Raw genomic sequence first — 127,049 nt, 5'->3', positions numbered from 1 at the left:
AAGTCAGACTAAGTAAAAGCTAAGACAGCACACTATTTCATTTTAAGGAAAACATAAAAGTATTTTATTTTTGCCCTAGAAGATGCAAAGTTTAAGATAAGAGTTTTTGTTTTTGTTTTTTGTTTTGAGACAGGGTTTCACTCTGTTGCCAGTGGCTCGATCATGGCTCACTGCATCCTCGACCTTCCCGGGCTCAAGTGATCCTCCCACCTCAGCTTCCCGAGTAGTTGGGACCACAGGTGCACACCACCACACCCAGCTAGTTTTTGTATTTTTTGTAGAGACGGGGTTTTGCCATGTTGCCTGAGCTGGTCTTAAACTCCTGGGTTCAAGCAATCCTGCCGCCTCAGCATCCCAAAGTGTTGGGATTACAGGCATGAGCCACCACGCCCAGCCTAGACAGTAATTTTGGATGGAAAAGGAATACTTTAGTCCAAATAATTTTTGTTAGAATCGGAATATCAGTTAAAAAGAAAGTTATTCTGAAGCATTAAAAGAGGATTATTAAGTAATATGAGCTGTTAGATATTTTGTAGCAAAGCACACACAGAGTAAAGCTACCAATTAAAAAGTGTTAGAAACAGGCTGGGTGTGGTGGTTCACACATGTAATTCCAGCACTTTGGGAGGCCAAGGCAGGTGGATCACTTGAGGCCAGGAGTTTGAGACCAGCCTGGGCAACATGGCGAAACTCCATCTCCACTAAAAATATTAATATAAAAATTAGCTGGGCAAGGTGATGCGTGCCTATAGTCCCAGCTACTCTGGAGGCTGAGGTGGGAGGATCACTTGAGCCTGGGCAGTGGAGGTTACAGTGAGCCGCGGGGGTACCACTGCACTCCAGCCTGGGGGACGGAGTGAGACCCTCTTTCAAAAAAAAAAAAAAAAAGCATTGGGAACAAGTTCAGTTAGGCTGCAGAACACAAAATCAATATGCAAAAATCTCTTGTACCTTTATACACTAGTGATACACAATCTGAATGATATTAAGAAAACAATTCCATTTACAATTATATCAGAAAGAATAAAATAGGAATTAAATTTAACAAAATAAGTGCCAAACGTATACTGAAAAACTACAAAATATCATTGGAAAAAATTTTAAACAACCCAAATAATGGAAAGACATCCCATGATAATGGAGTGGAAGACTTAATATTGTTAAGATGGCAATATTCCCTGGGTTGATTTACAGATTCAATGCAGTTTTTATCAAAATCTCAGCTGGCTTTGCAGAAATTGACAAGATGATCCTAAAATTTATATGGAAATACAAGGAACTCAGATAGCCAACAGAAATAAACCCTTACATTTATGATCAATTGACATTTATCAAGAGTGCCAGGACAATTCAATGGAGAAAGAATAGTCTTTTCAACAAATGGTACTGGGAGAACAAGATATTCATATCCTGAAGAATGAAGTTGGATTCCTACCTCAACCTCAAAAAATGTCCAATCTTTTGGCAGAGATGTCCAATCTTTTGGCTTCTTTGAGCCACATCGGAAGAAGAATTGTCTTGGGCCACACATAAAATACACGAATGAGGTCGGGCGGGGTGGCTCACGCTTGTAATCCCAGCACTTTGGGAGGCTGAGGTGGGTGTATCACAAGGTCAGGAGATCAAGACCACAGTGAAACCCCATCTCTACTAAAAATATAAAAAAATTAGCCGGGCGTGGTCGTGGGTGCCTGTAGTCCCAGCTACTCAGAGAGGCTGAGGCAGGAGAATGGCATGAGCCTGGGAGGCGGAGGTTGCAGTGAGCCGAGATCGTGCCACTGCACTGCAGCCTGGGTGACAGTGAGACTCCGTCTCAAAAAAAATAAATAAATAAACTAATAATGATAGCTGATGAGCTAAAAAAAAAAAAAAAAAAAAATCTCATAGTGTTTTAAGAAAGTTTACAAATTCGTGTTGGGCCGCATTCAAAGCCGTCTTGAAAGCCCCATTCAAAGCCGTCATTCAAAGCCCCATGGGCCACGGGGGAGAAGCTTGCTGTACAGGTTTGCAGCCTAGGAGCAATACTAGGAGTCTGGGTATGCAGTAGGTGATACCATCCAGGTTTGCGTCAGTGCTGCCTGTGATACTTGTACTACTACAGAATCACCTAATGACACATTTCTCAGAACCTGTCCTCATCATTGAGCAACGCACGACTAATGAATAGTAGGCTGTGTGATTAAATAGAAGCAGGGGGACCAGCGAATGTAACTGGAAATACAGGCTTTTTTTTAAACCCAGGGTTTGCTTCCAGACAAAATAAGGGCTTAAATAGTGACTCTTCACTCTCCACCAGATGCTGGGGAGAAACGCAGGCCCTGCCAAGAGATGAGGAAAGGGCTATAAACGTGTATTCTAGTCTGCTTTTTTTTTTTTTTTTTTTTTGTACCAGTGACAATGATTCTTTCTCCTTCCTAGCAACACAGAAGCATTTTCAATTCAATATAAAAATATAATAATTCTGTTTGTTTGTGGCTTAAGTTGTGTTTTCTATTAACATTTTGTGCTAAATAATTACCCATTCACTCACTCTCTGGTGTATATTTGGGTAGACTTTGTGTGTTTATGTGTTTTGAGACAGGGTCTTGCTGTGTTGCCCAGGCTGGAGTGCAGTGATATGATCATAGCTCACTGCGGCCTCGAACTCCTGGGCTTAAGTGATCTTCTCACCTCAGCCCCGAAGAGCTGGGACTATAGGTGTGTGCCACCATGCCTGGTTAATTTTTTTGCTTTTAATAGAGACAAGGGCTCACTATGTTACCCAGGCTGGTTTCAACCTCCTGTCCTCAAGTGATCTCCCTGCCCTGGCTTCCTGAAGTACTGGGATTACAGGTATGAGCCACTACACCCAGTGGATAGACTTTTTTTGCAGAAGAATATCTATGATAGCTTTAAAACAGGTGAAGATTGGGGCTTTTCCTAATCTTTTCACATTTCTCTTTAAGGATACATAATGAGGAAAATCCTCATGAATCTATGGAGAGCTACAAACATTTGTTTAATGAAGAATTTTTAATACTGGTAAAAAGTATAAAGGATGCCATTTCTTTGAAGTATCAGTAATTGAGAAGTTATCACTGTTCATCAAGTTTGATTATGATCTGCCTTGGCGTGGTTTTATCTAAATTTCTTCTACTGGGGTTTGTTGAACTCTTGGATCTGTGAGTTTATCTTTTTCATCATATTTGGAAAATTTTTCAGTCACTATTTCTTCAAATATAATTTCTGTCTTCCTTCTTCCTCCTCTTTTTCTGGCACTCGAATTACATGTTGTGGAAGGCAGAGTAATGACTCACCAAAGATGTCCACACATGTTAATCCCCAGAATTTGGGAGTATGTTAGATTGCAGGGCAGAAAGGATCTTACAGGAAGATTATCTTGGATCATCTGGGAGGGCCCAAAGTAATCACAAGGGTCTTAAAAAAGAGTAGATTTGAGTGATGCAGTGTGAAGACCCCATGCTGGTTTTGAAGATGGAGGAAGGAAGCCGCAAGCCACAGAATACTGGAGTCTCTAAGGAGAAGACAAGGAAATTGGTTCTTTCTTAGAGCCTCCAGCAATAAATGCACCTCTGTTGACACCAGTGAGGCCCTAGTTGGACTTCTAACCTACAGGAGTATAAAATAAATTTGTGTTATTTTAAGGGGCCAAGTTTGTTGTAATTTTTTACAGTAGCCATAGCAAACTAGTACACACACATATCAGACTGATTGATGTTTTCCCATAGATCACATGGACTCTGTTTATTTCTTTTCTGTCTTTGCTTTATTTTGGATAGTGTGTATTGCTTCAAGTTCACTGATCTTGTCTTTTGCTGTGCCTAATCTGCTATTAATTCTATCCAGTGTATGACAGAGAGAGTGTCACATCTGTCCTTATGTTTATATCTTCATTTACATTCTTGAGCAAATTTCTATTTATATGGCTTTGTTAAGGTCATCGTGTATTCTATGAGAAAAAAATTTTCTCATCTTCTATAGTTGTTTCGTTGGTGTTATAAATTATGTCTCTTCATAAGATTAGCAAGAGCTCTGCTCCTCCAATTTTAACCTGCTTATAAATCACCTGCAAATCTTGTTAAACACAGATTTTCTGATTCAATAGGTATGGAGTGGAGTCTGAGATCCTGTGTTGCTGACAAACTCACTGAGTGTTAAGAACTCAGATTATTTTCAAATGTGTGGATATCCAGCCTGCTGGCTCAAGAAGAGCTCATCTTTTACAATAGATGCATCTCTAATGATGTAGGGGTAGTTATTGTGGTTGTAAAACAGAAACAACTTTTTAAAGAAAGATCGCTATGAATTATCTTGTAAAGGAATACATTCTTACCTACTTTATTTTTTGGGTAAATCTGTAATTGTATCCAAAGTATGATCATAAAATAACATCAGTAGTATTTTTAACAAACATTGAAGAGCAACTAAGTATTCCTTTAAAAATAATCTCTTATGATGCCATCATCTTTTTCTAAGAATGTCATCATCTTTAGGAGATGTTTGACATACTGCTTCGGAGTCAACCTGAGGTATGTGGGACCAATTTTTAAAATAGGCTTGATGGAATAATGGATATCTTTATCTTTTGAAGATAAATTTGATTTTTTGGAAGCAGTCAAAACTAGTTGGATTGACAACTGATGAATATGGTAGATTGATAAATGGCTATTATTATTTTGGGTTAAAAATAAGGAACACTATAATAAAATTTATTTTGTGTTTGTGACTCACCAGTACATTTTGTAGGAGAAGCCCTAACCATTCTATGAACATTTTTAAGATAATGTTCTTACTTCATGTTCTTCAAAATATACTATAAAGCTACTATAGTAGCCAAAACAGCATGGTACTTGCATAAAAACAAAGTACAGAAATAAATCCACATATCTACAGCCAACTGATTTTCAATGAAGGTGCCAAGAACACACCTTGGGGAAAGGATAGTCTCTTCAATAAATAGTGCTGGGAAAATTAGATACCCACATGCAGAAGGATAAAACTAGACCCCTATCTCTCACCATACGACATAGTCCCCCCATCCCAGTTTTCCTTTCTTTTTTTCTGTCTTTCTGTTTTGTTGTTGTTGTTGTTTGTTTGTTTGTTTGTTTTGAGACAGACTCTCACTCTGTCGCCCAGGCTGGAGTGCAGTGGTGCGATCTTGGCTCACTGCAGCCTCCGCCTCTCGGGTTCAAGCAATTATCTGCCTCAGCCTCCCGAGTAGCTGGGATTACAGGCGCCACCACCATGCCCAGCTAATTTTTGTATTTTTAGTAGAGACGGGGTTGTACCATGTTGGCCAGCCTGGTCTTGAACTCCTGACCTCACGATCCACCCGTCTTGGCCTTCCAAAGTGCTGGGACTACAGGCAGAAGCCACCATGCCCAGCCTCCAGTTTTCCTTTCTGAGGTTTCAGTTACTCACGGTCAACCACAGTCTGAAAATATTACATGGAAAATTTCAGAAATAAGTAATTCATAAGTTTTAAATTGCACAATCTTCTTTTTTTTTTTTATCATACTTTAAGTTCTGGGATACATGTGCAGAACGTTCAGGTTTGTTACATAAGTATACATGTGCCATGGTGGTTTGCTGCACCCATCAACCTGTCATCTAGGTTTTAAGCTCCACATGCATTAGGTATTTATCCTAAGGCTATCCCTCCCCTTGCCCCCCACCCCCCGATAGGCCCCGGTGTGTGATGTTCCCTTCCCTGTGTCCATGTGTTCTCATGGTTCAACTCCCACTTACGAGTGAGAACATGCAGTGTTTGGTTTTCTGTTCCTGTGTTAGTTTGCTGAGAATGATGCTTTCCAGCTTCATCCATGTCCCTGCAAAGGGCGTGAAATCATTCTTTTTTATGGTTGCATAGTATTACGTGGTGTATATATATGTGCCACATTTTCTTCATCTAGTCTATCATTGATGGGCATTTGGGTTGGTTCCAAGTCTTTGCTATTGTAAACAGTGCTGCAATAAACATAGTGTGCATGCATCTTTATAGTAGAATGATTTATAATCCTTTGGGTATATACTCAGTAATGGGATTGCTGGGTGAAATGGTATTTCCGGTTCTAGATCCTTGAGGAATCGCCACACTGTCTTCCACAATGGTTGAACTAATTTACACTCCCACCAACAGTGTAAAAGCATTCCTATTTTTCCACATCCTCTCCAGCGTCTTGTTTCCTGACTTTGTAATGATCGCCATTCTAACTGGTGTGAGATGGTATCTCATTGTGGTTTTGATTTAATTGCTCACCCTTCTGAGTAGTGTGATGAAATCTCATGCCATCCATCAGGAACATGAATCATCCCTTTGTCCAGTGTATCTGTACTGTATATGCTACCTGCCTATTTGTCATCAACATCATTGTGGCTCAATGATCCAGGATCAGTGAAGCAGATGATCTTCCTTCTGACCTATCATCAGAGGGTCGGTAGTAGCCTAATGCTACGGCACAATGCCTACGTCATTTACTTCACTTCATCTCATCATGTAGCCCCTTTATCATTGCACATCGTCTCAAGAAGGGTGAGTACAGCACAGTAAGATATTTTGAAAGAGTCCACATTCACATGAGTTTTGTTACAGTATATTTTCATAATTGGTTGATTTTATTATAGTTAATCTCTTACTGTGCCTCATTTATAAGTTAAATGTTATTATAGGCATGTACATATAGGAAAAAGCTTAGTATAAATAGGATTTAGTACTATCCATGGTTTAAGCATCCACTGTGAGTCTTGGAATGTATCCCGTATGGAAAAGAGGGGATTACTGTATAAAAACTAACTTGAAATGGATTAAAGCCTTAACTGTAAGACCTGAAACTATGAAACTAATAGAAGAAAACAGGAGAAATGTTTCATGACATTGGTCTGGGCAAGGAGTTTTTTTTGACCTCAAAAGTACAGGCAACAAAAGCAAAACTAAAACGCTTCTGCACAGCAAAGGAAACAATCAATAGAGTGAAGAGACAACCTACAGAATGGAAGAAAACATTTGTAAACGTTTGTGACAAGAGGTTAATATCTAGAATATATAAGGAACTCAAACTATTGAGTTCAATAGCAAAAAAACAAATAATCCAATTAAAAATGGGCAAAAAACCTGAATAGACATTTCTTGAATCAAGACATACAAATAGCCAACAAGTATATGAAAAAATACTCAACATCACTAGTCATCAGGGAACTGCAAGTCAAAATCACAATATCACCTAACTCCAGTAGGAATGGCTATTACCAAAAAGACAAAAAATAACAAATGTTCGTGAGGATACGGAGAAAAAAGAACCCTGACACACTGTTGGTGGGAATGTAAATTATTGTAGTAATTATGGAAAACAGTTTGGAGGTTTATAAAAAAAATGGAAATATAACTACCACATGACCCAGCAATCCCAACACTAGCTATTTATCCAAAGGAATTGGAATCAGTATGTGAAACAGACATCTGCATGCTCCTGTTTATTGCACCACTATTCACAATAGCCAAGGTAAGGAATCAGCTTAAGTACCCATCATCAGATGAGTAGATGAAATGTGGTATATATGCACAATAGAGTACTAGTTCACCATAACAAAACAGGAAATGCTGTCATTTGCAACAACATGGATGAAACTAGAGGACGTTGTGTTCAGTGTAATTAGCCAGATAGAGAAAGACAAACACCACATGATGCCATTCATATGTGGAATCTAAAAAAGTTGATTTCATAGCAGCAGAGGGTAGAACCATGGTTATCAGAGGCTGGGGGAGAAGGGTGGGAGGTAGAGGAGAGGAGGAGATGGGGAGAAATTGACCAACAGATGCAAAGTTACAGTTAGATAGGAGGAATAAGTTCTGGTGTCCTATTGCAAGTAGGGTAACTATAGTTAGCTATGTGTATTTCAAAATTGCTAGAAGAGGATTTTGAATGTTCTCACCACCAAGAAACAATAAATGTTTGAGGTGATGGGTAAGGTAATTACCCTGACTTGATCATTACACAACGTATACATGTACTGAAACATCACATAGTACCCCATAAATGTGTACAGTTACGAGTTGATTAAAAATTTAAAAAATAGTGAAGCTTATTTTATTAAGGAAAAATTCCAGAATTAAGTGTTTAGGAATATAAATCTTCAAAAATATTGTAGCTAAGTTTATTTGGATTGGAGATAGACATCAAGAAATTAAGTACAGAAAATTGAACTCTAATCTGAAAACACTGCCAAGCTTCGATAGGAGGTCCTGTTGCAACATTGGGCCTGTCTTCTGTACACAGAAAGTCCTCAGAGGAGGGGAGGTAGCTGGAGACCCCTGGAGGAATCTTGCAGGGCTGGGGCCGTAAGAGAGTCCCATGGAACAAATAAGATGGAAACAGCTGCAACATATATTTTTTCCTTTTAGAGATATAACCTTTTTCCACTTTATAATAAACTGAGAAGTTCTATATCAAATATAACTGCCTGTAAAATTTTAAATTGCTTCAATCTGAGTTTAACGCCCACCTTTCCTTTCATCTCTTACCAAATAATCTTAAAGCTATATCAAAAATTCAGTAAGAAAAATTACAATAAAAATGGGTTTTGGAGTTTTTTTCAGATTTATTTAATATTTCTACAGAGAATGGATAAATCACAATTTACAATTCCAGCATGAAACAATATCTTGAAGTCACACTTATGAGGAAACAAGTTAAATATTCTGAACCCCAGAGACTCTATACCATTTTGAAATAGGCATGAGACTCATCCATTGTGATTCTTCAGATTTGGCAGAAATGTAGCAAAAGGGAATTTATTTCATATTGAAGGCTAGAGATAATTTGTTTCAACACCAGGGAAAGGGTCCTCGGGAATGAACGCACTCTGATACTCTTGCTAGAATAAGACGGTATTCACCTAATTAGACATAGTTATCAACTGAAAACCAGTAGCCATCTATTTGTACATGTCCTCTACCTATTACCTAGCACACTCTACCCTCCTTTTTCTCTGTGCCTAGCCTTACAAAGGGTACTTCCCCAAGGAGGATTCCCTATCCTGACTGCCTAGGTAGTTACGAGGTAGTACAGTGCCCAGTGACACAGACACTCAAAAAGTATTTGTCATATGAATGCAATAATGGAAGTCTGTTTTAAAATTTTCTTTTTCAGTTTCCCAATTTAATAGGACAATTGTCCTACTCTTCTCTGACAAATAGGTTGTTTTTATGATGCTCCACAGTGAGATTAAAGATCATTTCAGATTATATCAACAAAAAGTTAAGCAAACGACCATGTTGAGTTCCAACAGCATATGCCATGTTACTAGATTGGAAATTTAGAGTCTAGTGGTATTAAACCCAAGTTTTATAATTCAAAGAAACATGCTCATCTTCAGTCTTTTCCCTTTAAAACTTTTGGTTCTTACCTCCTCTTGAAAGTAGATATTAAAATTAAAATTCTAATTCAAAAATTCTCACACCTTAGTTTTTTGACACTCCAATCAATGTCTTCAGTTATCCCAAGATGGAAGAATTGCTTGTCCTTTTTTTTTTTCTTTTCTTTTCTTTCTTTTTTTTTTTTTTTTTTTTTTTTTTTTTACATAGAGTCTCGCTGTGTCACCCAGGCTGGAGTGCAGTGGTGTGATCTCAGCTCACTGCAATCTCCGCCTCCTGGGTTCCAGTGATTCTCCTGCCTCAGCCTCCAGGTGTCCACCACCATGCCCGGCTAATTTTTGTATTTTTAGTAGAGACGGGGTTTCACCATGTTGGCCAGGCTGGTCTTGAACTCCTCACCACAGGTGATCCGCCCACCTCAGCCTCCCAAAGTTGTGGGATTACAGGTGTGCGCCACTGCATCCAGCCTGAATTGCTTGTCCTTTTAAATTAACTTTTTATTATAAAAGACAAACTCATTGTAGAAAATCTGTAAGTGACAGAGAGAAGAAAAAAATTATCCACATATGAAATTGTTAACATTTAGTGTATTTGCTTTCAATTCTTTTTCTATGTACACAACATTGAAATTATTCTGAATATAGTTATGTATCCTGTTTTTTCACTAGAAAATGAATCTTAAGCACTTTTTAAAATTTAAAAAACTAATACCTGTTCATAAAAATGTTTTTTATGTCTCACTCCAATCTCAAACCTTAGCAGCAACAACTTGAACTGCAAGATGTGTATTCTTTTCTTTTCTTTTTTTTTCAGACAGGGTCTTCCTCTGTCATTCAGGATGGAGTGCAGTGGTGTCATCTTGGCTCACTGCAACCTCCACCTCCTCCCATCTCACCAGTCCTCCCACCCCAGCCTCCCAAATAGCTGGGACTACAGGTGCGTGCCATCACGCCCGGCTGATTTTTGTATTTCTTTGTCTTAGAGGCCGGGTTTCACCATGTTGGCCAGGCTGGGCTTGAACTCCCGGGCTCAAGCAATCCTCCTGCCTTGGCCTCCCAAAGTTCTGGGATGACAGGCGTGAGCCACCACGCCCAGCCCAAGATGTACATTTTTACATTTTTCTCTATCATAAGCATTGTACCGTATTAAATATCCTGCAAAAAATATGCCTCCAAAGACTATTATTAGGCTATATTTCTAGAAGTGGAATAGATAGGTCAAAAGGACATGGCTATTTTCCAGACTTTTTTTTTTTTTTTTTTTTTTTGAGACAAAGCGTTGCTATATTGACCAGGCTGGTAACTTCTGGCCTCAAGCAAACAATCCACCCACCACCTCCTCCCAAAGTGCTAGAACTGCAGGCATGGGTCACCACGCCCAGCCATATTTTTCCAGACTCTTAATATCTTCAGCTATAGTACTCCCCACATAGCTGGGCCTACTTCACACTCCCATCAGCAGCATATTGGAATGCCTATCTCACAAACCTGGAGATGTCAAGTAGGCAACTGGACATTTGAGTCTGGGATTCAAAGTAGAGAATCAAGGTTTCAATAAATTTTTTTTTTTTTGAAAGCTGTGGGACAGAATCACTCAGTGAATGAATATAGACAAAGAAAAGACATAGTCCTGGGATATGACAGTGTTTGGAGGTAATGGAAATGAGGAGAAACCTACAAAAAGAGACTGAAGGCCGGGCATGGTGGCTCACCCCTGTAATCTGAGCACTTTGGGAGGCCGAGGCAGATAGATCACTTGAGGCCAGGAGTTCGAGACCAGCCTGGCCAACATGGTGAAACCCCATCTCTACTAAAAATACAAAAATTAGGTGATGCACACCTGTAGTCCCAGCTACCAGGGAGGCTAAGGTGGAAGAATCGCTTGAACTCGGGAGGTGGAGGTTGCAGTGAGCCAAGTTATGCCACTGCACTGTAGCCAGCCTGGCGACAGAGAGAGACTCTCTCAAAAGAAAAAAAAGACTGAAAAGGAGTGGTCACAGAGGTTGGTGGAGAACCCAGAAAGTAGAATTCTGGAAGCCAGATTCACTGTGTCAAATGCTGCTGACAGATCAAGTAAGATGACAACCGAAGATTGACAATTGTATTTAGTGGTATGGAAGTCAAGGACAGGGTTAGTGGAGAGAGTGACAAAAGCCTGATCGTAATGGGTTTCAGAGAAAAGGAAAGAGAGGCAGCAAATATAGACAACTCCTTTAAGTTTTGCTGTAAAGGGAAGTAAAGAAATAAGAAAGTAAATGAAGGATTTTTTTGTTTTTACACATTTTGTGTGTGGGGGCGTGGTTGTGATGTTTTAGTCTGTTTTACTAAGATGGGAGAAATAACAGCATGTTTACAAAAATTTAGGAATTCTGTAAATATCTTATACATTATGAAACTTAGGAAGCGTAAGGAAACCTGGAAAAGCAAACAAATTAATTATGGGCATTTCCCAGGATACCTCCCATTAAGTGGACTCAAATTAGGGTCCCAGCATCTTCTATACTTGAAATCACTGGCCCATGATGGATGAACAATTGCTTGGTTCTGATCAAGGCAGGCCTTATTGACCTCAAGAAGGACAAGATGCCACAGCCATGAGTAATTCTGTCCTGGTTATTGGATGAGGGCATTATCAGGATGGGACATCCCCCACCTTGACCATCAGGAATGATTATCTGGCTGACAACACTGCCATCATCTTCCTTCTAAGAAGGGCCTCACAGGCATCTAGTATATCATAGCATGTATATACTAAGTATTCAATAATTGACATGGGCTGTCAATCCATATAGAAAATGTCATAAGGAAATTGGATCAATTTGAGTAATTCCGTGGAACTTCAAGCAGTGATGATATTAGACCATCTATCACCCAATCCCTTAATGCTCTTTTAACCTCAACATGATCTGCCATAGTTCCAGGAGTAATCTAGAAGTCATCTTATAAAATCTCTTTTAAATAGGATTTAACAAAATATAAATAATCATACATTACGGGAGGATTTCTTTAAATTGTGAACTCTTCTAGTGCATCTAAAAATAGATTTAGAAATATTTAATTTACACAATGTCCAGGAACTTTTTTTTTGAGACGGAGCCTGGCTCTGTCACCCAGGCTGGAGTGCAGTGGCATGATCTCGGCTCACTGCGATCTCTGCCTCCTGGGTTCAAGCGATTCTCCTGCCTCAGCCTCCTGAGTAGCTGGGACTGCAGGCACATGCCACCACACCCGGCTGATTTTTTGTGTTTTTACCAGAGACGAGGTTTCACCATGTTAGCCAGGATGGCCTCCATCTCCTGACCTCGTGATCTGCCCTCCTCGGCCTCTCAAAGTGCTGGGATTACAGGTGTGAACCACCGCGCCTGGCCCAGGAACTTATTTCTTGTATAAAGTGTGATAAACCCGCAACTCCTTCCTTTCTTACCACCTGGGCCCACCAATCCCATATTTTGATCTCTGAGACCTTTATGTGATGAATGGTATCATACTTACTTAGCCCTTTGCTGGGCCACAAGATAAACTGACATGAACATTCAGAATCATAATTTTTCAACTTGGGTAAGAATTTTTGATGACTCAAGAACACTTTTGTATGGTTCAATTGTTCTCTAATATTCAGAATGTATATTATGCATTTGAATGAGAGGAAGCCAAATTCAAACTCTTTATTTTGAACATGAGAAATCTATTTGCTGAAAGTAACACTTACAAGTTGGTAGCCTTAAGTTATAGCCCAAGAGCTATTTGTATTGATACATTTCTAAGAGCTAAGCCAGAATTTTATCCTCCTGCCTCCAACAACAGAAACCAGGCAGTCTTATGCTGTACACAGTAAAGACACTCTCAAATATTAAAGAGAGACTAGGATTACTTTAATCCACCACATTAGGACTGTCCAAAACAACTTTCTGTGATAATGAAAATGTTCTGTATCTGAATTGTACAACACAGTCACTGGCCACGTGTGCCTACTGAGCACATGAAAATGTGGCTGATGCAACTGAGGAACTGAATTTATTTTATGTAATTAATTTAAATTTAAATATCCCCATGTCACTAGTGGCTACCATATGGTAAAGCACATTATGTGTTATGTCCTGTTGATGTAGTAATTTTCAGTAAACACAACTCTGGAAAATGGCTGTGTACTTACATTATCAGAAGGTTCATTAATATATATACTATTTTATCATCTTTGTAGAGCGGGGAAATATATATAATAAACGTGTGTATATGTGAATATATACATCAAATATCTCTATAAGGATATATCACAAGCTTATAACATTAGTTGCCTCTGGGAAAAGAAAATGGATAGCTGGGAGCAAGGTTGAGAGACAGTGCTTCCTATAAATGTGTTTGAACATTCTGAATTTAGCATCATGTGAATGTTTTATCTATTCGAGCACAATTTTAAAATACAGTCAGCTTTTCGTATCTGTGGGTTCGCATCTCTGATTCAATCAATGTATCGAAAATACTCAACAAATAAAAAATTGTGTCTGTACTAAACGTGAACAGGCTTTTTTCCTTTTCATTGTTTCTTAAACAATACAGTATGACAACTACTTACAAAACACTTACATTATGTTAGGTGTTATAATAGAGATTATTTAAAGTATACTTGAGGATGTGTGTAGGTTATATGCAAATATGCCATTTTATGTAGGAAACTTCAACATCCTTGAATTTTGGTATCCCAAGGATATCCCCACAGGGTATTCCCACAGATACCAAGGGATGACTGTATTTATAAAATTTTCTTTTTTTTTTTTTTTTTGAGACGGAGTCTTGCTCTGTCGCCGAGGCTGGAGTGCAGTGGCACGATCTCGGCTCACTGCAACCTCCACCTCCCAGATTCAAGCAATTCTCTTACCTCAGTCTCCCGAATAGCTGGGACTACAGGTGCCCGCCACCATGCCCGGCTAATTTTTGTATTTTCAATAGAGACAGGGTTTCACCATGTTGGCCAGGCTGGTCTTGAACTCCTGATCACGTGATCCACCCGCCTCAGCCTCCCAAAGTGCTGGGATTGCAGGCGTGAGCCACCGCACCTGGCCGGGATAACTATATTTTTAAAACTTCTGACTAATTCTAATTTTCACACCTCTCCCTGAATTTCTTTCCTACGTGGTTCAAATCAATGACATTTGAACAAAATATTATCTTCTGGATATGTTCATCCAGTGGTAGTAATAGTTAAAATATCATTTAAAAAATAGGCCAGCCAGGTGGCTCACGTCTGTAATCCCAGCACTTTGGGAGGCCAAGGCGGGCAGATCACAAGGTCAGGAGTTCGTGACCAGCCTGGCCAATAAGGTGAAACCCTGTCTCTACTAAAAATACAAAAATTACCTGGTCAAGGTGGCAGGTGCCTGTAGTCTCAGCTACCTGGGGGGCTGAGGCAAGAGAATCGCTTGAACCTGGGAGGCAACGGTTGCAGTGAGCCAAGATCGCGCCATTGCAATCCAGCCTGGGAGACAGAGCGAGACTCCATCTCAAAAAAAAAAAAAAAAAAATAGCCTAATGTAACAGACAAGACCTCAGCGTCCATAAAAACCTTAATGAGGGCCGGGCACGGTGGCTCATGCCTATAATCCCAACACTTTGGGAGGCTGAGGGGGTGGATCATGAAGTCAAGAGATCGAGATCATCCTGGCCAACATGGTGAAATGCTGTTTCTACTAAAAATACAAAAATTAGCTGGGTGTGGTGGCGCATGCCTGTAGTCTCAGCTACTCGGGAGGCTGAGGCAGGAGAATGGCTTGAACCCAGGAGGCGGAGGTTGCAGTGTGCCGAGATCGTGCCACTGCACTCCAGCCTGGCAACAGAGTGAGACTCCCTCTCAAAAGAAAACAAACAAAAAAAACCCAAACACCGCCCCCCCCCAAAAAAAAACAAAAACAACTCAATGATCCACGCCCTACCCCACTGGTAGTAGCTAATCGTTCTGACTACTGAATATAAATTAGGTTACTGTATAAAAATATAATGAATATTTCCTTTCTACTTTTTATACAGTGTTACTTCTCTTGGGCTTTTCTGTTTAGCAGAATGCTTCCTTCAGAGTTCAAATCCTGACTCTGCCTTTTATTGGATGAGTAGCCTCAGACACTAATATTAACTACTGCATCTGTTTCCTCATCTGCAAAAATGTGAATTACAGACCACATTTCACTGGCTCTTTGTGGGACTTAAATGTGTACATGTAGGCCAGGCATGCTGGCTCACGCCTGTAATCCCAGCACTTTGGGAGGCAGAGGCGGGTGGATCACAAGGTCAGGAGATAGAGACCATCCTGGCTAACATGGTGAAACCCCGTCTCTACTAAAAATACAAAAAATTAGCCAGGCATGGTGGCGGGCACCTGTAGTCCCAGCTACTTGGGAGGCTGAGGCAGGAGAATGGCGTGAACCCGGGAGGCAGAGCTTGCAGTGAGCCGAGATCGTGCCACTGCACTCCAGCCTGGGCGACAGCAAGACTCCGTCTCAAACAACAACAACAACACCTAACAGGCACACTGAATGAGTAACAAATTCTGCTCAAAAACATAGGCATAAAAAATATATAACAGATTGTATAGTTTAGTTCTTAGCACATGAGGTAAAGAAGAATTTATGTTCAACAAACATTTATTTCTCAAGGGAAAAAAAAATCCCAAACTAATAAATGAGTTGCCTTTATTTACATATGACATTTATTAAGGGAAAATGTATCCTGAGGGACCAGGACCATATTAACGTGCCAGGGAAATCAGACAGATGAAATACAATATAACAAATAAAAATTTTCTTTTTGCATAAAGCCAAGTCTAAGGATGCAAGTAAACTTACATGCAAATATAAAGGCTGTCAGATGAATCTTCTATATAAATGCCTTCCAAAGTTCCATTTCAGAGACAGGAATGAAGGATTTAGGGAAGACAATCTTTGAATCAACATTTTACCTTTGATTCTTTGCTTCACTGACTTCTGACAGTTTGGCAAATTGGGGGTCATCACATTTAAAAGAAATGCTGCCAAAGCTTGACAAATGCAATCTAAGAAGATAATACAAATTCTAAATGCCTGTGCAGTTTTCTGTAGTTCCCAGCATTCTTCCTCAAAAAGTTATGAGACTTAAAACTTAGGCACTCTTTAGATGGTACCATTTTAGCAAAAATCATTACCTAAATTATGAGATAAGGTAACACTGAAAGCCATATACCAAAAACTCAAGCCTTATGACATTTTGTTATTCACTTTGCAGTATGTGTGTGTGTAGGAGGATGCATGCAGGGATTAACTTTGCTTTTGAAAAAATTGGAAAATTTTTCCGTCTGATCTTATCTCACAGGTTCTTTATGTTCAGGAACCTATCTCTTTGGAGTTGGATACTATAGGCCCCCAGGATACTCCACTTAAAAACAGACCACCGGAGCAGTGGTTCACACCTGTAATCCCAGCACTTTGGGAAGCCAAGGAGGGCGGATCACCTGAGGTCGGGAGTTCAAGACCAGCCTGACCAACATGGAGAAAGCCTGTCTAAACTAAAAATACAAAATTAGCCAGGCGTGGTGGCACATGCCTGTAATCCCAGCTACTCAGGAGGCAGGAGAATCACTTGAATCGGGAGGCGAAGGTTGCGGTGAGCTGAGATTGTGCCAGTGCACTCCAGCCTGGGCAACAAGAACGAAACTCCGTCTCAAAAAAAACAAAAAAATAAAATAAAATAAAATCAAATCTCCACCCCTCATCCTCCCACTGCCATGAGGAAAACTGTGCCACCTTATATAGTTTGGGGCCTGCTACTTACAGTAAATTAGAGATCCATTCTCAGCCAAAGCTAAAAGTAGGTACAGATGCTTTTTACTTATTATGGGTATGTACCAATAAACCCATCATAAACTCAAAAATTCTTAAAGTGCAACCATTGTAAGTCAGGGACCACTGTATACCTCACCTTTGATAAATCCTAGATTTTAGTTTTGGGCAAGAAGGAGTCAATCATAGACTCTTGACTGCCCCTCCTCTGTCCAGTATTATTTTTGTAATTATTCTCCTGCAGAGAATATTTTCCTTAAAAATGATTTATATGTTTTAATACTCAAATGCTATATGCTAAAGTAGATACAAAGTAAGAAACATTAATTTGGTAAAATAACAAGAAACTTGAAAAACTAAATATAGCCTTATTTTTGGAGAAAGAGATCCAAATTCTCTGACTTTTTGAGACAGGATCTCACTCTGTCATTCACGCTGTAGTGGAATGATCATAGCTCATTGCAGCCTCGACCTCTGGGGCTCAAGTGGTCCTCCCACCTCAGCCTCCCTGGGACTACAGGTGCTGATATGCTTTTGATCTGTGTCCCCACCAAATCTCGTGTCGAATTGTAATCCCATGTTGGAGGTAGGGCCTGGTGGGAGGTGACTGGATCACGAGGCAGAGTTCTCATAAATACTTTAGCACCTTCCCCTCTTGGTACTGTATAGTGAGTTCTCATGAGATCTGGTTGTTTACAAGTGTGTGGCACCTACCCCTCACCCCCACCCCCCCTCCCCCACCTCTTGCTCTTCCTCTGGCTATGACTGCTTCCCCTTCGTATTCTGCCATGAATGAAGTTTCCTGAGGCCTCCCTAGAAGCAGAAGCTGCTATGTTTCCTGTTCAGTCTGCAGAACCGTGAGCCAATTAAAGCTCTTTTCTTGATTACTCAGTCTCAGGGATTTCTTTATAGTAGTGTGAGAATGGACTAACACAGGTGAGCACCACCACACCCAGCTAACTTTTTTTAGTAGAGATGAGGTCTCGCTGTGTTGCCCAGGCTGGTCTTGACCTCCTGAGCTCAAGCAATCCTCCTGCCTCAGCCTCCCAAAGTGCTGGGATTACAGGCATGAGCTACCACATCCAGCCCAAATTCTCTGATTTTAAAATTCAATGGCTCTAGAAAAATTTCCTGATTCCACATAAATACTCAAATTCCTTGATATGTTATACTCCTTTATGTCTTATTTTACATAAACAAACTTTATGTAAGTTTATCAGTGCAAAACAGAATTAGAAAAGATGGCAACATAAACCTTCAATTATTATTTAAGAATGGCATGACCTCAACCAAAATTAGATTTAAAGAGAAATATCAGAAATTGGCTTTTTTTAGGGAATCCTAAAAAAAAATTACCATTTGGAATACCTGCTGCACGTTAACTTTGAGGGTCGTCTTGGGAAAAAAAATGAGTTAATTATTCTTGTCTGGCTTTGTGAAATTTTTCAGAGTAATATCACTAGGAGGAAACTGGATATACTTGGTACTTTCTCATATGGCAATGACATGAAGTAACAAATGGCAAGTGGGAAAGGGGAAGGAAGAAGTATAGAATGAATCATAACAGGTAAAAAAACAAAGTTTTTTTTTGTAAAGAAGTGGTAAGGAATTTGAAACTGTAAGAATAGAGTATCAAATTATATATATATATATATATATATAAAACAATTTTCTATCTTAAAAATAAAACTGGGGGCCGGGTGCGGTGGCTCACGCTTGTAATCCTAGCACTTTGGGAGGCCGAGGCGGGCGGATCACGAGGTCAGGAGATCGAGACCACGGTGAAACCCCGTCTCTACTAAAAATACAAAAAATTAGCCGGGCGTGGTGGCAGGCACCTGTAGTCCCAGCTACTCGGAGAGGCTGAGGCAGGAGAATGGCATGAACCCGGGAGGCGGAGCTTGCAGTGAACCAAGATTGCGCCACTGCACTCCAGCCTGGGTGACAGAGCAAGACTCCGTCTCAAAAAAAAAAATAATAAAATAAAACTGGAATGTTATTTCACTTAAAATGTACAGCATGCAAAATACTCTGTAATAGTAAAAAAAAAAAAAAAAAAAAAAAAAAGAAAAGAAAAACACACCAACGTAAAGTCTCACAATTTTCCAGTAAATGAGATTTCTGGATCAAAAATCACCATTACGAACCCTTTAACCAAGGATTTATTTTTTGTTTCCAGCATTACAATTTGCAATAATTCATAAATTTCCATTTCAGTAAGTTTTAAGACACAGATCTCACACAGGAAGTTGGGCCCACATGTTAACAACTCATTTATTCAGCAAAGAGATCACCCAGCCGCCATTCTCATATGAACAATGCTCACTGCTACCTGAACATTTTAAAGTACGTTATGAGTTGTTTTGATGATGACAGCTGCAGCTTTTCACCACATTTTCAATTACTGAATTGCATGTTTTTTTCACCTTGATAACTTAGGGTCAAGTAGAAAGCTATTTACTTACATGTTATAGTCAATATAACTATGCTAAATGCCCATTTGTAACTGGAAGAAACTCACAGACACAGTATGAACTATATTATACAAAATCATGACCATGAGTTTCAGTGACAGATTCTGTCTCTCTCTTAAAGCAGGAAATATCCCACAGCTCAGATTTACGCAAGTAGTGCCGCCTTTTAAATAAAAGTCAAATGCTGTCCTGCCTGTAAAATTATAAATATTTCTAACCCATTTCACAGAATTTTAAAATGCTTATAAATGCATTATCTCCCAGTAAACAAACATTATGGTACTGAACCTCATTTAAAAAAAAGTCATCACACTGGCCCATGGAAATATCTAGGACTATATCTCCTAACATTAGAAAAATTAAACCAAATAAGGGTAAAAGAGCAAAGAAGAAAACAAGAAATTTTACAAAATGGCAACTACTATGACCTAAAAGAGTGTACTGAGATGTCTTCATTCAATTCAGTAACTAAACATTTCTGGAATGAACATTTGTAGATAACTATGTAAGGAGAGTGATTCTCTTAGCACTCAGGTCAAAATCACAAGGTATGGAGAAATAATTTCCACATTCTATAAGGAAAGACAGACTTTGAAACGGAGTGACTGTTTAAAAACCAGATTTAGCCAGAATATTCAAGATTGGCAGATCTTGATGGAGTGAAATCTTCAGAGGCAACAAATTAAAAATTATGATCCTATGGATGCCACTTATTTTTACCAATGTGAAAAAAGGAAAGATGATTGCAAAGTACAGTATACACTGAACAGGTGAAATATGGGATATTATGAACAATTTAAATAACCAAAATGTTCCCTATGGAAGCATAAAAACATGATTTTCAAATTGATTCAACTTGTAGTGTGTCTCTTAGATGTAAGTAGTAGTTTTAGTTCTGTGTCCTGCTGAATTGCTCTTTACATGAAATATTTCCTTCATCTTAAAAAAAAGGCTTCTGCATGGCACTGAGTCCTTCAGTGTAGGAAAGGAGGAAACTTTGTAGAGTGGACGGACAAACTTGTTTCCAAGGTCCCCACCCAGATGATTCATTCCATCAAACTCACAGTATCTCCAAATCTACATGTCGAACTTCAGGATTTCGTTTCTGGAAAGAAAAATCACCACCACGTTATTCATAGCAAAATAAAATCTTGTTTCTTTTTATTCCTTTTGATCATTAGAGCCAATGAAAACATTTGCAAACTATTTCACCATAGCATACTAACGAGAGAAATAGTTGCATAAGAAAAAAATAAGATCAATAGGTAAATAGACATACTATAAACAGTACAATAAGTAGTCCCACATTCCTAACTTTGTGCATGAGTTTGTTAATACAAAAGTACATTGAAGATCTAGTACATGCCAAGCATTGCAAAGAACTGGAAATACACATTTTTGTGTGGTGAAAAGAAAATCACTGCAAAACAATAATAATCAAAAAGAGTAAACTGACAACCACTCATTTGATATATTTTAGCAACAATCCATATATTCCTGGGCCGGGCCCTGTGCTAGAAAACAGAGCTATGATGATTAAAAAAGACTCTGTTCCTGACCCTGAGTGACTCAGTTTAGCTAGGGAGACAAGCATAGCAGTAACCATCTACAAGTTAAAGTATTAGAGCTAATAATAGTTACATTTATTGCTTGCTTACTCATGTATCAAGTACTGTGTTACATGTGCACATGTATGTGTGTTTTAAAAGCCTCATAACCTAATTACTATTTCCATCTTATACATGGGAAAACTGAAGTATGTAGAAATTAACTAATCTGTCTGAAGTCACACTGCTAGTAGGTGATGGAGCCAGGATTGATTCTAGGCCTGACTCCAGGCCTGATTCCAGACCCCAAGCTCCTATTACACTGTACTAAATAATAACACTGAGAGCAAAAATGAGACAGCCATTTTGCTCATGAGATCTAGAAAATGTCACTGAGGATATAATATCTAAGCTGGGTCTGCATATGGTGAGCCTTCCAGGTAGATAATGAAGAGTGTCTAGACAGAAAACACAACATCAGCAAAGTCAGACAGCCTGCAAAGTGTGCACTTGCACTATGGTATAGCTAGCACAGAAGCTGCAAAAAGGATAGGGTTGGTAATGAGGCTGGAAAGACACAGAGAAATGAGGTTGTTAAAAATCTTATATGCTAGCTTAAGGAACTTCAATAACAACCAACACTGTCTACTATTACATGCCTACTCTGTGCCAGGCATTGAAGTGTATATGACAATGAGCTGGGAACAAACAGTATTTGCCTTCAGTGGACTTACGTTCAGTAGTGAGGTGATATAGGTAAATTAAGTAGGCAATTACAACACTCGGCTACCACAGAGCAAAGTAAAGATTTTGGGTTTCTTTTTCCTGTGAGTGCACAAAGGAAGGGCACCTAAATCAACTTGAGGGGAATTACAAATATAATAAAATGTAATATATTAATACTGTGAGAAGGGAGGACAGAAAGTAGTGTATAAAAGAACTAAATCTACACCTATCGTAGAGGAAATACTGTTAAATCAAGAGAAGTAGTATAAGACTTTTATGTAGAAATATGGCAGTAAATAAAGACATACTAAAAGTATTAAAAATGGTTATCTCTTAAAATATAAGTACTGAGGCAGGTGAGGCAGTGATAGTTATTTCTGTTATAATCTTTTCAGTTCTATTTGACTTTATAAACTTTGTGCATTATTGATAAAAATTGCAAAAATAAATCAAAAGGGGATAAAAGTTCCTGTAAATGATTCAGTTAGGATTCCTAGCTTAAAAATATCCTAGGACCATGTGCATATTACTGGTATTAAAGGCATCCAGTTATAAAAACAAAATCTGGCAGAATATTGGAGTTTTGCTCCAGCAAGAACACTCTACTGAGTGCACACAGGGATTTTTCTTATAACTAGTGTCGCTCAGGTGTGCCTGGGGGTACTTTCCTCTTAGATCCTAATGTGGGAATGACCAGGGACCTTTTAACAAGGAGGACACACTTTTGTTCTCAACTTTTTCCTTATTTAAAACTATTCCCTGTCTCTAAAACTCCTTAAACTCAATATGGAATTAAAAAAAAATTCTCCAAACAGAAATGAAACTAAATTGTATCTTCCTACTCCAATCAACCCTTACCTATCCTAATATGACTTGAAAAATTTACCTGTTCATTAAAAGTTTGACACTATTCTATCTAAAAAGCATGATATAAACAAATGTGTACTAATAAAAGCTTTATCTAAAAAAAAAAGCCTAAAAATTTGCTCTGCTTTTTAAAATCAAGTTTTCAGAGTAAACTAATCAAATTTATAAAAGTATATGTGCACAATACAAAGCACACAATATATGCTGAATGAATGAGTAAACATGATTAATATCCTTAAAATTCAATGTTTACTGCCTAATAAGACATCATGTATATAGTAGAAACTATATTTATTGAACAGAACTGAAAATCAATAATTGGTATCCAACTTAAAATTTTCATCCACTTATTCAACAAATACTTTAAAATCTATATTCCTTGCATTGCTCAATACCGATTAGGCTATTTTACACACCATGAGGATTTTATTCCAATACTTGCAGAGAGTTAAAGCCCAAATTACATAATTTATTTTACAATGCTGCAGATTCATTCAAAACAATGCTTTAAGAGAAACTGGAGAAACAAAGGCAAAATAAAGAACAGAGCATTTAATTCAGACATTATTTATAAGGAATTTATAAATGCTACAGCAGCCTCCTAATGAACTAATTTCCATTAATCACCATAAACAAAAAACTTAATGGAGGGATAGGAGAAAGGTTTATCTATACTCTGAAATACAGAGATAAGACAAATGTTTAACAGGTCAAAGAACTTCAAAATAATAAGATACATTTTATATTAATCTTGTAGTTCCCATCTTGTAATATGGGAATCTATGAATTAGTCTCTATTATTTTTAACACCTTTACAAATAACTATACAAAAGTTCTAGAATTTTTTTTCTTTTTTGAGATGCAGTCTTGCTCTGTCGCCCAGGCTGAGGTGCAGTGGCACAATCTCGGCTCACTGCAACCTCCACCTCCCGGGTTCAAGCAATTCTGTCTCAGCCTCCTAAGTAGCTCGGACTACTACCCAGCTAATTTTTCTATTTTTAGTAGAGATGGGGTTTCACCATATTGGTCAGGCTGGTCTTGAACTCCTGACCTCAGGTAATCCACCCGCCTTGGCCTCCCAAAGTGCTGGGATTACAGCCATGAGCCACTGTGCCCAGCCACAAGTTCTGGAATTTTAAGCCAAAAATATAATCTATTTCAACACTCAATGGCATTACTCAACAGAGATGACTCCACTGGTACAGAATTATATAAATGAGTGTGACCTTCCAAAATAATCCAATAATAATTACAATTTAAACTGAGATACTAAAAATGAGGAATATGCCAGTGAACAAAGTTTTAGTTTTCAAAAGAAAATCAGCTTATTTTCATGACTAAGAAAAACAATTACATTCATGCATTCCCTTTTGGTTTGGCACCTCAACTATGAACATGTCCTTTGACTTAAGATTAATTATGCTTTATTATCTTATTTTATTTATTTATTTTTATTTTTTTTTGAGATGGAGTCTCGCTTTGTCGCCCAGGCTGGAGTGCAGTGGCTCGATCTCGGCTCACTGCAAGCTCCGCCTCCTGGGTTCATGCCATTCTCCTGCCTCAGCCTCCGGAGTAGCTGGGACTACAGGCGCCCCCCACCACGCCAGGCTAATATTTTGTATTTTTAGTAGAGACGGGGTTTCGCCATTTTAGCCAGGATGGTCTCGATCTCCTGACCTCGTGATCCACCCACCTTGGCCTCCCAAAGTGCTGGGATTACAGGCGTGAGCCACTGTACCCGGCCATGCTTTATTATCTTAGCCAAAGATGTTTCCACCTGAATGTGTGGATTATACTTAGCTTCCTGGTTTGAAAAACTTACATAATTCAAAAACATTATTAATGATTTAATAGCCTCTAGTTAAAGTACAAAGTTAGCTAAACAAAAACAATGAAGTCTGATTGTTATAAGAGTAAATGTAGGTGACAATGACCAATTTATTGATTATTCTTAAATCTGGCTTCTGATTTCTTGTATCTACTAAAACGTAAAGCAAATATTTAGTCCATTATTTTCCTTGCCAGCAAAGTAAAAACAAATAGAATAAAGAGCAAAGTTTATTCAATCTTGTGCTACCTTGCATAAAAATAACCATCGTCTCACATTTTATATAGATTAGTTGTTTGCAAAGTGCGGTTCAAGGACTGCTGGGGTCCTGAGACCTTTTTAGGGGGACTCTAAGGTCAGAACTATTTTCATAGTAACTGTAAGACATTCTTTGCTTTTTTTACTATGTTGACATTTCCTGATGGCATAAAAACAACGGTGGGTAAAACTGCTTGCACCTTTGCACAATTCAATGCAAATGGCATCAAACAATACCAGTAGTCATTGTCTCTACTGTTCCACACTTGACATAAAAAAAAAGCCAGTTTCATTTTAAAAAGTCTTTCATGAAATAGCAAATGTATCCATTTTATTAAACTTCAACCCTTGAGTTCATTTTTAAAAATACTGTGACAAAATGGAAAGTATGTAAAAGTACTTCTGTTACTGCTTAAGTTGTGAGCTGAATAAACTGCTTTTTAATCTAGAGTATATTTTTATTTGAAAGATTAACAAACTTGGTTTATTCAAATTTGGGTATTTGGCAGGCATCTCCTAAAAAATGAACAAAATGAGTCTTATTTCAAGGGAAACAACAGTATTTGTTGCTAATGATAAAATGCTGAGCTTTTAAGTGGAAATTTAAGTTGAAAAACATATCCACCCCATCAGCCTGAGAGTGTACCCATATTTAGAAATGTATCAACATCTGAAAGATCTATGTACTTCTGTGAACCGGTATTTTCCAAAATACTAATTCATAATGTTATAGAATCATGCATGGGTAAAGGATGCATTCAGAGTATAAAGACAGACCAACAGATTTTAATATAACAGTGTATAGTAGAGAATTAATCTTACCCAAAGGGAGGTTTGGCTTTTGTTCTCCATAACCGGGAGGGAATTTCTAGGCCCTTGACATGTCCTGCCTAAGAGTGTCTTTGTTTATCTGGGGGCATTAACTTTAGAATGTGATATACGATGGGGGCCTTTGGCCACACAGTATCTGCTCTACCTCTAGAAGGGCTAGAGACAAAAGGTCAGCCACTTAGGCAGTCAACTATGGAGCCTCAATAAAATCTCTGGTCATAAAGTCTCAGATGAGCTTCCTGGTTGGCAACACGTCATGCTACTGTCACACTTCATTGCCAGGAGAGTAATACTATACATTACAGAGAAAAGACAACTGAAACTTCATGTTTGGAACTTTCCTGGACCCTGCCCTATGCACTTCTTCTGTTGGCTGATTTCAATCAGTATCCTTTCCCTGTAATAAACCAAACCATGATGGGTATAACATGATTCGGTGAGTTCTAAGAGTCCTAGCGAGTTATTAAACCTGAAGGTGCTCTAGGGAACTTCCTGAACTCATAGTTGGTATTAGAAGGAAGGACAGTCTTGTAGACTGTGCCCCCTACCTTCACAAGTAGCATATGAAAAGTTCATTCATTGATTTGGTTTCTACCAGCTGTTATAACACCAAAAGAGAATATCACAATTATCTCAAAAGGCTACAGGAACAGTTTTCCCTTTCCTTCATATTCTTTGGCCAAACAATCAAATCACTATAACTGAAAGCAGAAGCAGATATGGGAATGTAGCTGTCTTCTACTAAGCCAGGCATAACAGACTTTTGCAAAAATGTGAAATATCACTCTTCTAACTACGTTTTTTCATTTTGGAAAATATAACTCTTTATATAAAAATGTGGGCTTGGCGCGGTGGCTCCCGCCTGTAATCCCAGCACTTTGGGAGGCTGAGGCGGGCAAATCACAAGGTCAGGAGTTCAAGACCAGCCTGGCCAACATAGTGAAACCCTGTCTCTACTAAAAATACAAAACAAAACAAAAATTAGCCGGGTGTGGTGGTGGGTGCCTGTTATCCCAGCTACTTGGGAGGCTGAGGCAGGAGAATCTCTTGAACCTGGAAGGCGGAGGCTGGAGTGAGCTGAGATCGCGCCACTGCACTCCAGCACAGGCGATAGTGCGAGACTCCATCCCAATTAAAAAAAAAAAAAATGTGACTGGGTGGGGTGGCTCACTCCTGTAATCCCAGCACTTTGGGAGGCCAAGGCAGGAGATCACTTGAGGTCAGGAGTTCGAGACCAGCCTGGCCAACATAGTGAAACCTCGTCTCTGCTAAAAATACAAAAATTAGCCGAGTATGGTGGCAGGTGCCTGTAGTCCCAGCTACTCGGGAGGCTGAGGCAGGAGAATTGCTTGAACCCAGGAGACGGAGGTTGCAGTGAGCCCAGATCGTGCCACTGCACTCCAGCCTAGGCAACAGAGTTATTTATATTAAATAGGTGTATGTTTTTAAAAGTAAATGATAAATATTTTAAAATTTATCTACTTTCATGCATGATTTGGGAAATATCAATAACTATAACTCAAATAAATAAAATCTCTTTGGGGTCTGCAATAATTTTTAAGAATGAGTCTTAAGACCAAAATATTTGAGAAATACTCATCTAGAAAATTCAAAAATTATGTTGGATAAAGCTCATGAACTATAATATTAACAAAATCTTATTTGAAGTACTTGTATTAATCTAATCAGATATCTAGATTCTCAAAGGAAAACTTGTAAAGTAGAGATGGAAGTTTTTTTCTTCAATTTTTTACAAAATTAAAGAATGGTCAATATCAACTGAAGAAAAAGCACTGCCTTCAACAAATTATATACATGAAAGATCATTTACAAGTTTTTATTCATTGCAAACAGAATTCAAATGCCAATAAATGGCAATTTGAGAACACTGAGACATTTTAAAAGACAACCTGATCAGGATCAGGTAATATTTCAGTAACATAATCAATAAATTACAATAACCTCCAATTGCATAGAAACAAACAAAAATAGAAAATAATTTCAAATGGACTAAAAGCAAGATATACATTCTATTTTTTCTAACTTTTGACCAGAGTCTAAAGTTTCCTTTTCATCTTTCTCTAGGAACTTTCAAAATGCTTGTTTATTAACAAACAAAAAAAACTCCTTTGACTATTTTAGAAACTAGGCAGGCTGCATAAAATAGTGTTTAAAAGTAAAGAATCTGGTTCAAATCACAATTTCCCTATTTCCTTGGGTAAATTATTCAATTTATCTAACCCAGTCATTTTCTTGCTTATAAATACCTACACATTGTGGAGTTATGAGTGGGTTAAAGCATGTATGTGATGGATGCACTTAGTGTCTGTTGTAGAGCAAGTACTCAAAAAAATAGCTGACATTATCATTATGTTATTTTTATGAATACATCTTACTTTCAGTTCCTTCTCAAGTCTATCTACTTCAGCTCCTAAAGTATCAATAATATTTTCTCCATGTTTAAGCATAAAGGTCTCTAGTTCTTCAGGAGTTTTCACTTCTTGAATTTCCTATAAAGAAAATGAAAACAGGAAAATAAATTTTTTAAAAACCATAATGGTATACTTATGACTCCTTAAAAAAAAAAAACCTATAACAAACAACATTAAGTTTAATGAACATTTTTAAAACTTTAAGCCACAGGCAATGGATTACCTATTTCCAAAACAATTCAGATGAAGAAAACTGAGTATAATACTACACAGAGGTAGCACTGCAAAATTACTGGGGAAATAATATAGTCAATAAATAGTGTTAGGATATTTTCCCTTAAGAAAAAAAATTGAATCCCTATGTCAGACCATTAAAATAATTCAAAGTGGATGAAAGACATAAGGGTAAAAAACAAACCACAAAACTACTAGAAGAGAAGAGAATATTTTTATGATAATGGAATATGGAAGGATTTTTCATGCAAAAGAATAAAAAGCACAGAGGAAAAGATTACAAATCTGACATTAAAATTAAAAATCATATTAAACATTTTGTATAACAACAAAAAGAAAAGGAAGTTATAAACTAGAAAAAAAAACTGCATATATACAAGTAAGAATTAGCATCCAGGATATTAAAAATAAAGACTTTTCCAGGAGTTGAAGATCAGCCTGGCCAACATGGTGAAACCCCATCTCTACTAAAAATACAAAAATTAACTGGGTGTGGTCGCAGGCACCTGTAATCCCAGCTACTTGGGAGGCTGAGGTAGATAATTTCTTGAACCTGGGAGGCGGAGGTTGCAGTGAGCTGAGATCGTGCCACTGCACTCCAGCCTGGGCGACAGCGCGAGACTCTGTCTCAAAAAATAATAATACAGTACAATAAAATAAAGACCTTTCAAATCTATAAGTGTAATACAAATGAACTTAAAACATGAAAAATCAGGGAGCAATGTAGAGGAAATCCCACTGGTCAATGAACTTCAATGTTTATTAACCTCAATGCTCCAAGAAATAAAATTAGAACAAGATACTATTTCACACCTATGAAACTGGCAAAAATTTAATAACTCTATTAATACAATCATGTAAGAATATGAAGCAAGAACTTTGATATACAATGATGGAAGTTAAATTGACACACTTTGGAAAATAACTTGGTAAGACCTAGGCAAGCTGAAGGTAAGTACACCCAATGGCCCACCTATTTAAAATCTAGCTATCTATATATACACCATACTAAAGAAATTTTCATAGATGTGAACAAGGAAACGTGTGAGAATGCAATCATGGCATTGTTTCTTTCATTTTTTTTTTTTTTTTTTTGAGTCGGAGTCTCGCTCTGTCGCCCAGGCTGGGGTGCAGTGGCACGATCTAGGCTCACTGCAACCTCCACCTCCCAGGTTCAAGCAATTCTACTGCCTCAGCCTGCCAAGTAGCTGGAACTACAGGCATGCGCCACCACGCCCAGCTAATTATTGTATTTTTAGTAGAGACGGGGTTTCACCATGTGGGCCAGGATGGTATTGATCTCTTGACCTCGTGATCCACCCACCTTAGCCTCCCAAAGTGCTGGGATTACAGACGTGAGCCACCGCGCCCAGCCATGGCATTGTTTCTAACAGTAATATAAATGTCCATCAACTGGAGACAAAATAAATAAATTACAGCATATTCATAGGATGAAATGCTCTATAAGAATGAAAGTAAACTGACTAGCAATCTATAAGTTAACACGGAAGAATCTAAAAAATATGTCATTATGCCAATTGTAGAGATGCATACAGTAGGATACCATTTATACCAATTTTTAAACATTCAAAATGTTACATATTATACTAAAAAATGCTGAAAAGTATAAAAATCTGAATGGAAAAGACAGGTACCAAATTCAGCATAATGTTTAATTCTAGGGATGGAAGAAGAAGAATGAGATATAGAAAGAGAAAATGGGGGCTTGAACTGTTTTTGTAATTATTTCTTTTTTTAAGACCTTAAGCAAACACACTATAGCAAAATGTTAAGATTTGACAGGGGCGAGTGGTAACATCTGTGCTGTTCATTATATTCTGTTTTATAAATTCTCTTTTAAACTATTCTTAATAAAAAAATGGATTCTGGAGTCAGGCAGATCTCGATTCATATATGACTCCATCTCTATGGCACTACAACTTCAGGCAAGTTACTTAATCTCTCTGTGTTTCAATTTCTATATATGTTAAAATAAAAATGTTATTTCATTGTTGAAATAACAGGGTTGTTGAGGGTAAATTAGATAAAAAAATATTAAATGCACATAGCAAGCACGTAATAGTAAGTTTGTTCTTCTGCTGTCTCCTCTGAACCCCTCCATAGTAAATATAAAGGTCTCTGTTAAATTTTGGAAACCTAATAAGTTGAGAGCTGAAGTGTCTTTAAGATCTATAAAAAAATTTCATTTTGTTTACCTTAAAAGCATTTTTCTAACCCTCAGTTATGTAAGAAAACAATAAATAAACTTACTTGTAACATTTGGTCAAAATCTTGTTTTTCCAAATATGATCTTGTAACAACTCGCCCATCAAAATCTACTTCTGCCTTAAATCTTACTTTACCTAATCCCAGATCTGTGGCTTTAACATCATGAATTGCCCTGCAATCAATAACAATGCATACAAATTTATTTATACATACATACACATATATATACTTTAATAGCACAAAGGCTTGAATTACTGTTTTTTTCCCCACTAGTTACGAGAATGGACTAAGATGGCTTCAGAGTATTCACCATTAAGTACCACCTATCATTTTCCAAGGCCTGTCCATTTAGCTTTTTTTTTTGGTATGGTATCATACAAAGGTGCAAACTTAATGAATATTATTTTATGGTAATTTATATATATGAATTATAAAGCTCATGTATGAAAAATTCACTAACTCTGCTGGGCGCAGTGGCTCATGCCTGTAATCCCAGCACTTTGGGAGGCTGAGGGGGGAGGATCACCTGAGGTCAGCAGTTTGAGACCAGCCTGGCCAATATGATGAAACCCTGTCTCTACTAAAACTACAAAAATTAGCTAGGCATGGTGGTGCATGCCTGTAATCTCAGCTACTTGGGAGGCTGAGGCAGGAGAATTGCTTGAACCTGGGAGGCAGAGGTTGCAGTGAACCCAGATTGTGCCAATGCACTCCAGCCTACTGGACAACAGAGTAAGACTCTGTCTCAAAAAAAAAAAATATATATATATATATATATATATTTTTTTTTTTTTATTAACTCTAAATCAATTTTCTAAAATGTCATGTTATCTCATAAGCCTTTGTCCCCATACATCCACTTATCAATTTCCTAAATGCCATATAAAAATTTGTTTTAATTTACAATGGTGTTTTCGAGTATATTAACCAATTGTATGTTCACTAGCTTCTTTAAAAGTCTTCATACAATGCTGTGAAATTCTCTATTAGAATGAGGTTAATAATAACTGCCACATGGGAACTGATGTGAGGAATAATGAGCTAATACATATATAAAATGTTTAATATAGTAAGAACTATAAGGCAGGCATTTAATGGATGGCTTTCATAAGTGGATAGGGTGACATCTTTATTTTACATATGATAAAACCATCCTAGAGGGGCATAAGTGACTTGCTCAAGGTAATTCGGCTAGTAAACAGCAGACTAGGACTCCCCAGCCCAGCTCTTCAGATATCCAAGCCCAGTGGTCTTTGCATCATACCCTTTTGCCTCCCAGACAGGAAAGCAGATACTCAGGCATAACTACTTTTCACCCCTCCTGCTCTAACCCTCAGTCACCAATCTTCCCTAGAAACTGTTGAGAAATTCTCTTCTTTCTACAGTGATCACTGTAAGATCTTTTCTGTACAGCATATATAAGAAATAACAAAATACTCTGAATTCTGAGGACATGGAGATTTAGTAGAAAAACAAGCCTACTAAGACAACAAGTATTCTTAAAACGTTAGACCCTAATTTCTGAGGGATCCTGAGCAGGTTACTAAACACTGAGTCCAAAATTTTTTATCCATATAAGGAAGCTATATTTTAATCAACCATCAAGGGTGAAATAAGAATTAATGTTTTAATATTTATAGTTACATGTGCTCAAGTTAAAACAAAACTTTTTCAGATTGGCAAGAGGCTATATCATTTTTTCTTTTTTTTTCTCTCCTGGTAACTCACAGAACATATTTATTCATTTTAAAAAATCATTTCTACTTTAGTCTTCACAGAGTATTAACACATTTCATTATTTGGCTGGTATGTAAGTAGCAGGAAATAAATATATTTAGATATACTTTTTCCTTATGTTCTTACATATAACTAACTACAGACAGAAAACTGTTTGGAGGGCTCCCGTTGATCAATCCCTGCCACCTATACGCAAGCCCTTGTGTGATCTCCTCTCCCTGAATGTGGGCTATACCTACCAAATATGGCAAAGTGATGAGATGTCATTTCCAAGACCAGGTGACTAATCTGTGACTTTTGTCTTCTTCACACTCACTCTCTATTGCCCTATCAACTTGCACGCTTTGATTAAGCAAGCTGCCATATTGAAGAGGCCCGTTTGGCAAGGAGCTAAATCTTGCCAACAATCATGGGAGTAAGGTTAGAAGCAGCCCCTTCCCCAGGAGATGACTATAAATCCCAGTCAACACCTTGATTACAGTCTATGAGAAACCCTGAAGTCGAAGACCCAGATAAGCTGTGCCCTGATTGCTGACTCACAGAAACTGTAAGATGGTAATATGTTGTTTAAACCACTAAGTTTTGGGCCAATTTGTCACACAGCAGTAGGTAACTAATATACTGTTTAAAAAATTGTATGAATTTTCTAACGTATTTTTATTTTTTAACGATTACTAACGTATTTTTTCCAATAATTGAATCCACAGATTTTCACTCTTCCAGAAAATTTCAAATTTGCCAGTCTTTCAGTTTATAGCTCTTTTTTAGACATTACTTATTAAACAATATATACAAAATTATAAACATGTATGTACCAACAACAGAGCACCAAAATATATGATGCCAAAACCGAGAAGAAATGAAGGGAGAAACAGATGATACAACAACAATAACTAGAGACTTCGATACTTTCAATAACGGATACAGAGGCTGGGCGCAGTGCTCACATCTAGCACTTTGGGAGGCCAAGGCGGGTGGATCACCTGAGGTCAGGAGCTTGAGACCAGCCTGGCCAACATGGCCAGTGATGAAACCTCGTCTTTCAGGAGTTTGAGACTAGCCTGGCCAACATGGCCAGTGGTGAAACCTCGTCTCTACTAAAAATACAAAAGTTAGCTGGTCATAGTGGTGAGCACCTGTAATCCCAGCTACTTGGGAGGGTGGGGCAGGAGAATCACTTGAATCTGGGAGGTGGAGGATGCAGTGAGCCAAGATGGTGCCACTGCACTCCAGCCTGGGCAACAAGAACAAAACTCCATCTAAAAAAAAAAAAAAAGGATAGAACAATAGAGCAAGAAGATAATTAGGGAAATTGAAGTCACTATAAACCAGTTAAACCTAACAAACATCTACAGAACACTCTATACAACAACAGCAGAATATATATTCTTCTCAAGTGCACATCAATATTATCCAAGACTATATGCAAGGCCATAAAACAAACCTTGGTAAATTTAAAAGGACAGAACTAATATAAAATATATTCTTTGACCACAATAGAACAAAATAATAAATCAATAATGGAAAGAAATCTGTGCAACTCACATATACGTAAAAATTAAGTAACATACTCCCCTAAATAACTGAAAAGAATAAAAAAAGAAATTAGAAAATACTATTAGATGAATGAAAATGGCACAATATATGGAAATGTGTGGAATGCAGAGAAAGCAATACTTAAAAAGGAAAATTTGTAGCTGTAATTGTCTATTTTAAAAAAGAAGAAACATCAAATTAAAAGCTTAACCTTAAGACAGTGGAAAAAGAGCAAACTAAACTGAAAGCAAGCAGAAGGAAAAAAATAATAAAGATTAAAGCAGAAATTCATGAAAAAGAAAACAGAAAAACAACAGAGAAAGTCAATTAAACCAAAAGCTGGTTCTTTAGAAAGATCAAGAAAATGAACAAACCTTTAGCTACACTGACCAAGAAAAGAGAAGATTCAAATTACAGAAATGAAAGATGAGACATTTGTACCAACACTAAAGAAATAAAATGGATTACAAAGGAATATTATAAATAGCTGTATACCAACAAATTAGGTAAATCAGAAGTAAAAGACAAATTCCTAGAATACAAGCTACTTAAACTAAGTCAAGAAGAAACAATCTGAACAGATCCATAACAAGAGATATAATTACTAATCAAAAAACTACCCACACAGCAAAGCTCATATCCAGATACTTGAATTCTACCATTTAAAGAAGCTAACATCAATTATTCACAAACTCTCCGAAAAAAAATAGGAGAGAACATTTCCCAACTCATTCTCTGAAGCCAGTATTATCTTAATACTAAAACCAGACAAAAACATCACAAGGAAAGTATATTAATTTGGATTATCTCACATTATGTTAATAACTTTAATACTGATTTTCATAATGCTCAACTTCTAATCTTTTTTTTTTTTTTTTTTGAGACAGGGTTTTGCTATGCTGCCCAGACTATAGTACAGTGAGTGGCTATTCACAGACGTGATTATTGCACACTAGCCTCAAACTCCTGGCCTCAAGTGATCCTCCTGCCTCAGCCTCCCAAGTAGCTGGAACTATAGGCGTGTGCCACTGTGCCTGTCTCTCAATTTCTAATCTTGTTCCAATGAGATAGTTACTTTTCAAGATTAAACATATAGGGCATAGAATATAAATCTAGTAATCGTTAATATATTTTACTACTTCAGATATACAGGTCATTTTAAAAAGATTTAACTTAAAGATTTCAAGTATAATACACAAAAAAATCTTATTTTAAAGTTTGAAAAAATATAGAGCGAGTTAGTAGAAAACTGGGTTTTTAAAGGTTTGTTCTTTTACTTCATTATAAAACCACAATGCTGCTGGAATTTCACCGAAAAGCACTATTAGAATTCTGTATCTCTCCTGCTGATTATCTCCTAAGTCTCCAGTTCTTTAGTTTTACATAATTTAAAAGATAAAGATTATAAGAAAAATACTTAAAATAAGCTAAAACAAAGTCTATTTTCAAAATAAATATAAATTATATTTTATTTGGTAATCATTGCCCAATGAACAAAAATCTTTTTAAATTTAATATATTCAATTTGTAATTGCAATGCGAATATAAGGCAACTCTTACAGGTTCCACATTAAGTATTTCCACTAAGAAGACAACTACTTTGCAAACTTCTGTTCTCATTATATCAACTGACTGCTCGTTACTCTAAAAATTAGAAGTATAGAAAATTTAAAAGGAAACTTAGAAGGAGTTTCCTAAGTGTATTCTTTCTTCCTTCCAGGATTATAATTCTGAAAAGTTACAGATTAAAACATTCTGAAGACCAGGAATCCAAAACTTCCTCTAGAAGTATTTACAAACCAGGCGTTTCTGTTTTTTAATATGTTTTTGTAAGCCTTAACAGGATTACTGGAATAAGGCTGACCTTACTGATGGGTCATTCTCCAGGAGTTCAGTGAGCCGCTGTACTTGTTCTGGCTGGATGGACCGCCCTAAGAGTGCTTCTGTGTTAGTGTAGATGAGGAATGCTGAGACCACGCCTAATAAGGTGCCCACACCCAAAGAACCTAGGCTGTCATACAGTGGATTGCCTAAAAAAAGCACATAAAAAAATCAATAAATTAACAGTTTCTATTATTTCAGTGAACTTTATAGAGAGCAAAGAACCAGAACCAGTAAATCAAGGCACTTGAAATTTATTGCTAATTTCTTTAATTACTTCCTTTAATGACTCCTAATAGTTTTAATATACTACAAAATGAGGATGCTACAACTTGCTTTCATAAGAGTATTATGTGACATAATTAAGATCTCTTACTTGTACCTGTCATTACATATGTGAAGTTTCTGAGCACATTTAGAGACACCAATACAAAGAAATGACATAATGAAGAGTCCATTTCTTTTAGATATATCCATAGCACTTTTCCTACACCAGATAGACCAAAATAACAGTGAAATCAAACGCTGAAAGAAACCATTTTCTGTATCTTCTTCCTACTAATGTTCTGTAAGAGAATTAAGCCCTACAGAAAATAATATGGGTGACTCTCTTCTCATCCAACCAAGGATGATATATAGCTAGTATCATTCTAGAAAAAAGGAGAGAACTTAATTCATTACATGCCATAGGTGCCTCAAGGTGGTGCTTCTCAAAGTGTGGTTCCTGGACCAGCAGCCATCACTTGAAAACTTGGTAGAAAAGCAAATTGTCAGACCTCATTTCAGGCCCGTGAATAAAAAATTCTGGATGTGGGTTTCAGCATTCTGTGTTTCCCCAAGCCCTTCAGGTGATTCTGATTCTAATATTTGCCTTAGGTTGTCAGGGCTTCTCTCCCAGAACCAATGAGAAAGGCTGATTTATCATCTATGAATGTATAGGTAATATTTATATAATAGACCAATAAATACATTTTAAATCTTTATAATAAATTTTACACATGGCTTTTCTGACTACAAGTCTTTTTATCCCAAAGATGAAATGTCATCAATATATTTAACTCTTTTAATGCTTGATAAAACATATATTTTGCTAAGCTATAACACTAAAAAGCAAACTTGTTTGTCTATACTAAGTGTTAAAAATGATCCGCTTGTAAAACATTATCCATTAGAAGTTTTGTAATTATAGAGCTCAAAATCAAATACTGCTCTTTAGAAATCCAAATGTAAAGAGTTATTTTGATTTAAATATATACATTCATGTACTCTTAAAGAAATCACAGGAATATTAGCTGAAAGAAAATACCTTTTTAAAGAAAACTTTTATTTCTTGGCATGTTATTTAATTTAATTTGAATAAATTAGCTAATTAAGAAAAATTTAATTCATGTAAAATACATTACATATTTTTGTAAGTTTAATTTGATTGGTTTCTATTATCATGTAAAAGAAAATAAATTATTCAAAGTTGACGCCTGCATCAAGTCACACTTTTCTTAAGCCTAAAATTTTGCTAGTAATTTATGTTCAAAAACAGTCTAAAACTATATGGTCAACCAGAAAAACAATCAACACTTTTACAAATATTTTGGATCACAATAAACATCAGGGAATGCTGGTTTGGTATTAAAATGCACACTCAGAATGAGAAAGAAGTATTCACATTTCAGACTATTTGAAGAAACACTGCAGAACTGTGGAAGCTTGTCACCTGAAATTATTTTAAATATGTAAGGACAAATAGAGAAGAATGGAAGAAGTTCCTTTCCAAGAGAATTCCAACTTCATAAATTGAGTCTTTTCATGCTAAATGGTTCTTTTGTTTTAGAAAATAAAAATAAAATATAATTTCTGTCTTTTCATTTACCTGTATTTTATTGGCCCTCAAAACACTTAATTAGCTACCAAAATGAGGACAGAAACAACTTAGAATTAAAGAAATAGGAAGGCAACAGTAGTTATTATTGGCATTAAGGGTGGAAAAAGACAAATGAACAAGAGCCACAATACACGGTTAAGTCCTCATTTATATTGTCAATAGGTTCTTAGAAACTGCAACTTTATAGGGAACAACATATAACAAAACCAACTTTACCATAAGCTAACCGATATAAACAAGAGTTAAGTTCTGGCAGGGCGCGGTGGCTCACGCCTGTAATCCCAGCACTTTGGGAGGCCAAGGTGGGAGGATCACCCCCAAGGTCGGGAGTTTGAGATCAGCCTGACCAATATGGAGAAACCCCGTCTCTACTGAAAATACAAAACTAGCCGGGCGTGGTGGCACATGCCTGTAATCCCAGCTACTCGGGAGGCTGAGGCAGGAGAATCACTTGAACCCGGGAGGTGGAGGTTGCAGTGAGCCGAGATGGCACCATTGCATTCCAGCCTGGGCAACAAGAGCGAAATTCTGTCTCCAAAATAAAAAAAAAAAAAGAGTTAAGTTCCTATGGCATATTTCTGGTCACAAAAACATCACTCAACTTCTAAGACCCAAAACATGTCTAATATTGAACACTGAAATAAATGTGGGCTACATATACATTTTTAAAAATTAATAAAAACTATGTAAAATAATTATTTACCCAATTTTTGGTGAATCAGTGAGTACTGGCAATAGTAGGGGTGGTGGGTTAAATCAAAGAATAAATGTTTGCAAAGTGAAAATTGTAAGGAACACCTATTACCATCACATAATTCAAAAATAAACAACCACAAATATGTAGGCTTGCTGAGCGCTTTCATACATCAGTTATTGTCCTGCATTGGTCTGATTATCACCTACTTGAGCCTATCTTAGCAGCTCAGGACACAAGAAGGCACCAGACCTGGCCAGGATGCCATCCCATGGCAGGGCACACTTACACACACCCCCACACTCACTCAGATTGGGACTATTTAGACACCCCAATTCACTGACCATGCACAGCATTGTGATGTGGGAGGAAGTTGGAGTGCTCAAAGAAAACCCACGCAGATAAAGGGAGAATGAGCAAACTCCACAGAGATGGTAGCTCCAGTTAGGAATTGATATTTTTTGCAACAAGGTTATAACAAAATCAAGTTGAACAAAACAATGTTATTTGAGGACCTATGTATATTTGTTTGGAACTTTAGAGTTTATTAAAACTCATATTTTCTTAATAAACCTAAGAGGTTACCAAGGTAAATATTATCCACACTTTTATAGGTAAATAAAAAGTTCAGAGTGATTGCACAATTTTTTAAGTCACAGCTAGAAAGACTTACAGCATTACAGAAATCCTCTACAAACAGCCTTCCTTATTTCTAATTTAGAGACATTTTTAATTCAAATAAACCTGAATACTTCTGCTGACCAAATGTCTTATATAAGTCAATGATTAGTATGGAATTAATATTTAACAATTTGTTGATTTAATATTATTCAGTGATATAAGAAAATTCCCATGTATTAGAGAATTATTTAAGTAGGACAAATAAATCACCTGTAATTTAAGAAATATTTACCTGTTATAGAAGTAAGGCCCATGCAAGTGGCTGCTATTACAACTCCCAAGACTGCAGCAGTATCCTCCAATAATATCACATTTGTACTAGGATCACGACTTTCCATTACTAGTCATTGGGGAAGAGACAAGAAAAGAAAATTTCTAAAATCTTAACTTGACACTATCAGGTAACATTTTAATAAGCATCCATTTAAAATCAAGATATAAACTAAGATAAAAAAGTGTATGAGAGATTATGATTTTAAAAACCTTGTTCAATGCAAACATAATTTCTTGGCTTAAATGTCAACAATAACTGATACATAAAGTCAAATTACTTTCTCAAGTTATATAACCATATAAAGAAATACCTTAGTTCACTTAAGTCAAATCCAAATATAAAGTATCCATGTTCAAATTTGTATACTACATTTCTTTTTAATAAGGGCTGAAGGATATGTAAGAGCCACACAGGGATGATATTCAGATATATTTTGTACATTTCCATTAGGAACAAAGCAATAACAGTACTAAGTAATTTTAAGCAAATAAGGGAGGTGAAACAAATACTTGGTTTCTAAAATACATACCATACTTGTAAAATGACATTCCTTTAGCCCGAGCATTCCTACGAAGTTCATTTACAGCAACAAGAAGTGTTGCTAAAAGAAAAGCATTCATATCAGCAAGACAGAGACTTCATGCCTCCAAACTTTAAAGATGGCATCTCAAAAGATAAACAAATAAGCACAACATTTTAAAACTAGGGTTGGCAATAAGGACAAGTTCTATGTTAATTAGTTATTATTAATTAATCATTATAATAAAATGAACCCCATAATTCTAAACCATAATAATTAAATATAATTACTAATAACAACAGCTTTAGTTTATTGAAGAGCTGCTATTTGGCAGCACCACACTAACCACAATCATTTCTGAGCCTCCCAATCTTTTGAAGCAGGTTGTGTTATAACCATTTCATAGACTTTCAAAGATGAGGGGCCCCATAAACATATACAATTAGGATCTGTCAATAAAAAATGTTAATTTTAAAAATAGATGAAGGGAACATTATACATAGAAAGTTACAGTGTTTCAGAAGTAAACATGAGCACAGCAGTGAATCAGGCAGTTTTATACTGATATTAGCAGTTCTCTGTCATCATACTGCTATAGCTGTGTATTTCAAAAACTTGGAAATATTTGTATCACAAGAGCCAGGCTTCTTCTGATGAATATTATTAAACTCTAATTTTAAAGTTCAGTTTAATTATGTTTTTATACTCCATTTCAAATGTTTTGAGTATTATGATATGATAAAAACGAAACATACTTTCCCTTTTAAATAAGTAAAATAATTATTTATCCAATTTTTAGTAAATCAGCAAGTAACAGCGATAGTAGTGGTCGTGGGTTCCATCAAGGAATAATGTTTGCAAAGTGAAAATTGTAAGGAACACTTCTTACCACCACACAGTTTAAAAATAACCACAAATATGGTGGGCTTGCTAAGCACTTTCATGCCACATCAGTTATTGTCCTGCATCTATCTGACAGTCACCTACTTGAGCCTATCCTAGTAGCTCAGGACACAAAGAGAAATGAGGCCTAGCCAGGATGCCATCCCATGGCAGGGCGCACTTACACACCCCCCACAGCTATCCATTACAGGAACAACCACAGTACATTATACAAAGACTTTACTCCCTAAAAGTAGAGAAGGCTTAGATGCCTATTCCCACACTTGCTTTTCTTTAATCAGCAGAATTTAGCAAACTATAATAATGGACAGCTGAATATATATTACTAAATTAAGAACAGAGACATACTTTGTGACAGTACATACCTCCTTCAGATACTAATGATCCTGCTAAAATACAATATGCCTAGAAAAGAAATATTAAAGTAAAGCATAAATTAAGTACTTCCAATCACAATTGTTCATATATAAAGTCCATAATGTCTAAAACAAAAACACGAATTCAAATTTAAGCCAGACAGTAAGGTTACTAATAGGAAACAACTCAAATGAGAAGTACAATGAGATATGAATACAATATTTGATATCAGGAGTTGTAGACACCAGATACAGTAAGATCCACACCCAAACTAAAGTAACTTCTGGATTTTGCTTCCATGCCTAATACCAAGAAAATCCTGATTCAGAAAGATAAGTAGTTACAAACAGTAACCAATTTTTGTTTTTTGGTAATACCACATTCCCTGCAATCCCAGGACACTCTTCAATTAAAGATGGTAAGAAAAGCTTTAGACAGGAGTGTACAAAGAAAAAAACAGTTAACCTAGCAACACATTTTTTTTATTTTAATGAAATTCAAACCAAACATCTACAGAATTTTCAACAATGTTTAGAACCCTAGGCTTTCCTAAAATAGAGGTCTGAAAACTTTGAACCTAGTCCAACACTATTTTAAAAAGGGCCATAGTCTAATGGAAACCCATTTAGTTACTGAAAGACACAAGAGCTTTCAGAAGTTTTAAAACTTACACACAACTGAAAATATAACTAATTACGTAATCTCTAACTCCAGAGAGTGCTTTGCCTCTATAAAGTGATGCTATACAAATGAGAAGAATGCTAGAACAATGAAGTACCAATAAAGTGGCCAAATCTTTTCAGAATGGAGGAAATACATTTGTTTGTTTTAATTATATGAAATGTATTATGGTAAGAAACTAGTCAATCAAAACTGTAGAAAACTAAAGAATAACAAATAAGCCTAGTTTAATGTGCTTGTTATTAAGTAGGTTTGCATGATGTAACACGATATTAAAAAAGGTGACAGATTGATTCTGTCTAGTTCTGACTACAACCCAAAATAGAGAAGAAAATAGGTACAAGTATCCCCACATTCCAAAAGAAGGTGTTATACCATCTATTCAGGCCTTGCACAGAAGGTAGCCCAAACCTGGGGCCTCTACCCACTAGACTACATGCTAGCTCCACATCCTCTAGACCACATAAGAAGAGCTGAAATTGAGGAGGCCAAAAATGAAGATTTCTTTGGTGAAAGCTGTTGAGCTACTAAGATGGTTTAGTAGCCTTGATGTCTGTTCCCCGGGATATTGGATATCACAGCAAACTGTCTGATGCATACCTGAGTGATACATCCATATGCAAGCCTACTAACTGATATTGGCTGTATCAGCAGAGTAGATCATTGGGCTTGAGAAAAAAACCTGCACTCCCACAGAAAGTGTGTTAAAGATGTCTGTTTTAACACACAGGTCCCTAGGAGTCTTTTATAAGGAGATCAGCTGCTCAAAGGGCATTCTTTCCAAATGCAAGACAACTTCAGCACTGTCTGGAAACCACACCATGAGATACAGAAGCTGAGAGGGTAGGCTATGTGATCAATTTGGGCAGCCACAGCCAGAGCAGCCAAGCAGAGTAATCTCCAAGAAGTGCCCATGAGAAAAAAAAAAGATAGCTTTAAACATCTACAAAGGCCAGAGGAAACCGATGCAAAATAACATTGTAGTCAGTAAGGTGGTATGTTTTTATCCCCTATCCAAACCTTCAACACTTCCCAGGGAATAGGAGAGAGGGGCAGAAGCCCTAGAGGGGATCATACAGGTGATCATCCTGCTATTCTCCCATTCCCCCAGTGCAGGCTTCCTACCTGAAAGAAGCCCAGGATGCGGGAAAAGAGAAGCTTTAACTTGAAATATAGTTCCAACTTATGACTATTACGTGGGTCTGAATATTTTAATTACTGAAATGAGACTATTCTTGGGACCAAAAGTGAACAGAGGTTTTCTTGTTCTTCAACAGTAACTGGAGAAATTAATGGAATTGCCCAAGATTTTAACCAAGGAGCAGGGCTTGATAATTGGTACCTACAGAGATCTTGTTCAACATCATTGAATCTTATGGATTTAGAGGTTATGTTCAGTCACGTTCTAAAAATTAAACTATAGATATATAACCCTACAATACACAGTCAAGAAGGTGTATGTCATTCCCCTTCTTTAACACCAATATGACAAAGGCCTTCTACTGTACACAATCACTATGTCATAAGACATCAAAACTGAGGAGAAAAAAAGAGGATTACCCATAGAAGGGATTCTATTGGTTGAGGATGAAGCAATCCCATGACTCCATGGTACCAAGATAGTCCTGCACCCATCATGAAAATACCAACACCACTAATTAGCGAAGAAATATAGCGCATATTTGAAAATCCGTACCTGAAAAATAGAAAAGAATATAGTTCGCAAGAAATACAAATGGTTTCTTTTAAAATATATGTGCTTAATATTAATAGGTCAATGAAAAAGACTAAGAATATCAAGATGTTATAATTTTATATTTAAGTAAGATGTTAAGTGCCAAACTTGAAAAGCAACATGTAAAGTGGAAAAAACTGTAAGAATTTTGAAAATACATAAAAATAAAGTGAATACCATTTAATTCAGGTATTTTCTGATCTCTTTTCCAAATAGCCTATTTTGATTTAGAGAGCTACTTTACTATTATGTACCACAGATCCTGGTTATATTAATCTTTTAAAAAATGCATTCAGATGTTTAATGAACAGGATAACATTTAACTTTCCTTGTAATGCAGCTTCTAATTGAATATTTTCACCTTTGTGTGAAGCCAGTCTATTATTTATAATATCTATAATTTGATGCTGGATACAGAAGTTTACGACACATAATTTATTGCTGGTTCTGAATAGGTTAGCACACAGCAACTTTCAACTATTACTAGAACTAAGACCTTCAGTTTTCTGGGTGTTTTCGTGGTGCTAAAATCTCAACTATTTTTCAAGCATGCTTCGTCAATATGTACATTATTTTGTATTATTGTAAGTACTGACACAATACTTAGTATTAAAGGTGCTCAAAAATATATTAATAACATACTAGAGGAGGAAAAGAATCACTCATTAATAAAAATATTTCCTGGAAAATTTAGTCCCAAACCCAAACTCAGTGGCACTCTTCTGAGCTTCTGAGAAATACAAATTTAAACAAGATTTCTTTTTTTTTTTGAGACGGAGTTTTGCTCTTGTTGCCCAGGCTGGAGTGCAATGGCAGGATCTTGGCTCGCTGCAACCTCCACCTCCCGAGTTCAAGCGATTCTCCTGCCTCAGCCTCCCAAGTAGCTAGGACTACAGGCATGCACCACCACACCCAGCTAATTTTGTATTTTTAGTAGAGACGGGGCTTCTCCACATTGGTCAGGCTGGTCTCGAACTCCCAACCTCAGGTGATGTGCCTGCCTCGGCTTCCCAAAGTGCTGGGATTACATGCGTGGGCCACCGCGCCTGACTTTTTTTTTTTTGAAACGGAGTTTCACTCTTGTTGAACAGGCTGGAGTGCAATGGTGCGATCTTGGCTCACCACAACCTCTGCCTCCTGAGTTCAAGTGACTCTCCTGCCTCAGCCTCCCGAGTAACTGGGATTACAGGCATGTGCCACCACACCCGGCTAATTTTTTGTATTTTTAGTAGAGACAGGGTTTCTCCATGTTGGTCAGGCTGGTCTCGAACCCCCGACCTTAGGTGATCCGCCTGCCTCAGCCTCCCAAAGTGCTGGGATTATAGGCAGGAGCCACTGCACCCAGCTTTAAACAAGAATTCTTAATCAAACTGCTCTTGGAATTCCTTTTTGCAAAGAGTAATCCTGCCATGGGGAATTCCAAATTTATAGATGTGACAATGTGACAATCAGCTCACTCAGAAAAATTTACTTTCTTCTAACGTAACATGAATATATATTCACGTTAAAGTAAATTAAGATCTAAAATAAATGGTATTACTTACACTTTAGGTGATTTCAGGGAATTATTAACTTCTTATTGAAAATTTTGATTATGTAGGTCTAAACTGTCCAATATGATGAGCCACTAGCCACATGTGGCAATTTACATTTAAATAAATTAAAACTAAATATAGTTTAAAACCTAGTTCTTCAGTTGCACTGGCCACATTTCAAGTGCTCAATAGTTACATGTAGTTAGCTACTACCATACTGGACAGATATAAAATATTTCCATCATTGCAGAAAATTCTGTTGGGCAGCACTAAAGTAGACTATAAAAATACCTTAAGAAGAAATCTTCACAACCTAAAATTTAAAGTTTTACCTTCTGTTTTTAAATCTTTTGTACATAAAACTGGCCAAGAAAAAAAATTTTTTTCTTAAGATGGTAAAACACTGTAATGATGTGTAATTAACACACTAGAGAGCTATTCTCTATACTAGCTTGACAGTTACAAAACATTCAAATATATTTTTTATGGGAAAATAGTAGTATTGCTTTCAAGTAAAGAAAGGCATTTCTAAAGAATAGAGGTAGACTCCTTTACAGAAATAAAAGTGCACTTTTTTGGCCTTAAGATTTATCAAATTATATCACTGAAGCTAGTCTTAAAATGATGCTTGTGGAATTCAAAAGTGTTAGATGGTTATGTTAATAGAAGCAATAGAAAAAAACCTCTGTATCAAATAATGGCTATGATTCAAAAGAATGCATTCTAAAAAGTACACTCATTTTACAAATAAATAATTCTGAAATATTAACAAAGTACTATTTCCAAATCACAACAGGAGGATTAAAATAAGTGTGTATCTAATAGAAGTTATCATCAAAATTTTAGATTGGGCAGCCTATGAGTCTAAATCTAGAATATATGTTTCCTTGGACCAAAATAAAACAGACCTCTAAGATCAAAATATGTGCTTTATTATTATCAAATACAGAGAAAACAAGATCTCCATGCTGTGCTACAAAGCATAAAAATAACTTGAACTCCATTTTCAAATTATACCTTGAATTTACTTTGACAGTGGGAAGTTCTGCATTTTAGATACTACAGTGGAAGAAATGACCAAATCTTTAACAAACTGCAAGTACATAAATTGCAGGAGATTTCTGAAATTTAGTTATTTCAATGACTTATCACCAAAACAATCAAAAACAAAATAAGGCAATGTCCTTACGGATGAGAAGGATCTGGTGTTTGAACAGACTTACTGATGCCCAGTGCTAGTAAACCCTATGAAGAAGAAGAAAAAAAGGTGAATAATCATTAGCAAGATGAGAGTATAATATGGTAAAGCCAATGTGGAGGGTGCAGGCTAACAATGACAAAGAAACACTCAACATATGCATGTCCAATGACCCAGCCAATTCTGGTTTCTAGTACTTACCTTAAAAAATAAAGATGAACTCAAAGGGATTCAAAACACCATTGTTTATAAAGATGAGAAACATGAAAGCAACCTAAAAAAAATCCATCAATTGGGAATGACAAAATAAATGATAAGCCATAAATTACTTCTACAGTAGGTTAAAAAAATAGGGTTAGAGTAGAGCTTTCTATACCGACATGGATAAAGCTCCTAGACATACCATTAAATGGAAGAATAGAAAAAAGCAAGCTAGGAACAGTATGTACAGTACAGAACTTACGCTTTGTAGTTTTTATAAACTATATATAATGTAAAGCACAGAAAAGGTTAAAAAGAACATGCATGTAACTATGTTTGTATCTCTGAAGAGAGGCAGAATTAAGGTAGTCTGTAATATTTGACTTTTTACAGGAAGAATAACTTGTATAGCTGTACAAGTAAAAGATAATAAAAACTTTAAACAATATACATATTGTATATGGGCACATACATTTCTATTAAAACTGCAAAACCATGCACAGGAATTATATATCACATTCTTTTCTTTCCTTCCTTTCTTACTCCCTCTCCTCTGTCTCACTTGCCTTCATCATTTCTTCCTTCTTTCATTTCCACTTAGGTGGTTTTTAAAGTTTTGTCCTTTGTTAAAGAGTTATCCACTGGAACTTCTCAATAGTAGTATGCTTGTCCCTAGTAAGTCCTTTCCATCCTAATTTGATGTGAATCTAGAAATCACATCATAAGACTACCTTATTAGAACTATTTGATAAAAATATAAAGCCTCTGAGTGAATTCCCTATGTAATTTTAGTTGATTAATCTGAGGCTTTTCCTTTTTTCAGCATCATACCAAATAATCAGATAAGTAAAGTTTCTAGACAATGACTTCTTCATAGATGAGGTTTCCCTTAGGTTACAAGAAATTTAACAGAAACATTTTTTCTAATAAAAAATAGCGATTAAACAAACTTGAAAATATTTAATACAAATATATTTTTAGGTCTTAATATCGGAAACCCTACCCTAAATATACGGAATATTATAAGCTTTTACCACTAGATTCCATGGGAAAAGGGAGCAAACCACCTAAAATATACATGATTTTTCAGGGAATTAAACTAAGAGAATGAGAAGAAATTCAAAGGAAGATATAACTCTCTTACACCCTGATATGGTTTGGCTGTGTCCCTACCCAAATCTCATCTTGAATTCCCAAGTGTTGTGGGATCTGGTGGGAGGTAACTGAATCATCGGGGCAGGTCTTTCCCATGCTGTTCTTGTGCTAGTGAATACGTCTTATGAGATCTGATTGTTTTAAAAAGGGGAGTTCCCCTGCACAAGCTCTCTTCTCTTGTCTTGCCACCATGTGAAACGTGCCTTTCACCTTCTGCCACGATTGTGAGGCTTCCCTAGCCATGTGAAATTGTAAGTCCATTAAACCTCCTTTCTCTGTAAATTGCCCAGTCTTGGATATGTCTTTATCAGCAGCATGAAAACAGAATAATACAGTAAATTGGTACCAGCAGAGTAGGGTGCTGCTATAGATACCCGAAAATGTGGAAGCAACTTTGGAACTGGGTAACAGACAGGGGTTGGAACAGTTTGGAGGGCTCAGAAAAAGATAGGAAAATGTGAGAAAGTTTGGAATTTCCTAGAGACTTGTTGAATGGCTTTGTCTAAAATGCTGACAGCGATATGGACAATAAAGTCCAGGCTGAGATGGTCTCAGATGGAAATGAAGAACTTGTTGGAAACTGGGGCAAAGGTGACTCTTGTTGTTTTAAGCAAAGAGACTGGTAGCATTTTGCCTCTGTCCTAGAGATTTGTGAACTTTGAACTTGAGAGAGATGATTTAGAGTGTCTGGCAGGAGAAATTTCCAAGCAGCAAAGCATTCAAGAGGTGATTTGGGTGCTATTAAAGGAATTCAGTTTTCTTTTTTTTTTTTTTTTTTTTTGAGACAAAGTCTCACTCTGTCGCCAGGCTGGAGTGCAGTGGCACGACCTCTGCCTCCCAGGTTCAAGCGATTATCCTGCCTCAGCCTCCTGAGTAGCTGGAACTACAGGCAAGCGACACCACACCCAGCTAATTTTTGTATTTTTAGTAGAGATGGGGTTTCACCATGTTGGCCAGAATGGACTCGATTTCTTCACCTCGTGATCCGCCTGCCTCAGCCTCCCAAAGTGCTGGGATTACAGGCATGAGCCACTGTGCCCAGCCCTAGCATTCAGTTTTAAAAGGGAAACAGAACATAAAAGTTTCAAAAATTTGCAACCTTACAATGCAATAGAAAAGAAAATCCCATTTTCTGAGGAGAAATTCAAGCCAGCTGCAGAAATTTGCATAAGTAATGAGGAGCTGAATGTTAATCACCAAGAAAAGGGGGAAAATGTCTCTAGAGCATGTCAGAGACCTTTGTGGCAGCCCCTTGAATCACAGGCCTGGAAGTTTAGGAAGAAAAAGTGGTTTTGTGGGCTGGGCCTATGGTCCCTCTGCTGTGTGCAGTCTGGGAACTTAGTGCCTTGCATCCCAGCTGCTCCAGCTGTGACTAAAAGGGGCCAAGGTACAGCTCCAGCTATTGCTTCAGCAGGTGGAAGCCCCAAGCCTTGGCAGCCTCCACGTGGTGTTGGGCCTGTGGGTGCACAGAAGTCAAGAATTGAGGTTTGGAAATCTCTGCCTAGATTTCAGAGGATGTATGGGAAACACCTGGATGCCCAGGTAGAAGTTTGCTGCAGGGACGGGGCTCTCATGGACAACCTCTGCTAGGGCAGTGCTTAACGGAAATGTGGGGTAGGAGCCCTCACACAGAATCCCTACTGGGGCACCACCTAGTGGAGCTGTGAGCAGAGGGCCGTTGCCCTCCATACCTCAGAATGATAGATCCACTGACAGCTTGCACAGTGCACCTGGAAAAGCCACAGACACTCAATGCCAGCCCCTGAAAGCAGCCAAGAGTGGGCTATATCCTACAGAGCTAAAGAGGCAGAGCTGCCCATGGCTGTGGGAGCCCACCTTTTGCATCAGCGTGACCTGAGACATGGAGTCAAGGGAGATCATTTTGGAGCTTTAAGAATTGACTGCCCCGCTGGATTCTGGACTTGCATGGGGCCTGTAGCCCCCTTGTTTTGGCCAATGTCTCCCTTTTGGAATGGCTGTATTTACCCAATGCCTGTACCCTCATTGTATCCAGGAAATAACTAACCTGCTTTTCATTTTACAGGTTCATAGGCAGAAGGGACTTGCCTTGTCTTGGATGACACCTTGGATGGACTTTTGAGTTAATGCTGAAATGAGTTAAGACTTTGGGGGACAGTTGGGAAGGCATGACTGGTTTTGAAATGTGAGGACATGAGATTCGGGAGGGGCTAGGGGCGGAAAGATATGGTTTGGCTGTGTTCCCACCCAAATCTCATCTTGAATTCCCACATGTTATGGGAGGGACCTAGTGGGAGGTAACTGAATCATGGGGGCAAGTCTTTCCTGTGCTGTTCTCGTGATAGTGAATAAGTCTCACAAGATCTGATGGTTTTAAAAAGGGAAGTTTCCCTGCACAAGCTCTCTTCTCTTGTCTGCTGCCATGTGAGACATGCCTTTTCCCTTCTACCATGATTGTGAGCCTGCCCTAGTCACAATTAAACCTCTTTTTTTTGTAAATTGCCCAGTCTTGGGTATGTTTTTATCAGCAGCATGAAAATGGACTAATACACACCTGTACATTAAAAGTGACAGTCATTATTAATTCACATTATGTGTATATATGTATACATAGATATGTATTTATATTATTTTTAAAATATTCAATAAACATTCAACTATTTAAAAAATCCTTAATATTCAGTTGGCTGTGCAATGAAGTGTGAGATACCGTCAACTACTTTATAAACTGAATATGGACCATATTTATTAGTTCTAACAAAAATAAGACCACCCCAACCAGCTCTCCTTCAGAGGTAAGACAGAATCACAGTTATATTTGATATGTATCCTTCCAGACCTTTTTCTACACATTTACAACATAAATCTCTATCAGTTACGTATATATAACCTACAGAGCATTTGTTTAGTTTGCAGCATAACAAACATTAACATCTAGTGGCTAAGAAGTACTGTAAATGCTCTCTACTCCATGATCACCCTTCATGTTTCTGGTGTTCCTTAAGTATCATACTATCCAGCACCTGCATAAATGGTACCTTAGAAGATCTTTCTAGTTGTTTTATGTGCGTATAACCTGTTTAAAGAAGACAGAGAAAGAACCATGTCTTCTTCTAAACACTTGCTACACTGCAAACTCAGGTGCTCAATAAATTCATCTGAGTTGATATTAAATGATATGAAGTTGATATTAAATGATTGATACTAAATGATATGTTTTTATTTAACAGAAAAGTTTTCCAAAATGAACTGTAACAGAAATTGTAAGGCTAACACAGTGAAACCGTCTCTACTGCAAATACAAAAAACTAGCCAGGCGTGGTGGTGGGCGCCTATAGTCCCAGCTACTCGGGAAGCTGAGGCAGGAGAATGGCATGAACCTGGGAGGCGGAGCTTGCAGTAAGCCGAGATCGCGCCACTGCACTCCAGCCTGGGCAACACAGCGAGACTCTGTCTCAAACAATTAGTAAATAAATAAATTAAAAACTACATTATAATTAGAGACACAGGTCCAATTTAAAAGTTGGAGGTACTTAAGTATCTCAAGAAGTGAGGAAACACACATGGCATAAAAATATTACAATGAGTTAAAATTTTAAAAATATTATAGGTCTCAAAAGAAACAACTTTCTGAAATACAATTTCCATCTATTCAGAAAGGTCCAGTTGAAATATTTTTCATAAAAGCCTTTTTGAAAACTCTAAGAGACGGGGTTTTGCCATGTTGGTCAGGCTGGTCTTGAACTCCTGACCTCAGGTGATCTGCCTGCTTTGGCCTCCCAAAGTGCTGGGATTACAGGCATGAGCCACCATGCCCAGCCCTGAAAGAACATTTTTAAAAACTCAAATCATCCATCATTAAGCTTTAACAATTATAAATATGTAACCAAATATGTTTTATTTCATCCATATCTACTCCCTCATGAATATTTTGAAGTAAATTCCAAGCATCGTACCATTTCATCTTTAAATATTTTGGATGAATCTCTTTAAAAACTAGGCTTTTTAGAAAATACAGCCACAAGACTATTATCAGACTTTTAAAAATCAATACTAATTCCTGGCCGGGTGCTGTGGCTCACGTCTGTAATCCCAGCAGTTTGGGAGGCCGAGGCAGGCGGATCACAAGGTTAGGAGATCAAGACCATATCGAGACCATCCTGGCTAACACGGTGAAACCCCATCTCTACTAAAAATACAAAAGATTAGCTGGGCGTGATGGCAGGCACCTGTAGTCCCAGCTACTCGGGAGGCTGAGGCAGGAGAATGGTGTGCACCTGGGAGGCGGAGCGTGCAGTGAGCTGAGATCATGCCATTGCACTCCAGCCTGGGCGACAGAGCGAGACTCCGTCTCAAAAACAAACAAAAAAATATCAATACTAATTCCTTACTATTATCAAATATCTACTAAGTAATCACATTTCCACATAGGGAGAATTTTTTTGAGGTAAAATTCACATACAATGAAATGCACAAATCCTGAATGTACAGTTTTGTTTTTTTGTTTTGAGATGTCTAGTTCTGTCGCCCAGGTTGGAGTACAGTGGTGCCATCTTGACTCACTGCAACCTCTGCCTCCTGGGTTCAAGTCATTCTCCTGTCTCCGTCTCCTGAGTAGCTGGGATTACAGGCATGTGCCACCACGCTCAGCTAATTTTTTTGTATTTTTAGCAGAGACGGGGGTTTCACCGTATTGGCCAGGCTGGTCTCAAACTCCTGACCTCCAGTGATCCGCCTGCCTCGGCCTCCCAGTGTGCTGGAATTACAGGCATGAGCCACCGGACCCGGCCCAGAATGTACAGTTCTGGTTGTTAACAAATACACATACCCTTGAAACATATATTCCTTTGAAGACACAGAACCTTTCCATCATTCCCAAAAAGCTCTCTGTGCCTCTTTCCTCCCCAACATCAGACGCAACCATTTTTCCCAATTTTTTAAACTATTAAAAATTAAAGTTCCTTGCTGGAGATACATCTGTGTTGCCGGTCAGAAAAGTGGTTCATTCCCTTTTATTGCCAGATGATAGTCCATTGTATGAGTATACCACAATTTATTTATCTGCTGTACTGCTGATAAACATTTGGGTTGATTCCAATTTTTTCAGCCATTATAAGTAAAGCTGCTATACACATTCCTTTTTTTTTTTTTTTTTGGGAGAACGACTCACTCTTGTCATCCAGGCTGGAGTGCAGTGGTGCAATCTCGGCTCACTGCAACCCCCGCCTCCCGGGTTCAAGCGATTCTCCTGCCTTAGCCTCTCGAGTAGCTGGGATTACAGGGACCCATCACCACGCCCAGCTATTTTGTACTTTCAGCAGAGATGGGGTTTCACCATCTTGGCCAGGCTGGTCTCGAATTCCTGACCTCAGATGATCTGCCCGCCTGGGCCTCCCAAAGTGCTGGGATTACAGACATGAGCCACCGCGCCCAGCCAACATTCTTATACAAATCTTTTGGGACCATTCATTCCCACTTCCCTTGGGTAAATACTTAGAAGTGGAATTGGTGGGTCACAGGATAAGCATGTTTATAGGAGGCTGCCAAATATTTTCCAGAGTGGTTGTACCATTTTATTAATACACCAGCAATGACTGGGAGATCTGGCTGCTCCACATCTTCACCAACATTTGGCTGTCAGGTTTTTACTTGTAGCCATTATACTGGATATGCAGGGATGTCTTGTGGTATTAATATACATTTCCTGATCATTAATGGTGTTAGCACTTTTTCAGGTGTCCACTGGCCACCATTCATGTTTCCTTATTTGTGAAGTACCTGCCCAAATCTTTATCCTTGGGGGGAAAAAACTGCGTTCTCATTTTATTACTGAATCGTGGAAGTTCTTAATCCTGGATACCAGTCCCTTGTCAGAATGCTTTGTGACTATTTTCTCCCAATCTATGCCTACTTATTTCCTTAAGGATGTCTTTCAATGAGCAGAAGTTTTTAATTTTGATGAAGTTTAATTTGTAAATCTTCTTATTTTATGATACTGTTTCTGTGTCCTATTTATGAAATCTTTGCCTACCAGGTCTAAAAGATATTCTCCTAGGTTTTCTTCTAGAATCTTCATAGTTTTAACTTTCATATTTGGACTATGATCCATTTCAAACTTGTATACAGTGTGTGAAGTAGGAGTCAAGGTCCTTTTTCTCCCCATATGGATCCAATTTTTCCAACATTATTTGTTTTAAAAAGTTTCATTTCTTCACTCAATTGCTTTGATGCCTTTGCCAAAAGTCACGGGCCATGTAAATGTGGCTCTGTTGTTGGATCCTCAATTCTGTTCCACTGATTTGTCAATCCTTATGCCAGTAACTCACTGTCCTAATTTCTATAGGTTTATAATGTCTTGAAGTTCTCCAAATTTCTTGTTTCAAGATTGCTTTGAATATTCCAGGTTCTATGCATGTCCATATAGATTTTGGAATTTATTCGATTTGTCAATTGTACAGAAAAGTCTGTTCATATTATGAATGGGATGGCATTATACCTGTAAATCAATTTAGGGAGATTTGACAGATCTATGACATCCAACCTATGAACGCGGTATTGTATCTCTCCATTTCTTTAGGTCTTCTTTGATTTCTCTTAGCAACATTTTATGATTTTCAGCGTAAAGGTCTTGTATGTCTTTTGCTAGATTTATTGCTAAGTATTTAATATTTCGTGATACTACTTTATATGGAATTTATTAAAATTTCCTTCTCCATTTATTTGCTGATAGTAGAAATGCAATTAATTTCTTCATATTAACCTTTTATACTTACTGATTTTGAATGTTAAACCAACTTTACACTCCTGAAATCTTACTCACTTAATTATGATATAATATCATTTTTATATCATATTTATATATTTATATAATTCAATCTGATTATATTTTAAGGAGTTTTATATCTGTGTTCATGAGGAATAACTGGTCTGTAGGGTTTTTTCCCTCTCATAATGACTTTGTAAAATTTGGGGATCACGGTTATACTAGCCTCATTAAAGCAGCAGAAAAACATTTCATTCTCTATTTCTGAAAGTCTGTGTATTCAGTATTGTTTCTTCCCTAAATGCTAGACAGAATACTCTTGATATTGTTCCATAGGTTACCGAGGCTTCCACCATTTTTTTCAATCTTTTTTTGTCTGTGGCTTTAGTAAGAATATTTTCTGCTGTTACATATTGAGGTTCACTGACTGTCTTACCTGCAGTGTCTAATCTGCTGTTAATTCTATACAGTGAATTTTTCACATCAGATATATTTTTTTAGCTCTAAAAGTTTCATTTGGTTTATTTTTTATACCTTTGATTTCTCTTCTTATGTTCATATTTTCCTTTCAATACACGACTGTACTTGAAATAGTTGTTTAATATCCTTGTCTGCTAATTCTATCATCTGTTTAGTCTGCTTCTGACTGATTTTTCTCCTGGTTATGAGTCAAATTTTCCTGCTTCTTATACTGGCGATTAGTCTTTTTTATTGGCTGCTAAACACTGTGAATGTTATATTGAGTGTTTGGATTTTGCTGCCTTTATTAAAGAATGTGAGGCTTTGTTCTGGCAAGTGATTAAATTATTTGAAGATTAGCTAGATCCTTTAGAACTTCTAGGAAGATTTGTTAGGGAGGGTTCTAGAACAGCCTTCATGTTAAGAATAATTTAGCCCTGCTCCTAAGGCGAGCCTTCTATTGGCCTCGATAATCAACGAGAACTCTCTTACCTCAGCTAGTCAGAACCTGAATGTATCCTAGCTTTGTGTGAGCAGTGGGAATTAGTTACTGCTCCCTGCTGGTTCTCTGCCCAGACTGATGCTCACATCTTACACATGTGTACTTAACATTCAGCAAACATTCAGTTCAAGGAAATCCCTATGTAGACTTCTACAGCTTTTTGTCTTTGGAGCTCCTTCTTCTGTGGAACTCTGCCTTGTAAGTTCTAGCCACCTTAGACACCCTGAACACTGATTTCTGTCTTTGCAACTCAATGAGGCTGTTATTTCCCGTCCTGCTCCACTATCCCAAATATGCGTTCAAGCAAAAAGCCAGAGAGATCATAGAGTTCAAATAATTTGTTTCTTATCTCTCAGAGATCATGGTCTTATGCTGCTATTGTCCAATATACTGTCTAGTTTTTTAGTTGTTTATGGCAAAAGATTAAATTCAATCCCTGTTATTCTGTCATGGGTGAAAGCAGAAGTTCTGAACATAATATTTTGCAACTTGATTTTTCACTCAGTTTATCATAGCTATCATTCCAGGTCAGTACACAGATAACTACTACATTCTTTTTAAATGCCTGAATAGCATAGAGTATGAACACTTAAACGTTCTCTTCAATGTTTGAAATAAAAACTAACATTGAAACTAATAACATCATACATATCTCCTTGCCATATGGACAAATATTTCTGTATTTCAACTTTCCTTGATAAGCTTACAAGAAAATAGAGATTATAAGTTATATATCTCTCCCTATCCCCTCTCCTCCCACCGCATGCCACAGTTGAATGGTAAAATTTTATAGAGACAGTATTTATTAAGTATATACTGAGTATAAAAATTAAGTTCAAGGTAAATACTTAGTACTAATGGCAAACGCTCGACTTCTTTCCTTACTTTTATGAAGGGTTTTAATCCATCTGATTTGACAGTGAGTGAGACAAGTTCTCAGGGTTAATTTTTAATTAATATTGCTCTCCTCCTTGCTCCTCATCTTCATGTTATTTTTATCCTTGTCTTAAATATTCTTATTTTACCTGTGTCTTTCATTGAAGTTCTCCCAAATCAGTTTTTACATAACAGGACTAAAAATAAGTAAATATTGAAAAGGTATCTTCTTAATATACCACACTCTTTAAAATGTAATAGGATGCACACACAGAAATTTTTATTATATTCTTACAAAAGGTTTGGGTTTCTAGTTTTCACAATTTGGGCCACACGGGGTCTAAAAGGTATTTTAATTTTATTAATACAAAAATTTTTCTCCATTTGCAAAGCCAAGGAAAGTAATTCAAATTATGAATCTAATGTGAAAGGATTTTAACCAATTACATATGATTTTACATCTTTATTCTAAAAGTTTAAATTCATTGACTATTACAGTCATTGAGAATTCATATTCAAAGACCAGATTTCTGCTCAGTGACTGACAATGTTATACTCCACATTCCATTGTCAGAGATTCTTTTTTTTTTTTTTTTGAGACAGAGTCTCGCTCTGTTGCCCAGGCTGGAGTGCAGTGGCACCATCTTGGCTCACTGCAAGCTCCGCCTCCCAGGTTCACACCATTCTCCTGCCTCAGCCTCCCGAGTAGCTGGGACTACAGGCGCCTGCCACCGCGCCCGGCTAATTTTTTGTATTTTTAGTAGAGACGGGGTTTCACCGTGTTAGCCAGGATGGTCTCAATCTCCTGACCTCGTGATCCGCCCGTCTCGGCCTCCCAAAGTGCTGGGATTACAGGCGTCAGCCACTGCGCCCAGCCTAAAGCATAACAATCTGCTTTAAAATACTATGATTAAATTTCTATGCACTTCATTGCTGAAAAGTAAACTTTTATTTTCTCCCACAAGCCAGCTACCGGAATCATTCCGTTTTAAAATAGATCAACTTTTAGATTAAAGCCTACAACTATTACTTTAAAATTGATTTATAAAAAAGCTTTAGTCCTCACCTGATTACAAGTATCAGATAATGAGTGTATAGCTTCTGAGAACATACTTGCTGAACCGGTATAAATCCAGGCAAGAAATTTAAAGAAGCAGTTTAATCCATTGCTAGAAGAGAAAGAGAAAACAATTTAGCATAGGTTTGGATAAAAATTTAAGCCAAAAGCATACTCAATCAGCTGTATACCTCTATACTAGATTCTGCTGAAAGTAAAATTAGGCTAAGAACAGTGGCTCACACCTACAATGCCAACATTTTGGGAGGCTGAGGTGGGAGGATGGCTTGAGGACAGGAGTTCAAGACCAGGCTGGTCAACAAAGTAAGACCCCATCTCTACAAATAATTTTTTAAAAACTTATTCTGGTGTGGTAGTACACGCCTGTAGTCCCAGCTACTGGGAGGCTGAGGTGGGAAGATCATCGGAGACCAGGAGTTTGAGGCTAAAGTGAGCTACGATCGTGCCACTGCACTCCAGCCTAGGCAAGAGAGTGAGACCCCGTCGCTAAAAACAACAACAACAACAACAACAACAACAAACAAGTACAATTAAAAGAATCCCTAGCCTTAAAAAACTTTCTGTTTAGGCAACAAGAGTAAAAATTTGAAAAAATATAGATTATGTACTGTTAAGAGGCATGCTATGCATAAGCAAATTAGTTAAGTATATTTTGAAAACTGGTGAGAAAAGAGGGTCTTCTATACGTGGACAAGATAAAATTTAAAAGAAAATTATGTGTTTTAGGTAGATAAAAGCAGATCTGCACCTGATACTGTCCATTGGGCCAGTGTCAAAGGCAAGACTTCAGTGAAAGTCTGTTTACTTAAGGAGCCAGAGGTGACTCTAAGCAGTCTCAGAGTCATACTAGAAGCAGCTAGATGCCAAAATAAACACAGTTAACTCTGAGGAAACTAGCTGCTCAGATACCAACAGTAATGACTAATATGATTTATCTCAGACGTTATGCTAGTGAGTTACCATGTTATATTACAAGTCTGTTATACAAATATTAACACCCCAATTTTATAAATGACAGAACTGTATGTCCCCTTTTAGCTACCCTTTTCCCATCTCCTCCACCTCAGATAACTTCTTAAAAACATCATATTTATTCTGGCCGTCACAGTTTTCATCTTATCAATACCACCTACCATTCCATACTACTAAATTCCTGGAAATATTTTAGTACTTCTCTTAACCTCCTGGGAGCACCTGACACTATTTTCTTCTTTTTTTAAACAATGTTTATTTATTTTATTTATTTTTTAAATTTATAATTTAAGTTTTGGGATACATGTGCAGAATGTGCAGGTTTGTTACATAGGTATACACGTGCCATGGTGGTTTGCTGCACCCATCAACCCATCATCTACATTAGGTATTTCTCCTAATGCTATCCCTCCCCTAGCCACCCGCCCCCCAATAGGCCCCAGTGTGTGATATTCCCCTCTCTGTGTCCATGTGTTCTCATTGTTCAACTCTCACTTATGAGTGAGAACATGTGGTGTTTGATTTTCTGTTCTTGTGCTAGTCTGCTGAGAATGATGGTATCCAGCTTCATCCATGTCCCTGCAAAGGACATGAACTCATCCTTTTTTATGGCTGCATATTATCCCATGGTGTATATGTGCCACATTTTCTTTATCCAGTCTATCATTGATGGGCATCTGGGTTGGCTCCAAGTCTGCTAATGTGAATAGTGCTACAATAAACATACATGTGCATGTGTCTTTATAGTAGAATGATTTATAATCTGTTGGGTATATACCCAGTAATGGGACTGCTGGATCAAATGGTATTTCTGGTTCTAGATCCTGAAGGAATCACCACACTGTTTTCCCCAATGGTGGAACTAATTTACACTCTCACCAACAGTGTAAAAGTGTTCCTATTTCTCCACATCCTCTCCAGGATCTGCTGTTTCCTGACTTTTTAATGATTGCCAATCTAACTGGCGTGATAGAATCTCACTGTGGTTTCAATTTGCATTTCTCTAATGACCAGTGATGATGAGCTTTTTTCTGTATGTTTGTTGGCTGCATAAATATCTTCTTTTGAGAAGTGTCTGTTCATATCCTTCACTCACTTTTTGATGCAGTTGTTTGTTTTTCTCGTAAATTTGTTTAAGTTCCTTGTAGATTCTGGATATTGGCCCTTTGTCAGATGCATAGATTGCAAAAATTTTCTCCCATTCTATAGGTTACCTGTTCACTCTGATAACAGTTTATTTTGCTGTGCAGAAGCTCTTTAGTTTAATTAGATCCCATTTGTCAATTTTGGCTTTTGTTCCCATTGCTTTTGTTGTCAAAGTCATGAAGTCTTTGCCCATGCCTATGTCCTGAATGGTACTGCCTAGGTTTTCTTCTAGGGTTTTTATGGTTTTAGGTCTTACATTTAAGTCTTGAATTCATCTTGAGTTAATTTTTGTATAAGGTATAAGGACAGGGTCCAGTTTCAGTTTTCTGCATATGGCTTGCCAGTTTTCCCAGCACCATTTATTAAATAGGGAATCCTTTCCCCATTGCTTTTGTCAGGTTTGTCAAAGATCAGATGGTTGTAGATGTTTGGTGTTATTTCTGAGGCCTCAGTTCTGTTACATTGGTCTATATATCTGTTTTGGTACCAGTACCATGCTGTTTTGGTTACTGCAGCCTTGTAGTATAGTTTGAAGTCAGGCAGCGTGATGCCTCCAGTTTTGTTCTTTTTGCTTAGGATTATCTTGGCTATACAGGCTCTTTTTTGGTTCCATACGAAATTTAAAGAAGTTTTTTTCTAATTCTGTGAAGAAAGTCAATGGTAGCTTGATGGGGAGAGCATTGATTCCATTAATTACTTTGGGCAGTATGGCCATTTTCATGATATTCATTATTCCTATCCATGAGCATGGAATGTTGTTTCATTTCTTTGTGTCCTCTCTTATTTCCTTGAGCAGTGGTTTGTAGTTCTCCTTGAAGAGGTCCTTCAAATCCCTTGTAAATTGTATTCTCTTTGTAGCAACTTTTATTCTCTTTGTAGCAACTGTGAATTGGGAGTTCACTCTTGATTTGGCTGTTTGTCTATTATTGGTATATAAGAATGCTTGTGATTTTTGCACATTGATTTTGTATCCTGAGACTTTGCTCAAGTTGCTTATCAGCTTAAGGAGATTTTGGGCTGAGATGATGGGTTTTTCTAAATACACAATCATGTTATCTGCAAACAGAGACAACCTGACTTCCTCTCTTCCTATTTGAATATCCTTTATTTCTTTCTCTTGCCTGATTGCCCTGGCCAGAGCTTCCATAACTATGTTGAATAGGAGTGGTGAGAGACGGCATCCTTGTCTTGTGCCGATTTTCAAAGGGAATGCTTCGAGCTACTGCTCATTCAGTATGATACTGGCTGTGGGTTTGTCATAAATAGCTCTTATCATATTGAGATACGATCCACCAATACCTAGTTTAAGGTGAGAGTTTTTAGCATGAGGCGGTGTTGAATTTTATTGAAGGCCTTTTCTGTGTCTACTGAGATAATCACGTGGTTTTTGTAATTGTAATTCATTTCAACCTTGGTGAATCTGATGATTGTGTGTCTTGAGGTTGCTTTTCTCCTGGAGTATCCTTGTGGTGTTCTCTGTATTTCCTGAATTTGAATGTTGGCCTGTCTTGCTAGGGTTGGGGAAGTTCTCCTGGATAATCTCCTGAAGAGTATTTTCCAACTTGGTTCCATTCTCCCCATCACTTTCAGGTAAATCAAAAGTAGGTTTGGTCTTTTCACATAGTCTCATATTTCTTGGAGCCTTTGTTCATTCTTTTTTCTTAATCTTGTCTTCGCACTTTATCTCATTAAGTTGATCTTCAATCTCTAATATCCTTTCTTCCACTTGATCAATTTGGCTATTGATACTTGTGTATGCTTCATAAAGTTCTTGTGCTGTGTTTTTCGGCTCCATCAGGTCATTTATGTTCTTCTCTAAACTGGTTATTCTCGTTAGCAACTCCTCTAACCTTTTTTCAAGGTTCTTAGCTTTCTTGCATTGGGTTGGAACATGCTCTTTCAGCTTGGAGGAGTTTGTTATTACCCACCTGCTGAAGCCTACTTCTGTCAATTCATCAAACTCATTCTCTGTCCAGTTTTGTTCCCTTGCTGGCAAGAAATTGTGATCCTTTGGAGGAGAAGAGGTGTTCTGGTTTTTGGAATTTTCAGCCTTTTCGCACTGGTTTTTCCTCATCTGGATTTATCTACCTTTTGTCTTTGATGTTAGTGACCTGTGGATGGGGTTTTTGTGTGGACATCCTTTTTGTTGATGTTGATGCTATTCCTTTCTGTTTGTCAGTTTTCTTTCTAACAGTCAGGCCCCTCTGCTGCAAGTCTGCTGGAGTTTGCTGGAGGTCCACTCCAGACCCTGTTTGCCTGGGTATCAACAGCGGGGGCTGCAGAACAGCAAAGATTGCTGCCTGTTCCTTCCTCTGGAAGCTTCATCCCAGAGGAGAACCTGCCAGATGTCAGCTGCAGCTCTCCTGTATGAGGTGTCTATTGATCCCTGCTGGGAGGCATCTCCCCATCAGGAGGCATGGGGGTCAAGGACCCACTTGAGGAGGCAGTCTGTCCCTTAGCAGACCTCGAGCGCTGTGCTGGGAGATCTGCTGCTCTCTTCAGAGCCGGCAGGCAGGAACGTTTAAGTCTGCTGAAGCTGCACCCACAGCCACCCCTACCCCCAAGTTTTCTGTCCCGGAGAGATGGGAGTTTTATCTATAAGCCCCTGACTGGGACTGCTGGGCCTTTCTTTCAGAGATGCCCTGCACAGAGAGGAGGAATCTAGAGAGGCAGTCTGGCTTTAGTGGCTTTGCTGAGCTACGGTGGGCTCTGTCCAGTTTGAACTTCCTGATGGCTTTGTTTACACTGTGAGGGGAAAACTGCCTACTCAAGCGTCAGTAATGGTGGCCCCCAACCCCCACCCCCCCCACACACAACAAACTCAAGCATCCCATGTCAACTTCAGACTGCTGTGCTGGCAGCCAGAATTTCAAGCCAGTGGATCTTAGCTTTCTGGGCTCCCTGGAGGTGGGATCTGCTGAGCTAGACCACTTAGCTCCCTGGTTTCAGCCCCCTTTCCAAGGGAGTAAAAGGTTCTGTCTCACTGGCATTCCAGGCACCACTGGAGTATGAAAATAAACTAGTCTAGCTAGCTTGGTGTCTGCCCAAATGGCTGCCTAGTTTTGTGCTTGAAACCCAAGGCCCTGGTGGTGTAGGCCCCCAAGGGAATCTCCTGGTCTGCAGGTTGTGAAGACCATGGGAAAAGCGTAGTATCTGGGCTGGAATGCACCATTCCTCACAGCACAGTCCCTCATGGCTTCCCTTGGCTAGGGGAGGGAGTTCCCCGACCCCTTGCACTTCCCTGGTGAGGCAATGCCCCACCCTGCTTCGGGTCACCCTCTGTGGGCTGCACCCACTGTCAGACCAGTCCCAATGAGATGAGCCAGGTACCTCAGCTGGAAATGCAGAAGTTACCCACCTTCTGCATGGATCTCGCTGGGAACTGCAGACAGGATCTGTTCGCATCCAGCCATCTTGCCAGCCACCTCCAGCTGGCTATTTATTTTTTAAAGACAGGGTCTTGTTCTTGCCCACATTGGAGTGCAGTGGTGTAATCACAGCTTACTGTAGCCTTAAACTCCTGGGCTCAAATGATTCTCCTGCCTCAGCTTCCTGAGTAGGTCTACAGGCGCACATCACGCACCATGCCCAGCTAATTAAAAAAAATTTTTTGTAGGTACAAGGTCTCACTATGTTGCCCAAGGTGGTCTCAAATTCCTGAGCTCAAGTAATCCTCCTGCCTCAGCCTCCCAAAGTGCTGGGATTCCAGGTGGGAGCCTGTACCAGGCCTGCTAATTTCTTAAAACATGTGGGCCTGTAGTCCCAGCTACTCAGGAGGCTGAGGCAGGAAAATTACTTGAACCTGGGAGGCAGAGGCTGCAGTGAGCTGAGATTGCACCTCTGCACTCCAGCCTGGTGACAGAGCGAGACTCTGTCTCACAAAAAAACAAACGCTTCTTCCCTTGGCTTTCTTGACACTCCTTGATATGGTTTGGCTCTGTGTCCCCCACAAAATCTCATCTTGTAGCTCCTATAATTCCCACATGTTTTGGGAGGGACCCAGTGGGAGATGACTGAAGCATGAGGGTGGGTCTTTCCCATGCTGTTCTTGTGATAATGAATGACCTCACGAGATCTGATGGTTTTTAAAAATGGGAGTTACACTGCACAAGCTCTATTTGCCTGCTGCCATCCATGTAAGACATGACTTGCTCCTCCTTGCCTTCCACCATGATTGTGAGGCTTCCCCAGCCATGGGAACTGTAAGTCCAATTAAACCTCTTTCTTTTGTAAATTGCCCAGTCTCAGGTATGTCTTTATCAGCAGCGTGAAAATGGACTAATACACTCCTGGTTTTCTTTCTGCTTTTCTCCTTACTCCTCCTCAGTCTCCTCTGCAGGCACTTTTTCCTCCACCTTTTTCTTTTCTCTTTTTTTTTTTTTTTTTTTGAGACGGAGTCTGGCTCTGTCACTGAGACTGGAGTGCAGTGGCATAATCTTGGCTCACTGCAAGCTCTGCCTCCCGGGTTCACACCATTCTCCTGCCTCAGCTTCCCGAGTGGCTGGGACTACAGGTGCCCGCCACTACACCCAGCTAATTTTTTGTATTTTTAGTAGAGACAGGGTTTCACCGTGTTAGCCAGGATGGTCTCGATCTCCTGACCTCATGATCTGCCCGCCTTGGCCTCCCAAAGCCTCCACCTTTTTCTTAATGTTAACATTCTTCAAGGAATTTTTCCTGAGGACTTTTTATTCCTGATACTATATATACATACATTCCTCAGGTGATCTTTACTTTTATGGCTTTAGTTATCATCTATATACTAAAAGCTATCAACTCTGAACCTCTAACTCAGATTTCTCTCCTGAGCTTCAGACCAATATATATTAACAATAATACTTCTTAAGTACATATCTTAGAGCAGGTACTATGTTAAGCACTTTTCACACATACATCCCTCCAATGAGAAAAGCTATAATCACTATCCCTGTATTACTGGTGAAAAGAACCCTGTTGACTATCTCCACCTGGGTGCCCTAAACATACCACCAGCTCAAAAATGAACTCATCATTTTCCCTGATCCCACCCTGCTCCTCCTTCCAGTGCTCTCCTCAGTGAATGGTACATTATTTGCACAACTGTACAGGCCAGAAACCTGGTCACTATCCTTGAACATACCTTCTAAGAAGTTGAAACTGTCTATGTCTATCTGTACCACCACTATTGTAGTTATGACATCATTATTCTTTGTCTGTATTATAAATGCCTTCCTCTAGTTTAGTGTCCCTCCAATCCTTAAAGAATTATGTATTATATCTTTATATTTTCAGATCATATCACACTATCTGATACATATTTTACATATATATATTTAAGAATAAAAGAACTAATGAATTGTTGAATGATTTCATACATCCTAAAATACATCAGTCAGCAAAACAGATAAAAGGTGAACAAAACAATAGGAATCAAGAAGATAGAGGGAAAAAGGGGGAGGCAAGGCCGGGCTCAGTGGCTCACACCTGTAATCCTAGCACTTTGGGAGGCCGAGGTAGGCAGATCATGAGGTCAGGAGATTGACACCATCCTGGCCAACATAGTGAAACCCCATCTCTAATTTTGTAAAAATACAAAAATTAGCTGGGCATGATGGCGTGTGCCTGTAATCCTAGCTACTTGGGAGGCTGATGCAGGAGAATGGCTTGAACCCGGGAGGCAGAGATTGCAATGAGTTGAGATTGCGCCACTGCACTCCAGCCTGGCAACAGAGCAAGACTCTGTCTCAAAAAAAAAAAAAAAAAAAAAAAAGAGGAGGCAAAAATAACAATTATGTTCTTCCAAGATAAGTGGAATAAAGATAATAAGCACAAAGATCTTCTTCAACAGCTGTAACCCAGGTTGGTTTAGCTAACTTCTTTAAAAAAGACTTCTATCAACTCCAATAAAAGTAAGAAAGGATTTTCAGGTAGCAACTATTCTTAGATCTAACTACATCAAAAATATACAGAGAATGAGCATGGGTGTCTATATGAATTCAGGATCTTTCCCCACCACTTTACTGACAATAATAAAGACTTATTCAATTTCCTCATAAAACAAAATAAACCTCAAACTCTATAGCTAGCTACCATGTAATAAATTTATATATTCAAGGATATACATATTTAAAAGAATATATTCTATTTCATAGAGCTTATTTTTCAGTACTTACATGCAAATTGCAACCATCACCACTTTTCCTGGTCCCTTAAAAAACACTGATGCCGTTCTGGAGCGTGGCTGTAAAAATGCAAAAACTTTTTTTAATACCTCCAAAATTTTGCAGAGAAGCACTATAACTGGTGGCTTTGACAGACCAGAACATTTTCCTCTATCAAAACTTCTGAATTAGGTTTACTTATTTTTCTCTAGAAGTTCTTGTTTAGAAAGTGGAAAGATTAAAACCGAAAGCATATCTGGGTCTCTTTCCAGAAATCTGTTTGTTTTGTTTCCTTGTAGTTCATGTCCTGCCTACTTCCAGAAAGGATCTGAGTTGGCTATATAAAAACTAGTAATAAAGTAGAAAAATGCACTGAGCTGAAATTCATATGCTCTAAGAATGTGTGAAATCAGACACCCCTAATTCTGTATTGACCTGCCTTCAGAGCTAAGAGAAGGAACTACACAGGGATAAACTTTGTCCATGTGGTCTCAACTTTTACTTCAATTTGTAAGCCATAAACTCTGACTATGGGTCTAGATTTCTGAATTATACTGTTTATTGAGAACAAACAGAATGTATGTTTTATTAAAATAAGAATATATTGTGTTATTTGGTTGAATAGAGAAAAAAACTCAATGAAATTATTATGGGAACAATAGAATGCTGCTTACGGTGAAAAATAAGATTTCTTTAGAAGAAAGGTTTGGGAACTCATGGGAGGGGCAAAACAGGGAAAGGAAATGAGATCTTTAAGATCAGAATAAGAAATAATAAGAAAAATAAGGAAAAAGATTCACTGGGCTCAAACCACTCTAATAAAGAAGGCTGTAGAAAATGGGAAGATGTGTTGGTAGAAACTAGAAACAATGATAAGGCGCAAGGAACTCTAACAAGAGAATAAAAATCTGGAAAAACAAGAGATCACAAGGAGCCAGGATCCACAACTCACTTGGGGAGCTTCCTGTAAAAGCTACTCAAAAATTCCACAATCAGGCGGGGCGCAGTGGCTCACGCTTTTAATCCTAGCACTTTGGGAGGCCAAGATGGGCAGACTACTTGAGCTCAGGAATTTGAGACCAGTGTGGGCAACGTGGTAAAACCCCGTCTCTACTAAAATACAAAAAAATCAGCCAGGTGTGGTAGTGGGTGCCCATAATCCCAGCTACTCAGGAGGCTGAGGCATGAGAATCTCTTGAACCCGGGAGGCAGAGGTTGCAGTGGGCTGAGATCATGGGCAACACAGCAAGACTCTGTCTCAAAAATAAAATAAAATAAAATAAAATAAGATAAAATGATAAGATAAAAATAAAATAAAATATAAAAAAATTCCATAATCAGAGCAATTGGAGAACTGCCACTTTTTGAACACCAGGACAGCAAAATGTTAGAAATTAATGAAACTGCGGCCAGGCGCAGTGGCTCAAGCCTGTAATCCCAGCACTTTGGGAGGCCGAGGCGGGCGGATCACGAGGTCAGGAGATCGAGACCATCCTGGCTAACACGGTGAAACCCCGTCTCTACTAAAAAAAAAATACAAAAAATTAGCCGGGCGTGTTGGTGGGCGCCTGTAGTCCCAGCTACTTGGGAGGCTGGGGCAGGAGAATGGCGTGAACCCGGGAGGCGGAGCTTGCAGTGAGCTGAGATCGCGCCACTGCACTCCAGCCTGGGCGACAGAGCGAGACTCCGTCTCAAAAAAAAAAAAAAAAGTAATTAATGAAACTGGATAGCCAGTATCTATTTTTTCTATTTTTATATAACTTTGAGAACATTCACAATAAACAGGGTTCTTTAATACTGGGACAAGTACAGAAAATCTGGATAGATTTCAGAGAGAACTACCAGGAAAAGGAGCATAAATTGTTCAAAGCATTATTGGTGCATTTCAAGGTGATACTATTGTGGAGTTAAATATATTAAGCAGAGATAAAGGTACTTCCAATTCTCTGAAGTACTATATGAAGAAACCCATGTATTAAAAATAGAAGGGAAGGCATGGGAAAGTAGAAATGTATTAAAGGGGAAATTATTATATAAGAAATTAAATACCAGAGGAGCAGACCCAGAACACTGTGATTTCATATATCTCATTATTGGAGTTCTCATGAGATAAGAATATATTGGAAAAACAAGTGTCTGGGTCAGAAATAACAAAAAAAAAAAAAAAAAAGAAGGCATTTTATTTTTGCAAACAGGATTAGCCCTATGTTTTAGAGAAGGAAAGCAACCATCTTCAGTGGGAGAACAACCATTCCTAAAGGGAATAGGGGTATAGTAGAGGGAAATGAAATACTAGTTTTATCCTAATGTCCCAGCAAAACAAGGTTGTAATAGCAAAAAAAAAAAAAAAAAAAAAAATCAATTCAAAACATGGAATATTCAAAAGCTGACCAGTATTAATCTTCTAAAGTAACAAAGATTTCATAAGTCAACAGCTACTATTAGAAAATCTGGTGAGGATGATTCTCCATGTGAAACAGATGGGAAGGCGAGGAGTGAATCTTCCCAGGAGGCAGGTCTCACTAGCCTAAGTTATCCCAGCACAAGAGGCAATGGCAATAGCCCTTGAGGCATGAGAGTGAAAATGCTGGCTCACAAGACATATGAAGGCTCTACCAGAGGAGAGTCCACATCTTCAGGGCAGTACTGGGGTGCCAGAAATGCAGGGATCAAAGGGGAAATGGAAATCAAGAGGTCTTGAAGATAATAAATGGAAAAGGAAAGCATATCAAATAAGATTTAGCTAAAATTATCATCACTGCCAATGTCTAAACTTTGCAAAACGGGTGAAATGTCTCGAATGCCACCAGAGAGAAGAAAATGTGCATAGGTAGCCTTTTATCCAAATATGACATTAACTTCTTGATAGGAGATTCCTCTCCCAGCCAAGTTTAAACGGAAAGTCAACTTGGCCATAGACTGCTTGGCATCTTAAAGGTGCTGGGGACTTTGGTAAGTCATTTCGGTGGGGTGGTGGGGTTGAAAGCCCAGTTGGATTAGGTTCAGGAGAAAATAAGAGGTAGAACAGTAGAGGCAAACTTTCTATATGTGTCCCAATATTAATTTCCTTCTAGTAAGCAGAGTATTTCGTCACATGTGTAGATGAGTTAGTAAATTTGGTGACGAAAAGATGAGGTGATGAAAAAGATGAGGTACTTTTATGAAATTACACTTATTTTTTCAATAAAATATGAAGCAAAGTCAACAGCTGAAAAGAGTGAGGCTGTTGGGAAGAAAGAAAAAGATACGCAGTAGCTATTTCAAAGAGTGGGAAGGTGAATATACTCTGGAAGTTTAGTAATACTGTCAAATAATATTGAGTATCCATTGATTTTGTAGTCATATAATGAAGAAAGAACAATCACACTGGCTGTGTAATTTTCTTCTCCAAGGGCTAAGCTTCTTGGATACAAGTACAGAGTTGGCAGTCTGAATGTTGAACCAGAGTTAGAAGCAGAAAGAGAGAGGCTAAAGAAAATTAAGAGTGTGTATGACAGATATAAATCTCACTAAAACCTATGAAAATAAAGTCTTCCTCATCTATCTCTACATGCTTAAGGTTCATAACACGGTTATGACTTTAAAGAAAACTTATGCACAAATGTTTTAAATTTCAAGAAAATCAGGCCGGGCACAATGGCCCACGCCTGTAATCCCAACACTTTGGGAGGCCGAGGCAGGCGGATCACCTGAGGTCAGGAGTTCAAGACCAGCCTAGCCAACATGGTGAAACTCTGTCTCTACTAAAAGTACAAAAATTAACTGGGCACGGTGGCGTGCCTGTGGTCCAGGCTGCTCGGGAGGCTGAGGCAGGAGAATCGCTCAAACCCGGGAGGCAGAGATTGCAGTGAGCCGAGATCACACTACTGCACTCCAGCCTGGGCAACAAGAGTGAAACTCTGTCTCAAAAAAAAAAAAAAAAAAGGAAAATCAGACGGAAATGAATGAATAGACTACAATTCAGTGAACTACAATGTACTCAAGAAAATCTTAGACTGAGATCACAGACATGCTAGAATTTTACAATGGACTGATATTAGAATTTTGCTGTGCAACGCAAACATACACATTATTACAAAGACATCCTTACCTTGGTATTTCCCAAGAAATCTCTGTATTCTCTTAATATTTTTTGGTTTCTAAATAGCCCTGTAAGAATGACAAAATAAATTTAGGTCATAGATATTCTTATCAGTCACAGTTTAGATTAAAATGATATTCTCTTTAGGACTATGTTAAATATGTGCTACTAGCTAACAGCAAAAATATTAAGTTATAAAAAATTTGGATTTGAAACCTGATTAAAAAATGGGGAGAGGATTTCAATAGACATTTCTCCAAAGATTATATAGAAACCACCAACAAGCATATGGAAAGATGCTCAACAACACTAATCATCAGAGAAATACATATGAAAACCATAATGAGATATCACCTCACATCCATTAGGATGGCTACTATTAAAAAAACAGGAAACAGAAAATAACAAGGATTGGCAATGTGTCAAAACTGGAACCTTTTTGCACTGATGGTAGGAATGTAAAATGGTGCAATTGCTATGAAAAAAATACGAAGGTTCCTAAAAAAAATTTTAACATAGAATTACCATATAATCCAGCAATCCTACTTCTGGAGACACGTCCAAAAGAATAGCAAAGTGGGGCCTCAAAAAGCTATTTACATGCCCATGTTCATAGCAGCAGTAGTCACAACAGTCAAGAGGTGAAGCAACCCAAATGTCCATGGACGGATGGATGAATGGATAAACAAAATGTGGTATATACATATGATGATGGAGTATTATTTAGCCTTGAAAAAGGAAATCCTGTCACATGCAACAACATGGGTAAACTTTGAGGACACTATGCTAAGTGAAATAAGCCCATCTCAAAAGGGCATACACTGTATGACTCCACTTATATGAGGTATCTGAAGTATTCAAATTAATAGAAACAAAAAGCAGAATGATGGTTGCCAGGGACCAGGGGGGTGGCAAGGAAATGGTGGGTAGTTATTTAATGGGTATAGTGTTTCAGTTTTGCAATATGAAAAACCTCTGAAGATCTGTTTCACAACAATGTGAATATACTTACACACTTATGAACCATACCTTTAAAAATGGTTAAGATGGTAAATTTTGGGCTATGTGTTTTTTTACCACAATAAAAAAGGAGGCAGGAAAGTCTGGATTTGCAATGAGATAAAGACAGTTTGGTAAGATTCTTTTCTCAATATTACCTTTATAAAAGTTAACTAAGCCTGATATAAAAACAAGTCCTTCATTTTTACCTCAAAGTTGAAAAATACGAGAGTATTTTTCTATTACTGTGTTTTCTCAAATTTTTGTATTACAAAAAATTCCTTTAACTTTTATTTACAAGGCTTCTCATGGTATCATTTTAATAGCAAAAGACTAGAAATGTCCTATGGGGGAATGATTGAATAAATTACAGTATATCAAAAAACAGAGTATTATAAAATAAATGAAGAAATGTCTTTACTGCTATGGCATAGTCCTCATGACAGAGTTAAGTAAAAAAAGCAAGAGCAGCTGGGCGCGGTGGCTCATGCCTGTAATCCCAGCACTTTGGGAGGCCAAGGTGGGCGGATCACAAGGTCAGATCATCGAGACCATCCTGGCTAACATGGTGAAACCCCATCTCTACTAAAAATACAAAAAATTAGCCAGGCATGTGGCATGCGCCTGTAGTCCCAGCTACTTGGGAGGCTGAGGCAGGAGAACTGCTTGAACCTGGGAGGTGGAGGTTGCAGTGAGCCAAGATCGTGCCACTGCACTCCAGCCTGGGCCACAGAGCGAGACTCTGTCTCAAAAAAAAAAAGCAAGAGCAGAAAGTATGTATAGTATGCCTTATTTATGAAATAAATACAAATGTGTATCTTTTTTTAAAATATTAAAAAAATGTTTAATACAAATGTGTATCTTTTTTTAAAAATATTATTTTTATTTTTAAATTTTTGGTAAGGAAAAGGGTCTTGCTAATGTTGCCCAGGCTGACGGTCTCAAACTCCTGGTCTCAAGTGATCCTCCCACCTCAGCCTCCCAAAGTCCTGGGATTATAGGCATGAGCCACGGAGCCTGGCTTTATTTTCTTATATTTTAAGTATTAAAAAAAAACCCAAAAACTTTAAAACAGTTACTTATACAGGAGAGAGGACTTAGAGTGGAAAGGACAGAGATGGAAGCTAAAGTTCTCTGAAATATCTGTTCTGTAGGTTTGACTAAGAAATCATGTAAATTTTTAGGCAATTATAAAATAAAAACAAAATTATTTTTAAAAATCAGAAGCAAAATGAAACAAATGAGCCTAACTGTATATCTACTGATGATATTTCTATATAGAAAAATTTTAAGTGACTTTAACACACAGAAATTGAACTATACATCTCTAGCGGCATATATATACTAAAGATACAAAGAAAAGCAAAGAAATCTTAAATTACATTGTTAGTATTAATACTGTTATTTGAAACTACACTTTATTCTCTATGTGTGTAGAGACATAGAATAAATCAAGTATGTAATTACTTTAACTTGATTTTATTTTCCAGTAAAAGGAAAAGTGGCTCCTTTTAGAAATAGTTGATTACCAACCCAGGACAGGAAACGTACAAGATGAGTCTGAAACATATTATTCCTGAAAGTAAGGACGCCATGATACTAGAGTTATGACAAAGGGACTTAGGAGCCAACTGAGGTGCTTCCATTGACCAACGTTAGGACAGTCTGAGCACTGCTACTTTGTTCTTTCCTTGCATATCTTCTTCTCCCTCCTCCTTGATCTTCCCATCCCACTGCTCCCCTCCTGGTAATGAACTCCTGTACTCTCAAGAAACTCTCTCCATCCCTTTTCTTCCTGAGTTATTGACCATAATTGTCTCACAATTTCCACTTTGAAATTTTGCCAACTCATCTGGAGAAGGAAATATTGTCATTTCTAAGCCTTGGTCCTGTGCAGAACTGAGATAGTCAAATAATTTAGAATCCTCCTAAATATTTATACGCCAAGGCTTCTGGTTACATCCTTCCAGTTTCATAACTTCTTTCCAGGTTACTAGTAACAAAAATAAATAAAATGGGGTGGAATCCTAAAGAAACCACTGAAATAGGGTTGGCAAACTTTTTTCGAAGAGGGCTGGTGACATGGTTTGGACCTGTGTCCCCATCCAAATCTCATGTCAAATTGAAATCCAATTGTTGGAGGTGGGGCCTGGTTGGGGGGTAACTGGGTCATGGGGGTGAATTCTCATGAACGATTTAGCAATATCCCTCTTGGTACTGTCCTCATGACAGGTTGAGTTCGTTCTCATGAGATCTGGTCATTTAAAAGTGTGAGGCACCTCCCCCATCTCTCTCTTGCTCCTGCTATATAAGATACCTGTTCCATCTTTGCCTTCTGCCAAGACTGGAAGCTTCCTGAGGCTCCCCAGAAGCTTCTATGCTTTCTGTACAGCCTGCAGAACTGTGAGCTAATTAAACCTCTTTTCTTTATAAATCACCCAGTCTCAGGTATTTCTTTACAGCAATGCGAGAACTGACTAAACAGCTAAATAGCAAATATTTTATTCTTTGGAGGCCAAGAGGTAATATAAAGGATATGATGAAGGTATAACAAGAAATAACTACAAATTTCCATGAAATTTTTTGACAAAATTTAAAATATAATAAAAATATGTGAGTGCAATTCTTTGTAATATGGGTCTACTAATGAGAAGAACAGAATTCTTTTGGGGGGGATAGGATAAAATATTTCACTTAATTGGGACTCAGTATTCCTTATCATCAAAATTAATTGCAAATGTTCATCTATTGATAATGATCTCATATTTTACTATTTCATATTCGAAATCTTATAGATAGGTACTGCCAAATGCTGATATAAATCTATAAACATGATTTTAAATAACTATACTCATTGCTTTGAAAGCATTTATAGAATTCTATGAAATTCTTGTTGATACTTGCCTTTTAGCATCTTGTTACATTGAGGACTAATCACTTCCAATTGAAGTCAGGAGAAAGCTGCTCAACTGCACTATTTAATGGATTTTGAAATATGTAAATTTCCTCTGCACTTGCATGGAAATCTGAAAAACACTTCTGGAACTATAGGTTGTGCTTGGAAAATATATCTGCTGCAGATGTCTTCTGTTTTTTTTTTCATGTATTCATTATTTTATTGTCCATTGTTTTAACTTGACTGAATACATAATCAACAAGAGCTCTGTACTCCTGGCAATTATTAGAACATGGACTTTGCATGGTAGAAAACATTTTACGCCAGTCTATGCGGTACTGCATTGCTTTTTATAAAGTTCAAAATAAAGATTTATTTTCAAACAAGTGACTCTGGTTTATTTCATACACTACACTTTTTCTTGCAGAAAAAAATAAAACTGTACAACTGCATAAATAAAAAATTCTTCCACCATGAAAATGGTTAAAACATTCACAAAGACACACCATCAGCATGTGATGCCTCCAGAAAGGAAAAAAGGAAAGTAAAAGAAAATGTACAAAGCAAATTTATTAGGCCTGTCACTAGCCAAAGTGATGGGCAAATCCAGATCTCAGACAGTTTTAGAACATACTAGAGGACAAGGGAAGAGATGTCAAGACAGCATTCAAAACAAGCACAACACAACCCATCACCTTTTTGTGTTTTTCTGCAGTATCACTTAAAATTTAAAGGGCAGTTCCCCCATGACAAACCCCTGTCCCAGTCCCAGGAAGAAAAAATAATAATAAAGTAAGACCTAACACCACAGGAAAAGACTATGGAGTATGCTAAAGATGCTCATTGATGGGCCATTATCTTTGAAAGAGCCAAAAAAGAAAAAGAAAAAGAAAAAAGAAAAAAGAAAGACCATGCCAGTTTTATTCCCATTGAATATTTACACCTTGGACAGCAAAACCTGCTCACATAAAGTACAAAACAGATACGATAAAACATGGCTTGAAAAAGGACGAGAGTATGCACCTATAGTACTATACGTTAAATAAAATATAGGAGGCAATACTTAGGAGCCAGAAACACTGCTTACAAGTCACTTATGGAATCATAATTTACAGTAAAAATGAGCACATCCCAAGGCTCAATTTTTCTTTTGTCACTTACAGTAGAATATTTTGTTGCTATTGCTACACTTTAGTTTACATTAATTACATTCTAACCGATTAAATGCAGAAAGCAAGTGTAAAGCATATAGATTACGCTTTAAGTATAGGTCCCATACGTATGACAGTCTGTTCAAGACTAATAGGCTTTTGTATCTTTTTTAAAACTTATTAAATGGCTAGTGGGAAAGATTTGTGCTTGTGATCAGCTCTTAACTTCAATTTTTACATCAAAGGATCCCTGAAAACCATCTTTCTCACTGTGCCCAATGTTCTCACCATACGCTTTACACTAGGCAAATTTCAGTGTCCATGGTGAGGCTGGTGAACTGTACAGCAAGCAGGGGCTGCAGGTATTTGGGCTGCAGGAGTTTGCCATAGTAGGGATAATTCTGCAGAGGAAAACCAAGGTAGGTGCCCAGTCCAAAATACTCCACATTTCCATCTTTATCCTTATCTTCGTCTCGCTAGCCAGTGCACTGAACAGGAAAGACAGATGCGTTATACTTCATCACTGGGTAAGTCTCCAAGACTCATTCTCGGGAGACGTAGGTTTGAAGCCTAGAACTCACTTGAGCTTTATAATAACACGTGGTTTGCCCTCTTTGTAGCCATAAGTTTCGTCATTTAATCCAGAGCAATTTCCCAGCCACTCAAGCTTGAATCTGCAGACCTTTCGCTCACCTCATTCATGATTAAAGTCTCCTCATTCTCTGGGTTCACTGGGCACATTGTCACAATTTTCAAAAATCATGTCATCCTTCTGGGCTGAACCTTTGTATTTTTCCAGGAACCTAACTACGTTCAGCATATATGCCTCACAGTGCTTGGGATCATTAGGATGAAAGGCAATTTCAGTCTGCTGGATCTGAGAAATCTGTGTTAATTCTGGTGGGGTCCTGATATGTGGTCCTGATATGTGGGTTTAAATTCACTGATGGTGAGCAGCACCACTTGGATGATTCCGATGAAGATGCCAGTCAGGCAGCCATAAAATATTATGTAGAATAGAAGGATCTTAAACGAACTGCCACTTGTCCTGCCTAAAAACTCCTTCTTCTCTGAGTTCCAGATGAATTTCTTCCAACTGCCCTCCTCATTGGCTTTCCTGCAGGCCATGGCAACAGTGGGTCAGCAGTTGCCGCAGTGGGAAGGGTGGGTGGCTTCAGGGCACGCCCTGGTGTTCTCTGAGGTGTTGCTCATTGTCTCTGGCCTGGCTCTCCGCAGACAGGACACAACACTGCCACTGCAGATCTGAGTGCTTCTGTTAAACTTTTAACAGCATGGGAAGTACATAAAGCTGACTGACATTACTTTGATTCAAACAATGAATCTACTGTTGAAATGACTTTACAGCAGAGTAAGTTTTGTATTTAAGCACTGTTTTCCCCTGTAATTTTACACTGAATGCATTAAGAAACATAACGTCTGCAGCAAAAGCTAATTTTCTAAGCCATTCAGTGTTTGATAATAGTGGTTGACAGGTGGGTCTTCTTATTCAGAAAAATTTCCATTTTGAATTTTTGAATCCTGAGCTCAAAAAATGGCAGTAAAACTGCTAAACCAATGAAATGCAGTGTAGAACAAGTCAGGATAATCAGCTTCTATTTCTTTCAGTGGTTAAGTCCACAAGTTCAAAGGTGATACTACTGGTTCAATAGCAAACGAGATTTAAGTATTTTCCACAAAGTTCCTACTCATGACAAATATTTTCTGCGAAGTATCTACTGATGAAAAGGCTTTAAACATCTATGTTTTCACAAACTTTATAAATCTGTCCAACTAAGGCTTTTTCTGCTCCACACGTATTTTTACCACCATCATCTATATAAGACATCTTAGCAGATTCCACATCAGGTTTACTGAATTAGTATTTTCACATCTTCTTTGAAAATATTCTCACGTGGCTGGGCGCAGTGGCTCATGCCTATAATCCCAGCACTTTGAGAGGACGAGGAGGGAGGATCACAAGGTCAGGAGATGGAGACCATCCTGGCTAACATGGTGAAACCCCGTCTCTACTAAAAATACAAAAAAAATTAGCCGGGCGTGGTAGCACGCACCTGTAATCCCAGCTACTCGGGAGGCTGAGGCAGGGGAATCACTTGAACCCGGGAGGCAGAGGTTGCAGTGAGCTGAGATCATGCCACTGCACTCCTGCCTGGTGACAGAGTGAGACTCCGTCTCAAAAAAAAAAAAAAATTCTTGCCTGTGGTTGTTCCACACAGACTACTCACAAAGGGTAATTCTTCAGTCTCTTCAAACTCAGCACTCACTCCTCAAATAGTATTGGTACATAGGTCAACTTATCAAGAGCCAAGGAATATCATTCAAAAGCATTTGCCTTGCTTTTTAATTGACTACTGATGTCTGTCCCCAGTGTCCTCAACTCTTGAAGCAACTAGTCTTGCCTAAAGACTACTAGTCCTGGATACATTTCTTCAGCTGCTCAAATTAAACAGGACTTAATTTACTCACCATTAGAAAACCACTTTCTTACGGCTTTTAACAGCCATACAAGGCAAAACTTATTAACTTCTCAAACCCCAAGCAAGTGCAGTCCCTTTCTAATACTAATAAAAATCAGTGTCATTGATAAGAAGTATGAACACTAAAAAATAAATTGTTCTATCAAACCAGAAAGGGAATGGCAGCAATGATATTCTTCTGAGAAACCTCACGATGCTCAATAAAATCTGTTAGTCGTTTAACAGATAACAATAAAGTCAGCCTGATTATCAAAGAAAAATATGTATACATATTTCATAAATACTAGCACATCGATCTCTACTTTAATCCTGATACATTACCATATGTAAGTGCCCAAGAGTAAAAGGACTATACAACTGCATTGGCAATATCTAATTCCCCAATGGAATATGCCCTATCTGACTGTATCCTGTATTAGTACCTGTATTACCTATAAAGAAACTCAATGAAAACCATTAACTGCATAGTACACCAGAATTTCCAGGACTATCTGTCCCCAGTATGTATTTCTTCCATTGAAAGTAAATACTTCACTTCTGTTAATTTAAGTGCAGCCCTCTTTATAATATCTGTGGATAGTCAGCTAGGCACGGTGGCACACACCTGTAGTCCTGACTACTCAGGAAGCTGAGGCAGGAGGATCACTTGAGCCCAGGAGTTCAAGGCTATAATTCACTATGATTGCACCTGAGAATAGCCACTGTATTCCAGCCTGGGCAACATAGTGAGACTTCATCTCTTAAAAAAAAAGATAATCGCCAGGCCCGGTGGCTCACACCTGTAATTCCAGCACTTTGGGAGGCTGAGGTGGGTGGATCACGAGGTCAGGAGATCGAGACCATGGTGAAACCCTGTCTCTACTAAAAATACAAAAAATTAGTTGGGTGCAGTGGCGGGCGCCTGTAGTCCTAGCTACTTGGGAGGCTGAGGCAGGAAAATGGCATGAACCCAGAAGGCGGAGCTTGCAGTGATCTGAGATTGCGCCACTGCACTCCAGCCTGGGTGACAGAGCCAGACTCTGTCTCGAAAAAATAAAATAAAATAAAATAAAAATAATCAACAACTTTTTCTGAGGCCAAAAATCCTTTGATACTAGGATTCACTGTCTCCTTCAAACTTTTGAAAATGCCAAACCCATGATTTAAAGAACTTGGATTTTACAACAAAAACTATACTTATTCAACATCTAGATGATTTAATATTATATATTCCAGGTCACAAGAATCTCAAATATACTCCTTATTCCTCCTGACTAGATTAGCTGAAAAGAGACATACCATTTTCAATTTTGTCAAGAAAAGGAATCATCCGGTGAAACCCTGTCTCTACTAAAAATATAAAAAAATTAGCCGGGTGTGGTGGCAGGTGCCTGTAGTCCCAGCTACTCGGGAAGCTGAGGCAGGAGAATGGCGTAAACCCGGGAGGCGGAGCTTGCAGTGAGCCAAGATTGCGCCACTGCACTCCAGCCTGGGCGACAGAGCGAGACTCCGTCTCAAAAAAAAAAAAAAGAAAAAGAAAAAAGAAAAGGAATCATTAACAGAAGGTCAATCACTTTCTTTGTCAGAATTAAAGCTATTTGAGAACATCCTAGACCTTCAACCAAAGGGCAAATGAGAGGATTATTAAGACTGACAGCTTACTACAGGCAATGGATAGTTAACTTTTCTAAAACAGTTCAACCATCACCATCACATGAACTGACTAAAACAAACATCCTGACATTTTAATATATACTGGAATATTTATAAATAAAATGATATAATGTCTGGACCTGGTTTCAAAGTAATCCAGTAGAGTGAAGGTTAGTGAGAGGGATATACATTAAACAAGGCTGGCCATGTGTTGGTAGCTGTAAAGCCAGATGATGGGCATTAAAAGGTTATTATACTTTTCTCTGCACTTCTGAATATGTTTGAAATTTCCCTACTAAAAAGAGGGGAAACCAAATTTCAAGATAGACTGTTAGAAAATATTTAGAACATATGAAACTAACTTGGTTAGATTTTGGTTAAAATCCACCAAAAACTTATTTAAATCAATTTTAAGAGACACACAATCTAATAGAAAAGTGAACAAAACATATAAAAATTATTACAGAAGAACTAAGAAAAACCAATATACATAGAAGATAACCTCAGTGGTAGTCAAGATATTCAAAATTAAATGAGGTACCATCTGTTGCCCATCAAATACACAAAAAAGTTAAAATCTTGTTAATATCCAGCATGGGCAAGGGTATGAAAAAATAGTCACTCTCATACACTGTGATTGTAAAAGTAAATTGGTACCATATTTCCTTCAGAGAGTAATTCTTTAGGATCTATCAAATTTTTAAATGCCTATGCCATTTGATCCTAAAATTATATTAACACTCAATCCTATGTAAATATTCACAATTATCTCATGTTAAAAAAATAAAAATATTTACTGATGTATTCTTTCTAACAGTGAAAAACTGAAGAACATAAATCTTGCTACATCCATACAATGGGGTACTATACAACTGTTAAAAAAGAATGAGGTAGATTTCTATATGTAGATATGGAAAACCGTTATGATTATACCACTATCTATAAAGAGCAAGATGTACAACAATATGTATGGTATCCTCCCATTTATGTCTATGTTGCCCAGGGTGGTCTCAAACTCCTGGGCTCAAGTGATCCTCCCACCTCAGCCTCCTGAGTAGCTGGGATTACAGGCAAGTAGCTGGGACTATAGACATGTGCCACCACACCTGGCTCCTAAGAGTCTTACTTGCATATACATTTCAAACACCAAGCACAGCTTCTTGCTCATAGCGGGTATTGGATAAATATCTGCTGAATTAATTAACGTAGTTGAGTTAATAGACCTTTCTGTAAAAAAGCAACTGATATGATTTGGCTCTGTGTCCCCACCCAAATCTCATCTCAAATTATAATAGCCATAATCCCCATGTGCCGAGGACAGGCCATGGTGGGAGGTGACTGCATCATGGGGACGGTCTCCCCCATACTGTTCTCATGATACTGAGTTCTCGAGATCTGATGGTTTTATAAGTGTTTGACAGTTCCTCCTACACACACGCTGTCTGTCGCCTGACATCATGCTAAGACACACCTGCTTCCCCTTGCACCATGATTGTATGCTTCCTGAGGCCTCTCCAGCCATGCGGAACCGTGAGTCAGTTAAATCTCCTTTGTTTATAAACAACCAGTCTTGGGTAGTATCTTTATAGCAGTGTGAAAACAGACTAATACAGCAATTACTTCCTATTCTATCACTTTTATAACAAGTATAATCTTTAAATCAGATAAGTTTCGATAGTTATATGTCTTATAAAAATGATAAATTGTAGCTTCTCTTCCTCTCATCATCTTCAAAAAGCTATACGGGAGAAAACAAAAACACAGTTCCTGTTTTTGTGAAATAATTGAATCCCAAAACGGAAACTAGCATTTGCTGGAAGCAACAGAGCCTAGGCCAACAGGTATGCTAGCACTAGAGAGTTCTTACAGATACAGTTCTCACCTACAAGTTATTTTTCAACTAACTTGACTTTAAATTGAATATACTTACTTTCTCTGTACTCTATTTCTGCTTCCTTACGCAATTTTTTCTCTCTGGCAAGAGCTTCAGGGCTTCCCCAAACTTCCAAAGATCTGTGCATACACACATGGTCACCACAATGAACAATTTTAATGACTTTATTGACATCGCATTTAAATCTAAATTCTCTAATGAGAATCTTACAACAAAGCGTAAGGTGCTTTCGGAGAAACATAAAGGACTTAAGGAACTTTTCCAAATGAAATCTAAACAATTAGAGTAAATTCAACAGCTAATTTTCTTACACATTATGACATATATTTAGTTAAGGAGTACATATTAGTAACTCACAAATAAGCAAATTTGCAAATACAAAAATACTGTTTTTAAAAAGTCATTTTAAAAATTCTGACTCTGTCTAAAATGTATTTTTATTAATCCAAAATTTGGCTTGCACTTTTATTCTGAAAGAACTATGTTCTTACTTTGCCTCCACATCTGATCTCAAGTATACAGTGAAAGACTCAGTATCTTCATGGGGACTTCGTCGTCTGATTTTTCGAAGTTGTTCTAGATCACTAGAGAAAGAAACATGTTGAATTTATGCAGACAAAGTGCATATAGTTTATATACTTAAAGAGGATTACTAAGGGCAGATAAAAGCAACAACACTGATCCCCATCTTAGAGGAATATAGATGGGAATGGCTTTTAAAGATCAGTTTAAAGATGACATTTTGTATACAAAAAACAGAGACAGTGAAAAAAAATTACTCTTGATGCTCAGTGTAGACACCACAACATAATATGTAGAGATTCAATTCCCTCACCAGTGCTTGTATTTTTATCTGCTATGGGCACACCACTGCCATCTCTAATATATGGGGAAAAAAAGTGAAAAGTTAGGTAATGCGTGGTTGCTCACTCCCAGCACTTTGGGAGGCTGAGGTGGGTGGATCATCTGAGGTCAGGAGTTCGAGACCAGCCTGGTCAACATGGTGAAACCCCATCTCTACTAAAAAAATACAAAAATTAGCTGGGTGTGGTGGTGTCTGCCTGTAGTCCCAGTTACACAGGAGGCTGAGGCAGGAGAATCACTTGAACCCGGGAGGCAGACGTTACAGTGAGCCAAGATCACGCCACTGTACTTCAGCCTGGGAGATAAAGCAAAAAAAAAAAAAAGTGAAAAATAGGCAAGGTGCAGTAGCTCACACCTGTAATCCCAGCACTTTGGGAGGCTGAGGTGGGTGGATCATTTGATGTCAGGAGTTTGAGACTAGCCTGTGCAACCTGCAAAACCCCATCTCTACAAACAATACAAAAAATTAGCCAGGTGTGGTGGTGCACAGCTGTCGTCTCAGCTACTCAGGAGGCTGAGGTGGAAGAATCACTGGAGCCTAGGGAGGTAGAGGCTGCAGTAAGCCATGACTGTGCCACTGCACTCCAGCCTGGGCAGCAGAGTGAGACCCCGTCTCAAAAAAAAAACCAAAAAAAAAAAAATGAAAAGAAGAAAGAACATGGATTAGAATATCATCCTTCTACTTCTAAGAATCTAAGTTAAAAATTTACAGTCATTATTTGTTTATATGTAGATTAATACTAAGTGGTAATATCCATTCAAAGGTATGACATCATAAAGAGTATATGCCAATTACAAGTTATTTATTTTCCTTTCTCTTAAATTCTGAAAGGCTTATATATTCATCAAGTCACTGCTAAATAGTCATTCTATATTTAATCATGGATCTTCCTATGGAAATTTTGTTAAAGCAATGAAACAATCTATAAATAAAAAGTCTGTGACTATGTAATGTTATCAAGTTCTAGAAATTAAACCTAGATTTAAAAAACATCGATAGCCATCACGTTAGTAAAAATGTATGGATGAGCTTTCAAAAGATATATATTCTAGTTCTCCCTGTCACTGACTCACTTAAATGAGCTGGGTCAATCACTAACATCTTATATTATGTTCATCCTGGCCTATTAAAGTGGAGATAGCAATGCCTAATCCACTTAATTCACAAAATTTGTGTGAGAACTAAATCAATATTATAATCAGTTGTTGATGTAATAGTTATAAAAGTTAAAAATTATAGGAATACCTATTTCTTGATATATACCAAAGTGGCTGTGACAATGAGGAAGACTGAAAAAAAGATAGATCATCTGATTTCTCTAATTGGCGCACAAAGGAGAGAGAAAAGTTTACATCTGTGACTAACATAATTTCAATAAATATAAATATGAGAAAATTAATAATAACAGATATTGGAAAGTAGTAAAAATAATTTATACCCAACAGAAATCACAGTTGGGAGCATGAACATAAATTTAACTCACTAAATTAAGTACTCAACTCTGCTGGCCAAAAAACCAAAAAAGTCAAACATACAAATACGCAAATAATCTTCTTGAGAATTCTGTCACATACCAATGACTTAACAATTTAACTCCTAAGATTCTTGTGTGATGGAGAGGTTTTGAAGAATTTACCATTGTGGGTTTAACAAACTAAGAAAGACTAGAATTGCTAATGCTGGGGCAGGATTCAGTTTAGTTTGCTAACAATTTTTAACATTTTTGACTGAATAAAAATATTTCTTCATTTTAAGGAGCCAGTAGCAAATTTTCCATATATGGATGGTAGCAGGTAACACACTCTAAGAAAGGAATAGTTATTTAGATTATTTAGATATGACACACGGCTACATTTTTAAAAAAAAAATTACCTGGATTTGAGGCAGAACTCATTTATTGCTCTGACTCCAGTGATGAAATTATTCTGAGTGTACTTTGATCCATACTCCCTTTTCTTAAGGACTGCTTTAACTAAACAAAAAACAGGAAAACATAATAAATATGCGCATTGAAAGTCACATGTGAAGATGAATATAGGCTGATACTTAAGAGGCTTCACTAATGAATTTCACAGAAAACTGATCTTTTTCACTGAATGACATCAGAGAAAAAATTATCCAAGTGCAGAATAGGATGAAACTGCATTTGTAGCCATCTAGCTTTTGTCTCTATATGTCATCTATAACTGATTCCAAAATGTCAACCTTTGTCTAATGAACACCTTGAATAGGTATTACTGGTCTGTCTAAATCATAATGGTATAATTTAAATTGCTTAGGGCCTAAATGAAAATGAACTGAAGCTTCGATAAAAAATTACAGAGTAGGCCGGGTGCGGTGGCTCACGCTTGTAATCCCAGCACTTTGGGAGGCCGAGGCGGGCAGATCACGAGGTCAGGAGATCGAGACCACGGTGAAACCCCGTCTCTACTAAAAATACAAAAAATTAGCCGGGCGTGGTGGTGGGCGCCTGTAGTCCCAGCTACTCGGAGAGGCTGAGGCAGGAGAATGGCGTGAACCCGGGAGGCGGAGCTTGCAGTGAGCCGAGATTGCGCCACTGCACTCCAGCCTGGGCGACAGAGCGAGACTCCGTCTCAAAAAAAAAAAAAAAAAAAAAAAAAAAAAAAAAAAAAAAAAAATTACAGAGTATTGGGAGGCCCAGGCAGGTGGATCACTTGAGGTCAGGAGTCTGAGACCAGCCTGGCCAACATGGTGAAACCCTGTCTCTACTAAAAAAAAATACAAAAAATTGGCCAAATGTGGTGGTGGGTACCTGTAATCCCAGCTTCTCAGGAGGCTGAGGCATGAGAATCACTTGAACTTGGGAGGCAGAGGCTGCAGTGAGCCAGATCATGCCACTGCACTCCAGCCTGAGCTAGAAAGTCAGACTCTGTCCAAAAAAAAAAAAAAATTACAGAGTAGTTGAGTGCTTTTCAAACTGTGAAGTGAAATCAGCATTTCATACAAAGTAGAAATATAAAGTAATCAAAGACTACTACACATAATTATTTTTTTGTGAAAACCTTTGTTTCATTTACATATACTAATCTATATGTATACTAGTTGCTAATTAGTATTTCTTATGTGGGTTACAGTCAAAAAAGTTTAAAGTCACTAGACCATTTCACATAATGTAATAAAACTGAAGAAAAGTACAGAATAATTTCATCAGTTAAAAATTACAAAAAAAATTATTACAGATTATAGGTTAAATATTGCCTTCTAATAAATTGTTTTTTTATTGTCAAGTATCAAACTGCTCATAAAAAGGCCAGCAACACCAATACCAATATTTGGCATCAATTATAGTCTGTGAGTTAAAAATTACAGAACATTGATCTATGTTAATAAATCATTATAAGGTGAGACTTTTGGTCATATGATAGAGATAAATAAGCAAATACCTGAAGTGCAAGAGCAAAATAACAAACTCATGTGTTCTATTTCAAATTGTCACCTATTCAGTTCATGTTCTATTCTCATATTTATTATTTCACAATTTTCTGTTCTACTTCCAAGTTGAAAGAGCAAATTCGGCCTAAGATTACCTATCACTACAGTGGGTAAAAAGACTCCTAAAATAATACATACTTACATTAAATGCACAAATATTAAGTAGTGAGAATATTTGAAAAATAAAGTTCAATTAAAAAATCAAAACCTTATCTGAAAAAAACATATAAGGAAATACAGATTTTTTTTTTTTTGCATGAGTTTCAGGTCTCTAAACTGCCTTTTAAATTTTTTAAAAATTTTTTTAAAAATTTCTTCCAAATAGCTAAAAAGCCCTGGCCTAGGTTATTAATGATGAAGATGAGGATGATAATGATAATGATGGCTGCTATAACAACATTAATTATTATTAATTGACTGTCTACCATGTGTTAATCAAAGTTACCCTAGAAAAGAATTCTCATTTTCAGCACCACGTTATATGGGAGAAAACTAAGCCTCAGAGAAGTCAAGTAAATTGCCCAAGGTCAGCCAGCTGGTAAGCACTGGAGCCACAAATTTAATCCAGTTTTGTCTGACGCCAAAGCCACAGTGCTGTTAATCATAGAGTTGCTGCCTCCATGAAACAGCTGCTTTGGAGATGGGAACCACAGCCTGTTATACAGAAGAGAGCTACAAATAGGAATTCCTTCAATTTCTCCTAGAAAAGAAAGTCAGACAAGAACAGCCAAACTCTACCTAGATTTGAATAAGCAGTAGCTGAAAAGTGTGGGCCTCTTGTTCTTTAATTGCCTTACTCTTCTAAAAATGATAATGCAATTGATGATTCTTATTTGCCATTATTCCTTTCTTTGGGCTTTTGAAAAAATTTGTGACAAAAATGCAAAATAAATTCAATAGGAAATTAGTTTATACATAAGAGAATAAATCCTTATGGTCAATCTATTTAAATAAAAGCAAAAATAAACCATACTCTTAGAATAATATAACTATAAAGAGCTCTACATAAACCAATGTTATATATTTAATTCAAAACATCTTTATAATAAAAAAATAGGAAAAATATATTTACCTCTTACTTGGAGAGGTTCTTGCTTAAGTGGAGCTTTGAGTTCTGCGCCTATACCTTCTGCTGTAAAGTTTATTAAAACAAGTTTACATTAAACAACTGCTTCTGTACAAATCTATAAACTTAATTAATATTAGTCAATGTAATATAGCAATGCATAAAAACGACAATGTACCATAGACCATGTTGGATTCATCTTAAGAATGTAAGAGTAGTTAAACATTACAAAAGCTATTTACCTCATTAACAGATTAAAGAAGAGAAACTATACAATCATTTCAGAAGCTAAAGAAAAAGCATTTAATACAATTCAACATCCATGCAAATCTCAAACCCTTTTAGAAAATTAGGACAAATAGGAATTTCTTTAAAGGGTAAAACAAACCTACAACAAACATTGTCTTTAATGGTGAATGTTTAAATGCATTTTTAAATTAAGGAACAAAAGAATGCACAGTTCTTCCATTTAAAACTGTACCAGAGATACCATTCAATGAATAAAGAATGATTATTAAGTGGGACTGGGACAACTGTACAACCCTACACCTGCCAAAAAACACATTAAATTAAAAAAATTTGAATCTGCCTCCCACCATAAAGAAAAAACAATTACAGGTAGATTAATTAATTATTTAAATGTTAAGGTATTTACATGCCTCATAGTAGACAATACAGGATACTTTTACGGAACAGAAAGATTTCTTAAACAAGATATAAACAACACAAGAAAAACTGGATAAATTTCTGCCAAATTAAAACTCAGAAAAACTGTTCATCAAGTAATCCCATTAAAAAAAAGAGAAAAATGAAAGGACGCAAACTGAGAGAAGATATTTCCAACAAATAGAATCAACAAAAGTAATCAAGAATATTTAAGTAAGTCTTCTAGATCAAAAAAATGACAATCCATTAGAAAAAAACAGGAAGGACAATCTTGCAGAGAAAAGGATATACAAATAACCAATAAACATTTGAAAAAAATGTCTGCCCCATTATTAATAGAATCCAAATGAAATCACAAGATGCTATTTTATAACCATCAGATCAAGAAAAAGGAAAATTGACAATACCTAATGTTGGCAAGGGTATGGAACAATGAAAATGCATACACTGCTGGTGGAAATACAAACGGGCACAATACCTTGGTAAACAAGTTGGCATTATCTACTATAGTTGAACACAAGCATAATTTATGACCCAGCAATTCTTCTAGGTCAATATATTTGGCTTCAAGAAACTCTTGCACAAGGGCACAAGGACAGAGGTACATGAGTGTTCAGAGCAGGACTCTGTTCTGTTGTTGTAAACTGGCAACAACCCAAATGCCCATTAGCAAGAGAACAAATAGACAGATAGATAGATAAACCATGTTATACTCACACAACATTTCACACAGCAATGAATAGTAACAAATAATGGCCATCTTTCTTTGAGCTTTTACTGTGTGCTAAGTACTACTCTAAGCATGTATCAACTCATTTAACTCATACAACATCCCTGAACAGTATGCGCTATAATTATCTCCAAGAAAATTAATGAACCAGACACACACACCAATCAATAGGATAAATCTTAGCAACTAAATTTAATGAAAAAAGTAAATCACAAAAGAATACATACAATAAGCTATCACAACGAAGTTCACAAACAAGCAAAAGTAAACAATCAGGGCTATATACAAACGTATAAAGCTATTTCCTCTTTTTTTTCACATGGATACATAGGACAAATGGAGATAAGAGGATGTGATCAAGACAGTGAAGTTCTTAGCTTGAGTAGTAAATTCCAAGGTTTGATTTTATGTTTTTTAACTTACATATGTATTATAATATCCTTTTGTATGTATCAAATATATTGTAAAAATCTCACCCTTAAAACATTTTCCATTATATTTATATCCTCATTCAATAACATTTCAGAGTTTATGAAGAATGGCTACATTTACTAAGCATTTAACATGTGCCATGCACTGTCCTATGCACTTTACAAATTATTTTATTTAGTTGTCACAAAATTGCTCTGAGGAAAATACTATTATCTTCATCTTATGAGGAAACTGAGGCACAGAGATTATTATAACTTCCCCCAAAGTCACAGAGCCAGTTTTCCTTATTATGAGGAAACTGGGGCATAGAAAGGTTTTGTAAATTCTCCCAAAGTCACGCAGCTAGTATTTTAAACATGGAGGCACAGTTATTTTGATTACTCTATACTCTTAACCACTTTCCTGTATTGCCTGTGTTTAGAACAATATTTAATTTTATGTGTAGGTATCTGTGTATTTTTCTAGGTGGTAAAAAAAAGAGTAGATACTGGATTACCAACATGAAGATCACTGGAACCTCCTGAAAACAGCAGTTGCTGGACAAGAATGGGAATGGACACAGTAGTTGAGGAGAAAATAGGAGATTAAATAGAAGTGGTATTTGGACTTTCAGCAGAAGCTGAAGAGAATGAATCAAGGAAAGGTTGACTGCATTTTTACATAGAGATGGGAATGATGCAATAACCATGAAGAAAATATAAAGTAGGCTAATAGGATAATCCGAAAAGCAAAGTCCTTGAGCAGATGAGGTAGTAGGTGATCCAGAATATAAGTCTCTGAAAACATGGAATGAAACAGAAATTAACTAATTCCACATATTTAGATTATGAGTTCATTTAAATGATATGGAACACCACTAAGTCTGACTACTTAACCATGGTACATTTGTACTTCTGCCATCTTATTGTTTTCAGTTTACCATCTTGTTTTCTTTGCTTTTATTTTTATTTTGCTTTTCCTGCCATCTCCATCTCTTAGATTGAAAAAGTTTTCTATATTCTCCTCCCATCCAATCCCCCAACTGCTATTTGGGATTTATAAGACTATATTTCTATTGTTTAACATTATTTCTCTTTAAAAAAAACTTTTTATTATTAATTTTTTGGGTTTTTGTTTAAATTTGCTTTTATATTTTAATTTTTTATGGGTACTCAGTAGGTTTATACATTTATGGGGTACATGAGATATTTTGAAACAGGCATACAAAGTGTAATAATCATATCAGGGTAAATGGAGCATCGATCACCTCAAATATTTATCGTTTGTGTTACAAACAACCCAATTATACTCTTTTAGTTATTTTTAAATGTACAATAAATTATCGCTGACTGTAGTCACCCTGTTGTGCTATCAAATACTAGATCTCATTTATTCTATCTAACTGCAGTTTTGTACCCATTAACCATCCTCACTCTCCACCTCCCACTATTCTTCCCAGCCCCTAGTAACCATCATTCTACTCTCTCTCTCCATGAATTTACTTGTTTTAATTTTAGCTCCACAAATGAGAATGTGCCGTTTTTCTTTCTGTGCCTGCCTTATTTCACTTAATGTAACAACCTCCAGTTCCATCCATATTGCTGCAAATGACAGGATCTCATTCTTATTTATGCTTAAATAATACTCCATTGTATATATAGACCATATTTTCTTTATCCATTCATTTGCTGATGGACACTTAGCTTGCTTCCAAACCTTGGCTATTGTGAACAGTGCTGCAATAAACATGGGAATGCAGATAGCTCTTCTGATATACCGATTTCCTTTTTTTTTTTTTTTTTTTGAGACGGAGTCTTGCTCTGTGGCCAGGCTGGAGTGCAGTGGCACAATCTCGGCTCAGTGCAACCTCCGCCTCCTGGGTTCAAGAGATTCTCCTGCCTCAGCCTCCCGAGTAGCTGGGACTACAGGCACACGCCACCACACCCAGCTAATTTTTTTGTATGTTTTCCTTTCTTTTGGGAATACACCTAGCAGTGGGATTGCTGTTAGTTCTATTTTTGGTTTTTTGAGGGTCCTCCAAATTGTTCTTCACAGTAGTTGTACTAATTTACATTCCCACCAACAATGTACAAGGGTTCCCTTTTCTCCATATCTTCACTAGCATTTGTTATTGCCTGTCTTTTGGATAAAAGCCTTTGAACTGGAGTGAGATGATATCTCATTATAGTTTTGATTTGCACTTCTCTGATGATCAATGATGTTAAGCACTTTTTCATACACCTTTTTGCCACTTGCATGTCTTCTTTTGAAAAGGTCTCTTGAGATCTTTTGCCCACATTTAATCAGATTGTTAGATTTTTTCCCCAGAGAGTTATTTAAGCTCCTTATATATTCTGGTGAGATCGATAGTTTGCAAATATTTTCTCCCATTTTGTGGGTTGCCTCTTCATTTTGTTGACTGTTTCCTTTGCTGTGCAGAAGCCTTTTAACTTGATGTGATCCCATTTGTCCATTTTTGCTCTGGTTGCCTGTGCTTGTGGGATCTAACTCAGGAAATCTTTGCCCAGTCCAATGTCCTGGAGAGTTTCCCCAATGTTTTCTTTAAATAGTTTCATCATTTGAGGTCTTAGATTTCAGTCTTTACTCCATTTTGATTTGATTTTTGTATATGGCAAGAGAAGGGGTCTAGTTTCATGCTTCTGCATATGGATGATAGTTTTCCCCAGCACCATTTACTGAATAGACAGTCCTTTCCTCAATGTATGTTTTTGGCACATCTGTTGAAAATGAGCTCACTGTATATCTATGGATTCACTTATGGGCTCTGTATTCTGTTCCATTGGTCCATGTGTCTGTTTTTATGCTAGTAAAACAGCATCAAGGATTTAGGTTTAGTAACCTAAACCTATGCTGTTTAGATTATTAAAGCCCTGTAGTATAATTTGAAGTCTGGTAATATTTCTCCACAGTTTTTTTCTTGCTGCCCAGAAAGCAAAGGTGGGTAGGGGGTGATTTGCAGTAACATCTGGGAAAGAGTAAGAGGAAAAATAAATGTTACTCTAGAATTTCACAGTGATCTAAATGTCTTCCATCATACTATTATTATTATTTTTTTAAGAGTCAGGATCTTGCTATGTCACCCAGGCTGTAGTGCAGTGGTGAGATCACAGCTCACTGCCACCTCCAACTCCTGGGCTCAAGTGATCCCACCTTAGCTTCTCTAGTAGCTGGGACCAGAGGTGAACACTATCACACCAAAGTTAATTGTTAAATTTTTTGTAGAGATGAGATCTCACTATGTTGCCCAGACTGGTCTCAAACTCCTGGGCTCAAGTAATCCTCCCACCTCAGCTTCTCAAAGTGCTCGGAGTACAGGCCTGAGTCACTGAGCCTGGTTATAGTATCAGGCCTCAGCCACTGAGCCTGGTTGATTATGGTTTTAGCATTTAATATTAAAAGAAAGTTTACTGTTTTATTATCAATAGTTAGTTTTACCAGGACATTTTATCCATTTCTTGTTCTTCGTTGTCTCTTGGATACTTCATCCCTTCTGTAACTCCGGGTTTCTTCTGCATCTTGCAGAAGTACATGCTTTAATAGTTTTTTTTGTTTGTTTGTTTTTTAATGTGGAGGGGTTGATTAGTAAAATGATTCTCATCTTTGAGAGATAAAGATGGTTAATGGATTAAAAAAATAGAATAAGACCTACTATTTGATAGCACAATAGGGTGACTATAGTCAGTAATAACTTAATTGTATATTTTAAAACAACTTACAGAATGTAATTGGTTTATAAATCAAAGGATAAATGCTTGAGGGGATGGATACCCCATTCTCCATCATGCGCTTATTTCACATTGCATGTCTGTATCAAAACATCTCATGTACTCAATATATACACCATGTACCTCCCAAAATTTTAGAAAATAGGTTTTTTTTAAAAATGACATTCATCTATATATATGATAACATTCCTATTTTTACCTTCACTCTACAATGATTATTTAGATCACTATGAAATTCTAGAGTAGCATTTATTTTTCCTCTTACTCTTTCCTGGATATTACTCCAAATCACTCCCCCATCTTTGCTTTCTGCATATTTTTGCAGGTAAAAAGTCTATTTCAGTAGAATAACAATTAGGCTGATAGTATTCTGATTTTTCTCTTTGTCAGCTTTTAAGTTGGGTTGTTTTGTGTTTTGGTTTTTAAATCTGTGGTTTCTCTACAAAGTGTCAGGGGTAGATTTCTTTTAATTTATCCTGCTTGGTACTCAAAACATATTTCTGATCTGAGAATTCTGTTTTTGTCAAATTCTGAAAAATTCTCATCACTATATATTGATTCCTCACCATTTCTCTACCTATTAAATGAAGGCTACAGCCACATGTTCTTAAACGCCTTCAATTTTTGGAAAATCTTTTTGCCTTCCTATGTGCCGTCAGAGTGAATTTGAATTTACTAACTCTCCTACTGATGATGACTATTTAGTCTACTACATTTTTACTTTAGTGGCTACACTTTCATTTCTAAGATTTCTAATTGTCTCCTTTTCCTAATTATTTGCTCTGGTTTTATTTCTGCAAATTTGTGTTTCAAAACTCCCTGTCATTTTTAATGAATATGAGTCCTTCATTTAACCTTTTGAGAACATTAAACTTATTTTAAAGCAATTGAAGCTGTTATTTTAGCTTCATCTGGAATTAATTCACATTTGTTGATGCTGTTGGCGTTCGTAGCATTAGGATTCTTCATGCATTTTGAAATTTTAGAGTTCACCATCTTACCCTGAATAGGGTATATCCTTTCATTCTCCTCTTCACATTCTTGTGCTCAGAGTTCAATCTAATACCTCTATGCAAAACTCATATTGCTAGTTTGATCTCATATTGCCAGTTTGAAATTCCTTCCCCTCAATCCAGTCTCTAAGCCAGGAAACAGCAAGTTTCAGTTCCTAGTTGATATGGTTTGGCTCTGTGTCCCCATCCAAATCTCACCTTGAATTATAATCCCCATAATCCCCATGTGTCAAGGGCAGGACCAGGAGGAGGTAATCAGATCATGCAGCAGTTTCCCTCATGCTGTTCTCATGGTAGTGAGTGAATCTCATCAGATCTGATGGTTTTATAAGTGTCTTGCATTTCCCCTGTTTGCACTTATTCTCTCTCCTGCCACCCTGTGAAGAGGTGCCTTCTGCCATGATTTTAAGTTTCCTGAAGCCTCCCCAGTCATGTGGAACTGTGAGTCAATTAAACCTCTTTTCTTCATAAATTACCCAGGCTCAGGTATTTCTTCATAGCAGCATGAAAATGGACTAGTACACTGGTCTTCTCCTTGCCTCCCTAGGCCTACAGCTTCCTGTAAGACACAGCCTCAGGTAGCAACTGGAATTAGCTATTTTCAGCCTCCTTCTATGGGGGTGGGTGGATAAGTTCAAATAGTGAGTCCGACTCCAGTACCTTGCTATTCAAATAGCACATGTAGCATATTACTCCGAACAAGCCAAACTCCTAGCTGCCACTCCCAGATTACAGACCCAGAGTCCAGATGCTTCTGTTCATTTCTTTGATATAACATGTCTTTTTTCAGTCCAACTATGTCTTCAATTTTCTCTTTTTATACTTTATCTATTATTCCAATGAGTGGTTAGTAGAACAGGTGCCTCAAAGTACGTATTCACAATACCACTGTGATCAGAAGTTCTGCCTATCCATTGAGTTACCTCTTTCAAAGCTTATATGAAGCAATTAAATGCCAATATATTAAGCACTAACAAAAGCAAAGCCCTATTTGAAATAAAAGCAAAACATTTTACAGGTAATTTTTAGTGTATTTCTTGGCAATTGTTTTTCAGTGAAAACCACTGGGAAAATGACTACTGTGTGTGTATTTTATTTTATTTTATTTTATTTTTGAGACAGGATCTTGCTGTGTCGCCCAGGCTGGAGTGTAGTGGCACAATCAGGGCTCACTGCAGCCTCAACCTGTTGGGCTCAAGTGATCCTCCTGTCTTGGTCTCCCGAGTAGCTGGGACTATAAGCACATGCCACCACACCTGGATAATTCTTTTATTTTTTGTAGAGACAGGGTCTCCCTATGTTACCCAGGTTGGTCTCAAACTCCTGACCTCAAGGGATCTTTCATCTTGGCCTCCCAAAGTGCCAGATTACAGGTGTGAGCCACTGCACTTGACCAAAATACAGTATGTTTTGATACCTAAAGCATGTACAGAAAATCTAAAAAGGCTTTAGTGTTTGCCAAATCCTAAGTAGGTTATGATGTCATACTGGTAAATTGAAGATAAGCTTAAAAACACTTCTATTTAGTAACTACATTTGACCTTAAAAAATTAAATTATTATGATTTTATTTTTGTCTCGCTACACAGCAAGCAAATTCTAAAGTATCTTTATCTATAGAACCTACATATCCATTTCTTACAATTTAGCTTTGGGAAACAGAGAGCAGGGCAGAGAAGAGTGAAGGGAAAAAGGTGGAATAATACATTTTCAAAACTTACCTAATGTCCAAACAACTGATATCTACTGTCAAAAGTTTCAGAAACAACCCTAGTTTCTACAGTGCTCAAAGTTATTGAACTTAATCACATAAAATGAGTTGCTTTAAGCTGTATATTTGTGGATATTCTTCTCACTACAAGCTGTCTAGATGTTACTAAATATATAGTGTTATACAGCACAAACAAGAATGCTAGTAAATGGCTTAAACACATGTATCAATACTTATTTTACATAGCGCCAACTTAATAAACTCGCACTGCATCACTGGAGTAGAATCTTTATGATTTCAATCAGTAACCAAACATTCTATCCATGAATATCTCTAGACATTTGTTTTAAGCTCAAACCCTGGCTGATTGCCACACATCTGCTGTCATTAGCAAAATTAAAACTAATTTTACTAAAATTTAACACATCTGAATGCTCCTTAAAAACTTAAGGATTCCTTAGCAAGTCTCTGCTTCTTAATGAGCTGTTCCTGACTTTATCATGTGATTTGAATTATTCAATGCTCAATCTCAAATCCTTAAATATACAAATTATCTTTCAATCAAGCAATTACTGGCACTCTATCTGATGGCTAACAAGGTCTAATGTGGCCTAAGCAAGTACTGAAAAATTGAGCCCAAAATAAAATTGTCAATAAACAATATATTTCTAATATAAGAAAATAAACTAACACTTTTATTCCAGTCAGCAGAGAAAAAAGAAACTTAATCACGGACTTCAATTTGAAAGATTCTGAATGGTGGAACCATATTAAATATTTTCCCATGAGTCTGTGTTCACCTCTGCAGAGCATTATAACATATTTTACCCTTAATTATATTATTTGATCACTATTTCTTTTCCCTTAACTATGTTCTAATAAACATGCTTATTTCTGGAACTTAGGGACTCATTACACTCTGCACCCTTTCATTGCATAAAATCAAACTCTCAATCAATATTTACCCCAGCAGTTCTCCATCACCACAAAAGAAAGAGAAGAAATTGCACAGGTAACCCCAAAGGGAGGATGAGGCTTAGGAAAAAGAATGAAAACAAGGAACCATTAAATGTATACAGGTTTCTCAAGGAATCTGTAAAATCTTCCCCTGTGAAAGACATCTAACTAAAGGAAAAATGGTCTTGAAATGTTTATTATTCTTCAAACACTGTCTTCTCCTGACACCAGATAGTCTGGATTTTCTCCAGCCACTCCTTCTCAAGTCTTCTTTGCAGGCTCCTCTTCTACCTGTCCCTCACCTACGTGGGGGATTTTGTACTAGAAGATCTCTCCTCACTCTAAACACTCTCCCTGCACTGTCTCAAACAGACCCATGACTTCAGTTACCATCTATGTATAGGTAAAAACTCCTAAATCTTTAGTTCCAGGTTAGAACTCTTAAGCATTCACTCACTTATAAATATTTATTATGTCCCTACTATCAGCAAGACACTGAGGTTCATGCTGTCATGGAGCTTGCAAACATGTAGGTGATGAGAAAATAAAATATTGAAAACATCAATCAAGAGTAAGTGCTACCTATGCCAAAAATTAAATTAGGGTAGTATTAAAGACTTACCGGGTGGCTACTTTAGGTTGAGTGATTTTAAAATGTCTCTATGCAGAGCTGACATTTAAACTGAGATATGAATGACCAGAAGAGGTTGAGCCATGTGAAGAAGGGCACCTTGGAAAGAGAACGCAACTAGAGCAAAGGCCCTATAACAACAAGCTTGCCATTTTCTCCGAACCAAAAGGAGAGTGCTTTGGCTGAAACATAATGAACGAGCAAGAGAGTAGCAGAAGAAAATAAAGAGGAATATGGAAGCCAGATCAGCTAGAGAGAACTTTGAGAGTCAGAATAGTAAATTTTAATTTTATGCTAGCAGTCTTGGCTTTGTTCTATGGGTAACTAGAAGCCAATGGAGAGTTTTAATTTAAAAAGTGGCATGATCTGTTTTTAAAAAGACCACACTTGTTATGTGAAAAATGAACTACAGAAGGACAAGAATGGAAGCAGAGATCCCAGGGAGAATACTACCACAGTAAATCAGACAAGAGATAATGATGTCTTGAAGTAGGATAGTAGTTGTGTTAAGACGCGTGACTTTTTTTTTTTTTTTGAGATGGAGTCTTGCTCTGTTGCCCAGGTTGGAGTGCAGTGGCGCGATCTCAGCTCGCTGCAACCCCTCCCTCCTGGGTTCGAGTGATTCTCCTGCCTCAGCCTACCGAGTAGCTGGGACTACAGGTGCATGCCACCATGCCCGGCTAATTTTTTGTATTTTTAGTAGAGATGGGGTTTCACCAGGTCAGCCAGGATGGTCTTGATCTCATGATCTCGTGATCAGCCCGCCTCGGCCTCCCAAAGTGCTGACATTACAGGCATGAGCCACCGCACCCGACCTGATGTGTGGCATTTTAACAGATGATGCAGTGACTAGTAGATTCATCAGATAACCAACTGCCTGTTGGTCACTGCATCATCTGTTAAGACCTTCCACAGGCACCTATAATTTGGATGTCCAAACCAAGCCATTATCTCATTAAAATATCCTCCAGCTCTGGTACTCCTAATTTTAGATATCAATGAAATCATCTAGACAGTTGGCCAAACAGTAACCAAGTACTGCCCTTGGCTTGACCCTCTTCTTCACCCCCCAAATTCAATTACTAAGTCCTAATTATTCAGCTCCTAGATCTCTTAAGGTCATCTACTCCTTTAAAAAAAAGCATTATCATTACCCTACTCCAGACCTTCATTTGTACTACTACTTTCAATCTCCCTCCTTTGCAATCTGTTTGACATTTTGCAACTAGTTATCTTTCTAAAACCTTAAATCTGATCAAGTACCTCTCCTATTCGTATTAATAATACTGTTATTCCCACTACCTACAAAACAAAGTCCAAACTCCCGAACAAGACCCCGATCTGACTACTGCTTAACTCCTGCCATTTTCTGAGAACATGGCTGAGAAAAAGGGAGACTGCTTTGGCTGAAACACAATGAGCAAGCAAGAGAGCAGTAGAAAAAATTTAAAAGGAATATGGAAGCTGGATCACCGTCTCTTGTACTTTCAACACTACCAACCCCACCACCAAATCCTCTACCCACTATTCCAGGAATTTTACCTCCTTCTTCCAGCATTCACCACACATCAATACTTACTTTTTCTTTTTTTTTTTTTGAGACAGGGTCTCACTCTGTTGCCCAGGTTAGAGTGCAGTGGCACTATCATGGCTCACTGCAACCTTGACTTCTCAGGCTAAGGTGACCCTCCTACCTCAACCTCTTGAGTAGCTGGGACTACAGGTGCACACCACTATGCCCAGCTCATTTTTGTATCTTTTGTAGAGACAGAGTTTCACCACGTTGCTCAGGCTGGTCTCGAACTCCTGGACTCAAGTGATCCACCCACCTTGGCCTCCCAAAGTGCTAGAATTTCAGGTGTGAGCCACCACACCTGGCCAATACCTACTTTTCTTTCATGTCTCCCAGTAGGTATCATTTCCTTATGGAAATCTTTCCTAACCACTCAAGACTCGATTAAGTGCCTCTCCTGTGTGCCCCTGCAGCACAATGAATTTCCCCTATCACAGTATGGTTATCCCTCAGTATTTGTTGGGGATTGGTTCCAGGACCTCCCTGTAGATACCAAAATCCATGGATGCTCAAGTCCACCTTATAAAATGGCACAGTATTTGCATATAACCTATGCACATCCTCCCATGTACTTTAAATCATCTCTAGATTACTTATAATACCTAATTCAATGCAAATGCTAAGTAAATCGTTGTTACACTGTATTGTTTAGGAAATAATGACAAGAAAAAATGTCTGTATATGTTCAGTACAGATGCAGCCATCCATTTTCCCCCCAAATCTTTTAATCCTTGTTTGGTTGAATCCACAGATGCAGAACACATGAATACAGGGCTAAATGTTACAATACAATATTTGTTTGCTTAATTTTCTGCTTTAGTAATCAACTCTGAGTCATTCTCATTTGCTGCCATATAAAAAGTGCTCAATAAATACTTCTTGAGTAAATTAATGAATAAATGAATAAAGGACTTCCTTTAATGCTTCCTTTTATTGTACCCCAAGCAAAATCTTTTTAAATGCATTGTTAGTCTAGCAAAAAATGATATGAAAAGGGCAAAAGTGAACTGAAAGCAGAACCTCTACAGAATAAATGAACACATCAAAGTCAGCTTTCCCCCGATTTCTATTGAAGCTTGGATTCTTTGAGCTTATTTCTACCTCCAGAGCTACAAGGGGCATGGAAGACCAGAGAATAAGACTAGGTTCTGCCCAAGATAAGGAGTCTAACAGGAGACACTGAGGTAAAAAGCCACAGCCATGGGATCACTATGAACTAGAAATAAATAATACACATAGAAGGGAACAGCAAGTAAAGTGGCCTATCTGTATTTTGGTGTTAAATAGTGGGGAAGAAAAAAATACTCCTCTGAAAATCCTACAGACAAGTGAACCCTAACACAAGTTACAGTCTGAATTCACAATGTAAATCTAAAGCAGAGAACTGAATTTAATGTGGTCCCAATAATGCTACTGGAGAGTAGCACACAAAAGCAAAAACAAACCCTTCCAGGCAGAAAGTCATTTTCAGTCCAGATAAACATCAGATACTTTCAAGATACAAAAACATCATGGAAAATGAACTCACAGTTATAAAACACAGGTATGACATCATGAATAAGAGCAAAAAAGGGAAGAAAAGTCTCATATAGTGAGAAACAAAAAGATTTCATATAGCAGAATTTTCTGTTAAAAATATAAAATAGCTATGTCTAATGTATCTAATGTAATAAAAAGTAAGTCTGAAAATACAGCCAAGGAATTAAAGACCAACCAAGCAAGGTAAAAAACAATTTCTAGAAATGAAAAATATGGCCGGTATGGTGGCTCACCCCTGTAATCCTAGCACTTTGGAAGGCTGAGGCGGGAGGATTGCTTGAGCCCAGGAGTTCAAGACCAGCCTGGGCAACACAGGGAGACCTTGTATCTACAAAATATAAAAATAAATTAGCTGGGCATGGCAGCACACACCTGTTTTCTCAGCTCCTTAGGGGGCTGAGGTAGGTCGAGCCCAGGAGGTCAAGGCTGCAGTGAACCATGATCAGGCCACTGCACTACAGCCTGGGCAACAGAATGAGACTTGGTCTCAAAAAAAAAAAAAAGAAAAGAAAAGAAAAATATAATCATTTAAGTTAAAAACCCAACATACATAATCAACCAGCATATTAGAAGCAACTAAAGAGGAAATTAGTGATCCTGGTAGACCTGAGGAAATAATACAGAATGCAGGCCAGAAAGGTAAAGAAGTAGAAAATATGATAGAGAGGTTTAGAGACATGAAAAGCATTAAGATGATGTAACATATTTCTAATTGAAGTTCCAGAAGGAGATAATACAGAAATGGGAAGATGTAATATATGAAGGGATAATAAGAGAACTGCAAAATTCCAGAATTGTAGAAAAATATCAATCCTCAGATCCAGGAAGCCCAACAAATCTCAAGTAGAATAAATACAAAGAAATACATACATAGTTACTTCATAATAAAACTGCCATTTATACCAAAGAAAAAGACTTTCAAATTAAAGTTAATCAAATTTTAAAATGCTGTCAAATAGAAAAAATATACAAACAAAGGCATAATATCTGACTTCTCAACAATTAGTAGAAGCCAAAAAACAATCAAGTAACATCTTAAATGTGCCTTTCCCACAAAAGATCCTCACCTAAACGAACTTCTATAGGATGCACATCAGACAGAAAGATCAGACATAAGAAAAGGTGGCTAACGAAGATTCTGAATAAATCTAAGCAAGCAACAATGTATACTTTATAGCACAGAAAGAGCAGAATGGACAGAAAATATTAGCCAACAAATAGCACATAAGTCGGAGGAAGTGATCAGAATTAAAGCACTCTAAAGCTTTTGTGTTTTTCAGAAGGAAAGTAAATTTATCAATTAACTTTAGGCTTTGAAGTACAGACACAGAGTCTAAAACTTTCAAATGAGAGGAAGAGAATAGAGGAGAAAGGATGATGGAATGAGAAAAAAATTACAGGCAAAAAAGGAATTTAAGAAAACAGGACAAGGAAACATGATAAAATGGTAGAAATATGTTTAACTATATCAGTGATTACAGTAAATGTAAACTGCCTAAACTTCCAGTTAAAAGACAGAGATGATCATATTAAGACAAAATTAAGTTAAAATCAAAGGATGGGAAAATAGTAACCAAAAGAAATGTAGTGGAGAGCTCACTAAAGAAAAACAGTAGCTGTACAATGATAGAGGGTATAATTCATCAGTGTTATGTAATAATTATAAATATGTATGTATCTAATGACAGCCTCAAATTATAAAAAGCAAAAATTTACAGAACCATAAAAAAAGACCATCAAATCTACCATCAGAGTGTGATACTCCAACATCTCCCTTGGTAATAATGAATTTTTAAAACAGGACAAAGAACTGCATTGAACAACTAAAAATAAGAATTGATGTGTATAAACACCACACCAGCAATTAAAAATACACATTATTTTCAAGCACAGGAAAACCATTTAGAAAAATTGACCAACTGCTAAACCAAAATGTTACACTCAACAAATTTCAAGACTGAATCAATACAGACCACATTTTGTGAATACATTAAATACAAAAAGATAAAAATTCCATCTATCTGTAAATTTAAAATGCTACTTGAACAACTAAAAAGGCATAGAAGAATCACAATAGAAATAAGAATACATTTAGAATTACAAATAATAAAAATATTATATATCAAAACTGTGGGATGTGTTATCATGGCTTAAATGACTACTTCAGAAGGGAAGGAAGGGTTAATATTAATAAACTAAGTATCTAACTGACAATTAATAACAGAATGACAGAATCAGAAAACAAGAGATGCTAGTGAGGCTGCAGAGAAAAGTCAATACTTAATACACTGCTGGTGGGAATGTAAGTTAGTTCAGCCACTGTGGAAAGTAGTTTGGAGATTTCTCAAAGAACTCCAGCAATCTCATTAGAGAGTGTATATCAAAAAGAAATAAATTATTCTGCCAGGCGCGGTGGCTCACACTTGTAATCCCAGCACCTTGGGAGGCCAAGGCGGGCAGATCACGAGGTCAGGAGATCGAGACCATGGTGAAACCCCGTCTCTACTAAAAATAGAAAAAATTAGCCAGGTGTGGTGGCGGGCGCCTGTAGTCCCAGCTACTCGGAGAGGCTGAGGCAGGAGAATGGCGTGAACCCGGGAGGCGGAGCTTGCAGTGAGCCGAGATTGCGCCACTGCACTCCAGCCTGGGCGACAGAGCGAGACTCCGTCTCAAAAAAAAAAAAAAAAAGAAAAAAATTATTCTACCAAAAAGACACATGCACTCATATGTTCATTGCAGCACTATTCACAATAGCAAAGACTTAGAATCAACCTAGGTGTCCACCAATGGTGTACTGGATAAAGAAGATATGGTACATATACACCATGGAATACCATGCAGCCACAAAAAGGAATGAATTATGTCCTTTGCAACAACATGGATGTAGCTAGAGGCCATTATCCTAAGCAAATTAACACAGAAAACAAAAAACCAAGTACCACATATTCTCACTTATAACTAGGAGCTAAACACTAGGTACACATGAACATGAAGATAGCAAAAATAGGCACTGGGGACTACTAGATGAGGGGGAGAGAGAGAGGGCAGCAATAGTTGAAAAACTATTTGGTACTACGCTGACTATCTGGGTGATGAGATCAAGTGTACCCCATATCTCATCATCACACAAAATACCCACGTAACAAACCCTCACATGTACCCTCCTGAATCTAAATAAAAGTTGAAGCTATAAAATAATAAAACAAAAAAATAATGACTGAACAAACCCAAAAAAAGGCAGAAAGGAGGCTATAATTAAAAAGCAAAAATTGATGAAATAGGATACAAACATATAATGGTTCAAAGTAAAAAAAAATTACTTGGAAAAATAATAAAAGACAAACCTCTGGGAAGACTAGCCAAGAAAATAAGACAAATATTAGGAATGAAAAAAGGACATAACTACATATGCTATTGGGAGTAAACAGGGAATATTATTATACACTTTATACCAATAAATTAAAATTTTAGTTTAAGTAGATAAGTAGATAGTTTTTCGTAGAAAACTGAGTCAAAAAGAAATAGAAAAAATAAAGAAATTAAATAAGTGGTTTAATAGTTCCCACAGATGAGTAGGCTGCGAAAATTTTTTTGTCAGATGAGTAGGTTGTGAAAATTTTCTCCCATTTTATAGGTTGTCTGTTCACTCTGATGGTACTTTCTTTTGCTGTGCAGAAGCTCTTTAGTTTAATTAGATCTCATTTGTCAATTTTGGCTTTTGTTGCCATTGCTTTCGGTGTTTTAGACATGAAGTCCTTGCCCATGCCTATGTCCTGAATGGTATTGCCTAGGTTTTCTTCTAGGGTTTTTATAGTTTTAGGTCTAACATGTAAGTCTTTAATCCATCTTGAATTAATTTTTGTATAAGGTGTAAGGAAGGGATCCAGTTTCAGCTTTCTACATATGGCTAGCCAGTTTTCCCAGCACCATTTATTAAATAGGGAATCCTTCTCCCATTTCTTGTTTTTGTCAGGTTTGTCAAAGATCAGATAGTTGTGGATATGTGGCATTATTTCTGAGGGCTCTGTTCTGTTCCATTGATCTATGTCTCTGTTGTGGTACCAGTACCACGCTGCTTTAGTTACTGTAGCCTTGTAGTATAGTTTGAAGTCAGGTAGCGTGATGCCTCCAGCTTTGTTCTTTTGGCTTAGGATTGACTTGGTGATGCGGGCTCTTTTTTGGTTCCATATGAACTTTAAAGTAGTTTTTTCCAATTCTGTGAAGAAAGTCATTGGTAGCTTGATGGGGATGGTACTGAATCTATAAATTACCTTGGGCAGTATGGCCATTTTCACGATATTGATTCTTCCAACCCATGATCATGGAATGTTCTTCCATTTGTTTGTATCCTCTTTTATTTCATTGAGCAGTGGTTTGTAGTTCTCCTTGAAGAGGTCCTTCACGTCCCTTGTAAGTTGGATTCCTAGGTATTTTATTCTCTTTGAAGCAATTGTGAATGGGAGTTCACTCATGATTTGGCTCTCTGTTTGTCTGTTATTGGTGTATAAGAATGCTTGTGATTTTTGTACATTGATTTTGTATCCTGAGACTTTGCTGAAGTTGCTAATCGGCTTAAGGAGATTTTGGGCTGAGACAATGGGATTTTCTAGATATACAATCATGTCATCTGCAAACAGGGACAATTTGACTTCCTCTTTTCCTAATTGAATACTCTTTATTTCCTTCTCCTGCCTGATTGCCCTGGCCAGAACTTCCAACACTATGTTGAATAGGAGTGGTGAGAGAGGGCATCCCTGTCTTGTGCCAGTTTTCAAAGGGAATGCTTCCAGTTTTTGTCCATTCAGTATGATATTGGTTGTGGGTTTGTCATAGATAGCTCTTGTTATTTCGAGATACGTCCCATCAATACCTAATTTATTGAGAGTTTTTAGCATGAAGGGTTGTTGAATTTTGTCAAAGGCCTTTTCTGCATCTATTGAGATAATCATGTGGTTTTTGTCTTTGGTTCTGTTTATATGCTGGATTACATTTATTGATTTGTGTATGTTGAACACGCCTTGTATCCCAGAGATGAAGCCCGGGAGAAAATTTTCGCAACCTACTCATCTGACAAAAGGCTAATATCCAGAATCTACAATGAACTCAAACAAATTTACAAGAAAAAAACAAACAACCCCATCAAAAAGTGGGCAAAGGACATGAACAGACACTTCTCAAAAGAAGACATTTATGCAGCCAAAAAACACATGCAAAAATGCTCATCATCACTGGCCATCAGAGAAATGCAAATCAAAACCACAATGAGATACCATCTCACACCAGTTAGAATGGCCATCATTAAAAAGTCAGGAAACAACGGGTGCTGGAGAGGATGTGGAGAAACGGGAACACTTTTACACTGTTGGTGGGACTGTAAACTAGTTCAACCATTGTGGAAGTCAGTGTGGCGATTCCTCAGGGATCTAGAACTAGAAATACCATTTGACCCAGCCATCCCATTACTGGGTATATACCCAAAGGACTATAAATCATGCTGCTATAAAGACACATGCACACGTATGTTTATTGCGGCACTATTCACAATAGCAAAGACTTGGAACCAACCCAAATGTCCAACAACGATAGACTGGATTAAGAAAATGTGGCACATATACACCATGGAATACTATGCAGCCATAAAAAATGATGAGTTCATGTCCTTTGTAGGGACATGGATGAAACTGGAAAACATCATTCTCAGTAAACTCTCGCAAGGACAAAAAACCAAACACCGCATGTTCTCACTCATAGGTGGGAATTGAACAATGATAACTCATGGACACAGGAAGGGGAACATCACACTCCGGGGACTGTTGTGGGGTGGGGGGAGGGGGGAGGGACAGCATTAGGAGACACACCTAATGCTAAATGACGAGTTAATGGGTGCAGCAAACCAACATGGCACATGGATACATATGTAACAAACCTGCACATTGTGCACATGTACCCCAAAACCTAAAGTATAATAATAAAAAAAAAATAGAATAAAATGAACATTTTTTTGGTTTGCGAAAAAAAAAAAAATAGTTCCCACAAAGAAAACATCAGTCCAGACAGTATTATAAGTAAGTTCTATCAAACATCCAGGGAACAAATAATTTTACACAAACTATTCCAGTATACAGAAAAAAGTACATTAAAAAAATTACACATACCTGTTTCAAATGATGGTACTTTTTCCACTCTGAGTGTTTGTGATCCCTGTCCTTCTTTCTGAACATTTGTGGAGTACAACTTTACTTGACTCAGTGTACCAATATATGGATGACTACAGGGAACCATGTTTGAAAAGCTTCCAAATGTCACTAAATTCTGCCACTCTAAAAGAAAAAATATATATACTTTAATTTCAAACCAAGTCCTAGCTGCATAATTAATTGCCAAGCCACCGTCTCCAGAGGTGTTTCACTGCTTCTAGGTACACAGGAAATACATTTTGTAAAGAAAAATTAGTGACATTCTAATTTTCTCTAACTTGTAAACTTATTTGGAAATTTTAAAAAATATAAAAAATAAAATATTTATGCTATTCAGCAATTTTGAAAGGTATATAGTACATAACAGATACTCTTTATTTTGCATGCTGGTTGCAAGCTAAAAAAATGTTGGCATAATTACTTTTCAGAATAAAGGACTCTGGGAGGGAAGGTCAGGAAGACTTCCTACACAAAATTATCCTGTGTCCTTCTTCCACTAGCTAAAGATTTATTCCTCTTTCATTTCACAATCAATAAGTGAATTATATTAATCATTCATTCATACTATCACCGATTTTTTAATCAGATAATTAGATCAACATTTGGTGAGATGCCTCAGTAAATGGGGAATTTTAATTGAGTGAAGAATAGAAGACTAATTACAAAGCACTTCAGCTGCTTCATCTGGGTTGACTGTGAGCTTTGAAGGGCCCAAATACAGAAGGAAAATATATTCCACAATTTACCCAAGTACTAGAAAACCAAATTTGTCTCTATTTTCCTGTGACCGTCCTTCTCTTTTATTTTTTACTATGAGTACTGAGAATTCCTCTTTTTGAAAGAACCCGAAAACCCTATCTAGATATCATTCATATACTTTGTAAAGTTTTAGGTGAAATCAAATTACATCATTACAGACAGTCAAGTTTTTCCAAGGATGGAGGGTTGAGCATTTAAGAGTTGAAACTTTTCTAACTGCTTAATAATGATCTTCCAAAAATGTTAATTCATGGATTGTGTGTGCAGATACATGCATTCTGAAAGAAAAGCCATTTCTTAATGGCTCAGAGAATTCATCAGGAACATAAATTATTGTGAATGTTGAAGATAATATGAAGAGCAAAAAGGGCATAAGGGAACGTAAGTATTCACTCAAGTTTCAGGCCTAGAACTTATTCTCTTGAAAAACTTTCTGATGTGAACTGATTCTTTTACTTATTTGGAAAACTGTTGAAGGCCTGGAATGTTTTTGGTCATTTGTGTCTATTTTTTAAAGGGTCAGTAAAGCAAATATAACAGCAGAAGATTCCTACACATTAAAATATGCTGCCTACTAGCAAAAATAATTAGTAAATACGGACTAAAGCAGATTTTCATAGGAAACACACTCCAGAAAAGCATCTTCTTCATCCTGGCCACTGGTGTTCTGACTGTTCAGCCCTATTCAAAATATCTTCTGTAATTATTACCTGACAAAGACAATATGCCACTAACTTTTTTTTTTCACACACTGATGAAATATTTTCATAGAATTTGTGCTAAGCTGTTTAAAGAGGGATTACTCCACAGTTTAAAAGTCCTTCCTCGGAAGATGACCCATTTCCATGACTTGATGCTAGATTTCTTTCAGTGTTCTCTTTTGTTTTTAAAACGTTACAGAAAATCTCAAACATATACAAAGGTAGAAAAACCAGCACAATAAACTGCCACGTACTCATTGCTTACTTTCAACAATGATGAACTCATGGACAATTTCATCTCATCTCTACCTGCACCAATATTAATTTGAAGCAAATCTCAGATATAATTTCATCCATAAATATTTCAGTATGTATTTATGAGACAAAAACTTTACCAGAAATTTTAAAAAAATCCTTAATATCAAATATTCTCAATTTCAAATTTCCAGTTGTTACAAATGTTACAATTTTTTTCCAGTTTCTACGTGAATAGATCCAGATAAAGTCCACATATGGGGACTAATTGAGATGTCTTTTAAGTGTCTTTTAAGCTACAGAATGTCTTTTTTTTTTTTTTTTAACTGCAATTTTTATGTTGAAAAAGCCAGGTTGTTTGTCCTGAATTTTTGTCCTGGTAGTTTCCCAGGCTGTTTTTTGCTGACTGAATTCCTATGGTATTGTTTAGCCCATTCTTCTGTATGTTCTATAAATCAATGGCTGTAAAGACTTTAACTTCAGGCTCTTTTTATTAGGTCAACACTACTTTGTTAAGTGGTGATGAGTTCTTTCATCAGGAACCACACAGTAACTGGTTGATTTATTTATGATGATAGTATCTACTGTTCTTCAATGCTTAGAATCATTTATTCATTAGGTGGTTACAAAATGATGATACCAATTTTATTACTCTTTCATTTACTACTCAGAATATTTCTACAAAGAGAAAATATCCATCATTTATTGGTTATTCAGAAAAGTAGTTCATATAGGAAAGTCAGACTAAATGCTTCTTTCCCTTTATTTACCAGTTCTCAAAATAATACGTTAATTACCCAAGGTCCTGTAATAGTTACACATTTTTAATTTGTGTGCATATCATTACAACTTCATAAATTTAAACAGTACTTGGCATTTTTCAATCTAGTTTAGTCATTATCCTGACTAATGCTCAAGCTGTTCTATTTTGGGCCAGTAGCAGCCTCTTAAAACTGACTCCTAAGTGCTTTTGACACTATCTTCATAATCTTTGATAGCTTTCTTGCTGGCTGTTTTGAAAAGTCCTTAACTTTTTTTTTTGAGACAGAGTCTCGCTCTGTCACCCAGGCTGGAGCGCAGTGGCGCGATCTCGGCTCACTGCAAGCTCCGCCTCCCGGGTTCACGCCATTCTCCTGCCTCAGCCTCTCCGAGTAGCTGGGACTACAGGCGCCCACCACCACGCCCGGCTAATTTTTTTTGTATTTTTAGTAGAGACGGGGTTTCACCGTGTTAGCCAGGATGGTCTCGATTTCCTGACCTCGTGATCCGCCCGCCTCGGCCTCCCAAAGTGCTGGCATTACAAGCGTGAGCCACCGCGCCCGGCCCTTAACTTTTAACACCAGTAGAAATTCAGGTATCGGCAACTTTAAAAGTACACATTTGGCATTCATACGAGACAGAAAATGGCACATACATTTACCACCTTTAATACTGTATTATTATAAAAACTATACTGGAGCACATTTAACTCAATAAAACAAATACAATACCTAAAACACAGCAATAGAAACACAACCACTGGTTAAAGAATTACTGAATTCCGCAGGGTGCAGTGGCTCACGCCTGTAATCTCAACACTTTAGGAGGCCAAGGTGGGCGGGTCATGAGGTCAGGAGTTTTGAGATCAGCCTGGCCAACATAGTGAAACCCCGTCTCTACTAAAAATACAAAAAAATTAGCCAGACGTGGTGGTGGGCGCCTATAATCCCAGCTATGGGGGAGGCTGAGGCAGGAGAATCGCTTGAACCCGGGAGGCGGAGGTTGCAGTGAGCCAAGATCGCGCCATTGCATTCCAGCCTGGGTGACAGTGTAAGACTCCATCTCAAAAACAAACAAAAAAAGAATTACTTAATTCATTAATTCCAGTAAGCAAAGAGATAGTGAAAAATATTACCCACCATTAATATTCTTTTTTCAAGGTGACTTCTAAACAAGCTACATATCGAAGTCTTTACTCTGGCACTTACTATTCTACTGGCCTGGACAAGAACTTTCTTATGGCTGTGTATATAAGGGCTGTGTCTTCAAGACTGCAGAGCTACTGGTATCCCATCATCAGTCTACTCAGAACAGCCACACTTCTCTGTGTTTATTTTACTCTAATGGCCTCTGTAGCTAGTGACCTAATGGCCATTGCCAGTGACCACTACTTGTCCTCTCTCTCTCCAATCTGGTTTGTCACCTACCACTTACTCTGGCTTCCGGAGAAAATCTGGCCATCATTTTTAGGCTACGAATAACAACAAAAAGACACTCCTTTTCTCTCACACAAACTGACAACTCAGTCTACTGTATATGTTGCTTCCGCAACAACTAAAAATAAACAAAAAGATTTCTTGCAACATGTGTTTATTTCCAGCTAATTTCAGAGCCAGAGTCAAGCCTGCAGCCTGTCTTCTAGATTTCAGTCTCCTTACTTAAGAGACTATTTCAATAATTCTTTCCCAAAATTTCTAAGGCAGTATATATGAAAGCTAAATAACTGTTAAAGAGGTTACTAAGAGGTTATATAACCTTTTAAAGAGGTTAAGTGTGAATTTAAAATACATAATACAGAATGCAAAGATGATTCCTCATAGTATTATTTATCACAGGAAAAAACAGAAACAACTCAAATGTTCCCTAATAGAAGAATGATTAAGTTACGGCAGGTAACTATACTTTTATTATGTATTCATTAAAAATTTTAATAACAAGGAAAAACACTCATGTTATAATGTTGCATGAAAAAAGCAGGAGACTTATACAGTATGATTTCAACTACTAAGAATGTGATGAAATATCTGAATTATGCATAGTTTTTACTTTATACCTTATACTTTCCCTGTATTAAAAAAATGCCCATAATAATAAAAAAATAACCTAAGAATGTATCCATGGCTAAATTATCTGGAACTTCATCAAGGTCTTATTAACATCATTATCACAATTTGTAATATTGTCTACCATTAACAGATTGACTATCTCTGGTTTACCTTAATCCTTTCAGCTAGCCAAAACTACAGGAAAATCCTTTTATCCTTAATCATGTAGCAAGCAAAAGTGTGACCTGGATGGAGTAGCTCAGTCTAGAAGACCATTGCTGATGTAACTTTTCTCTAGAGCAGAGTAAGAAACAGAGAATCTTTTTTTTTTTTTTTTTTTTGAGTTAGGAAACAATAGGAGATGATGACAACTTCCTAGACTGCATCTTGACATACATCTCTACTGCCTTGCTTAATTCGATTTTTCTTTTTCATTTTTATTTATTTATTTATTTGAGATGGAATCCCACTCCGTCATCCAGGCTGGAGTGCAGTGGCATGATCTCAGCTAACTGCAACCTCTACCTCCTGGGTTCAAGTGATTCTCCTGCCTCAGCCTCCCGAGTAGCTGGGATTACAGGCATGTGCCATCACGCCTGACTAATTTTTGTATTTTTAGCAGAGATGTGGTTTCATCATGTGGGCCAGACTGGTCCTGAACTCCTAACCTGAGGTGATCCACTCTCCTTGGCCTCCCAAAGTGCTGGGACTACAGGCGTGAGCCACCGCACCCAGCTGTGTTTTTCTGAGACAGGGTATTGCTCTGTCACCCAGGCTGGGGCAGTGGTGCAATCATGGTTCACTGCAGCCTCAACCTCCCCGGCCTCAGGTGGTTTTCCCACCTCAGCCTCCTGAGTAGCTGGGACCACAGGCGTGTGCCACCCTACCTGGCTACATTTTTTAATATTTTTTTTTGTAGAGATGGGATTTTGCCATGTTGCCCAGGCTGGTCTCAAACTCCTGGACTCAAGTTATCTACCTACCTTGGCCTCCCAAATTTTGCTGGGATTACAGGTGTGAGCCACTACACCTGGCCAAGAGTGATATTTTGAAAACACTCCCCTTTTTCTAAGCCTATGGCTTAAAATACTCAAATTTCGGCCAGGTGCGGTGGCTCATGCCTGTAATCCCAGCACTTTGGGAGGCTAAGGCAGGCGGATCACCTGAGGTCAGGAGTTTGAGACCAGCCTGACCAACATGGTAAAACCCCGTCTCTACTAAAAGTACAAAAATCAGCCAGGCATGGTGGCTAACACCTGTAATCCCAGCTACTTGGGAGGCTGAGGCAGGAGAATCGCTTGAACCCAGGAGGTGGAGGGTGCAGTGAGCCGAGATCTGCCACTGCACTCCAGCCTGGGCAACAAGAGCAAAACTCCATCTCAAAAAAAAAAAATAATAAAAAAACTCAAATTTATTTTCATACCACCCCACCATATCCTAGACACAACAGGTTTCTTTCTGCTCCTTAAAACTATTTGTCTGGGCCAGGCGCAGTGGCTCACACCTAAAATCTCAGCACTTTGGGAGGCCGAGATGGGTGGAATGCTTGAGCTCAAGAGTTCAAGACCAGTCTGGGTAACATGGTGAAACCCAGTCTCTAACAAAAATACAAAAATTAGCTGGGCGTGGTGGCGCTAGCCTGTGGTCCCAGCTACTCAGAAGGCTGAAGTGGGAGGATCACCGGAGCTCAGGAAGTCAAGGCTGCAGTGAGCTGTGATCGTTTCAGTGCACTCTAGCCTGGGTGACAGAGCAGGACCCTTTTTCAAAAATACATACATATATACATACAAGTCTGATCTTTCCCATTCCTCTTTACTCTTCCCAAATTGCTCTTTCTCCCAGACCTTCACGTGGCTTGCTCATTTTCATCTTTCATGCCTAGGCTCAGTCATTACCTCAGAAAAGCTGGAGTCCTAGGCCATCTTATCTAATGAAATAGCCCGTCCTGGCTACTTTCTAGCCCATCATCCTGCCTATCTCTTCTATGGCACTTTAAATATATTTATTTCTGGTGGAAGAAAGGTGGAAACCATCCACCTTGTTCAGCACTACACTATCAGCAACTATAATGCCTGGCATCTAATGCTGAATGATTCTCATTCACAAAAACTCCAGGAGGCACATACTACAGTTAGCTTCATTTTATATTTAAGTACAATAAATTCTATCATGAACCTGATCTGCATAGAATCGTCCTGTCGGCCTGCCTAAATGGTCTTTTTTTTGGGGGGGGTGGGGGGTGGGACGGAGTTTTGCTCTTGTTGCCCAGGCTGGAGTGCAATGGTGTGATCTTGGCTCACTGCAGCCTCCGCCTCCTGGGTTCAAGAAATTCTCCTGCCTCAGCCTCCCAAGTAGCTGGGATTACAGGCACCTGCCACCATGCCCAGCTAATTTTTTTGTGTTTTTAGTAGAGACAGGTTTTTGCCATGTTGGCCAGGCTGGTCTAGAACTCCTGGCCTCAGGTGATCTGCCCACCTCGGCCTCCCAAAGTGCTGGGATTACAGGTGTGAGCCACCACACCCAGCCCTAAATGGTCTTTTATAACTGTCAGTGCTCTTAATCAGACTAAGAATTTAACTTTTATCTCCAGCAGAGGTCCTTCCTCCTCCCCAACCTCTTTAAACAACTAAGAGCACTGACAGTCTAAATGGCCTTTTTTTTTTTTTGAGACCGCATCTGACGGGTTCAAGTAATTCTCCTGCCTCAGCCTCCTGAGTAGCTGTCATTACAGGCGCCCGCCACCATGCCTAGCTAATTTTTGTATTTTTAGTAGAGACGAGGTTTCACCATGTTGGCCAGGCTGGTCTTTTGTAACTGTCGATACTCTTAGTAATTTAAAGAGGTTGAGGAGGAGGAGGGACCTCTGCTGGGGATAAAAGTTAAATTCTCAGCCTACTTTTCTTATGACAATAAATACTAGCAGATTAGAGACAATAATAACAGAGTATGTTTGATTTCTATTTTCTATTTAAAAATTACACTTTTATTAATTTCAGTGTTCATCTAGTATACTTAAGTGTCTTCCCCTCTCAAATTTTTGCCAAATGAGGCAAGGTATAAATACATGAAAAAAAGAAATATGTGCTCTATCCTTACCCAAATAACTTTTTATAAAAAAGGATATACTCACTACAGAAACTAAGTAACATTTTTATTCTTTAGAAGTATATGTCTACTGTCGATCATTTGTAAAACACAAATAAAAAAATTTTTAGAGAAACTCACTGTTAATATCACAGTATACATTTTTACTGTATTTTTCTACAGTTTTTACTTAATAACACAAGAGTATTTTCCATGTCACTATTCTTCTAAATTATAACTTTTTTTTTTCTTTTGAGATGGAGTTTCGCTCTTGTCACCCAGGCTGGAGTGCAGTGGCGCAATCTCAGCTCACTGCAACCTCCGCCTCCTGGGTTCAAGTGATTCTCCTGTCTCAGTCTCCCAAGTAGCTGGGATTAAAGGCGCCCGCCACCATGCCCAGTTAATTTTTGTATTTTTGGTAGAGATGGGGTTTCACCATGTTGGCCAGGCTGGTCTCGAACACCTGACCTCAGGTGATCCACCCACCTCGGCCTCCCAAAGTGTTGGGATTACAGGCATGAGCCAACACACCCAGCCCTGAATTATAATTTTCTAAAAAAATGGTTGTATATATCACCAGCCCATAATAAATGTAACATATTTCGGTTTCCAACTCTCCATAACTATGAACTACCAATTTATTACTATAATAAACTTCTGCAAACATTTTAATATGTATCTTGATTATTTCTTTAAAGTAAATCCTTTTGAGTAAAAACTGTTAGGTCAGAGGGCATAAACCTTTTATGTTTTCAATCACTAGTTAACAGAGTTCCTGTTTTCCCACACCCTCAATACGGGGTATCATCATTATGAAAAATTAGGCCAAAATGAAATAGGCAGTGAGAAGTAAAACCCTTTAAAGTCTGTTTTTCAGTAAGTATGGAACATTTTTGCATTTTTATTGGCCACTTGAACAACTTTATGAACTTTGTATTCAATTCCTTTGTCCATTTTCCTACTGGAATGTATACTGGTTTGTAAAAATTCTTTATAACTTAGATACTAACTCTAACTACACTACCTAATTGAGTAGTCACTGTTTACTGAGCACTTAAAACGTGGTTAGTCTGAACTGTGATGCGCTGTAAGTGTAAAATACTCACTGGGTTTTAAAGACAGTACAAAAAGATGATGTAAAATACTTCAATAATTTGGTATTGATTACATGTTGAAATATTTTGAATATACTTAATAAAATAGTATTAAATTTTATATATTTTATTATTAAAATATATTAATTTCATTATTAAAATTAATTCTAGAATATATTAAAATTAATTCATCTTTAATTTTGCTTTTTTTAATATGGCTATCAGACAACTCAAAATTACAAACAGGGCTCTCATATTTCTTTTAGACAGTTTCTATTTTGCCTTTAAAGGCATTTCTCATTTTTAAGTATTCAAGCAATCCCTCAAGGTTTCCTCCTCTCCTTATGCTTTATAAGCTTTTCCCAGCCACAGGCATTTTAGAAGCATAAACTAAACCTTACTTCTAGACAAATAAAAACACCTGTTTTTAGATTTTCTTTCTCCAAAAGTTCTTCAAATAGTCTTCTCACATGCATCCAATTTAAATAGTACTTTTTCTAAATGATTTTTAAATTTTGCCATAATAATGGTTGCCCGTTTAAGAAATGCTTCATTACTGAAACTAAATTTTCACAGTTATTTTTAAAAACCTACTAAGCATTTTTAAGTGTGGAAAAAACATTTTAATTTTTTTTTTTTTTTTTTTTTGAGACGGAGTCTCGCTCTGTCGCCCAGGCTGGAGTGCAGTGGCGCAATCTCGGCTCACTGCAAGCTCCGCCTCCCGAGTTCACGCCATTCTCCCGCCTCAGCCTCTCCGAGTAGCTGGGACTACAGGCTCCCGCCACCACGCCCGGCTAATTTTTTGTATTTTTAGTAGAGACGGGGTTTCACCGTGGTCTCAATCTCCTGACCTCGTGATCTGCCCGCCTCGGCCTCCCAAAGTGCTGGGATTACAGGCGTGAGCCACCGCGCCCGGCCTAACATTTTAATTTTTTGTAGTAATAAACATTCCAAACAACTTTGCAAAGTCATTTTGACCACTAAGATAGGTAATAATTATCTGTGTTTCACAGACAGATGAGACAAAGAATACATAATTTTCAACATGATGACAGCTACACAGAAGAGGGATTACAAATTACACTGTTTCTACTCCTTTTTGCCAACACTTAAAGGGCAGTTTAGACTAAATTTAACAGCCACCGTAATTTCAGTGTAAAATGCCCAAATTGCTTGGTCAATAGAAACAATTGTGTTAGAAACTTACTTGGGGATTCTGGAGTACAGTATAAACATATGATTCATTTTTCCTTTTTTTTTTTTGAGACAGGGTCTCACTCTGTCACTCAGGCTGAAGTGCACTGGCATGCTCAAGGCTCACTGCAGCCTCAACTTCCTAGGCTCAAGCGATACTCCCACCTCAGCCTCCCGGGTACAGGCCAGGATTACAGGCGTGCGTCACCAAACCAGGCTAATTTTTTGTAGAGAAGCAGTTTTGCCCTGTTGCCCGGGCTGGTCTGGAACTCCTGGGCTGAAGCGATCCACCCACCTCAGCGTCCTAAGGTTTACAGTCTTCCTGAGGATTACAAGCATGAGCCACTGCACCCAGTCGATGATTCATTTTGTCCATAAGAGAACCTGGCAGTATATTGCCAATATGGAAAAACTCAACAGTTACACTTTTCTATCACTACCAAAAAAGCCCTGGGAATAGTGCTGTTAAAATTTATTCGTTTCAAATTCTAAGAGTCAGCTTTTACATTTACTGCAAATAAAAGATACGAATATATTCTAATTTATATCCACGGCATAGTTACTATAGCTTATACTACATAAAATCTCGAATGACTGCAACTTTCGACTTCTTTCAGGAGGTCACAAACACGTTACAGGTTTTTTCAAACATGATATGTTTTTAGAGACAGCTCACTATGTTGCCCAGGCTAGCCTAGAACTATTGGGCTCAAAAGATCCGCCTGCCTCAGTCTCCCGAGTAGCTGGACTACAGAAGCCCACCACCACACCTGGCTTCGAACACGAATGTTTCGGTAAATACTCTCTGCATCCCAAGAATGGAGGGATTAGATTAAGGGTGGACTTAGTTCTGTCTTCTCCCTCAGAGTTCCTATCAGTTCTCAGTGTCAAGCAATGTGTGTCAAGCTACGGTAAAAAAGAAGGTAGGCCTGATTAGAAGTTCAATGTTATTTTGGAAACTCTCAAACCATTTAAATTTGAGTCAGAAAAGAATGTTGAGAGACGAAAATTCTCTTCAACCACCTTTTTTTCTGGGTTACAATCACAACTGACACCTTTTCACCAAAAAGACTGCTCAGCCGAACTGAAGAGTTCCTTTGTTTTTCGGCCCCAAACTGGGTTCATTCAATGATTGTCGGATACTTTCGTACTTCTTCCGAAAGATCCGTATTGAGTAGCACCCCTCCTTCCTTTTAGAAAATTTAAGAAAACAAGTTGGGAGAATAAGAAAAACAAGGCTAAGAAAATTTCAACCAAGTGCTAAATGAAGGTGCACTGGAAAGTTCCAAAGACCCTGGAACTTTGCGGAGTCCGCAATTTCCAACCGCGGAGGTGAGTCACCGCGGGACACCGCGATGCGCACGTGACATTTTGTTTGGTACAAAGCAGTAGGCTTCAGAGGTGCAATCCGGCCCGCGAGGTGCCCACAAGTTCCCGCGGGGGCCATGCTAGGGCTGCAGAAGGCATCAGAGAGACCTGTCAGGACCCCCGCGGGCTGCGCAGGGTGAACTGGAAAGGCGGAAGCCACAAAGGAAGGTTCTGGGGTTGGCGAAAGGCAAGTGGGCGAATTGCCCCAGGCGAGGCGCCGAGCCCAGCCTGGCCCTCCAGTTCGGCTTCTACGGAGCCAGCGGCCAGCGCGGGACACTCACCCTGGCGGTCGCTGGGGTTACAGGCCGCCGCCCTGCATCGCAGACGGGACCGGCACAGGGAGGACCAGCTACATCTGTGCGCCGCGGCGGCGGCGGCCAAGCCCGGTAACATCCTGGTGGGGCAGAGGCCCCTACTCGGACACCGCCTTCTGCCTCCGCGCCGCCACCGGTACCAACTGACTCCATAGACTGGACATCAGCGAACACTGATGCCTTCGCCACCACAGGCTGCCTCGGCGACCCGGAAGCGGCAACGTCATTTACCGACGCCTGCCGTGGAGGTAGCGGAAGTGACGTAACACGTTGAACACCAATAGGGAGGCCTCCCTCCCAGGGACCCCTCCCAAAGTGGGGAGGGCGTGGCTGCAGGGGAAGTGTGATGTCTGCCGTCTTCTTTTGCACCTGTACTTTTGCGCTTGGTTGGAAATTATCACGTAAACTGTTTACATCTTGGTCAGCCAGGAAAGCTGTCCTTTGGGAGTTCTGTCTACTTATTCCTTTTTTCTGGACTCGAAACCGGGGCCATGGTTTCGGAAATGGGAGGAAAGATGGGAAGGATGGACGCAGGTGTTCTGAGCCTCTCCACCTAGAGCCTGCCAGGATAAACCCAAGTTGGAGCCAACATGTACAGTACTCTCCGTACCTCTGCCACGTACATCGTTCTCCTTGTTAACACCAGTGTGTATCCAGCATCATAAAGGCAAGTACACACTTCGGAATCAGTTACTTGCCCTACTAATCTGTGAACCTCAGATTTTTGCCTGCAGTATAAGAAAGGGTTTTATGTTCATGACAAGTTAGGGTAAACGGAGGTATGGAGACTTCGAAACATTCTGGTCCCAGGGAGAAAGAAACCCGAACACTATCCACGTTAACTATTTCTCTCTGCCATGCTCATTCAGCTCCTAGCTCAAACTCAAGAGAGGCCTTCCTTGACCACTCTAGCTACGGTAGGCCTGGTTATTCTCTACCCCGCTGTCCTATATACTTTTCTTCAAAACGCTTATCACTATTTGAGATTTTTTTTTCTATTTTATGTCCTAGAATAGAAAATAAGCATCATGATGCTGGAATCTTGTCTATTTTGTACATGGCTGTATAAAGACGCTAAAACAATGCCTGGCAAAAATAAATTGAATGGAATGTATGGTGGTTTGTTTTAAAGTTAATCTGAGTCGCTTATCTATATTACTGCAAAATAACTATCTCGGGGAAATTTAGTATGTCCTTAATTTTTAAAAAAATCAACAAGTCTTTTATACTAATTGAGATAAGTATAACCAAATGAGGAAAGAGAAGAAATTATCCTAAGAATGGTAAGCAAATTTAATTTCCTATGACAGACATCTTAAAATATTCAGTGGACAAACATTAAAAAATGATGTCCCATTAATGTAGGCTCAATATCACTAAAAAATCTGAAGATTACTGGAAAGTTACTTTCCCTTTCTTGTAATAGATTTTAATAAAAATTCAACTTTATGAAGTAAAAATACATAAAGGCTTACCTCTTATTTTATGGTAACTATGCAAACATCTATTAACTTTTATGGATAATTCTTTTTGAACAAAACTAATCTCATATTTTGGATTCTTAAAATGGCTCTGGTTTCAACTGTCATTTTAGGCAAGCCTAATCGAAACTTCTTAGGTTTTATTTTTAATTTGTGTGATAGGATTATTATTTTTATTTTGTTTAGCTGTATGTTCTAATCATTTTTAGAAAATGTTCCTTTTTTGATAAAACTTTTTAAAAAAATACATTTTGTCAGAGTTCTTAATTTCCATAACAGCCCACCTGATGTGTAAAATATAATGTTGGTGCACAGTAAAATTTCACCATGTGTTCTTTCCTCTCCTTCTTTTTCCTGGTATAGTTGGGGTGTAACTTGACTTAGACACTACTAATTGTTATAAACCTCCAGTACTCTTGATTTGCCAAATAAGTTAGAACAAAGTGTATCATTTTGTGTTAACTCTCACAATGCTGTATTACATAATAAAGCTTCAACAGACTTGGATTAAAATAACCCTGCAGTTGTCTTGGTATTTATGCCTACATATCATGATATATTTATCCCTTTGGAAAGTCTTCGAAACTTCCCCAAGTGCTAAAACTTAAGATAATGTCAGTTTTAGAGTTCCTTAGGGGAATTTCCTTTGACCCTAAATCCCATCCTTACCAAGAGACTTTGCTTTTATGCTCCATTTGAGACACATTCAGCGTTGCCTACCTATACAAAACAGGTAAGATTCTAGTATCATAGGGCTTATTTTCTATTGGAAGTGGCAGCAAATTTATAAACAAACATATTGATAATTTAAAACTAATGGCAGCAGTAATAATATTAATAATTTACTAATTGCCAGGCCCTCTGTGTACACTCTCATTCATAATACCTTAAATAAGTTATAGGTAGATGAAGAAACCAAGGCACAAAGATCTTGCTCTTAAGCACCACTCTTTCTAAGTCAGTGGGTACTTGCCTTTGGAAGAAAATGTGAGGTCTTCTCAAAAGACTCAAATGATAATGTGGTGTTTCTATTTTTTTTTTTCCCTGGAATGTAGGTTAAGAGAGAATTTCCCCAGATATTTTTTACATCATTTTATGTGATCAACATGGTATAAAATTGTCTGAGTTTCATGAGGATTCATGATATAAATAGATGACTAAATATAGGGACCTATTAAGTCAGATAGATAGAAATAGAAGTAGGAAAGGAGTGAAGTGTCATTTGATTATTACCATACACCATAATTCCTGCAAGGTTTTCCATTAACTCTGAAGAAGTTCCAACATCTTTCAGAAATTTGCTTGTGCAATTGAGCTAACTACCATTGCTTGGTTTCATCCTGTCTATAGCTTTGGGGAAATAATTCTGATCTTGAGACAAACTTGACTGGTTATCTGGAAAACTGACTTAGATAATTCATTGCAAAATAAAGTAAGTGGCTCTATCATGAGGCTTACCAAGAACACTAATTTTGAACACAGACATATTTGTTGTCATCATGTTTTGGCGATTTTTTTTTCTTTGCCTCTAGGAGTGGGGGAGGAGGAAGCTTGCCCACCTGAACACTTCAATAAGAAAATGGCCCAGCCTGGCCAACATGGCAAAACTGTTTCTCTACTAAAAATACAAAAATTAACTGAGCGTGGTGGCGCACACCTGTAATTCCAGCTACTTGGGAGGTTGAGGAATAAGAATCACTTGAACCCAGCCGGTGGGGGTTGCAGCGAGCCGAGATTATACCACTGCACTCCAACCTGGGCAATGAAGTGAGACTGTCTCGAAAACAAAAGAAGCAAGAAAGAAAATGGCTTATAGCCAGGTGCTAGTGGCTCATGCCTGTAATGCCAGCACTTTGGGAGGCTAAGGCAAGAGGCCAGAAGTTCAAGACCAGCCTAGGCAACACGATGAGATCCCATCTGTACCAAAAAAAAACAAAAAACAGAAAGCAAAAGTGGCTTATACATGGGTAAAAAGAATTATCTGGTCACACCTCCTCTCCTGTACAACAATGGTCAGAAGCAATAAGCGTCCGCACAGACACACTTGGCCTGTAAGGGCAAACATGCAAAAGAAATGAAACATGCAGTTGATGTGGTTTCTGACCAGGTCTGACCAGGTTGCTAATCCTCATCTCCATTTTTCAGAGAGTTGAAAGGTTTCTTCCACAGTTCAGTTAGCAAGAATGTCATAGAAAATGGAATCCGACTCAGGTCCTCTAACTCCAATCAATTTACATGGTTGAGTGAGCATTATAGAGGAGGAGAGAAGGAAGGAGTGGCTTGTTCTTACAGGTTTTCCCCCTGACATTATCCTATGAAATTACTTGTGGGATTTGTTTGTCACAATTATCTTTTTAAATAGCCATTTAGTATTCCACTAACATTAAACTTAGGTTCACTCTTTGCCACTTCCATCCAAGAAAAGGAGAATGATTTCTCCAATGATAACTGTATTCCTGGATCATAGCTCTCTTATTCAACACTTCTTAGCTTCTCCAATAAAAGCTCCTTCTGCAATTTACCCAGTATGGTGGAGAAAAAATTACATATACACACATACACACACACCTTTTCCTTAGAGGGTAGTGAACAAGATTCATATTATAGCTGGAATAATTGAGTTATTAAATACTCCTGGAGGCAAGAGATTGACTGTTTGATAACCTTTATCCTTGAGAAGAATTAAGCTGAGACAGAGCATGGAGATGTAGTATTTTTAGAGAGGGTAGCATTTGTGAAGAGTCAATTCCTTCCCCAAAGCCACAGGTGGGGACAGCAAGAGAAACTCTTACTAGGTTTTTTAAAATTTAACTTTTTATTGAAGTATAATACACACAAGACACATATATTAAGGGCACAGCTCTAAGAATTATCACTAGTGAACAAAAACTGTGTAGCCAGTACCCCACTATACAGCAGATGCACCTGACAGCAATAACAACCATACTCTGAGAATGACCCTGTGATCTAAAACAAATGTGTGCTCAGAATCCCAAACTAAGGAATCAGGAGAGACTAACCCTGAGTTTCACTCCTTATCTATGAAGGACGTCTGAACCCCCAGCCCATCCCTTACAACACAGGCAATATAGGAGATCAAGGTCCTTTGCTTTGGGTTAAATGGAGGTTGCTAGGTGGAGTGTGCTAAATGAAAATGCTATATAAACTGCATGCTTTTGACAAACAGTAGTGGTTCTTCTGTCCAGCCTACTACCACTGGACCATCCCTATATAAGTTCCCCCAATAAACCCAAGTCTTGTTCGCTGTCTACACATCTTCTTTGGACTCTCGGACACAGTGCCATTCCTATTGGAGTCATTAGGGGTCTGGCATGACACCAGCATTGCTAGCTTCCTAGAATCCTCTTCTGGTCACTACTCTTCTGTCCTACAAGTATACCATTAATCCTGCTTCTAAGAACATAGATTAATTTTGCCTGTTTAGGGACTTTACGTGTATTAGTTGTACAATATGTGCTCTTTTGTGTTTGGCATCTTTATTTCAGCATTATGTTTGCAGGATTTGTCCATACTGCTATGTTCATTCTCACTGCAAAAAGGATTCCATTGTGTTAATATCCCACAATTTATCCACTCTACTATTAATGAACATTTGGGTAGTTTCCAGTTGGAGCTATTAACAAATTATGGTGGACACAGGTATGCATTTCTGATTAATATATTCCTAGAACTGAAATTACTGGGTCATAGAGTATGCAAACTTCTAGCTTTAGCAATTACTAACTTTTCCAAGTGCTTGTACCAGTATACACTCTCAACAGTATATGAAAGTTCTATTTGCTCACAACTGCACCAACATTTGCTTCTCTTTAATTCCCAACGTCACTCCACCTGATGTATTTTAACCATCATTGTGAAAGTGATGTGGCACTGTGGTTTTAATTTGCATTTCCTTGACAATAAATGAAGTTGGATGCCTTTTCAAATGTATATTAGCCATTTGGATCTCCTCTTTTTCTCCTATTCAAGACTATTGCCTACCTTTCTTTTAGGTGTGTTTTTCTTACTGATTTCTTTTTTTTTTTTTGCATTTGTTTTCTTTGCAAATGAGGATAAACAGTTTATCAAGTTATGTAGTCATTTTTTGTCAATTGCCAAATAAATGACATATCAGTATCAGACATATATATACATATATATGTCTGCAGCTAGTTCTTACTGAATGATTACAATGTCTTTTCTTCATTGTTTTATTTTGAATGCTTACAATGTAAAAGGGACAAGGTATATATCCTTTAACCTTATATCTACTTTATCATTTAGTTTTATTATCTAAAACATTTTACACTGAAGAAACAACAGCAAGTAAAGCTTACACAATTTCTCATGTCACATATCAAGTTAGTATCCAAAACTGACTGAAAGGATTCCAAAAATCTGTGCCTAACCACACTCCCATATCTTCTCTATTGATCTACTCATTTTCTATCAATATGTAATTACATTATTAACCTCATCTATGTCATATAAAGCACATCTATCCCATCTATTTTAATTCTATGTATTGAAGTCATCAAATTTGTATTACCAGCCGTGACATGACCCCTGATCTACAGAATACTTTGTATCTCCAATTGGAGGTTTAGTAGATGTTTAAAACTCAGCATCATTCCCTTCACCTAGTTTTTTCTCCTCATCCTCCCTAGGTTAGTAAATGACACCATCATTTACCAGTTCTAAAGTTAACAAAAAAGCTGCCGTCCTCAGAGCTTGCAGTGAGCCGAGATCGCGCCACTGCACTCCAGCCTGGGCGACAGAACGAGACTCCATCTCAAAAAAAAAAAAAAAAAAAAGCTGCCATGCTTTTTTCTTTCACTTTCTGTTTACTCTCATCAACAAGCCTTATCAATAATACTACCTTCGAATGATCTTCCAATGCAATCATTTCTGATCATTTCTACTTCTCACATGCAGGTCCAAGGCATCATTGTCCCTTGCCTGACTAACTACAATAGTGTCCTAATTGTTTATTTTTATTTTTTGAGGAATAACATATATACAGTAAACTATAAAAACGTGAAGCATATAGATATATGAATTATGTATGTATGTATCCAGTGTCAAGATAAAGAAAACTCAGCATTCCTAAAGCTTCCCCATGTCACTTCTCAAACATCCTAAAAAGAAAAAGAAAAAAAAATCCTTTCTTTCTACAGAGGTACCTACTATTCTACCTTTAATCACCATAGACAAGTTTTTACTGCTTTTGAACTTTAGAATTGAATCATACAGTTTGTATTCATTTCTACCTAATTTCTATCAACATGTTGAGATTGATCCATACTGTTTCACATAGCAAGTGTGCCTTATTTTCTATTATTATGCAGTATCCAATTGTATGATTATAGCACGAATTTTAGCATTTTGGAAATTCAGATCATTTCCAGGCTTTGGCTATTAAGAAGTAGCAACTAACATTATTACACGTTTTTTTCTTCCTTGCTTAGTAGTGAAACAAGCTAAGATTTTTAATACATCTCTCACAAACTGCTGCTCCTAGACTACAAAAAGTCAAAGCCAGTTCCTTGAATCTGAACTTCAAGTCACCATAATAGAAACCGGAGCTGCTGCACCTTACATTCTGAAAGGTACCTCAACAAAAGCACATTAAGGACTGTTTAAAACTTCTAGTATTTAAAAAATCCATCTTTCCTTCCAATGCCTATGGATGATAATAATAAAAGGAGAATCTTAAGAGATCTGCTATTGAGTTTGAGAAGGCCAAATTTAATGATTCCAAACTCCAGCCTTAAATATTTCTGTAGAGAGTCCGAGAAATTACCTCTCCCTTGTCTCCACTCCCACTGGCTTCCTCAAGCGCAGATGCCTGGGACCCTGCATGACTAGTCAAACAGTCTTACCAGTACCATCATTATGCTTCTCTAAAGGGCTCCTAGTGAAAGAAGCTGCTTTAATTTATTTTAGTTTTTGCCAATCTTCAGTCCTTAGAAAAGTCTTAAATATTTTTTAAAAAAAAAAAAAGGGTGGGGGAGGTGGTTAACTGTTCTAAGGCATTCAACAAGAAGAAACAGGTACCTTTTATGAAAAAGACTTTCAAGTGAAGTCCATAGTTTAACTGAAATAACTTTACAAAAATGTCTCCACATAAAACTCTGAACACCTTACCCCTGGCAGCCGGATGGATGGGATCTATATACAACACGTCTCCTAAAATGCCCTCACAGAAAGGGTAGTAAGATACTTTTAACTTCCTTAAGTCAAATCCACATTCGGCCGCGCTGCAACCTGCAGAATTAGCTGAAGGGGAAACAATAAAGGTCCTGCCGGACAGCCATGAGCAGCCCTGGTGCTGCTCCCCGGATGCCCCCGAGCCGAGAAGCGAAGGCCACGCTGGGAATGTCGTCCTCGGAGGCAGAGTACGGGGAAGGAATCGTTCTGAGCAGGTGGGCATCATGGAGGCTCCAGATTCTCGTGTAGCAGTCCTGGCCCACTGCCACCACGATTCCCTCTTCCTCGTGCACATGCAGCGGCAGATAGGCGGACTCATTCACGTGACCTTCGTACTGCCTTATACATTTAGTGGCCCTCAGATCCCACAGCTTGATCTTTCCAGTCATGTCTGACGCCATCAGGCATTGCTCTTCTTGGAGGATTTGCACAGAGGTCACTGCTGAGTCATGGAACAGGCGAGTGGCCCTCCACCCCTTGCCTCGATTTCTACAACGCAGATCAATGGCAAAGATTTCCCCGGAGCGACAGCCATTAAACAGCAAAGGAGCCGTATTAGCAAACTGCTGGGCCAAGACATCACTGCTGGTACCAAATGACTGCTGGTGTCCCGTCGCCACGTTGGTCAACAGGACCTGCTGAGACAAGCCTGCACTAAAGCAGTGATATGCCCGGGTGTTGAGGGACCAGGCACAGGACCAGGCCTCTGGGATCTGGAAACTGCAGAACATGCCAGGCTGGTTTACTCTTGTGTGAACACTTAAGAACCGCGACGCTGGGAGCAGCACTGCACGGCTTGTAGCATCTGTGATTCCCTCGAAGCACAGCAGAACGTGAGAGTCCAACTGGTTCAGCGAGGCCCAGCACAGGGACTTCACCTTCCGGTCGGGGACGTAGAGGTTTCTGAGCACGTACACGTGGAACGAAGGGATCTTCAGAGTTCGCAGGCTGATGATGCCGTACTTGGAGCCTTCCACTTCGACCTGGTTCACTACGAAGAGCTGGTCGCTGTTGGTACTCGCCAGAATGAAGTTAAATCGGTCGCTCGCCAAAGACGAGGGATCTAAGCTCCGAATTTGGACCTTTTTCCGCTCCATGCAGCTCACACGCAGCTCGTTGGCTAAACGGGAGTAACTGATGACGTTGAGGAAACCTAGCTGGCTTTTTCGGAGCATGGAAGATGCATTAAATCCCATTCTGGCTACCTTTTTCTGCTTGGCCTCTTCCTCGAGGAGTCGCAGCCTTTCAGCCTCCATTTCCTCCTGCGGAATGTTCCTCGTGACAGGAAATTCTGCAGGATGTTCTTCTCCGTGACAGGATGTTCTTCTCCGTGACAGGAAGTTCCGTCCGGGTGCAAGCGGAAGTGTTGCTACTTTTTATCCTCTATATTCTAGGGGGAAGTCTATTGTTGCCAATGTGTATTACAAATCTCTTCATACTCTGGGTTGTCCTATTCTCTCAGTGGTGTCTTGATGAAAGGAAGTTCTTGCTGTTAAATTTTTTCCTTTCTCTTTTTGAGACAGGGTCTTGCTCTTTCACCCAGGCTGGAGTCCGGTGGCACGACCACGGCTCACTGCAGCCTGGAACTCCTGGGCTCAAGTGATTCTCTTACCTCTGCCCTACTTAGCTGGGACTACGGGCTCACAACACCACGCCAGGCTAATTTTTTTGCAAAGATGGGGTCTCCCTGCTTTGCCGATGCTGGTCTGGAACTCTTGAGCTCAAGCAACCTGTCCGCCTCAGCCTCCCAACAAGCATGAGCCCACCGCGCCCTGCCTGTATTTCTTTTTTCTTTTTTTTGAGACGGAGTCTCCCTCTGTCGGCCAGGCTAGAGTGCAGTGGCACAATCTTGGTTCACTGCAAGCTCCGCCTCCCACATTGACGCCGTTCTCATGCCTCAGCCTCCCAAGTGGCTGGGACTGCAGGTGCCCGCCACCACGCATGGCTAATTTTTTTGTATTTTTAGTAGAGATGGGGTTTCACTGTGTTAGCCAGGATGGTCTCGATCTGCTGACCTCATGATCGGCCTGCCTCAGCCTCCTAAAGTGCTGGGATTACAAGCGTGAGCCACTGCACCCGGCCTCCTGTATTTTTAAAATACAGTTAGAGACCAGCCTGGGTGGCATGGTGAAACTTTGTCTCTAAAAAAATACAAAGATTAGGCTGGGCGCAGTGGCTCACGCCTGTAATCCTAGCACTTTGGGAGGCCGAGGCAGGCGGATCACGAGGTTAGGAGATTGAGACCATACCGGCTAACACGGTGAAACCCCATCTCTACTAAAAATAAAAAAATTAGCCGGGAGTCGTGGCGGGTGCCTGTAGACCCAGCTACTCGGGAGGCTGAGGCAGGAAATGGTGTGAACCTGGGAGGCAGAGCTTGCAGTGAGCCGAGACCGTGCCACTGCATTCTAGCCTGGGCAACAGAGTGAGACTCTGTCTCAAAAAGTAAATAAATAAATAAATTACAAAAATTAGCAGGGCATGGTGCACACCTGTAGACCTAGTTACTCAGGAGACTGGGAGGGAAAATCACTTGAGCCTAGGAGTCTTGGAGGGAATATCACCTGAGCCCTGAAACTTAAGGCTGCAGTGATGGCC

At 38.0% G+C, this 127,049-nt stretch overlaps 2 protein-coding genes and 1 pseudogene across 4 annotated transcripts; all 3 read right to left on the bottom strand.

The window, feature by feature from the left end:
* Nucleotides 1-19,315: 19,315 nt before the first annotated feature.
* On the bottom strand, nucleotides 19,316-117,032 carry SLC30A9 (solute carrier family 30 member 9). 2 transcript variants are annotated; one of them, XM_055246538.2, is made up of 18 exons: nucleotides 116,728-117,032; nucleotides 105,146-105,310; nucleotides 86,021-86,080; nucleotides 83,368-83,467; nucleotides 81,122-81,214; nucleotides 80,667-80,749; nucleotides 69,570-69,628; nucleotides 65,492-65,559; nucleotides 57,210-57,312; nucleotides 46,200-46,255; nucleotides 43,301-43,436; nucleotides 41,068-41,107; nucleotides 39,809-39,880; nucleotides 39,238-39,345; nucleotides 35,735-35,900; nucleotides 30,640-30,769; nucleotides 28,099-28,212; nucleotides 19,316-20,750 (listed from the first exon to the last, which is right to left on the bottom strand). In XM_055246538.2, the coding sequence occupies exons 1-18, from the start codon at nucleotides 116,837-116,839 to the stop codon at nucleotides 20,706-20,708; spliced, it is 1,710 nt and encodes a 569-aa protein (XP_055102513.1). In that variant the 5' UTR covers nucleotides 116,840-117,032; the 3' UTR covers nucleotides 19,316-20,705. The 2 variants fall into 2 exon arrangements, with proteins under 2 accessions (XP_055102513.1, XP_063475910.1); XM_063619840.1 differs by lacking the exon at nucleotides 19,316-20,750 and having other exon boundaries at nucleotides 27,515-28,212; nucleotides 116,728-117,022.
* LOC134732796 (sodium/potassium-transporting ATPase subunit beta-1-like) lies at nucleotides 73,645-80,659 on the bottom strand (annotated as a pseudogene).
* A 4,005-nt stretch (nucleotides 117,033-121,037) lies between the features above and the next one.
* On the bottom strand, nucleotides 121,038-125,824 carry DCAF4L1 (DDB1 and CUL4 associated factor 4 like 1). 2 transcript variants are annotated; one of them, XM_055246220.2, is made up of 2 exons: nucleotides 125,658-125,824; nucleotides 121,038-125,474 (listed from the first exon to the last, which is right to left on the bottom strand). In XM_055246220.2, the coding sequence occupies exons 1-2, from the start codon at nucleotides 125,705-125,707 to the stop codon at nucleotides 124,517-124,519; spliced, it is 1,008 nt and encodes a 335-aa protein (XP_055102195.1). In that variant the 5' UTR covers nucleotides 125,708-125,824; the 3' UTR covers nucleotides 121,038-124,516. The 2 variants fall into 2 exon arrangements, with proteins under 2 accessions (XP_055102195.1, XP_055102194.1); XM_055246219.2 differs by having other exon boundaries at nucleotides 121,038-125,824.
* Between the last annotated feature and the right edge of the window lie 1,225 nt (nucleotides 125,825-127,049).

Source organism: Symphalangus syndactylus, chromosome 16 (assembly GCF_028878055.3).
Source record: "Symphalangus syndactylus isolate Jambi chromosome 16, NHGRI_mSymSyn1-v2.1_pri, whole genome shotgun sequence".
NCBI classification, from domain to species: domain Eukaryota; kingdom Metazoa; phylum Chordata; class Mammalia; order Primates; family Hylobatidae; genus Symphalangus; species Symphalangus syndactylus.
This window is presented reverse-complemented; position numbering and strand designations above follow the sequence as displayed.

Coding starts and splice junctions, on each gene's coding strand:
- SLC30A9 (XM_063619840.1), bottom strand. CDS start 116,839: ATGTTACCGGGCTTGGCCGCCGCCGCCGCGGCGCACAGATGTAGCTGG. Junction 46,256..57,209: donor TATCTGATACTTGTAATCAG/GTGAGGACTAAA, acceptor TCTTCTTCATAG/GGTTTACTAGCACTGGGCAT. Junction 30,770..35,734: donor GAGAATGACCCATCAGTAAG/GTCAGCCTTATT, acceptor TATTGATTGCAG/GGCAATTCATGATGTTAAAG.
- DCAF4L1 (XM_055246219.2), bottom strand. CDS start 125,707: ATGGAGGCTGAAAGGCTGCGACTCCTCGAGGAAGAGGCCAAGCAGAAA.